General features: G+C 37.9%; 3 protein-coding genes across 3 annotated transcripts; 1 reads left to right on the forward strand and 2 right to left on the reverse strand.

Annotated features, from left to right (window-relative positions):
- Positions 1–20,445: 20,445 nt before the first annotated feature.
- Positions 20,446–37,023, reverse strand: LOC140238222 (scavenger receptor cysteine-rich domain-containing protein DMBT1-like). Its single transcript, XM_072318158.1, has 13 exons — positions 36,788–37,023; positions 35,598–35,918; positions 34,922–35,003; positions 34,352–34,593; positions 33,865–34,050; positions 30,448–30,627; positions 29,700–29,879; positions 28,557–28,871; positions 27,804–27,885; positions 27,243–27,484; positions 24,259–24,486; positions 23,162–23,476; positions 20,446–20,660 (listed from the first exon to the last, which is right to left on the reverse strand). Exons 1-13 carry the CDS (start codon positions 36,969–36,971, stop codon positions 20,446–20,448), a joined length of 2,772 nt encoding a protein of 923 aa, XP_072174259.1. The 5' UTR covers positions 36,972–37,023.
- A 32,548-nt stretch (positions 37,024–69,571) lies between these two features.
- Positions 69,572–103,852, reverse strand: LOC140237454 (PHD finger protein 14-like). The gene is made up of 19 exons (XM_072317380.1): positions 103,804–103,852; positions 97,203–97,323; positions 94,717–94,839; positions 93,405–93,604; positions 92,348–92,418; positions 91,752–91,807; positions 90,845–90,954; positions 90,296–90,351; positions 88,628–88,739; positions 87,609–87,703; positions 87,071–87,113; positions 84,887–85,053; positions 83,664–83,911; positions 81,832–81,938; positions 80,841–81,037; positions 78,461–78,592; positions 77,600–77,750; positions 76,729–76,797; positions 69,572–70,659 (listed from the first exon to the last, which is right to left on the reverse strand). Exons 2-19 carry the CDS (start codon positions 97,270–97,272, stop codon positions 70,621–70,623), a joined length of 2,046 nt encoding a protein of 681 aa, XP_072173481.1. The 5' UTR covers positions 97,273–97,323; positions 103,804–103,852; the 3' UTR covers positions 69,572–70,620.
- A 24,952-nt stretch (positions 103,853–128,804) lies between these two features.
- Positions 128,805–139,861, forward strand: LOC140237656 (cytochrome c oxidase subunit NDUFA4-like). Its single transcript, XM_072317582.1, has 4 exons — positions 128,805–128,960; positions 134,987–135,075; positions 137,961–138,021; positions 139,102–139,861. The coding sequence occupies exons 1-4, from the start codon at positions 128,913–128,915 to the stop codon at positions 139,159–139,161; spliced, it is 258 nt and encodes an 85-aa protein (XP_072173683.1). The 5' UTR covers positions 128,805–128,912; the 3' UTR covers positions 139,162–139,861.
- Positions 139,862–144,179: the final 4,318 nt, after the last annotated feature.

Genomic DNA, 144,179 nt, shown 5'->3' on the forward strand with positions numbered 1-144,179 from the left:
ATTCCAAGCATAAGCTATAATTAGTCATTATTGACGTATTGTGTAGATGGGGGGGGGGGGGGTAGGTGAGGCTGGTAACCAGTAATCTATATGATGTGCAGTTAGACAAATAATTACAACGTATACATCTACGCTGCCTCACCAAGGAGGTGCTAGGCTCGTTTAGTTAAAGACCTCATTGATCTCACTACCATGCCCATACGACTGGCGATGCAGTACTTTGCTACACGTAGGACTACTTCCGTGATCTGCTCAAATCACTGCAATATTGGCGCCTCGATGGAGTTATATACCTGAAAGCCTAAAGCTGCCACAACGGCAAAATGAGTCGGAGAATGTATCCCCCATGATCGGTCACGGAGGGAGTGCGATCGTTCCCGCCATTCGGTCAATTGTTTATGCATATCCGGGGGGTCTGCGGCACAAAGATTGGCACAACTGGTGGCCAATCATTGATAGAAACACCGCAATCGTGCGGTGTATACGGGAGTGAAAATGAAATGTAGAAAGGAAAGTTTCATATAACACTTGAGAGTGAAGACAACGCAAGAAAGAGGGCAGGGAGTCAGAAAACGATACGGGATGCGGTGACCACCTTTGAGTGGCGTAAATAGGTCCTGTTGACGCCAATCGGTGCCCTGGCAGGATGGAAAAGATAATCAATGACACAGTAAAATATTTCTTTGAATTGGAAGGTACAATTGACAGCGGTGAGGGAGAAAGGTTAACCTCTTTTGGGTGTTATATTGACAAGTCAACATTCTCACGACAGGTGGTGGTTTGTTTGCATTAGAAAGAGCTGGAGAGAGAGGAAAAAAGAAGAAGAAAGAACGAGGGAAAAAGAGTGAAAAAGGTCAGGAAATGCATGTTATACCCTGTAAATTTCAGTACTTATCACACAGACCAACAAGCCTATCAAAAGGAAATTTGCGTCTCAATTACTCACTTTCAGTATTATAGCACATTCGTATTTGTTTTGTTTTGTTTTGTTTTTTGTGTGTTCATTCGATGGTGGTTCGTCAGCGATTTCGCCATCACGTAAGGATTTTTCAGAGTGCAAATGCGTGTGATCATGTAATAGCTGACAGCCACTCTGACAACGGAACGGTTAAAGAATACAGTAAAACACGATATTTTCCCCGTATGATTACGTATTAACCATTTTAAACGAATTCAATTTCAATGTTTGTGTTTAAAGTGTTAACCATGGCGCATCTAATTGCTATCAGGCGGTCAGCTGCAGTTCTGACGGCCAATACTGTATAACGACCGCTCCCTTACGATAATAACTTGGTTCGGTCAACGACGGTAATTTGCTCATCTCGTTGGGGAGATGGACCCGATAGTGTAAAGTGTTTGCCTACGGCATTGAATCCACCAAGTTCAAATCTTCCAAATGCTGCCTGTGTTGAGCATTTAGAGAGCGTCTATGGTCGCAGTGCGAGATAATGTATACACAACGATGTAAACCGTAATTTCAGGGATGCATGTATGATAACCATATACATGATGTGTATATGTACATATTCGTTTCTAGATTAGAAGAGGCAGGACTCTAAATGTTTGCAAGAATGATCTTTAGCATTCGAACAGCACACAGAAAATACGTAACAGGTCAGTTCGCTCAGTTTCTCCCTCTCTTCTTCCTCCTTCTCCCTCCTTCTTGTACACTGAACTAATAGGGCCTACGGGCGAAACTTAATGACTCGCATCACAGGGACAAATCACAACTTTAAGCCATAATTCCCTTTTCCCATTCCGGCTTTTAGACAACACATTAAAGAGCAAGATCCAGTGTGCACCACGGATCTCCAAAAGGAAAGGAAAAGCTACCCCAAAAAGAAAGGCAAGCAAAAACACCTACAAGCAGACATCATTCAATTTCCACGTGAATAGGTCGGTCGCGTGTAAAAACGAGTATTAAAACGCACTTCTAAGCATGTGGCAGTCAGGAAGAAAGTACCTGAAAGAAGATGAGACCAGACTATTAACAGAATCATAGTCTTTTTCGACCGAAATATACTCTATCGTGACAATATACCCTATACTATGATGATAAAAAAATACACGGTATTTCAATACAGCTTTTCAGTAGGTTTGAATATTGATTTACAAACGATATTCAGCTATGTCATCATTTCCTTTAATTTTCTTTTAAGAGGTTTAAACAAGTGCCCTAGATGGTTAGGGAGCATTCCTACATCAGGTCCACAGTGTCGTATTTTGTGAGTCAAAAGGATTCTTGGGTTATTTAATGAATGTTATTAAAGGTACGTCTTGTATATGAAATGATACATTTTTGATAAAGGGGAAAAATATTTAGAGCTGGAGGTAGCGAGTTTCTCGTGTATTTACAGATAAATGTTGGTGTTAAATAATCCAAACATTGTTATTGTCTAATCTTACCAACAAAAAAGATAATAATTGGCGAAATAAAGGAAACGTATGCGTTATAAAGGAGGGATTTGTACAAAATCTTTCAGCATTCTTTTGTAAAACAAAACCAAGATAAAAATCTATTCAATTTGGACTTATCAAAATATCCCAATATGAGACTACACTATGATAAAATACAGAGTAACAGTAGAGTGCAATAAGGCATTAAGAAGGATTTTTTTTTCTTTTAGGCAAAAGATGTCTGAAAGTAAATATTTGTATTCCTTTGGCTAATTGTAAAGATATATAGCCATAATTATAGATCCAGCATAGATGATTATCAATTATTTCTCATTAAAATCTATAATAATTATTTTTGCCTATTAAAAAGCCCATAATCTTTACATCAAAATTGATTTACTGATGAACATTAGAATTTATGGTTTAAAGACGAATGGAATTTGATTGGTTTACCAATATTCAATGGTAATTTGTTGCATTTAATGAAGACGGTATTTTCTGCCATTCTGAATTTGATATCTGAATAAGGTCAAGATGGTTCTTATGAGAAGAAAAACAGTAATGTCATCAGCAAATGGTGACATCTAGAATCGCTGCAAACGATGAAATCTAGAATCGAGGACTTTATTATATTATCTATGTATATCAAAACCATTAGAGGAGTAAGTATTAAGCCTTAGTTGGAAGGCTCCACTTTAGATATTTTGAGTTTCCTCTCAGATAAGTGACTTTCGTATCAAGAATAGGTTGGGCCTCGTATACTATAATTATCTAATTTGTAAAGGAGAGTTTTGTGATCGATGATATCAAAGGCCTCACTTAAATCCATACATATGCCAAAACATGCTCTCTTTTTGAGAGAGTTGTTATATCATTGTATGTATTACAATAGCATAGCAAATGACATGCAGTATCATTTTGTAAACGTAAATCCAGTGTGGTTGACGCAATTGTTTTGGAAAGACAATCAGTCAGCTGTGGATAGGTGCATTTTTTCAGTAAACACATTGAAATGCATTTGTCTTCTGACTTCGAAATTGGAATATTTGACACACTTTGTTTTGGCACAGCTGCTGTTTCCTATACAGTGTGTCAAAAAAAATACAATTGGATTTTCGCATTGATAACACCCAATATAATTAAACTGTCAAAATGCTACTTCAGGGTCTTAAAATATAACATCTTAGCTCTATTTTGCAGGAAAAAAAAAACTATTCAGTTTGGTTAAACGGTCACAGAGAAATCTGAATTGTTGTAAAGCATGTCATGAGTCTGAGTCTTCCAAGTTTAACGCTTGAATGCTCTTGGAACTGCACATTAATAATGTAAACACAATAGACAGAACTTGGAGGGAAGAGATTCCTGACATGCTCTACAAATTTCCTCATTTCTCTTTGACCACTGAAGCAAATCGAATGGGGTTTTCTGTAAGATGTGGGCAATGCGTTATAGTTTCATACCCTGAAATTGTATATGGATTGATTCAGTATTTATAAAGTTATCATTGCGGAGGGTCCCGTTATAATTCTTTTTTTGGGGGGACATACGGTACAAGCGAACCGTTAACGAAATATGGTGTGCATAAATCTACAAGATGAGAGACAATGAGTAAGTCTTTTCTACGAGGCGCCATATCTATTATCTTATTACTATTCAGAAACCTCTGCGCTACTGAATGAATGGCCGACATGGAGTTGGAAATTGGCTCAATCTGTTTTCAATGTCTGTAAAGTTTATTTATTCATGTATTTATTAATTTGATTTATCTTTCTTTCAATCTATCTATATATATGCGTATATTATATGTTTATAAATATATGTATACACATGTATAATGTATATACACACATATATATGTATATATGTATACACAAACAAGTTGCGAATTCACGTATTGGCTCCAATATAACGAAGAATCAAGAAATAAACTAGTACAATAAACTCATTCTTTATTGGCGAAATAATGCATTACTAGTTTATTTCTTGATTCTTCGTTATATATGTATATATACATATATATATATATAATATATATATAGTTATCCTATCCTACGAGGATGTTGATTATTTGAAATCTATATCAATACAAGCATTACCAAAGAATTCAGCGCACTTCAAGGCTGAAACAGAATTTAATGATTTTCACCCTCAATTAAATTCAATTCAAACTTTATCTTTACTTTTTTCACTTTTTTTTTCAAACCCTCGCTGTTTCCCTCCCCTACATCAGGAATTTCTCTTTTTTTCTTTCTATATATATATATATATACCTATACATACATACAAACAAACATATATATAATCTGTTTATACTATGTAGGTAATGGGTATATCAGCAGCACGCGATAGTTTAACATTATCCTCTTCCATATTATTCTATGATGGTCATTCAAAGAAAGGATTTTGGTAAAAAGGAAAAGCATTGATTGATTTTAATGGTTCCCTGTCCATTGCATTTTGTATGCTTACACAATTTAATTATTTGATCGAAATCCATATTCATGGCATTTTTGATAGGTTTCTCTCTCTCTCTCTCCCTCTCTCTCTCTCTCTCTATATATATATATATATATATCTATATATATATATATATTTATATATTTATAGATAGATAGATATATGTTATGTATGTATACAATTATATATTTATATATGTATATATATATATATATATATATATATATATATATATATATATACATACATGTATTTATGGTAAAGGTATGAAACGCAGATTCAAATATTGCAGCATCTACTAACTGCGCAAACCTATCAGTGGCTTTAGCAGTATTGTTCCCATTGCCCAGTGTTTCACTCGTAGTTTCTATGTGACAAGATTGAATATCCACATAACTTTATCCTCGTCTGCTGATCTTAGTACCGCTCTACTCTAATCATCGCAATAAAAACATGAACAACTTTTTGTAGTTCTGCTATGGTCACTACTACTACTACTACTACTACTACTACTACTACTACTACTACTACTACTACTACTACTTATGCTAATGGTAACATCTACAATAACACAATAACGATGATATTGTTGTAAGAACGATACCATTACAACAGACACTGTTGCTACAACTTCTTAACTTTTCTGTTCCCTTCCATATTCCCTGGCTGTTATCTTGACCATGTTGACTAAATATCGATCAGCACTATGTGGATGAATTTCAACGTTTGAGAAAATTGTTAGCAGCTTCTTGTGAAGCAACTGCCCGATACATACCTCCAGCGACCGTGGACGAAAAGAGTACCAAGGTGATAACCATAGGAACCAAGAGGACGCAGATGGTACTTGTGTGTCTGATCCCTGTTGCCATTTTTTGTCTTATCGCCGAGCAGCCGAGGATTCTCCTGGTGGATTCTTCAAGTTCAAACGTCTTTTTCGTTAAAGAGTCCACAGGTACCGCATGTGAAGTGGCTTTATCTGGACCGTTATCCGTTCTAAAGTGAAATCACTAATTCGGTAAATAAAATATATGTGCACGAAATTTTTGGCCTCCCAAAGACTTGTTGCGAAGCAAGGTTGTTGTTTGTGCGTTGGACTCAGATTGCGATTGCGAAGACCTTAGTTCTGATGGTTTCTTAACGAAGTGCTGCGTTTCTTTCTATCTATTTCCAATTGGAGGCGAAACGTGAAAAAATAGAGCTCTTTCGCATCAGAGCTGCGAGCGACAACAAGAACAACAAAAACTTTTTTTTGAAACCCTGTTACAGCGGATACGTCAGTAGTAAAATAGCATAAACTCTGGGATGGGCGGTCGTTTTTGACGCTACAATCGAAGACTCTTATGATCGCACCGCTCGCTTAGCGCGCAGATAAGTAGGCAAACTGAGAATGATGCCGTGGCGCACGTGTCCTTTTTCTCTCTCTCTCTCTCGCAGAGCGGTCCATTAAAGTCGAAGATGAGACGCTTGATGACACACCTTCTTAGTACATAAATCTATGACGTTTCACTTCCTGCTAGCGGTAGAGGGAAAGAGATGGAGATGGGGGGGGGGGAGGGGAGATCGAGAGCCAGACCAGCCAATTCGAGTGGGAAAACATCCTTTCCGGGCACTCTTTAGAAAGGACTGCCGAAAAGTTTCTGACCACTCCAACAAGCTGCATAAAGAACTCACAAGAGTGTCATTGAGCGTTTTGCGTTGTCAAGTCAATAAGATGCATGCATGAATATTTAGGCCTATGAAATATTCTGTATGTATTTTGACTACATATATTTATGTTCATACTGTACATTCATACAAATTAGACGCATAGCATAATTATTTGACTGTATTGAGCCAACAAACATCTTAGTATGTTCACTATGTATGTACATTGTATATACCCATGAAATATCACATACGCACGAACACACACACACACAAGCACACGCACATACACAAAGTCCGTTCAAGAATGTGACAATGCTCTTCGAAGCCTACCAGAATTCGTTCCTGGAGAGAGAGAAAAAAAAACAATGTAGAAACTGTTTTTTGAACACAATCTTTATTGAATTCCTTCTCAATGCGAGTACTTTTACTGCTTTCATCAGCTCAGTGCGAGATGAAATTACCTGCGCGTTTAAGATTACGCCAAGAAAGTACGCATGTTATATATCATGTATATGTATATGTATATATATATATATATATATATATATATATATATATATATATATATATATATATGTATGTATATGCGTGTGTGTGTGTGTGTGTGTGTTCAGTAATATTTAGTCCACGTCTTGGTCAAATAATGTCATCGATAGTAGGAGAACAGAACTTCTGACTTCTGATTCAGATTCAAAATCACTTGACAAAGGGTAGGATGCCCGAAAATATGCCCGTTGTAAGTAAACTGTTGATGTTGATTCAATGATAAAATTATGGAGTTCTGTTCTCCTTCTATTGATATAAGTATGTATGTACAATATATATACATATTTCTACATTTCGGTATGGATCTCTCTCTCTCTCTACACACACACACACACACACACACACACACACACACACACATATAAATATATATATATATATATATATATACTGCTTTCATCAGCTCAGTGCGATATATACACACATACATATTTATGAACATTGATTTAAGCTTAATAAGTCATTTGGTGATTAAGATTCTAGGATATCATCCCTTTAAGGACACTCGTGTCCTCTTGTGTGTGCTCCTAGTGTGTTAGAGGGTCATGTAGCCGATAATGGAAGTGCTTTTCACAAATTAAAAAAAAGGGGGTGGGGTCTTCGACTATTTTTCTGTTTTTTTTTTCTTATTTACATGACATGTATAGACGCTCACTCAAATTATTGCGGTTCGGATCATCGTCATCATGAAAAATAATACTTGATGGTTCATTGCATATTCAGTTTGCCCAGTCAAAACTCGTATATACATCTTCTGTATGATACCCTCCAGTGTTCTGAACGGTTTCTGGATCACTGATTATCTGCTGCACGTCATGAAAGCACGTGACTGAGTGGAGAGATATTTCCCTTTGGATAAGGACAGTTGCCGGTGCCAGCATCAAGTCCTTCCATCCGTTTTAAATAGTTGCTCGCCGAACAAAGGCCGACATAGCACACGATTGCGTGTTGTTGGTTTAATGGCAATGATAATATGCTCTTGTCAGTTAGCATACAGATGAGCTTACACGGGGGGTAGCCTTTTTGCCTCTTATATGGTGTTTCCATGAAATTGACAATAGAGGTAACTCCAAAGCAAAGCTAAACCAATCCATGAAAGAATTATGCTTCGATTCATTCAGACACGAAGGCTAGACTTCCACCTCTATCAGTGACGTGTTGCTATGTGTCCGTCTGTCGGAACACTGTGGCACTGTACCACCTACGAAGTTCCCGCTCTTCCAGTGTCCCGAATGTATCAAATCACTTATGGGCTGATTGAGCCGGCGGAACACGGGGACTTCACCGTGTCCGTTATCATCCGGTACGGAATACTATTATGAGCTCACCAAGCGGTTGGTAGCAGACTTAACAAAGCATCTAGCACTATCCAGGATCACAGACGATCAGAACGAAGCCTTTTACGGTCTTAACGGTGTTCTCTCGCACGATTTTTCCGTAATGGAGGCGCAGAAGCGCGATGATATTGAGGAGGCTCAATATTTTAACCGAATTTTAAGATAGCAATTGTTGGGCTTTTAATCGGTTTCATTAGGGACCTCTTAAAGCGGTCATCCCCTAAGTGCAAAGTGGTCGAGTAGTTCTACATAATATAATGGAAGATCAGGTTTCTTTAGAAACAAAGAAGAGTCAAAGAACCTCTCCCATTAAAACGCGCACTGATGTTTGCGTGATATGAGTGCGAGTTCAAAGGTGCAACCGTCTTTCATGCATGACAAAACGAGCAGAAATCGCAAGATTGTTAATGAATAATGCTTCCCAGGGCGCAATTTGAAGGATCGTAAGTGTGTGAAAACGAGCATAACATCACTTTGCTAGAAAAGCATAAATGAGTTCGTGTATCAAAATATTTAATTCATCTCTCACATGATGAAAAACCGACGAACTCCTTTGCCATGTTTGCAGTGTCATTTGCAATATTTCATTGCACGGTATTAAGACAGTAATGACTGCACATCAGTTCGTAGAAATCATCCTCATATGTTTAAAATGGAAGATTCCCCAAATTGTGGATTGAGTGGACGCAGCAATATCTAATAGTACAGAATGCATCAGTGAAATTAAAGGAAAATCTGACAATCCGTTCAAAACATTTTTAAAGTTCCGGTGCCGCCATCACTCTGGATGAGAAGACTGTAATTTGTGACATTACTGCAGAACAACCATGTAAAGAAAATAAAATGAAAAATGTGGGGCTTTTTTTAGTTTTCTAAAATAATAAAAGAGTAATGGCTTCATTTTTTTAAAAAGAAAACAGGGGAGTTACGTCAGTAACAAGTCGAAGGAATGCCTCCTTTTCTTGAAATTGGAGGGAATTCCTTTTGCTTTCTTTATTTAAAAAAAAATCATAACTTCTGACCGGATTGTCCGACTGATGTGTTCTACTGATATTGATGCATTCATAGAATCCACTTGAATTGCGGAAAATTCCCCTTAAATTACTCTGCCATTACCATTGACAACCACGTTGTAAGAGATTTCCACATTTAAACAAAGAAAGAAAGAAAGAAAGAAACAAACAAACAAACAATACTTAATCCGAGATAACATGCCCACACGAGATCTTAATGTTATCTAATCAGCTTTCAAACAATTCTCCTCTTGACATGCGTAGATTACTGACATCTATTCACGTACGTAAACGGGATTTTGATGTATCTGTATGATTGTGTGTTTGTAGGCATTTCACTATACATTTCGTTCAACATACTTGATTCTGTTTAACATGCTTGTGTCTCTCTCGTTTCTCGTTGCTGACAAAACATGAACACGCAACGAACCCATTTATTTATTTGTTATTTCTTGTTTGTTTTTTTGTTTTTTATCTTGATATGGGTAGAGTGGATTACGACTCGGTCGAATCCCAAGGTACAGAAAGTCTTCGTATATCAATAGCTCTAAGATTTGAAATATTGTCGCTGTCATTTCCCGAAGGTTGCGATACGGTATGACAAATGAATGCTTGACTTACGCCTTCAGTGCACGTTTTACAAGATTTGAGATAGGGAATGAGGATAATAAGGTCATTTTGCCATTTTTGCAATCTGAATTGTCCCTCTCTGATATGTGACATTCTGCTGAGAAGAGCAATAAAAATAATGCTAAGGGCTGACGTCATCCCGAGATGAGGGTGCGTAATAATAATAATAATAATAATAATAATAATGTTAATAATGATAATAATTAATATTATTATTATTATCATTATTATTATTATTATTATTATTATTATTATTATTATTATTATTATTATTATTATTATTATTATTATTATTATTATTATAAAATTGATATTAAAAATGATAATAATATTTCAGCATTTATCAATTAAGCCCGCTGGACTCTCTTATAAAGTAAACTGAAGTCGTCCGTCGCTTCAACGAGCTGATACAAGTCACAAAAATAGGAAAAGACGCAAGCGATGGGCAGCAGTGTACAGGAAGACACAATCTTATCAGGAATCCCCTCCGAGTTGTATTTGCGACACAGACTTGGAATATTTGATAGTGGGTGACATGCTTCAATGTTGATATGTTCCGAAATGAGCAGTCAAATCAAAGGTAACCTTTGTTTCATGGATAAACGCACCGAATCATTACACTCCCTTGGAGAGAGCATAGGAGACTTTCCCGCTCTCTTTGATCACGTTTGATCGTCTTTGAGAACATCTAAGCGAGCGTCATCTCGTGTCCATGGAAACAGACAAAAGGGAGGTCCCTTCAACGGGAATGAGATTACGTTTTTACAATGCGCATGGCAAACATATTCATCAAGCTCCTAATACTGATGACAAACCTATACCAGAGATAATGATGATGAAAATGGAGATGATACCAATCATGTTAGTCATCAAGATCACTCTCTCTGGATAGTATCAAGCTGTGTCAAGAGCAGTTAGACTCTTCCTATTATCCTTTTATGTGAACACAGCAATGTCTTCATTATTTTCCCATCCCATATCATTATTCATGGGAGGGAGTGCATTAAGGGACTGTTAGTCAATGCACTTTGCCTTCCTGTTCCGGCAATTGCTGTTGAGATCAATTACAAGATATATGAATCATGAATAAGTCAATGGTTTGGTGAGAATGGAAGGGACAAAGCACATACTAGTAATCTGTTTTAAGAATGGGGCATAAATTTTATGGGCAGTGTTTAGGGCAGTTTTCTCTGAGCTTTTGTGCGAAAACGAGGCTCAAATCCCTATAATTCGTTGAAGTGTAATAGAACGGGACCGATGTCTACTGACTGACTTCCACGAGCAGTATGCGACGTGTCTACGAGTCCTCGAAAGGTGAGATATTTGAAATAAGGAAATTGGCTTATTACTATCTTCGAAAACTAAATGAATAACATAAAACATTGTAAAAAGGCGACTACTATGACAACCACTACTCGGCTTCGACATCTAAGCAGCTATCAATAAAACAAACGATATCAATTTCATCATGACAATTAAAACGTAAAAACAAATATAACAAACACACAATGAACTTGATTAGGATAAAGGAGAAGATTTTGGTGAGCATTGCAACGAGGAACTGACGGTTTCCACTGAAATCAATTCTACTGTCACCCACCTTATGTGCAATACTGCGAAAGTCCATTATTTCTACCTCATAATCTTTAGCGAGAATACAACACAGATGACTCTGCGGAAGGGAATTTCCCCCTTTGTTTTGCCCTTTTATGATAAGTTAGGCAGTTTCGGCAATAATCAAAGAAATGTGATTTGAATCATCCTTTGTTCGTACATAGAGGATATTCAAGAGCTTGATCATTCCCTCATTATCTTATGGTAGCCTGCCTTTTAACTCAAATTATGTCCGGTCGGGTAGACTGGATTTGAAGATGTCTCCTTAAGAATTATGCCCACGCTCTGACTTGGAGCGAAAGAAAAAAAAAAAAAGATGAGCATCAAGTAATGAACAAATTTGTTTCGATCACATTAAGTGACTGATGGAGATAAAATGAGGGCAAACCTGAAATGACCGTTGAGTCCTATCAACGACGCTCTTCTGTTGAACTTGCAAACCGAAACGGTGCATCTTTTCCCCTCTTTCTTTGTTTTTATGTCAGAGAAAACCAACAAACATCGCCGATGCTACTAGGAATGGGCCATAGTCAGAAGAAGCAGATTGACATTATGTTTGAAAAAATGTATAGTTTAAAAGAAACGTTTCTTTTATGTCACAGAGATAGCTTATGAGGGAATGGAAATATTCTGTTTTGTTCTTTTTCTTTGCATGTGTGAAGTAGAAATAAAAAGGGTTACGTAACACTTGACATTTTTCCAAGACATTGTTATCTACTGTCCCGTAGTGACGAAATATTTCGACCTGTCATTCATTCCTGACCACAAACACGTTCATAATTTCACAGTTGATGCAATCCGTGACACGGTGATATAGGCCTTTCCGAAATTCAGAGCATTAAAAAGAAAACCGCTGCACACTCCGCAATTCAACGTCAGTGTAAAATTCGGCACCACGCTCTTTTGAATTTGGACGAGAACGATTTCAGATTTCACTGTGGTGTTCAGTTCTGCTTTAAACACGCCGTGATGTGCAAAGGTTTTGTTTAGGTTCAGACCCCCAAAACTTCTCAGTTAATTAGCCCCCCCCCCCCCGCAAAACAAAGAAAGCAAAATAAAGCATAACATATAACACAACAACCTAGCAGACTACACTTTCGAAGAATAAACGAGATAAATAAAAATGCATCAGAAGAAAATTTCTAGCTCAAGTGTAAACCCATTTCGTCCAATTCTCTGTCAAATTTCATCAGCTTCTCTCACTTAAACTGTGGCAAATTTGGAAAGAGATAATGTGTATGCATTCTCGTCAGGCAGCCAGGGAGAGCTTTTATATAAAATAATTGAGGGTAAGCACAAGGAGGAGAAACGTCCCATAATCAGAATTACTTTTAACGCAACAAACACCAATTGCATACCTGTTGTTTGTATGTTTTTGTGTGCTTTCCTTTAATTTGGTTCAGGATCTTGTGGGTAGTAGTCATACCGCTTAATGCAAAGAGGTGTTTTGTTTTGGTTTTTTTTTTAAACGCGGGGGGGGGGTACAAGAATGAAATTATCCATTTTGATGTTCAAATAAAATTCTAGCTCTGAAAAATAACAAAATTTCCATTCTCTACAGGAGAGAAAACAAAGAGCCCATTCTAGGGAATGAACAGCGGTATCAAGTTTACTATCCTAATTTGGTCGAGGGAACGTATCAGCTGATTTTAGTCTGTTAGTAAGTGGCATAAAATTGTCGTAGAATCTCATAAAGGATGACATCAATGATACACGATTAACTCCCCATACAGCGATTCTCAGAAATACCAAGAAAAAAACAACAGGTTTTCCGTCGCTTTCAATGTCTATTTATCTAAACTTGTGCCTGCACAATGCAGTATAAGAAAAGCAGTTGTGATGAGAGTGTTTCGGCTATCTTGCTGACAGAAGTTCTCTCCCGTAAAGTCGGTCTGATGACGTCATCAGCGGAAACTGTCAAGAATCACGCCCGCGTTTTGGGTAACCGACCAATGACGTAAAAGGGCAATTCCAGCGTAGCGGACAACACATTTAGAGATTTGTGTGTGTGTGTGTGTGTGTGTGGGTGGGTGTGTGTGTGTGTGTGACATTGTGGGCTTATTTCAGCAACTCGTCATAATCATTCTAAATCCATTCATGGTTTATTCTAACCTAGTCATCTTGAAATGTTGACAGTCCGAGTTTTGATTAGTTTGGTAGATACTACACAAAATGCTTGCCGTTACGGACAACACATTTTTTTTTTCACGATTATTTACCTCCATATGGATATGTTGAGAAATTTATGAATCAGAGCATTAAGTAAACATGGTAAACAAAATTTTCTTCTGAAATGAGTGCTCACGTCCTGTTTAAGTTGTAGATTTGTATTTGTGTATAACACAGTCAGCATTTACGCTACAGGTTCACAATGTAGCGTTACGGACATGACATTTTTAGCGTTGTCCATTTTTAAAAGTCTCAATATTCATACTTCAACTCAGTTCTTACCTCATATAAGGCTTATATTAGTGTTTTGGTCCATTCTTAGCCATAAACTACTTGGAAATAAATGCTGATGTGTTGATGAATATGGAATAAAGAGAGTAAAAGATTGTATTTTTACATAAATTATCAAAAACTTTGCCCCCAAATGTTTTTTAAAGAAAAGAATGCGTAAATATACTTCAATTATATCAAAATACAACTCAAATAAAAGAACTTAACAAATTCTAGCATTTTATTCTATAAACTCTGTCCCTGTAGCTCATACATTTTTGATATTATTGCGGATTTATGATTTTTAGGAAAAGTAACATCATTTTTCTTTTCCCGCAGAAATCGCCCAAAACGCTCTTTTTTCTTTCTTTTTTTTTTTTTTTTTTTGGTGCTCGCATGAATGCAGCTGGAAGGTTCTGCGTTTTAGCAGTCTACTAGAAAATGTGTGTGAAATTACCGAGACCTGACAGTGACCGTCAGCTGTTCGGCTACGGTTTCAACCCCCAAAATCAGCCTGTTCGGCGACCGGTCGGCGAGTTTTTAGCAAATTTCGGTCGGACACCGACCGGTGATCGACCAGACACCACCAATTTCAGGGGCATCGGTCGGTCGCCGCTGAAGTTTTAACGTGGAGTTAAAATTTCAGCGGCGACCGACCAGTTTTCACTCTCCCAGGATCTGACCTAATCGAGCGGTCGCCACCGAGCGATTTAGGAAACAAATATAATAGAGACAAAAATGACAAAAGCACAGAAGAAAACCAAGAGAATAGATCGAGCAGTCGCCGTCGAGCGATTTAGGGACTAAAAATGATCGAGATAAAAATGACAGAAGCACTGAAGGAAACCAGGGACTAGATGGGGAAGAGAAGCCAGGGCAATGTGGAAAAAGGAGGGGGAGGGATAGAGGGACGGAAACCCCACCAACATCTCAGCATCTCAACATCTCGGCAACCAACATCTCGACAACCAACATTAGGGACATGGAAGACAGCGACAACCACTTTGGGGCAAAAGAGATAAAAGCCAAAAGTAAGTGTCGATAATGTAGACTTAGTATTATATGGATTGGTTATCTTCTCATTTATTAAAGGCCTATCGAATGAAGAAGTAATGAGTGACTTGGGAGTGGGATGGGGAAATGAAAAAAAAAATTAAATAGGAATAGAGAATACTGTTAAATATAGAAGCAAACAAAGATATTTTGGAAAATTCTAATCTTTTCTAATCTTTATTCCATCTTGGGTCTTCCTCCCTTTTGTTTGATTTCCTAATTTCTAGTTATCTGTGGTTTCACATAACCGAGGTTTAGAAGGTGGTAATTTAACTCTTAAATCCTTATCCTCGAGTTTTATATTAATCAATTAAACAATTGATTATCACATCACAAATCACATATCTAGGAACATGAATAAACCCAGGTAGGTCGTGAGAAATTTCCGGCAGAGACTGGCGGGCGGTCACCGGTACGCCTACAGGACATCGGAAGATGACCTATCACGACGATCACCCGTCGGTCGCTGAGCGATTTCGTAAAAATCGGCCGGTAGCCGGTGGGAGATCGTCCAGTTGCCAATAGGGCATCGCTAGGTGACTGCTCAGTCTCTGCGCGGAGAAGACCCCCATATTTCGCTTTTTTTTTTTTTTTTTTTTTACTTAAAATCGACCGGTGACCGACGGGAAATCGACAGGGCATCGCTCGGGCATCGCTCGGGTTTTATAGCCTGCTCGACATCTCCAAAAACTGCTGGGCGGTGCCAAAATTTCAGCGGCGATTGAACAGGATGCAAATCGGTCGGTCGCCGCTCTGAGTTGTGACCGTAGCCTGCAGGTGAGTTCTGCTTATGTACTACACGAACGCAGAGATTATGAGAGACCGTGTTGAATCCACAAATGTAGGGGGAAAAAAATCAACCACTGATGTAGAAAATATCAGCCAAAAGTGTAAAAACGAACAGCGCCCACTAACGTCGAAACACCCACTAGACATGAAGTGAAATATGTAGAAAAATATATGATGGACCCCACTGCATGTGATTTATTGCGGCTTGGTCTACTCCCTATTTTGTTTAGCTCAAAGAGTCTGAAATTCCTACCTGAACTTTAATTGAATGAATTCAGAATAATTTATTCCTTGACCTTAACTCAAATCCTCATTTATCACAATAATCATATACACGTATAATTTTTATGTTAATCCTAATCGCAGGGAAGATAAGTTTGACATGCAAAGAAAGTTAACTAAAAAAGGAATACCATCAAAACAAACAAAACCCGAAGTCGCAGTGGGTTTTACGCATGTATGATCTACATTGTGGTTGATATCAGCGCCCATAATTGAAAAACGCCACCATTATAAAAAGAAAATACATATCAAAGAAAACAAAAAACACGATTGATTTTCAATTTTGTATTAGTGGGTGTGATGAATGTATTTCTACATCATTGGTTGATACCAGCGTTCAAAAACGGACATACGCCAACAACAAAAAAAACAAACAAACAAAAAAACAAACAAAAAAACAAACAAAAAAAAAAACCTGGAAGTGTTTTTCATAACCAGATACTAGTACGTGGCGCTGGTTATGTTTACCGGCGTCCATAAATGTACAAGCGCCCACAAAATAACATATCAAAATTAATGCATTTCACATAGAAAAAAAAAAGCACGAAGTTTTTTTTTTTTCATTTCTACCTTATTGGTGTTATACGTGGCGTTATTATTAGGCATAATTACGTGCCTACAAATAATGTGAAACGCTCACAAACGTCAAAATACATAATATCACAGAAAAAGAAAGCACGGAGACTTTTCTCATTTCTACATTGGTGGGTGTTACGCATGTTTACTACACTTGTGGTTGATGCCAGTACCCACAAATGTAAAAAAAAAAAAAAAAAACGTCCACAAACGTCAAAATACACATGACAGAAAAAGCAAAAATACAAAGTCTTTTTCACGTCAACACAAGTTGGTGTTATTCATGTATTTCTACACTTGAGGATGATACCAGCGCCCACAAATTTCACAATACATTTCACAGAAAAAGCGAAAACACAAAGTATCTGTCACGTCTACATTAGTAAGTGTTACGCATGTATTTCTACTTTGTGGTTGACACCATCATCCACAAATGTCAAAATACATAGGCCCCTATATCAGAGAAAAAAAGAAGTCTGTTTTATTTCACGATTGCAGAAATGCATGCCTAACACCCATTAACGTAGAAATGAAAAGATTTCGCGTTTTGTTTGTTTGTTTGTTTGAATGCCCTCCCATTTTCAGTTAACTTTCATCGCATGTTTTGAAAGTGATAATTCCCCCCATTTTTTTTTGTGGAAATAATATGTTACTGTAATCACGCATATTCAATTCATATCAAATACCATTACACACACAACGCACACACACACACACACGCACACACACGCACACACACACACACACACACGCACACACACATGTATATATGGACAGTTACACTGTCACGCATAACAAGTTACACGCGAAAATAATTTGTGTATACATCTCCACCTCCCCCATCCCCCAACCAGATGCGCGCACACACACACACACACACACACACGCACACACACTCGTATACAGCAGGTACAGTGTAGGTAAGTACATCAGCAAAAGCCAATAATCATTTTATGATTTGTAGGCCTTCAATGACTTTTTGGGCGACGTCTGCGAATAATTTACGTTTTTCGGGCGGTGTCCAATTTCTGCATTATTTTGCAGGAGAGGTTGATGTTTTTCTGCATTGGTGGGTGTTTCTACGCTTGGAGGCGTCTCTACATTTGTGGGTTTAATAAGGGTCCTGCATTGGGTGCATGTTATAACACATGTATGCATTTTTCACTGTACTCTCTAAAAAAATCGAGTGAAAATATTCACTCTTAAAGGAGTGAATACACAAAAGAATGAATTTAGAGTGAATTTCGAGTGAATTCTGACTCGTTTTGGAGTGACGTCAGGGATCACTCCAAAATCAACTGTCCCTGAGGTCACTCCAAAATGAGTGAAAATGAAAATTTTCACGCAGAATTCACTCCAATTTCACTCTAAATTCACTCTTTTTTGTATTCACTCCTTTAAGAGTGAATATTTTCACTCGATTTTTTTTCGAGAGTATGTGCGTTATATCATTTAAGTACTTTTGCTCGCTGTTAGTGTTCGTTGGAATACGAATCCATTTGAAGTTTCAACCCACGCTGATACGTGCCATGATTCTTCCTTTGTTAATGAAAGATTAATAGAAGAGAGGTAACGTTACCAATCTTCTTCGGGGGAAGTATAGGGGAGAGAGAAATGATTTTGTCAGTAACTGCGAGTTGCACTTCAAAAAGAAAGACCAGGGCCCTGTTTCATAAAGCTGTTCGTAAAGTTACGAACAACTTACGAGTGACTGGTAATCAGTTCTGATGTGCTATACTTATCAGAATTTCCATAATTCAGCACAAGAACTGATCACCAGTAGCTCGTAAGTTGTTCGTAACTTTACGAACAGCTTTATGAAACAGGCCCCAGTACACATAAAAATGGAGGCATCACTATCTTCTCCTTATGGATATCGTCCATGCCCCCCTCCCCCTTGAAGTTTACGGGTGCGTTTGAGCGCTCAAAAGTGAACTATAGCGAACCGAATCCAAGCGAACAGTAGCGATCTGTGCCAGATTTGGAGCTTTCGAGCGCTCTGTAGAGAAAACGCACCATATGAGTTATTTTAGAGGAGGTCACACATTTTGTAGCAACAGGTTCATTCACCTGCTTACAGATTCAACGATACATTATTCGTACTTACAGAGATCCCGAAAAATAGAACGAACTTTTTGTATTGTGACTGATTTATTATGTGCCTGTTATGTGCATTGCTGACACTCGAACTTTTGGTGCACTTTTGGACTGAGCTCTTTTGGCGAACATCTGGGTGTGGTCCACTTTTGGCTCAGGTCGGTTCGTTACAGTACACTTCGAGTGTTCGAGCGTTCCTCTGATGCTGGTACAGCGCAGGAGCCAGGAACGCACCCTATATTTCAAGTCAAAACAGTCCAAATATCAAATTCCGAGGACAAGGTGCCATAATAAGGCATCAGATGTTGGAAATGTCTTACGACGCTCAAGTTCTATCTCTTAAAGTCCATTGAAACAAGATATGAGACCAACACTTATGCTTCTTAATCTTAGATTTATTGATGAAGAAAAGTTGGATCAGACAAAGTACGAATAAGTTTCCGAAGAATAATAGATTTAAAAAACAACAACTATCCATCCACCCAAACAACGGCATGTGCGAAAATGCAACAACTTCTTGTTCTAAAATGGAAAACTATATGCATGTAACGAACAGTTCAAAACCATGTGTTCGATTGTCAATCTAACTCAATGGCATATACGGAAGTTCTCATTTTAAAAGTTTTTTTTTTATCGAGTACACGAGGACTGTTAGTTTGTTTGTTGTTTACACCTGTTGCTGCCTCAAATTCGGAGATATTCTTGTTCTTTTTTTTTTACATAGGCATAAGGTGATTACTCAGTACTTTTATCAGTATATACCTAATCGCAATTCAGCAAGTTGAATGTCTATTTGGATAATGACATATTCATTTTAAATCAGGAATGAGACTGCCTATGGTGCTGTTACTTTATCGAAAAGATACCAAACTACTCGTGCATGTAATTACTTTTTTTCTCCTCCTTGTGATAGAGCTTTCTGGTTTATTTAATATCATCAAAATGAGTATTATACTCGGTGCTACAAAAATCACAAGAATAATCTGAGCAATACAGAAATAATGAATAAAGAAATAAAGGCAAGTGATTTTAATAATAGATATCAACTCTTACTGAAACATAGTTTAAGTTGGGTTTAAAGCGTATCTGCTCAAGGGCCAATGTTTTTGTGGCCTTTACTTTCCGAGTCTTGCAGCAAATCTGCAATTTAGAACTAAATCGTTGATCAATATCATTTTGAATCATATGAATTACTAAACTTTTTAAATAATTCATTTCTTTTTCTACTTACATGTAAACTACACATAACAAATTTCATCTATACTCAGGGAACGAGAATTTGTCCACACGAAAGTCTGACATGGATCACAAAAGAGTCAGATGAAAAAAAAAAAACATTTTGCAGTCGACTTCTGGACGGCGAAATCACCCCATATTGATAAAACTAAAGGAAGAGAATGTGAAAGGTGCATTTTCACTATTATGGTAAGGAATAATACCTTTTTGATCTTAAGGCAAACGTAATAACAATTTACAAATTGAATCAAAAGGTAGATGTCTGGTACGTTTCTTTTCGTAAAGAGTGGAGGAGGACTTCGATCTTTCAGAGCATTCCAAAGGAAGGCCAATCAAAATGGTTCCGGGGTTGGAAGAGAACCGTTACCGCACTCCTCACGAGGAACACAGCGGTCTCCGCTCCAGTCGATCACCAAGCCTCCGAGACAGTTGCAGCCAGGCACGCACACTGCCGGGCAGATTCTAGCACTGCCAGGTGGGTTGTCACAGGAGGCGGGTCCGCACCCTGACCCACATTCGCGAAACTCCATTCCGATTGGGCAGAGATCTTAGAACAGTAGAAGGAGAGGAACATTGCATTGCTCTGATGAAGTATGAAGACGTGAGGTATCTCAATCAAACATGGGTAGGGGCATTTCATGAAGCGTTTTGTCAGATAAGTTACTGAAATTCTTGCATCTGATTAGCTGAGAGCAAATTTGTCAGAAAAAAATTTTCGACAAAACGCTTCAGGAAATACCCCCTCCATTTCATCTATAATTTATCAGTCCACGCTTATCTGGCCGGTTTCCTCTCATGTGATTCTTCAATACAATGGGGATTTCAGTGTGTAAGTTGTGAAAAGCCTGTATCACAGCATAATTGCCAAGATATGCAGTATACATTGGTACAGACGTAACTGCACTCAGCGTGGTGTCGCAAGTTGGTCGCTATGACAACTTTAGCGTTGAAAGATATCAAGTGTAGAACATGTTTGATTAAAGTTACTTGTAACAGATATAGGATTAGCAACCACAGGAGCAGTAAGGGTATTGTCGAGATCAGACCAATGTCAAATCATTGCATTTCAAAATATTTTTTTTTCTTATCATGGAAACAAAGATTTAGATGAAGTGAAAGCCTTAACGTCTGACATATCTCGCAAAATGTTAATGAAATTTCCCGTCTTAATTCATCATTAAATAAAAGACCCGAAATATTTTATGTTCATCAATACTTTTCTTCTGTTGTAACAATTAAGAGATTACAAAAAAAAAAAGAAAGAAAGCAAATCATGCACATAGCAAAGGAATAGTCGTGAGGCTGGGATATAATCTCATCTACATCATGTCACATGTCTCATCCCATTTACAGCATCACTATTTCTCGAATTCCGTAATTTATGTTTTTTCCCTGATTTTGATAAAACTTTGCCCATTTTCCTTGTTTCATTTCATAATACACAGGGAAGACGATTTGAAAATGCAATGGATTTTCTACTTATCCCTTCATTTTGTAACTCAGAAACCCCTTAAGTATTTGTACAGGATCCACGAGGATCCCGTAGACTGTGACTCAAATGCAGATATTAACATGAGCGATGGAATAGCCAAGAGATAAGTGATTTTTTCCCTCTCAGTTTGTTGATATCGGTTGGTTTGTGCTAAAGGAAGGATTGCTGCATTGTGGCACGAAACATATTTAATTCACTTGTAAGTATATAACTTTTGTTTATTTCAGAAATTGATGGGCATTAGAATGACTTTATTCTGGCCCGACTCGACAAAAAATATGAGTGTCTCTGAAATTGTAATAATTCTGGACAAAACACCCGCTATATTGGTATTCCGTGAAGCTTGCTTCACTTCTATGTTAACACAAATTGCCGAGATCTATTTCACCTTGACTTGACCTACAAAAGCTTCACAAAGTGCTCTCTCTGCAGCCAAGGTATCCCAGGGTTAAAACCTCCATACGACTCTCCCTGGCAATCTAACCACAGGCCAGGCACATGTCATAATTCGTGTTTGCCTCTGTTGGAGACAATAGGAAAACTCATTACATTTCCCTTTTTAGTGTACATACGTGTATATTTTTTGAATAGCTAGATTTTACATGTACTAATCTTCTGTAACACTGACAAAACAAGTATGAGTTCTCTGACATTTCTTGCTAACATAATTTACACACTCATAAATTTTTATTACGATTTGGAGGGTGTTTTCCCCCCTGCTATCAGCTTAGCTCCTACAGCACTGACATCTGTTTTATTCGGCCAAATGATAATCGTCACATGGCTTTCTTCTCCACACACACACGCACACACACACAAAATCTGCAATATAGTGAACATTTGCCACTTTACTGAAACAAGTTTGCATTCTTTTCCAAGCACCCCAAAAATCCTTTCGATATGCTCACTTCCGTAACTTTCAAAGTTCATAGCGCATTCATCTAGTTCATTCATTTACAAAGGTAGCATACGATTATTATATTTTTGTTGTTGTTGTTGGCTGAACTCAAAATGATTGAATTTTCTTGTCGATGTGATTGCAATACCTTCACTGGCCATCAAGGAAGAAACACAACGTTCAGACAAAAAGAGAAGCTGGAAATGATTCCCCTCTTATTATGAAAAATCTTGCGTAAAATCGTCTTAGAATCTTTGTCCATATTCCACAAGCATATCCTGACGTATAAATTGCCGTTTAATATTTATTTTTGATGACAGCATGGGTGGAATTAACCAAGTCGTAAAACATATGAACTAGAGTGAAAATTTATCAATTTTTACAAGTATGTTCTAAAAGATGTATATGAGCACGCAAATATAGCGCTACGGTTCTACAAAAGCGAGAAATGCAGCATACTCTTCAATAGGAAACTGGGAAATGGACGCAAACATTAGAGTCTATACGCTTTCACACGAATTGATTCAAATGATGTTTTGGTGTCTAACTAATGCAATACCAAATTTTCAAAAAGCCCTGTTTACTTTAGGTGGTAGCTTTGTAGGAATAAGCTTACCTTTTCATGAAGAATATAGGAAAAGTGATAAATTTCACTCACTCGAGCATACAACTCCTGCGTCCTCGCTGTGACGGCAGTTATGTACGCCATATCCGTTGTGTCTGCATTCTGTCAGGTTTTGTTCATTTCCAAGGCATTGAACATCATCAAGGACTATCGGACCCTGACCTTCACCGAAGTATGCTCGACTAACGGCCCTCTCTGCACTCGGGTAGCCCAGCATCCTACACACCACTTTAGCGTCACCGAGCCCCCAAAAGTCGTCACAAACTGTCCCCCAAGCACCATCGTAGAGAATCTCCACACGACCCTCTCTGGCGCTCGAACCATTAACGAGTCGGATGCCAAGATTTCCTGGTGTTTAATCCGAAAAAAAAAAGAAATACAATTTTCAATTTCTCATTATTTCATTAACATTTTACCGTTATTGCTGCAAGAATAAGAGAACCAGAATGACTCAAGTGTGACAATTCGTTGAAGGAATGTCAAAATTTGACAGTTAATTTTAAAAGAATGAAGAAAGTGAAATTCGCTACACTGAAAACAAGTAAATATTTTCTTCACTTTATTCTTTCCATAATTCATAAGGAATGCATTTCGAGTTGTCAAGCTGAACCTCAATAATGTTTGCTTAATTTTGTACAACAAAATCCTAATTTACCAGGTACAATGTATACAAGATAAAGACACATAAGATTTGATTAAGAGAAATCAATTTTTACAGTAACATGCTTAAGTTGCTATAGTTAAGTGTCCCTCGGCAGGTGACCAATGTTTCTTTAGGATCTTTTTTTTTTCTTGGTTGAGACTTAAGCTAATCTGCAGGTTATAAACCTAAATGGCTGCTCACGTTATACGCATATACTAGTTTGTGTTCAATAACTAATTTTGTTTTCTGCCGATATGCGAAACTCTGACATGGATCACAAGATTCAAGAAGAAGAAGAAAAAGAAGCCCATTCCATATTTACGTTCATATTTACTTTAACATCTAAAAAATAGGGAATAAGACATCATTTTTAATCAAAAGGCAACTATGAAACGACTTAACTATCATACGAAAAAGGTTCGGGCGAGTTTCTATTTTGGATAGGGCAGACTAAAAAAGGAAGAGAGAGAGAAATTAAAAAGAGGACTAGGAGTTTTCAGGAAAGTCGGTACTAGGTTTGAAACAGGGTCGTTACCGCACTGAGCAGGAGTAACACAGCGGTTCCCGCTCCAGTCAGTCACCAAGCCTGCAGGACAGTAGCAGCCAGGCCGACACACTGCTGGGCAGAATCTACGACTGTTAGGCGGGATGCCACAGCGGGCGGGTCCGCACCCTGACCCACACCCATTAAACGTCATCCCAGGTGGGCAGCGATCTTAAATAGGAGAGAAACATCATATCTCTCTGACAATTACTCTGGGTATCTATACAACAACAACAACAACAACAACAACAACAACAACAACAACAACAACAACACCAATAAGAATAATAATAGCAATAATGATGATAATGATAATAATAATAATAATAATAATCCTAGACATTTTCAGCCATTTGTTCTTCTGGGCTCTTACTTATAGAATATCCCCTCATGTGATTCGATATGGGCGTGGGGAATAACTACCGTAATCCAATAGCCTGTTTGGCTTAAATTGGCCGTAACAGATATCATGTTTATAGTATTATCAAACAAATATAACAGTTAAAGTGTCATTGACATTGGACCAATATGATTTCAAAGTTTGAAAAAAACTGTCACAATTATGATCAGACGCAAATTTTATGAGCCATTATTGGTTGTGCAGGTTGTGCAAGGGTTCGGGCCAGTTTTTATTTTGGAGAGGGAGGACTGAAAAAAAAAAGTAAAAGGAGGACTAGGATTTTTGAGGAAAGGCGGAGCAGTCGGTTAGGTTTGAAAGAGGATCGTTACCGCACTGCACAGGAGTAACACACCGGTCCCCACTCCGGTCGATCACCAAGCCTTCAGGACAGTAGCAGCCAGGCCGACACACTGCCGGGCAGATTCTACGACTGTTAGGTGGGTCGCCACAGCGGGCGGGTCCGCACCCTGACCCACAACTCTTAAACACCATCCCAGTTGGGCAGCGATCTTAAATAGGACAGAAACATCATTCCTCTCTGATAAGGACTCGGGGGTATCTAAACAACAACACCAACAACAATCTTGGACATTTCAGTCATTTGTTCTTCTGGGCTCTTATACTTATACAATATCCCCTCATGTGATTCAATATGAGCGTGGGGAATAATTACTGTATATGAATTTCAAGAGCCAATATAGGCCTATCAGTGTTTGCTGTAACATGCTGTCGTGAGTTAGACTGATATATGATAACTGCTGACTTCAGTGTTCAAAAATTCTATTCACGAATTTGAATGACCGACGAGATTCCGTCGCCAGCTTGACATGAATTTGAATGCTCATTGGTGAAACGCATGCTCCTCTATTAAATTTGAATGCTCCGATAGTGAATTTGAATGCTCCGACAGTAAATTTGAATGCTCCGATAGTGAATTTGAATGACCGGATTTTGAATTTTATTGCAGATTCAGTGCTGCGAGCGTGGAATGCGCGAAATTGAATGCTCGGAATAGGAACTTGGATGCCAAAAGTATGAAATTGACCGGAAAACCTATGTTATCAAATGAAAACGAACAGCTAAAATATCATTGACATCGGACCAATATAACGTTGATTTCAAAGTTTGGAAATGTTTTCACAAAGTATGATCAGACGCAAATTTCTAAGAGCCGAAAGTGTCTTCGCCAGGCGCGTTCTTTACTGAACAGGAAAAAAAAAGAAGTAAAGTCATTTTGTGCATTAATTGCGGTGAGTTTTTTGCAAGCGGTGCTACTATGGGGATATCGATTTATGACACAAAAGAACAACACCACCACCAACAACAACAACATACACACACACACAAACAAGCAAACAAACAAAACCTCCTACGCTGAAGAGATTCTTAGTATGTCACGGCTCAACTCATCATCACGTGTAAGCGTGTTAACACTTTTCTTCAGATTTGAAAACCTAAGTTTTTCCCCCGTTTTTGAAAAAAAAAAACTGTGTCTTTCGTTTGTCTTTCTTGTTCCCGTTCACGATACATAATATGGAACACGAAGGTAGTGGATATGCCCATAAAAACCTTCCAAATCGGGATAGTTTTATCGATGATATCATCTATCAATCACCGCATTATTACACAGTCAAACCTGCCTTAGCGGCCACCTGTCTATGGAGGTCACTCTTTTCGTTTCCCATGGGTGGCCGCTACAGACAGGTTTGACTGTATATTAAGTTTTTCTTGTACAAAAAAGTACAATACTGAATTGAAATCAACTTGAATAAGATGATCACAACATTGATCTTGTTGTCATAAAATTATTGGGAAGTTTTCCTTCATCCTGTAAGATCACAAAGCAACAACACTATCTTCACTTAATCAAATATTAGTTATTCAATCATATCACCTTGAGAGCACATCATTAGTTTGCATGTTTGCATCAAATTTGAACGTTTATGATAATTAATCGAGTGACTGAATTTCGCTTAACCATAAGAAAGTGTAGTTGCTGTTTCTTGGATGTGCATGTATTGCCATATAGTCATCTTACCGAGATATGAAGCTCCTACGACTTGAAAGATAATACTAAATCATTAAAGGGACATTTTTTTTTTTCGTGCCATCCAAGATCTCACAGTACCTGCATCATCTTGCTTTAACCAAATGTATAAATGTATTCAATGAATTCTTACTAAACATGCGACATATGCGCTTGTATCTTCTGCTGGCATCAGATTAGAGCGTGTAAAGTGAATCTTGTGTCTTGATATTTGGAAAAAAAAGTGAAGCACATAATATTATATCTGTATATCTTAGTTCAAAGAGGATAAGGCACCTATCTACCAGTAAAATGTCCCTGGAATGTTTTCACGATGAAAGTTTAGAGTTTTTGTAATCTCTGCATGTCTGTATCAGTCCGTCTGTCTCTGTCTCTTTGTCCGTATGTATCTCTGTCCCCATTCCATCTGTCTCCCACACCCCCCCCCCTCTCTCTCTCTCTCTCTCTTTCTTTTCTTTTATTTTCTTCAACATGACCTACCTGGCCCGCTTGGACACTCTTCCAGCGGTACACATCTCTGCCCGCCTGGCTGCTCCAACACTGTTCCCGCTGGACAGAAACAGCCTGCAACACATTGTCGGGTGCATATCTGGGGGCCGGGATTATCACAAGTTGCGGGACAAGCAGTGCCGCATCGATTGTACGTCATTCCCGAGGGACAAGTGCAATTCACCTGCTCATTACGGGAGAAGAACTCCGCGACGCAAGTGCAGGAGTTTGTCCTAAGCAAATGTTAGGAAATATGATTTCATGACTACGCGTACACAAAGGCAATAGAAATGTTGCGTTCTAGAGGAGACCAGACTCCGTTGTGCAGTTATTTGACTGTGTCGTAACATCCATGCCTTAACATTGATTACTCTTACAAATGCAAGAATAACGGAAACTGAATCCGAATCAAATAATTTCCTTTCCACATAAAGGAATGCATGGTGATATACGTAATGCTTACATGGGTCATATCTGAGCGATTACTTTCGTTATTTCACACTCCCATGAAATTATCAAGGGCCCTATTTTGAAACTACAAGTATACTCTACCTGCATTCGGCCAGGGGGAACAGATCGCAAGTTGCAAATGTGCAGGGGTCCACAATACACTGCACAGGATTGGAGCATTGCTCTACTTAAAGAAAAGCAAAGATTTGAAAGATAAAAGAATTGATAAAAACTTGTTAGAACATCAAAGTGGTTAATGCTGGATAATCAGTGGAGGTAAAATTAAAACGGAATTTGAAATTGAAATTAAAATGACCCCATTTGGGTCATTTTTGTGACCCCGATGGTTGGTTATTTTAAAGTGACCACGGAGAGCGTGGCCACGGAAACGGGATTAAAAATGACTCCGTTGTGGTTATTTTTTAAGAGTGCATAATTAGGATGATACTTTGTGTTTATGTGTGAGTGTACATGTATGTGTGTGTGTTTGTGTGTGTGTGTGTGTGTGTGTGTGTGTGTGTATTTGAGGCTTTCTTATCGATATGCAGTGAAAATCTATTGCTTTCATCATTACTTTAGACAAGAGAAAGTCAAATGCCCTTGGCATTAAATTGCAAAGTGTAATAAAGATTTAGAGTATACCATAGTACACGGACCGTACTACCGTACCATAGTATACGATTTCATATGAACGAATGTAATGGTTGTTTATTTATATTATGTGAACCCATACGCAACAAAACAAATATCATGCAGAACTGTTTACTTCTGGTGACAGCTATCTAATATCATTGAATATGGGCAGGTATTTTGCCACTCCATGGAAAAATAGGGAGCGTGACAAATTTCACTCACCCGCGCATTCAACACCAGCGTCCTCGCTGTGACGGCAGTTATGTACGCCATATCCGTTGTGCCTGCATTCTGTCAGGTTTTGTTCACTTCCCTCGCATTGCACATCATCAAGGACTATCTGACCCTGACCTTCACCGAAGGACGCTCGACTCTCGGCCCTCTCTGCATTCGGGTAGCCCAGCATCCTACACACCACCTGCGCGTCCTCTATGTCCCATAAGTCGTCACAAACGGTCCCCCAAGCACCGTCGTAGAAAATCTCCACACGACCTTCTCTGGCGCTCGATCCATTAACGAGTCGGATGCCAAAATTTCCTGGTGTTTAATTGAAAAAAAAAAGATTTTCCATTTCTCATATTTTTTTAAACATATTACCGTGATTGCTGCAAGAATAACACTCAAGTGTGACAATTCGTTGAAGGAAAGTCAAAATTTGACAGTAAATTTTAATAGAATGAAGAAAGCGAAATTCGGGACAAATGAAAACAAGTAAATATTTTCTTCACTCTATTCTTTCCATAATTTATAAGGAATGCACTTCGAGTTTTCAAGCTGAACCTCAATAATGTTTGCTTAATTTTGTACAACAAAAGTCTAATTTACAGGTACAGATGGTATACAAGATAAAGTCACATAAGATTTGATTAAGAGAGATCAATTTCTACAGTAACATGCTTAAGTTGCTATAGTTAAGTGTCCCTCGGCAGGTGACCAATGTTTCTTTAGGATTTTTTTTTTCTTGGTTGAGACTTAAGCTAATCTGCAGGTTATAAACCTAAATGACTGCTCACGTTATACGCATATACTATAGTTTGTGTTCAATAACTAATTGTTTTCTGCCGATATGCGAAACTATAACATGGATCACAAGATTCAAGAAGAAGAAGAAAAAAAAGAACCCTTTTTCATATTAACGCTCATTTATACTTTAAACAATTAAATAATAGGGAATAAGACATTATTTCCAATCACAAGGTAACTGTGAAACGACTTAACTATTATATGGAAAAAAAAAGGTTCGGACAGGTTTCTAGTTTGGATTGGGAGGAATAAAAATGGAAGAGAGAGAGAGAGAGAGAAGAAAAAAGGGAGGACTGGGAGTTTTCAGGAAAGTCGGTACTAGGTTTGAAACAGGGTCGTTACCGCACTGCGCAGGAGTAACACAGCGGTTCCCGCTCCAGTCAGTCACCAAGCCTGCAGGACAGTAGCAGCCAGGTCGACACACTGCTGGGCAGAATCTACGGCTATTGGGCGGGACGCCACAGCGGGCGGGTCCGCACCCTGACCCACACCCATTAAACGTCATCCCAGGTGGGCAGCGATCTTAAATAGGAGAGAAACATCATATCTCTCTGACAATTACTCTGGGTATCTATACAACAACAACAACAACAACAACAACAACAACACCAATAAGAATAATAATAACAATAATGATGATAATGATAATAATAATAATAATAATAATAATAATAATAATAATAATAATAATAATAATAATAATAATAATAATTATAATGATAATCCTAGACATTTCAGCCATTTGTTCTTCTAGGCTCTTACTTATAGAATATTCCCTCATGTGATTCGATATGGGCGCGAGGAATAACTACCGTAATCCAATAGCCTGTTTGGCTTAAATTGACCGTAACAGATGTCATGTTTATAGTATTATCAAACAAATATAACAGTTAAAGTGTCATTGACACTATGATCAGACGCAAATTTTATGAGCCATTATTGGTTGTGCAGGTTGTGCAAGGGTTCGGGCCAGTTTTTATTTTGGAGAGGGAGGACTGAAAAAAAAAAACAACAACGAAAAAGTAGAAGGAGGACTAGGATTTTTGAGGAAAGGCGGAGCAGTTGGTTAGGTTTGAAAGAGGGTCGTTACCGCACTGCGCAGGAGTAACACACCGGTCCCCACTCCGGTCGATCACCAAGCCTTCAGGACAGTAGCAGCCAGGCCGACACACTGCTGGGCAGATTCTACGACTGTTAGGTGGGTCGCCACAGCGGGCGGGTCCGCACCCTGACCCACAACTCTTAAACACCATTCCAGTTGGGCAGCGATCTTAAATAGGAGAGAAACATCATTCCTCTCTGATAAGGACTCGGGGGTATCTAAACAACAACAACAACAACAACAGCAACAACAATACCAACAACACCAACAACAATCTTGGACATTTCAGCCATTTGTTCTTCTGGGCTCTTATACTTATACAATATCCCCTCATGTGATTCAATATGAGCGTGGTGAATAAATACCGTATATGAATTTCAAGAGCCAATATAGGCCTATCAATATTTGCTGTAACATGTGCGTGAGTTGGACTGATATGATAACTTCAGTGTTCACAAATCGCAATTCAATAGCCCGTTCGGCTTAATTTGCCCATAACAGATATCATGGATATAGTATAGGTTTTCCCGATCAATTTCATACTTTTGTCATTCAAATTCATTAATGTGCATTCAAATTCACACAGCGCACTCACGCGAAAATATTCTGGCATTCAAATTCAGAATCCGAACAATCAATTTCATTTATGGGAGTTATTTTCGTTTTCGTCAAATAAAATTCACGCTTGGGCGTTCAATTTCCAAATGCGAGCATTGTATTTCCTACTCTTGCAATCAAATTCACGCGATAGTCATGTGATAGTCCTGATGAGCTTGTTTGGAACATTCAATTTCATTTTCAGGCGATCAAGTCCCTACTTCTTGCATTTAACAAGGAAAATGGAGTAGACTTTTTTTTTAAGAAAGGAGAAAGGGCATTCACAACCAATGAAGGCTTGCACTCATGTATTCTTTGTTTTTCATCTCAATAAATTTAAATTGTAAGCTCCAATCAGCAGTGCATCCAAACAACACAACTACAATCGATGATGCTGCATGCTGACAACGCTCCAACACTAACCACATAATGACAATGCATCAATTTAAGACAAATTGACACAGAATGATCTCACATAGTCCCGCACACAGCTAAAGTAAACCAATGATATAGCAATAAACTACAAACAAGACGTATACAATGTTCATGTTATCACTTTCACTGTAGTCGATTTTTTTTTTTCAAAGGTGTCAACCGAATTATGCTCGTCTGTAGGCTATACAGTCCCTAATGTTTGTTTTCTGTTTCATTTTCCATCTAAGAAGACGGCTGGATAGCCCATATTCAGCTGTAATAGCTGGCTTTCCATGGGGTCCAGTTGTACATTGGATGTAAGGTGGGACCATTTCACCGGGTTAAACCCCCTGCTCTTTGTGATGAATAAAATTGATGTGGACACTTTCACGTGTATGAGTTATGACTCTCTCACACATGGCATCTCCATTCTATGTCCTATCCGAGGGACATAATATGTGCCTGTATATTCCTTTTCGTGGGACCCGAGTGCAAATTTTTTGATAAACAGGTGGACCTCTACTGCAAAATAAATAATCTTCATCATAAATCCCAATATATTCAAAGCTAAATGAAAAAGACACACACACACACACACACACACACACGGCCCCAAACTAAGTAAATTCAGGACTTCTTTTAAATTGAATGCAGATATTTGGAACATGGTTGGCTATTCATGAATTTGAATGACCGACGAGATTCCGTCGCCAGCTTGACATGAATGTGAATGCTCATCGCTGAAACGCGTGCTCCTCTCTCCATTTTGAATAGTGAATTTGAATGCTCTGTGAATCTAAATGATCCGATAGTGAATTTGAATGACCGGATTTGGAATTTGATTGCTGATTCAGTGCTGCGAGCGTGAAATGCGTGGAATTGAATGCTCGGAATAGGAACTTGAATGACAAACATAACAAAAGTATGAATTGACCGGAAAACTATATATTATCAAACGAAAAGGAACAGATAAAATTTCATTGACAATATAGATTTGATTTCAAAAATTTTATGAGCCGAAAGCGTCTTCGCCAGGCGCGTCCCACTCGGTCTACCACAAACCTTCGAAAAAAATCCTGTGTTATATTTTCTTCACTGAATAAAAAAAAAAAAAGAAGAAAAGTCATTTTGTGCATCAATTGCCGTGAGATTGTTGCAAGCGTTGCTCCTATGGGGAAATTGATTTATGACACAAAACAACAACAACAATATAACACACACATACACACAAACAAACAAACAAACAAACAAAACGTACTACGCTGCAGAGATTCTTAGTATCTCACGGCTCAACTCATCATTACGTGTTAGCGTGTTAACACTGTTTTCCCCCGTTTTTTGAAAAATATAACTGTGTCTTTCGTTTGTATTTCTTTGTTCCCGTTCACGATACGCATGGAACACGAATGGAGTGGATGATATGCCTATAAAAACCTTTCAAATCGGGATGGTTCTCTCAATGATATCATCTATCAATCACTGTATTATTACACAGTCAAACCTGCCTTAGCGACCACCCGTCTGTAGCGGCCACCTGACTATGGCGTCCACTGTTTTCGTTTCCCTTGGGTGGCCGCTATAGACAGGTTTGACTGTATATTAAGTACTTCAGTTACAGAAAAGTACAATACTGAATTAAAATCAACTTGAATGATATTATCACAACATTGATCTTGTAGTCATTACTTAGCGGGAAGTTTTCCTTCGTCCCGTAAGATCACAAAGCAACAACACTATCATGACTATCTTGACTTAATCAAATATTAGTTATTCAATCATATCACCTTAACAGAACATCATTTGTTTGCATGTTTGCATCAGTGTTGAATGTTTGTGATAAGTAATCGAGTGACTGCATTTCGCCTAACCATAAGAAAGTGTAGTTGCTGTTTCTTGGATGTGCATGTATTGCCATATAGTCATCTTACCGAGATATGAAGCTCCTACGACTTGAAAGATCATACTAAATCATTAAAGGGAATGTAAGATCTCACAGTACCTACATCATCTTGCTTTAACCAAATAATTATATGTACTCAATGAATTCTTACTAAACACGCGACATATGCGCTTGTATCTTCTGCTGGCATCAGATTAGAGCGTGTATAGTGAATCTGGTGTCTTGATATTTGAAAAAAAAAATGAAGCACATAATCTGTTTATCTTAGTTAAAAGAGGATAAGGCACCGATCTAACAGAAACATGTCCCTGGAATGTTTTCACGATGAAGGTCTAGAGCTTTTGTAATCTCTGCATGTCTGTACCAGTCTGTTTGTCTTTGTCTCTTTGTCCGTATGTATTTCTGTCTCCCATTCCCTCTGTCTCCCCCCCCCTCTCTCTCTCTCTCTCTCTCTCTCTCTCTGTCTTTCTTTCATTTTCTTCAATATGACTTACCTGGCCCGCTTGGACACTCTTCCAACGGTACACATCTCTGTCCGCCTGGCTGCTCCAACACTGTTCCCGCTGCACAGAAACAACCTGCAACACATTGTCGGGTGCATATCTGGGGGCCGGGGTTATCACAAGTCGCGGGACAAGCCGTGCCGCATCGATTGTACGTCATTCCCGAGGGACAATCTTCTGCTGGCATTAGATTAGAACGTGTATAGTGAATTTGGTGTCTTGATTTTTGAAAAAAAAAATGAAGCAAATATATCTGTATATCTTAGATAAAAGAGGATAAGGCATCGATCTACCAGAAATATGTCCCTGGAATGTTTTTGCGATGAAGGCTTAAAGTTTTTGTAATTTCTGCATGTCTGTATCAGTCTGTCTGTCTCTGACTCTTTGTCCGTATGTATCTCTGTCCCCCATTCCCTCTGTCTCCCCCCCCCTCTCTCTCTCTCTCTCTCTTTCTTTCATTTTCTTCAATATGACTTACCTGGCCCGCTTGGACATTCTTCCAACGGTACACATCTCTGTCCGCCTGGCTGCTCCAACACTGTTCCCGCTGGACAGAAACAGCCTGCGACACATTGTCGGGTGCATATCTGGGGGCCGGGATTATCACAAGTTGCGGGACAAGCAGTGCCGCATCGATTGTACGTCATTCCCGAGGGACAAGTGCAATTCACCTGCTCATTACGGGAGAAGAACTCCGCAACGCAAGTGCAGGAGTTTGTCCTAAGCAAAAAAAAAAAAAAATGTTAGGAAATATGATTTCATGACTACGCGTACACAAAGGAAATAGAAATGTTGCGTTATCGAGGAGACCAGACTCCGTTGTGCAGTTATTTGACTGTGTCGTATAACATCCATGCCTTAACATTGATTTACAAATGCAAGAATAACGGAAATTGAATCCGAATCAAATAATTTCATTTCCACATAAAGGAATGCATGGTGATATACGTAATGCTGACATGGGTCATATCTGAGCGATTACTTTCATTATTTCACACTCCCACGAAATTATCAAGGGCCCTATTTTGAAACTACAAGTATACTGTACCTGCATTCGGCCAGGGGGAACAGATCGCAAGTTGCAAATGTGCAGGGGTCCACAATACACTGCACAGGATTGGAGCATTGCTCTGCTTAAAGAAAAGCAAAGATTTGAAAGATAAAAGAATTGATAAAAACTTGTTAGAACATCAAAGTGGTTAATGCTGGATAATCAGCGGAGGTAAAATTAAAACGACCCCATTTGGGTCATTTTTGTGACCCCGATGGTTGGTTATTTTAAAGTGACCACGGAGAACGTGGCCACGGAAACGGGATTAAAAATGACTCCGTTGTGGTTATCTTTTTAAGAGTGCATAATTAGGATGATACCTTGTGTTTATGTGTGAGTGTACATGTATGTGTGTATGTTTGTGTGTGTGTATTTGAGGCTTTCTTATCGATATGCAGTAAAATTCTATTGCTTTCATCATTACTTTAGACAAGAGAAAGCCAAATGTCCTTGGCATTGAATTGCAAAATAATAAAGCATCAGAGTATACCATAGTATACGATTTCATATGAACGAATATAATGGTTGTTTATTTATATTCTTATATTTGTATACCAATACGCAACAAAACAAATATCATGCAGAACTGTTCACTTCTGGTGACAGCTATTTAATGTGGATGGGTATTTTACCACTCCATGGAAAAATAGGGAGCGTGACAAATTTCACTCACCTGCGCATTCGACACCAGCGTCCTCGCTGTGACGGCAGTTGTGTTCGAGATATCCGTCGTGCCTGCATTCGGTCAGGTTTTGTTCACTTCCCTCGCATTGTACATCATCAAAGACTATCTGACCCTGACCTTCACCGAAGTATGCTCGACTAACGGCCCTCCTGGCGCTCGGGTAGCCCAGCATCCTACACACCACATGGGCGTCGTTGAGGTCCCAAAAGTCGTCACAAACAGTTCCCCAAGCACCGTCGTAGAAAATCTCCACACGGCCCTCTCTGGCACTCGGCCCACCAGCGAGTCGGATGTCAAAATTCACGTTTCCTTTTGTTGGGTAAAAAGACATTTTAAATCGTAAGTAGTTTCATTCCCATTTTGCTCTTTAAACTTTACTTGCACTGCTGCATCACCTAGATGACAAGGGAGTTGTGATTGACAATACTCGTCAATATACTCGAGTATATCTACTCTTCGTTTTCAGGTCAGCTCGTCGGCTATAACATCATTTGGATTGGGCTGATGTTTCTCATCCATCGCTATCCTATCACATAGAAATTGTGACATAGACTTTACTCTATTTTTATGTCTCGTTTTGTTAGTTGATTACCATTGGAGATTTATATTCATACTATTGCCAAAAAGGTGCGTCGATTCCTCGACAATTTTTCTGTAGCTTTATTCCAGTCATGAAATACCATTCACTTTCAATTTCGGTGTTTTACCTAAACTCAACGTCGAAGATAAAACCAAACTATTTCTATGGTATTCTATTGAAAATAAAATGTATCCTTGTTTACAGTCTGGTAGTATTACACAAAATATTTCAGCATCGTCACATTAAGGAATGCATGTTTTCTGATAAAGAGGGAAAAGTAACTGACAACTATGTAGCTTGAAAAATCGAAGTGCAAATTGAGTTGTTTATATTATGTATGTTGTACTTTATATCCCGAAAGAAGTCACTTAATGCGCTTTTATATTGGGAGGCAACATACTACATAAGTTGATGTCAACATGGTCGTCATGTAAACACAAGGTATAGATGTGAGCCATAGGAAGTGTATCACTTTCTTAACTGTTAAAGAAATCAAAAGACATAAAAAGAAAAGCATTTGACTGGGAAATTTGAGAAATATATTCATCAAGTCTTACAGTATGTATAACATTATGAACGGGAAATTCTGCCCACTCACCTTGACATACAACACCAGCGTCCTCTGAATGACGGCAGTTATGTACGCCATATCCGTTGTGCCTACATTCTGTCAGGTTTTGTTCACTTCCCTCGCATTGCACATTATCAAGGACTATCTGACCCTGACCTTCACCGAAGTATGCTCGACTAACGGCCCTCCTTGCTCTCGGGTAGCCCAGCATCCTACACACCACCTGAGCGTCGTTGAGGTCCCAAAAGTCGTCACAAACGGTCCCCCAAGCACCGTCGTAGAAAATCTCCACACGACCCTCTCTGGCGCTCGAACTATTAACGAGTCGGATGCCCAAATTTCCTGGTGTTTAATCGAGAAAAAAAACACAAGAAATACAATTTTCCATTTTCTCTTTATTTTTTTTTGAACATTTTACCGTTATTGCTGCAAGAATAACAGAACCAGAATGACTCAAGTGTGACAATTCGTTGAAGGAAAGTCAAAATTTGACAGTTACTTTTAAAAGACTGAAGAAAATAAATTCGACACAAATGAAAACAAGTAAATATTTTCTTCACTTTATTCTTTCCATAATTTATAAGGAATGCACTTCGAGTTGTCAAGCTGAACCTCAATAATGTTTGCTTAATTTTGTACAAGGTGTTACAAAAAACATTTCCCACTTTTGATCCTTCATAGTTCAAAAACTATATGTCAGATAACACTAACATTGACATGAGCAATAGCTGAATAGTGTACAATTTTGTTGGAGGTAATTTGAAAATGAAAGCATGATTCAGTTTCGTTAAATTCAACATTAATTTTCCAGTTAGGTTCCAGATTTTGCTCTATTTTCAACCCTCTGTACAAAACTTTAACTTTGCACAGGGGTTATTGGTGTGTATTGGAGTGTGTTGTTGATACCCAGACAATGGTCTTGGACAATGGCCAGGATTGGAATGCTCTATTACATATTCATGGGGAATTCCACTATCACAGCTAGTCTTTATTTATTGTGAAATGTGGTGTATGCAAGCACATGGAAACACGTGCTTACTTTTTTTTCATGTGCATGCATTTCACCCTGTATCATGAAGTCAGACTAGCAGTGCTCAGGACAATCCATATGAACAATTAATAAAGCATTCATGTGCCTTGCAGCAAAGCTCTGAACAGGTGGTATCCAGGTCCATTGTTCAGGGTCATTGTAAGCACACACTCACATACACGTCATTGGTTCCTGTGTAAAGTTCAAGTTTTGTACAGAAGGTTAAAATTTGATCAAAATCTGGAACCTAACATTGAAATAAATCATTGATTTCATGAAACTTATAAATGTTTTCATATTCAAATCACCTCCAAATAAATTGTACACTATTCAGCTATTACTCATATCAATGACAGTTTTATCTGATATATAGTTTTTGAACTATTAAGAATCAAAAGTGGGAAATGTTTTTTGTAACACCTAGTACAACAAAAGCCAGGTACAAATGGTATACAAAATAAAGTCACATAAGATTTGATTAAGAGAAATCAATTTCTACGGCAACATGCTTAGGTTGCTATAGTTAAGTGTCCCTCGGCAGGTGACCAATGTTGTTGTTTTTTTCTTGGTTGAGACTTAAGCTAATCTGCAGGTTATAAACCTAAATGGCTGCTCACGTTATACGCATTTACTAGTTTGTATTTTGTTTTCTGCCGATATGCGAAACTCTGACATGGATCACAAGATTCAAGAAGAAGAAGAAAAAAGAAACCTATTCCATATCTACGAGAACAGGAATAAGACAGACATTCATGTCTTTGACTCTTTTGGCGAAAGCGTAGATGGCAGCAGACATCCAAAAGATTACAATTTATTCTTCAAAGAGGAAAAAGTGAGTAAGTCTGTATGTGAGAAAGAAGGCCAAATGGCTAGCTGTGTCCTGCATAGTCATACGACTGCAATAGAAAGGACTTTAGTCTCCTCTTGAAAGAATGTATGGATGGGGCGTTTTTTTTTTTTATATCATGATTCAGAGAGTTCCAATAATTTGGGCCGATATTGGCACATTTCAATATAAGAAGTATAAAGAAGCATTTTGAAGAATTGCAGTTATTGTTAGATAATCCAAATAAATCTTTATTTTCAGTGATAGGACTCACTGAAACGTGGTTGTCTTTATGTCCAAAACAGTCTTTTGCGCTTGAAGGGTACAATATTTTTGCGAACAATAGAACTCATCGCTCTGGTGGTGGAGTCGCTTTATATGTTTTACGCTGCTTTGAATGCACTGTCAATGAAGAGCTTAGCAAAATGAATGACATTGTTGAGTCACTTTTCATTGAGATTACTGTTCCTGGTCAGAAAAACATTGTGATAGGTATTATTTACAGACCTCCCAATTCCAACAACAAAGACTTTTTATCATATCTCACTGAGCTGCTTACAAACCCTTTATTTATAAACTCAGACTCTTTTACATTCGGTGATTTTAACATTGATTTGTTAAAACATCTAACTGATCGCAAACAATATGTTTTCCTGAACAATCTGAACAATCATAAGTCTGATATGAGAGAAGTGTGGCGTGCCACAAGGTAGTTTATTGGGCCCGCTGTTGTTTATTGTTTACATTAATGACTTTTATGCTTCGTCCGATGTGTTATCGTTCATACTTTTTGCCGACGATTCAAATGTATTCTACTCACATGAAGACCCAAATACTCTTGTGCAGACAGTTAATTCTGAATTACAAAATTTATGTGAGTGGATACGAGCAAATAAGTTGTCTTTGAATATCCAAAAAAACAAAATATATGCTTTCAGTAACACTTTAGATAATTTGAATGCGGACATTTGTTTTGGTGACGCTGTCTTAGAAAATGTTTCCCATATAAAGTTTCTCGGCATTACAGTTGACAATAAACTCTCTTGGAAATTTCATATTGATAATGTCTGTAAAAATTTCTCGTAATATAGGTGTTATTAATAGAGTAAATTTTTTCATTCCTCATCATTCTTTGTTTACATTGTATTCATCTCTGATATTACCTTATTTGAATTATGGAATTTTGGTATGGGGAAATACGCATCAATTATTGTTGGATAGGGTTCTACTGTTACAAAAGAAGGCTCTTCGCATTATTTGTAATACCGTTCCATATTCTCATACAGATCCTTTGTTCTTTGATAATAAGATTCTGAAAATTAAAGATTTTTTTTTATTACAAATGGGGCAATTTATGTATACTTATAATAATAATTGCCTCCCGTTAATCTTTAACTTTATGTTTATGCGTAACCGGACATACCATAGATATCCAACTAGACAGTCAAATGAATTTCATTTACCTCTGTTAAGAACCTCGCTAGCTCAGCAGACTTTTATTTATGTAGGTCCTAAATTCTGGAACTCCCTTCCCATGGATATAAAAAATGCACCTTCATTGAATTCTTTTAAAAACAGATTGAAAATGTTTCTTTTGAAGTCTTATAATGTAACCGAATGAATTTAATTTTGTAATGTATTTCGTAAGCACGACATTGTCTTCTCTTCTTTCACTATAGGCTGCATTCTCTTGTGGCATAGATAATACTGCGTGCTAGTATTCTATACGTGCTCTCGACGTCCCCACAGTTACAATCTCTTCCGCTGGAAAGCAGCTCGACAATGTATCACTTTCGAAGACGCTTGGCTAATTGTCTCTGTGGGCTTTCGCCCTTGGTGATTGCATCAAAATTATTTAGTCTTTTCTGTTTCTCCCTCTCTCTCTCTCTCTCCCTCTTTTCCCTGTTTTTTGTTCCCTCTTTTCACACTTTTGCTTTTTTTCCTCTCTATTCCCGACTTCCCCAGTTTCCCGCACTCTTTGTAGTTGTAAGTTTTTCACCCCCTTATTTCCCCCTTTCCCTCAGAGGTACCCACATGATACAAGCCTAGTCTTTTGAGTGGGTACCTCCACTTTTTTTTTTCGCAGAATGTATATAGAATGTATGTATCTTTTTTGTACTGATCATGTAGACATGAACATTATGTATATTTTGTTACTCCCATGTCAAACTCATAATATTGTTTCTTGTACATTCTGTTGGAAAGAAAAAGTGAAAATAAAGTTTGAATTTGAATTTGAATTTGAATATATAAATAAGTGTATTTTTAGCAAGGATCGTGCGTAAGAGGGGTAAATGAAATTCATTGGAACGCCTAGTGGGATATTCATGAAATAATTGGTTTTTTAGGAACATGGACTCAAAAATAGATGGAAGCAAATTGTTACATTACTTGTACACAAATTGGCCTAAATTATACAAGAATAAATCTTTAATTTTTAAGAGCTCATTAGAGGCAAACAACGTGTTTGTATGAGAACGTACAGGGGAATGGCAGATAATGCGGAGGGCTTTCTTTTGCAAGAGGGACACTCTTTCAAGTAAATTCCGATGCGTGTTGCCCCAAACTAAAACTCCATAATTCAAATGAGGTAATATTAACGACGAATATAACATAAGTAGTGTTTTTTGTGGAATATGAAATTTCAATCTATTAATAACACCTGTACCACGTGATATCATATTACAAGTATTATCAACATGTGATTTCCAGGAAAGTTTATCATCTACAATGACCCCCAAGAATTTGATATTTGATACTCTTTGTAGATGAGTATCATCTAAAACTATATTTGTGTTTAAACTATCAACAGTATTGCTGAAAATTATATATTTCGTTTTTTTAGCATTAAGTGATAACTTATTAGCTCTGACCCAATTTGTCACTTTATTCAATTCAATGTTGATTTTGTGAACAAGAAAATCAATATCATTATGGGCAAAAAATACGTTTGTATCATCTGCAGAATGAATAAAAGAGAGATCATCAGATACACGACAAAAATCATTGATATAAATAATGAACAATAACGGCCCTAAAAGACTTCCCTGTGGGACGCCACATTTAACTTCTCTGATAACTGAATCATTGTTTTTAATTGTAACAAATTGTTTTCTATCGAACAAATAATTCTTGAACCACTCCAAGGCCTTCCCACGTACTCCATAATGCGATAATTTATAAAGTAAATTGTCATGATTGATGGTGTCGGAGGCCTTGGAGAAGTCCAAGAAAATACTAACTAAATGAGAATGATTATCAATGGCATGAACTACGGTATTGTCCGTATGTATCTCTGTCCCCCATTCCCTCGGTCTTCCCCCCCCCCCCCTCTCTCTCTCTCTCTCTCTCTCTCTCTTTCTTTCATTTTCTTCAATATGACTTACCTGGCCCGCTTGGACATTCTTCCAACTGTACACATCTCTGTCCGCCTGGCTGCTCCAACACTGTTCCCGCTGGACAGAAACAGCCTGCAACACATTGTCGGGTGCATATCTGGGAGCCGGGGTTATCACAAGTCGCGGGACAAGCCGTGCCGCATCGATTGTACGTCATTCCCGAGGGACAATCTTCTGCTGGCATCAGATTAGAACGTGTATAGTGAATCTGGTGTCTTGATATTTGAAAAAAAAAATGAAGCAAATGTATCTGTATATCTTAGTTAAAAGAGGATAAGGCACCGATCTACCAGAAATATGTCCCTGGAATGTTTTTGCGATGAAGGCTTAAAGTTTTTGTAATCTCTGCATGTCTGTATCAGTCTGTTTGTCTCTGTCTCTTTGTCTGTATGTATCTCTGTCCCTCTGTCCCCCCCCTCTCTCTCTCTCTCTCTCTCTTTCTTTCATTTTCTTCAATATGACCTACCTGGCCCGCTTGGACATTCTTCCGGCGGTACACATCTCTGTCCGCCTGGCTGCTCCAACACTGTTCCCGCTGCACAGAAGCAGCCTGCGACACATTGTCGGGTGCATATCTGGGGGCCGGGGTTATCACAAGTCGCGGGACAAGCCGTGCCGCATCGATTGTACGTCATTCCCGAGGGACAATCTTCTGCTGGCATCAGAATAGAACGTGTATAGTGAATTTGGTGTCTTGATATTTGAAAAAAATGAAGCAAATATATCTGTATATCTTAGTTAAAAGAGGATAAGGCATCGATCTACCAGAAATATGTCCCTGGAATGTTTTTGCGATGAAGGCTTAAAATTTTTGTAATCTCTGCATGTCTGTATCAGTCTGTCTGTCTCTGACTCTTTGTCAGTATGTATCTCTGTCCCCCATTCCCTCTGTCTCCCCCCCCCCCTCTCTCTCTCTCTCTTTCTTTCATTTTCTTTAATATGACTTTTTTTTCTTTTCTTTTTTTACTCCAATTAATGAATCGGAAATTATTGATATTGTTCAATCTCTGGAATGTAGTAAATCCTTTGGGCCTGATAACTTAAGGGTGAATTTCTTGAAAGAAATAATTTACCCCTTAGCAGCCCCTCTCACCCATAATATTTATCCCTACTTAACGGTAAGTTTCCAGACTCTTTCAAAATCGCCAAAGTTATCCCCATTAAAAGAGAAGATCCATCAATGGTGAAAGATTATAGACCCATCTCATTGTTACCTGCAACATCGACAATTTTAGAAAAAGTAGTTTATAAGCGTCTCTCCTCGTTCATAACTGAAAATGAAATATTAAATGTGAATCAGTTTGGTTTTAGGAAAGGATTTTCTACCGATTATGCTATAATCAAATCTGTTGATGATATTATTGATGCGCTTATTAAAAAGGAGCACATAATTGGAGTCTTTATGGATCTTAGTAAAGCATTCGACACTATTGATCATGACATTTTACTTGAAAAATTATATAATTATGGCGTGAGAGGGATTACTTTGTCGTGGTTTAGAAGTTATTTAAGTCATCGAAAACAATATGTTGCATTTAAATCCAGTCACTCATCATATTTGAACGTGTCATGTGGTGTCCCTCAGGGATCTATCCTCGGGCCCCTACTTTTTTTTGATTTATATTAATGATATTATCAATTCCTCTCCTCGTTTAAACTTCATCTTATTTGCAGATGACACCAACGTTTTTTATTCCCACAAGGATATTGTAACACTGGTTGATACATTAAATATCGAATTAAGTAACATTTCGAAATGGTTTAGAAGTAATAAGCTTTCATTGAACATTGATAAAACATGTTTTATACATTTTCATACGCTTCAATCCCAACCCACACTTCCTCAAAGTATTTCTATTGATGATATAAACATTGCTGAGAAACATTCAGCCAAGTTCCTAGGAGTGACCCTAGATAGCAATCTAACTTTGAATACTCATGTCCAGAATATCATAACAGCAATATCCAAAGCAACTGGTGTTTTAAGGAGAATAAAATATTTAATTAATGATCAAACTTTAATGATGTTATACAACACCTTATTTCTACCACATGTAATGTACTGCAATATTGTATGGGGCAACTGTAGCAAAACCAAATTGAACACAATTTTTCTTCTCCAGAAAAAGGCTCTTCGTATATGCACACATTCAAATTTTTTGGCTCACACTGATCCCATATTTTATCGCCTAAAAACTCAAAGGCCCATGATATACATTTATACCTAACTGCCATATTTATGTATAAACACATTCGAAATTTATTACCACTTTTCCATAATGCCCTAGTAACCAATGACCATATTCACCCATACCCTACCCGTCGTTCCCATGATTTTCATGTAAGTAATCCAAAGCTTTTACTTGCTCAAAAGTCGATTAGACATCACGGTCCGGATACATGGAACACTCTTCCTGAGGAGTTGAAACAGTGTGCCTCCTTGTTTTCATTCAAAGCAAACTTAAAGAAGCATATTTTACTGCAGTATACTTCAAATACGAGTTAAGAACGAATAATCTATATGACTCATGTTGGTCTCCCGATAGCAACATCGTATGTCGTTCACTCTTCCAGCAAACCAATTTTATTATTCTAAATTCCAGCCTATCTGCCCCTGTGCACTTTCAAGCACCTGCACGCACATTCACCACCATCACACGTCAGAGTTTATTTTCCCCTGCTATCTTCGCAGCAGAATTTGTATTGTTACGAATTTAATACGTCCCTACCTTTTCCTCGGGCCGGCCATCTTTTCGATATACTTTGTATGTTTCCCATATTCATGATTATGTAATTTATGTATGGGATATTGATTTGCAGAAAATAAAGTATCTATTAAACATTATTATCTGGCCCGCTTGGACATTCTTCCAGCGGTACACATCTCTGTCCGCCTGGCTGCTCCAACACTGTTCCCGCTGCACAGAAGCAGCCTGCGACACATTGTCGGGTGCATATCTGGGGGCCGGGGTTATCACAAGTCGCGGGACAAGCCGTGCCGCATCGATTGTACGTCATTCCCGAGGGACAATCTTCTGCTGGCATCAGATTAGAACGTGTATAGTGAATTTGGTGTCTTGATATTTAAAAAAAAAATGAAGCAAATATATCTGTATATCTTAGTTAAAAGAGGATAAGTCATCGATCCACCAGAAATATGTCCCTGGAATGTTTTTGCTATGAAGGCTTAAAGTTTTTGTAATCTCTGCATGTCTGTATCAGTCTGTCTGTCTCTGACTCTTTGTCAGTATGTATCTCTGTCCCCCATTCCCTCTGTCTCCCCCCCCCCCCCCCTCTCTCTCTCTCTCTCTCTCTTTCTTTCATTTTCTTCAATATGACTTACCTGGCCCGCTTGGACATTCTTCCGGCGGTACACATCTCTGTCCGCCTGGCTGCTCCAACACTGTTCCTGCTGCACAGAAGCAGCCTGCGACACATTGTCGGGTGCATATCTGGGGGCCGGGGTTATCACAAGTCGCGGGACAAGCCGTGCCGCATCGATTGTACGTCATTCCCGAGGGACAATCTTCTGCTGACATCAGATTAGAACGTGTATAGTGAGTTTGGTGTCTTGATATTTGAAAAAAAAAATGAAGCAAATATATCTGTATATCTTAGTTAAAAGAGGATAAGGCATCGATCTACCAGAAATATGTCCCTGGAATGTTTTTGCTATGAAGGCTTAAAGTTTTTGTAATCTCTGCATGTCTGTATCAGTCTGTCTGTCTCTGACTCTTTGTCAGTATGTATCTCTGTCCCCCATTCCCTCTGTCTCTCCCCCCCCCCCCTCTCTCTCTCTCTCTCTTTCTTTCATTTTCTTCAATATGACTTACCTGGCCCGCTTGGACATTCTTCCGGCGGTACACATCTCTGTCCGCCTGGCTGCTCCAACACTGTTCCTGCTGCACAGAAGCAGCCTGCGACACATTGTCGGGTGCATATCTGGGGGCCGGGGTTATCACAAGTCGCGGGACAAGCCGTGCCGCATCGATTGTACGTCATTCCCGAGGGACAATCTTCTGCTGACATCAGATTAGAACGTGTATAGTGAATTTGGTGTCTTGATATTTGAAAAAAAAATGAAGCAAATATATCTGTATATCTTAGTTAAAAGAGGATAAGGCATCGATCTACCAGAAATATGTCCCTGGAATGTTTTTGCGATGAAGGCTTAAAGTTTTTGTAATCTCTGCATGTCTGTATCAGTCTGTTTGTCTCTGTCTCTTTGTCTGTATGTATCACTGTCCCCCATTCCCTCTGTCTCTCCCCCCCCCCTCTCTCTCTCTCTCTCTCTCTCTCTCTCTTTCTTTCATTTTCTTCAATATGACCTACCTGGCCCGCTTGGACATTCTTCCAGCGGTACACATCTCTGTCCGCCTTGCTGCTCCAACACTGTTCCCGCTGCACAGAAACATCCTGCAACACATTGTCGGGTGCATATCTGGGGGCCGGGGTTATCACAAGTCGCGGGACAAGCCGTGCCGCATCGATTGTACGTCATTCCCGAGGGACAATCTTCTGCTGGCATCAGATTAGAACGTGTATAGTGAATTTGGTGTCTTGATATTTGAAAAAAATGAAGCAAATATATCTGTATATCTTAGTTAAAAGAGGATAAGTCATCGATCTACCAGAAATATGTCCCTGGAATGTTTTTGCTATGAAGGCTTAAAGTTTTTGTAATGTCTGCATGTCTGTATCAGTCTGTCTGTCTCTGACTCTTTGTCAGTATGTATCTCTGTCCCCCATTCCCTCTGTCTCCCCCCCCCCCCTCTCTCTCTCTCTCTCTCTTTCTTTCATTTTCTTCAATATGACTTACCTGGCCCGCTTGGACATTCTTCCGGCGGTACACATCTCTGTCCGCCTGGCTGCTCCAACACTGTTCCTGCTGCACAGAAGCAGCCTGCGACACATTGTCGGGTGCATATCTGGGGGTCGGGGTTATCACAAGTCGCGGGACAAGCCGTGCCGCATCGATTGTACGTCATTCCCGAGGGACAACCGCAATTCACCTGCTCATTCCCGACGATGTTTGGTGGCCCGTCATCGATTACTAAGTATATATAATTATAATGTATTGGTACGGTCCCAGAGTTAGGCAAATTGGGACTCCACTTGAAAGTCGGTATAAGGCAAGTCTTATGGGCGGACACATTAACTGTAGAATGCAGTCATTGTTCTTAAAGTAGTTCATTGTATAATACACGAAGGTGATAAATGATGCCTTGCTGTTGTAAGAAATTAAGAGTGAGTCTTGAGGAGTTTATCCTCGGAAGTTGACTGGAAAGTCAGTCTTGGTATCAGCATTGGTGTGTGATAGTCATGTAGTCTTGCGAGCCGAAATAAAACGCTGGATTGAGACATGAGCCATCGAAATGACTGGTGTGCCTGGTTTCTTGATGTGTCCTATAGAGTTGAACTCTAACTGTTTTGGGTACCAACTCAGCGGTCCCAACAATTAGTGTGTCCCAAACCTGTCGCAACCTGGGTGTAATGCTAGATTGTAATATGACTATGTCTCATCAAGTTTCTAGCATTTGTAGATCGGTAAGATACCAACTTCGTAATATCGGCTTCATTAGAAAATATTTGAACTGCTCTTCTACCGAAAAATTAGTCCATGCCTTGATATCTTCTAGGCTCGATTTTGGAACTCTGTCTTATTTAATTTACCACAAACTCAGCTCTCCATGCTACAGAGGCTTCAAAATGCGGCAGCACGCATCATCACACTATCCAAGAAGCACACTCACATCACCCCTATTTTGAGATCACTTCATTGGTTACCAGTCAAAGATCGCATTATTTTTAAGATTTTACTTTTGACTTTTCATTGCATTCAGGGCACTGCTCCTCAGTATAACATTGACTTACTCCATAATTACATCCCTGTTAGATCTTTACGCTCATCCAACTCCGGTTCTCTGATAATTCCAAGATTCACTACAATATGGGGCACACGTGCCTTTGGCCATGCTGCTCCCACCTTATGGAATAACTTACCTTCAGCCATAAGAAATTGTTCTTCATCAGACTCCTTTAAAAGCAGTCTAAAAACTCACTTGTTTAAAGCCTCAATTTGACTACTTATTACATGTACTTGATATTTGTATGTCCTTTATCTCCTTCACTTTCTCTTCCTTCCGCGCCTAGAGCACTCTGCAGAGTGGATTTGGCGCTATATAAATCATATCAATTATTATTATTATTATTATTATATATATGTAGATACATACATGCATGCATATTACAAACATATATACATACATACATACATACATACATACATACATACCCAGATACATACAGGGCATGTTCTACATTGCTGATCTACCTGAGCATTGCTCCCGTCTAATGCACCTGCTGGCATGGCGGACGTACCCGCTCCTACAATAACAGCCCGGTTCACACGATTCGGGGCGTGATGGCGGTCCTTCCAATCGCGTCTGACAAGTCTGTTCAAAATTCCGAAAGCCACATGCTCTGTATTCTTCCCCAGGTCCACAAGCTGTTATTAACATTATATCATCACGAAAAGAAGATAATAGAGAATCATTATTGATGCTTGTTGAGGATCAGCTTGTACCCGTCTCGGTGGTGTGACCATCTTAAAATACAAGTTCACTCAAATAATAATAGTTACGTTCAGACGACAAGCCCTAACCTCGAGGTTAGGAAAACTCGAGGTTAAGCTCTTGCCCCCTAACTTCGACGTGCGTCCACACGACGAATCTTAACCTCGAAGTTACGAAACCTCGAGATTAAATTCCTGCTCCTTTGAGTGCGTTGATTTTTGTGTCCACACGGTGCTTAACTACGAATGGGGAACTAACCCCCGCGGCTCGTGGTTAGAGCGCTAACCATAAGATTTCTCGTGGCTCTTAACATCGCGCTAACCTCGAGGTTAGCTAACTACGAGTGCGTCTTCACGGTCCCTGAGGTTAAGGCTTGTCGTCTGAACGTAACTAATGTGTGCAGGGGTGTCGATCCTCGAAGACAGGGGGCATTTGCCCCCCCCCCCCCCCGAAAATATTGGCGGGAGTTGGGGCCAATGTCATTTTGCCGCCCTAATACATCCCAAGATGGGATAATTTTTTTATTTAAAATAAAAATAAAAATTGTCCAAATATTTCATCCATTATGTGTGAACAATTAAGATTGTTGAATTTCAATGAACTGCAGGATCTCCCTCGCTCTCCCCCGTTCGGTCCTTTTCCATAGACTTAGTACACTTTTATATTAGCAAAATGTGTATACGAGATATTTTCATTTCAGTTCTTATAATGCAAATGAGCTCCCTCGTATGGGAGGGGTTGGGGACACCCCTTCCATCCCCCTCCCGCTATCTAAGCCTCCCCTCTATGCAGTACATAGATTTTGGCTACCCTAGTCCACCAAAAGTGTGCACCAGAATGTTGAATTGCAATTATAAAGATGCAAAAGCTCCCTCAAGTGGGAGGGGACACCTCCTCCCACATCTTTCCCCCGCTTGGTCTCCATCCATAGATAGCAGACTTATACTATACTTCTCTGAGATTCCCGGATATTTCATCAGAAGAGTGCGCCAGATCAATGAATGTCAATTCTAATAATTCAAAAAGCTTTTAGGTACCAAGCGTGCTCGATCAAAACGCATTGTGAAATGCACACGGCAATAGCAATCGAATCAAAGCATCTAACATGAGAATGTCATAGTTTTGTAGTCAAAGATGACAAATTATAAACTGAAAAACAACGTTTGAGCTTTCAATGCAGCAATTTGACACAATGTTGTCATTTTTTAGAGCGGATTTACGATTCATTTCCTTCCCATACTTCTTTTAAGCAGAAAATGAGAATTTGAAGAGATCCGTGTGTATGTCAACACCCAGAACAGTTCATGCTCATGTGAGGAATATTTGTGTGTGTGTTTATCAAGTGCTTTTCTTTTTGACATCACTACAAAAAAACTTCATCAAAATATGAAATGGTTCTTAATCTGAGATGATCATTTCTGTTGGACCTCCCCGTATCTGTTTGCTTTAACGACAGATCAAATCAATGTGATAGTCTATCTTACAATTCGGGTGTAGTCGCTTTATATAACTATCAAATATATATTGACTGCGTATTGCCAATGATAATGCTAAGCGATAGTAAAATTTTGATGAAATTTAATACTTTGTACAAATAGAGTTTTAACGAGGATATATACTATGATTGGAAGCAAAGCCACAACTTTAAGGTATTATTCAAGAGAATTGTTATAATAAAGAAAGAGGAATCCTTTTGACGAGAAAAATATTGGTTAATGTTCATTATTCCGAAGGTTTGATAATCCAAAAATTAAAAAGGGTTAGTTTATCCGAACATCAATTTGTTCCGTTTTTCCGAAAGTCCCTCGTTTCGGAAATGAAATAAGGTTTGTTAATCCGAAAATTGAAAAGAAAGATTTAAGAACCTTATTTCATATTCGGATTAACAAACCTTCGGAATAACAAATTTTATTTTATGTCCGCAGTACGCACCATGTGAATAAACAAACTTTCATTTTCTGATTAACGAACCTTCGGAATGATGAACCTGCGGGAAAGCGAACTATCTACTATTCCATCAATATTCAGACAAAGTGAGAAATATGAAATCATTCTAAATGATCACAAACAAACACGTAAGTAACTGATTACCAATCATTTGCGATAAAAATGACGACGGAAGAAGTTCATGAATATTCATATATTGCTTTGGGTATATGGACTCCTAATTCTTACGGTCCTCAGTGTTTTATTGACTAAGCAAATCAAGTTCAAGTTGTTTTATTTCATCTCCAACAAATTGAGGATTACAAAGAAATGTTTGGGTATACGAATAATGTCACGAAATCAGTACAACAATGTATTGAACATAATAACATGTAATAAAGACAGAGGAAATTACAAATAGAGATACGATAGAGATACAAATAAATGTTATATCATTATGGTTAACTCATCATCATCTCTTATTGTATTACTATATTTATCTCTATTGCATCAATAAGATACAATAGAGATACTGGTAAATGCTATACCATTATGTTATCATTATGGTTAGGCAAATCAGTCAACCAGCGTCATATTATATGATACATCCAAACACACGCTCAGTATGTAAGTCATTTATCACATTTGTATCTTGGAAATACGATCTTGAGTAAATTCTACTCATCTTAATCAACAGTATTTTTACACAACGTGTTACTTAAAGGACAAGTCCACCTTCGTAGACATGTGGATTGAGTGAATGAGGAATATTAGTAGAACACATCAGTGAGAGTTTAACCCGGTGAAGTGGTCCCACCTCACATCCGGCCAACTGGACCCCACGGAAGACCAGCTTAACGTAGCTGAATATGGGTTATCCAGCCATCTCTCAGATGGAAATGATAAACAAACAAACAAACAAACAAAGTTTGAGGAATATCGGACAATCCATTAAAAAATCATTAATTTTTGATGTTTCTGCTCAGTCATTGCTGGATGGGAAGACTACTACAACTTGTGATGTCACATGCGTAGAACGATGTAGAAAATATAAATAAAAATCCACACCATATTTTCACTTTTCTCGCATAATGAAAGAACGCTTGACTTGCCTTTTTCCGAAGGCATGGGGAATAATATTACCCTCAACATACGTCAGTGACAAGTCGGGGCAATGTGCACTTAAAAAAAAAAATAATAATTGTGGAATTCTCTTTATATATTTTCCTTAAATCGTTCTACGCCTGTAACATCATACACAGTTGTAGTCTTCTCATTCAGCAGTGATTGTGCAGAAACTTTAAAAAATTCATAACTTTTGAACGGATTGTTCGATTTTAGCCAAACTTTCACTGATGTGTTCTACTAATATTGCTGCATTCACTCAATCCACATGTATATGAAGGTGGACTTGTCCTCTAACTGCTGTACATGAGTGATTATGGAATAACGATAGAAAGGAGTATGTGCTTGCAAGCGTGTCGGTTAGTGTGTGTGTGTTCAATCACAGAAGAGAAAGGAATGCAACTCGTGTTTTCATCGACGTTGTTGGTTTTCTTTGTAAATTTTGCTTTCATTCATTGTTTAATTTCAATACTACTGACACCGGGAAGACCTAAGCTTCAACATTATTTAAAGTGTGTTAATCGGCCTGCCTTGAAAAAAAGTTCAATAGAAGAAAGAAATAGTTTTTAATCCTATTGTGACCCGATGAAGTGACGCCTTACCGAAGATCCAATTATAAAAAGAAACTAGAAATGTCGCTACGGCGACTGCTATGCCTCCGCCATAATGCATGGTTCTCCTAATAGGTCTATAGTACAATGTCTTGACAATGTGTGATGACAGTTTCACACAATTGGCAAAATATTAAAATGACAGGTTTGCCACAAATGTGCTGAATGTTCACTTTCCTAAATAGAACTAGGTTCAATTGGATGAATGATTAAAACGCCAGAGTGCAGGTATTTTGGGGAACTGATGATTTTTACTTGACTTTTGACCCTTTTATAAGTTTATGCATTGAGTAATTTTCATGGTATTGAGAAAAAGTACAATTTCAGTATCAAATGGTAAAATAGTATTATCTAAACCTGGCCTTTGACCTTTGACCTCACAGTTCCAAAGAGAATCACTGTTAGGTAGAACATGCATAAATATGTAAGTTTCATGATGATACCTTGAGTTACTTTCGAGATATGGAGAAAAAAGTGCAATTTAACACTTTCACTTGACCTTTTGACCTTTGACCTTTTGGCAAGAAACTTCCCACAGAATATATATTGGGTAATACATGCATACATCAAGTTAAAAAAATCCTTCAGGCATTGCATAAATATAAGGAAAGTAGTGATATTTTGAAGAGTTGACCTTGACCTTTGACCCCTGACATTTGACCAATGACCCCCAACTTCCCTAGATAATCACTGCCCATCGGTACATGCATATATACTAAGTTCCATGAAGATACCCTGAACCATTTGCGAGATATGGAGAAAAACATGAAATTTCAACCTTTTTTTCACAAAATAACCTGTGACCTTTGACCTTTGACCCCGTGACCCTAAAATCCAAACAAAGTATTATCCCCCCAGGATATACCCTCATACCAAGTTTGATGTAAAACCACCACACGGTTCTTGAGATATCGACAAAAACAAAACGGGACGGACGGACGGACGGACGACCCGAAAACATAATGCCTCCGGCCACTTCGTTGGCGGAGGCATAAAAAAAAAACCCAGCATGACAGTTAATTGTCGTGAGAGAAGAAATTTCAATTTCCAGTAAATGCTGCGAGTAATGGTCTCTCAATATATTGCTAGACACGTCTAAGTGCCAAAGCTTTGTAATCAGATATTTGATGCCAAACAGGCCTGGGTGGCTGGTAGAAATGTCAACAGTTTACAATGATGACACACTATATATATATTATATATATATCTATATATATATATATATATATATATATATATATATATATATATATATATATATATAACTTGAGTGTGTAACAACTTGGGTGTGATTGTTGTACATAATATGCATGACACCTGCGTAGTACAATACGTACAATGTGCTGATTGTTTTTGCCCGGTATACCAGCAGTTTAGTGCTAACAACTTCCGGCACACATAAACTCACGTCTTATGCGTAAAGCACTGGTCAAGATGAGAACGGGAAGAAGGAGAAGAAACGATATCAAAAGTCTCTTCATTGCGGCTGGCAATTTGTCAAGTGGATGCCAGATATCCAACAACGAACTGAAAGAAAAAATAAATGTGTGTAAAATTAATGAAACGCCACGCATTCACATGGACAACCACTCTCCGAACAATATGATTAAAATGACGTGCAAGGATGACCTTCCGTACTTGACTGTTTTCGGGTTCATTCCATCTACCACCTAAAACTGGAGGTGGTTATGAGCCCTATGTACCTAACAATGTAACATGGAAAATTCACTAATCGTGGAATACTATCATAAAGAAACGCAGGCTGTCAATGATATGCGTTTGGCTCCCGACGTGCGATGATTCATTCTTTTATTGAAAGGTTTATTTATTCATGTTTTACATCGTAACCCAGGGAGTAAATTGCACATAGTAACTTTACAAATGATAATCATGTCAACTTTTAAAATCGTACAATGAATTATAAACTGCAAATTAACTAACATAAATATGATCATCCAAGAGATCTACACTGAACTAAGGCATAAGCCGTAAAATGTAAGGAAACTTAAACTTGAATGTTAGGAAATTTAAACTTAAATTCATTTTTACATTGTAACCCAGGGAATGAATTGCACATAGTAACTTTACAAGTAATAATTATGTCAACTTTTAAGATTGTACAATAAATCACAAACTGCAAATTAACTAACACGAATATAATCAGCCAAGAGATTTAAGGCCTATGCCGTGAAAATGTAAGAAAACTTAAATGAAATTGAAATACAAAGTAATCACTAACAAATATATCAAGAAATATCAAAGCAAGCATACAGGTGACTTTTAATAAAACAAAAAGAAAATCTCACACACTTCATTCTTACGTTTTACAGTTACAAATTATTGAGCATACACGTATAATAAAAGTAAATGACGGAATGACGTAATTATACAAATCAAAACGTTAAGCAATATTATGACAAACACGAATAGAGACATTTTCCACACCTTTAAAAACACAGAGAAATAAAAAAGAAAAAGCGCTATGGCGACTGATATGCCTCCGCCATTTTCCAGTAAGACTACAAAACATCTTGCGTGGGACGACACGTTCACATGTCATGATTGATAAAGAGAAAAGATAAAACGACATATTTGGAAGTTTTATTGTGCACTCCCAAATACTGAAATATATTTAGAGTCCCCCCCCCGTATGTTTGGTGTTAATCTCTATATCATTTACATTTCTATTATAAAGTTAACCTGATTACACACTCTTCTGTATGCTTTTGCAACATATGATGTGACAATCATTGTTAGAACATAATACATTTCAGTAACTATCTCTTGACTTGTAACACGAGTCCATGCTCTGTTGCTCTATTCTTTAGCGTTCCATTATGTGAGGAGCATTTTTTTCTTTATGTGTGAGTGTTCAAATAGCCCTTGCTTATCCAAGCGCTGGTTGCTGAAAAGACCTCTATGACAGCGTCCTGCAGGCAATTAAACCCTTAATCTTCGCAATCACCTCTCAATAAGATGATAATAATGATATATTTACAATGATTTGCATAGCGTCTTTCCACATTTATGTGGCCAGAATTAAATGACCATTCTCTTTGATTTATTTACTATGTCCATGATGATATCCAATTCTTTCTACTTGCAGCGCATTAGCTTATCCAATGATCATCAGATATTCTTTCAGTACAGTTTCCTTAGAAAAAAAAAATTGTCTCGACTTTATTAAACAAAATAGTCAAACAGAATTCTAGCATTAAAATCGAGGAGAGTTACAAAATACATACAATAAAGTGAGACAGCCGCGGAATTTTAAAGTTTCACAAACTATCACGAAACAGCGATATTAAAAGACACCAAACATGCAAAGGGTACCAAGAATTGTGATGACGTCACGGTCTTACGAGTCCCTCGTCGACCTACACGTATTGAAATCTTTACCGAATTTTCTTTACAGCGTAAAATCAAACAGAAAATATTTGCATGCACCATATCAATTATTTCATGCTTTCCTACGAGACTGCAACTATGATTATCTAAGCGGTTATAAATACATTTTGCAATTCATTTATTTTCATTCTTCTCTTTTTTCCAACAGAACACAACACAGTATAAATCAGGAATTATATCACAAACGTATATATTCAAATTTGCAAAGTATATCAAATGATACAAATAAAGTTATATATATATGCATGCATACTTGCAAAAAAATACAAGGTTATGCTTCAGTTGAGAGAAAAAAAAAAACAATTGAGAGGTCCACTAAAAAGCAAGCTTGTAGATTATGAACCACTCAAAGGAAAATCTAATGAAATGCTTATTTGCATATACTTAGCACAAATATAATTTAAGACGAGACGGAACAAAACAGGAGACACACAGCAACATGACACGACTAGACATAATGGATGGAAAAATGGAAGTAAAGAAGAAAAAAAAAAGAGAATGCCTACACGCTGATAAAGGAAACGAAAGAGAGAATTGAAGAGATGCTTCAACCAGCTGGTGGCTACACACAGCCGTGCAAAGAATATGATGGCTATTTCATTATAATGAATTCAGAGATTGATTAATTGCTGGTTGGATGATGAACCCTGTGGGTGATGAGACTTAGCTAACAGGTGGCTAATGAAAACGAAACATCAGAGAGGGTTTAACAGAAAGGATTTCAACTTCCGCTTAAAAGAATACAAAGATGGAGACTTTTTTTTATTTCGCAGCTTAAATGCCAGAATCTAGGGCCTGTGTATATAAATGTATTCTGAGCCAATAAACTTCTCAGGAGGGGTAGATGAAACTCATTAGATTGCCTAGTGGGATAATTATGAAAGAACTGGTTCCGTGTAAACATTGAATTGAATATACAGGGAATTGCATTTGCTTGGAAATTGAACATAAACTGACCAAGTTAAAAAAAAAATACAAATCTTTGATTTTTTAAATCTTATATTTAGTAAATAACGTATCTGTATGGGAACACGAAGTGTACTTTTTTGTAATAACAGTAATCTATCTAATAAAGTTTGATGGGCGCTACCCCATGCTAAAAGTCCGTAATTAAGATAAGGTGAAATTAGAGAAAAATACAACGTCAGCAAAGAAGACAATGGAATATGAAACTTGAGTCTATTAATGATACCAATATTACATGAAATTATTGTACTAATGTTAATAATATGTGGCCTCCATGAAAGTTTATCGTCCACTGTAATCCCGAGGAATTTTATGAGATACACGTTCTAATTGAGTGTCATAAAAAATAATATCTTTGCGTAAAGCTTCTATGGAATTTCTTAATAACATTTACTTAGTTTTCAAAAGATTAAGTGATAATTTGTTAGCTCTTATCCACTGGGTCACTTTTTTCAATTCGGAATTAACAATGTGTACGAGAGTATCTGGATTTTGATGTGAAAAGAAAATATTTGAATCATCAGCAAAAAGTATAAATGACAGCACGTCGGATGATCTGCAAAAGTCATTGATATAAATGATAAAAAGTAAAGGTCCTAATAAGCTACTCTGTGGGACGCCACATTTAATGAATTCAAGACTTGAAACGTTTCTCGTTCAGAGATACGTATTGTTTTCAGTTTTGTAGGTAGCTCCTGAACCACTCCAAGGCCTTCCCCCGTATTCAATAATGAGACAATTTGTAAAGTAAAATTTCATGATTAATTGTATCGAAGGCCTTGGAGAAGTCCAGGAATATACCAATAAGATGAGAATGATTATCGATAGTATGCGCGGCGTGGTCGATAAACTTCAAAAGGGCATAAATGGTACTGTGTTTCCGACGAATCCATATTGAGAATTTGTAAAAACATTATGAAAATTTAAAAAATTGATTGTTCTTTTAGATATCAATTTTTCCAAAAATTTTAGATAAGGATGAAAGCAAAGAAATGGGCCTGTAATTACTCACATCAGAACCATCTCCTTTTTTAAACAAAGGGTAAACCTTAGCTATTTTCATAAAATCAGGAAAAACACCACATAATATAGATCTATTAAAAATATGTGAAAGTGGATCAGCAATTGAAGATATAATTCCCTTTAAAATAAAATTACTTATATCATCATAACCAGCACTTCGCTTATCATTCATTGCAGTAACGATATCATTAATTTCATATTTCGTAGTTGGAACAAAAAAAAAGGGAACCTTAGAATTGGATTGACCTAAAAATGTTGAAAAATGCGTATTTGACTGTGGTACTTTTTTGCCAGATTCTCCCCAATCATTGAAAAATAAGAATTAAAAATATTAGCTATATCACTGGGATCTTCAAATATTTTTTATTTCGTTTTTAATATATTCATGGCATGGTTCAATACCTTCCATGTATTCTTCATATCATGTCTATATTTTTCTAACTGAAACACATAATATTTCCTCTTTTCCAACCATATAATCTTAGTGAAAATATTTTCATACGAAGTGTATTTTTCATTTAACTTCTTTTTTTTTTCCATTTTGAATCTATAATATAATCTATTTTTCCTATTACAAATTGAACGAAGGAGATATTTTGAGATCCATGGAAATCTGGGGGATGTTTTATAATTAACTAACTTATCTTTTAATTTAGGAATATATTCATCTAAACAATTATTAATTATCCCTGAAAAATTATTAAATGATATATTAACATCATCACTATTATAAACACTAGACCAATCAGCCCTATCTAAGCTAGCACCAAGGCTAGCCAAATTTTCTGGTGTAACTCTACGTCTGGTTGAAGAAAAACAAGGAAAAGTAGAAATTACGCGGTGCGTAATATATGTCCCCGCCGGAAGTAGCATTTTGTAGCAAAATGTACAATATAGGTCAAAAATCAAGGTCAAAAGTCAAAGAAGTCAAAGGTCAAAATTCTGTGTAGAAGTTTTGAAGCGCTCACCTAGTGCCATCACAAAAAGCAAACGGAATCGAAATCGGGTTAGAAATGGCGAAGGAGTAGCATTTTGTAGCAAAATGTACAACAAAATGTAGGTCAAAAATTAAGGTCAAAGGTCAAAGGTCAAAATTCTGTGTAGAAGTTTTGAAGCCCTCACCTAGTGCCATAAATCAAACAGAATTGAAATCGGGTAAGAAATGGCGAAGGAGTAGCATTTTGTAGCAAAGCGTACAATACAGGTCAAAAAATCAAGGTCAAAGGTCAAAGAAGTCAAAGGTCAAAATTCTGTGTAGAAGTGTGAAGCCCTCACCTAGTGCCATCACATAAAGCAAACGGAATCGAAATCGGGTTAGAAATGGCAAAGAAGTAGCATTTTGTAGCGAAGTGTACAATACGGGTCAAAAAATCAAGGTCAAAGGTCAAAGAAGTCAAAGGTCGAAATTCTGTGTAGAAGTGTTGAAGCCCTCACCTAGTGCCGTCACATAAAGCAAACGGAATCGAAATCGGGTTAGAAATGGCGAAGGAGTAGCATTTTGTAGCAAAATGTACAATACAGGTCAAAAAATCAAGGTCAAAGGTCAAAGAAGTCAAAGGTCAAAATTCTGTGTAGAAGTGTTGAAGCCCTCACCTAGTGCCATCACATAAAGCAAACGGAATCGAAATCGGGTTAGAAATGGCGAAGGAGTAGCATTTTGTAGCAAAATGTACAATATAGGTCAAAAAATCAAGGTCAAATGTCAAGGAAGTCAGAGGTCAAAATTCTGTGTAGAAGTTTTGAAGCCCTCACCTAGTGCCATCACATAAAGCAAACGGAATCGAAATCGGGTTAGAAATGGCGGCGGAGTAGCATTTTGTAGCAAAATGTACAATACAGGTCAAAATCAAGGTCAAAGGTCAAAGAAGTCAAAGGTCAAAATTCTGTGTAGAAGTTTTGAAGCCCTCACCTAGTGCCATTATATAAAGAAAAACGGAATCGAAATCGGGTTAGAAATGGCGAAGGAGTAGCATTTTGTAGCAAAATGTACAATATAGGTCAAAGGTCAAGGTCAAAGGTCACGACTGAAATTCTGTGTAGAAGTTTCAAAGCTCCCATGTAGTGCTATCATATAAAGCAAACAGAATCAAAATTGGCTCATAAATGACAGAGAAGTAGCAAATTGAAGATTTTGATCACACACGGACGCACACACGGACGGACACACGGACGGACGGACGGACGGACGGACGGACCCACACACATACGGAGCCCGTTTCATAGTCCCCTGCTCGAACTCGTTCGGCGGGGACAACAAATCTTATTAACCGAATACCTGAGATCAAAACATGCTATAATAGGGAAATGATCGGTCATATCAGATAAAATTATAGACGAGCTTAACTTTTGCAAAACATTAGTAGAAAATATTATCAAGAAGGGTGGCGGAATGATTTGTAACACGTCATGGAAAGGACGTGAAATGAAAAAAAAAAATCAAGATTCATAATATTTTGTGCACAACCCAATTGGAGAGCGGTAACTTGATGACGTCATTACCTCAAGTTATTTGCCTACGGGGTTATGGCTGATATCACCTTAAACTCATGTTAAATCGAAAAATTCCATTTTTTTTTACATTTCTGGTGCAATATTGAGTAAGAAACAAACCTTCCTCTATTTTGTTTACTCAGTATTTGATTTTACTCTATTACCACCAAACAAAGCTCAGAAAATCTGGAAAAACAGCATTATGCATGTATGATGAATTATAAACAAAGACAAAATTTAATGCAAAAACGTATATTCAAGAAAAAAGGAACGTTCGTGCAATTTATCGATATATTAGTTACGGACATAGCACCATGTCTGCTGCATATTTTGATTAAAAAACAAATTAATACTATCATACCTAGCCCTGACTCATGAATGTTAAACAGACTTTAGTAGCATTGAGTAGTGAAACTGTTAATCTCTCTATCAGAAAATAACGCTCCAGACTTTAGAACAGCATTTGTTTTACCTCAACTCTCTCTCTCTCTCCCTCTCGCATGTATACACACATACTGACAGAGAGATAGAAAGAGGGGAGAGCGAAAGCCAGAGAAAAAGAAAAAGAAAAAGAACTTTAGTGATGGAGAGACTTCAAAAACAACGCAGAGCATTCCAAGATCAAATCAGAATCAATTATAAACTCAGGCAGGAGTGCCATCTACACAGAAAATAAAATATATAAGATTCATTCGGGTTTTTTTTTTTTTTTTTACAAGAAAAAACAAAAGTTTTTCTATTTCTTTAGGGGGTGGAAAGAAAACAAAACAACAAATGAAGAATTTAAGAATAAATGAATAAATGAATGAAAGATCTATACCACCTGAATGAGAGCGCTTTTCTACGTCGGACATAAAATAACACGTGCAAATAACTTATTTAGAGGTAAGTATCGGCCCTACGCACTTGCCTTTGTTTGCTTGAAAACGCTTTCTGCCAATCAAGTCCCAGCGCAAAAAATGGTGTACGTCACAAACAAAAGTCTTGATCCCTTCTGGCAATAGTGTTGAACTGCATTATGCTATAAGGGTATTTAAGCACAAAATCAGGTCCAGGGACCAAGTGGCAACAGACCTCGGGGTTGCAAAATGTTATTACATGAAGCAGAGAAAAAGAAACACCCACACACCAACATGCTGTTGTTGTTTTTTATTGATTTCTAGCTGCGGCTTAAATTCCTATTGCATGGGAGACATCCGTATAATTCAAAGACATCTGCTACTGTCCCATGTAACCTTGTGTCTAGTTTTATGTCGCAGTTCCCTTTGTTTGTTTATTTTTTCTATACGTTGTCTTATTTCTATTATGTGTTCTTCTTATTCCTGTTTTTTCCCCATTCTTGTTTATTGGTCACTCTCACAACTTAATTTCCAGGGTGTCTAATGGGACAGCCCTGGTTGCACTTGAACAAGCTCTTTTTCACTTGTGTCCGGCTTCTCAGATTAACATCGAAAACTTTCTAACACATTTTCAGTGCGTTGGCGTCAGATATTCTCTCTTGAACCGAGACAAGCAGGATGCAACAGTGATTTATTTTTTTTTTTCTTTTTGATGTCTTTATTTACCAGATACAGTATTTCAGGCCTCATATTACATGCTGGTACTCCTTGGCTCTACCAATCTCATACTTAACACTGTTATGCCTAAAATAGATTCTTTAATAGTAATATCTTTTCGAGTTTGATTAAGGGCTTGTTTGTTCGTTTTCGTCTTTCTAGATTATCAAGTGGTTTTGCACCCTGGATGTATTTTCATGATAATGACCTAAACCCGCCCTTCTTTTATCGATCTTCTATGGTACATGTGCCTTGTGTACATGGCGCTTTCAGATAAGTCGAGTATTCGTATTAAACTTAATAGTCATGCGACCTACAACTGACTGTATGGCGATATGAGGGCATTCAGACACGAAAGCATGTGAGGTTAATGCCCTGGTCTGGTTAAGTTTTGCTTTGTTTTGTTTAGTTTGATTTCTGTAGGTTTTCTCCAGGTACAATATGATGAAGTATATGCCCTGTGTATATGCGGTGCTTTCAGACAACTTGTTTTTATCAATACTTAACATTATCGCATGTATACGCGATAACCGCAATGACAGGTGTTCAGTCTAAGCGCCCTAGTCTAGGTTTAGTTTGGTATGGCTCATTTTTGTGTGTGTTTTCTCCAGGTAACAAAATGCAAATACGTTTTGGCCGTAAGACTTTACAAATGAGAAAAAAAAAGAAGCTCGACATGGAAGTTGAGGGATATTCTTCAGCTCATATATACTTCAACTTCAGAAGACATACCTTTTTACGTGAATACATGACAAAGAAGACGCCAAAGTTCAATAAAAACAACCACATAACTTTTCCTCCTATAATCTTGTCACAAGATCCATTCTTGTTCTCATATATCAAAAATCAATGTAAAGATTCTTTATACCAGATACTTTCTCCTCTTTACTCCGCACAGACGATCCGTCCAAGTACACTGTTGTATTTCGCTTGTTGTTTTCCACCTCTTCCATTGCCAAGTCCGTGTCCACACCTTATGCTTTCATCAGCAGTGGGTTCAGAATAGGTTCGGGGTTATCTATCCCGCATGAAAGGACGATGCCGTTATATCACTAAAGAGACGAGTAGTCTGAACACTCTTACAGTGTTAAACACTAACTTTCTTCCTCTGTTGAACAGTGGTTCGAAGAAAAGGAAAGGACATAGAAATCATTTTGTCTCTTCATTTTGTGTGTAGATCTTACCATTACCACAATATTGTACGATGTATATTGTAACCTTACCCCGTTTTGTCTCTTCGTATTTCATTTTGAGCCACGATTAGAAGTGTCGGCCTAATAAACTTATACTGTTCAAATTAATAATAACATTTTGTTTCTACTTCATTGTCATACATAATTGACGATTGATATATTGATGCATAATCGATATTGATTTGTCAAATAACTATCATATACACTAAAAATATACGCACCGAGAAGCCACGTAAACACCATGTTATGTCAGATTCATTCAGCAACCATGACTACAATCTTGACAATTTCCAGAATGCCATCAATTTCCCCTCATGTCGTAAAACAAAAATCTTAGTGATTCAATTTCAAATCTGCATGTAAATTGAAACCGTATTCACCCCTTCATCAATGTGCTTACAATGATCGCATCGCGCCGGTCGAGCTGATTCAGTTACAAGATATAATCACTTCATCGAGTTGAAAAATTGATTTATACTCCCTTCTTCACGACTTGAAAAATCACAGGTAAAGCAGCTGAAACGCGATACAATTAGTGACAATTTTTCGGGCAGCTAGCCCTGGTGCAATTCTGCTACACAGACCTCAGCTTTCAGCTGCTTCAAGTTTTGCCGATGTGTAAACGTCATACTGAAAAATCGAGATAAGAAAGTATTTGATACAATTGCAATATTCCTAATTAGTCCATGGGCCAGGTCAGATATTGGTACCACCAAAAGGGACAAAACCTGTGTGGTGCCGTTTGTTTGTTAGGGATATATAAGTGTATCAAACTATGATAGCAATTCCAAATGAGTAGCTTAGTAATGAAAAATATAGTCTTTAATCAATGCATTCTGGGCTTTAATAATCAGCCCACGCGTCTAAACCGAGACTATACACAGAACGATAATGCACGGTCTCTACGGAGCGCGCTGTTTTGAACGCGGTGTATCTCTCTGTGGAGTGATAGTCTACGTTCAAGGCATCCGCGGCCATATCCAAATGCTGTTCTACATGGTACCGCTCTTTATGTAGGAAAAAATGTATGGAATGGGAGACGTTACCGCAAAACGGTATTTTCTTATCATTCATTGCATTCATTTTCTTGCTAAAATACCCATGGAAATCTATTTCTACGATAAATTGCTACATTCCACTGTGCATATTTTCATATCTTTTGCCGAGCAAGAACTAACAATATTTAAGGTTGTTTTCATACAGTTTTATAGCCAATTCAAGGGCTACATCTGGATGAGTGACTATTGAATCAATGAATGAAATTTTAAGACATAGCTAGATCAAGGCTTACATATTATTGTAATAAGATAAGTGATAATAAATTTCATGTTTGGAAGAACAATGAAAATTGGAATTATGGAGTAATCACAATAAAGATGGCAGTTCAAAATGATGAGATTATACAGAGCGGAAGAGCGGAGTACTGATGTAAATTCCATTATATATAAAGTTAGATAACAGCCTCAAACAAGGTATTTGCGGATCTTGATACCAGCAAATGACCGCGGTCGTACCCCAAGGGTTGTATACAGCAAGGGAAAAGGAGGATTTTGCCCATTCCCATTCCTAGACTTTTACCCCCAAACCAGACTTTTTTTTTTTACATGTACATCACATTTTCAAATGGTTTATCAGATATTGAGTAAGTCATTCAACAATTGAAGAAATTATCCTTTTTTTTTGGGGGGGGGGGAGGGGTTGTTAATTGTGCTTCTCGCAACTTGGTTATTCTAGCATGACGCATGGCAAAGTAATTTCGATTTAGCAATTCTATTTGTTTCTCGGTATCTACTTGGAATTTTTTTATACCTTGTGTCAGAGGGGATCGTTATAATAATTCTTCCCTGTTCCAGACTTATGAAACTCTATCAAAATGCAATTGCTCTGAAAATTCTGACAATACTCTGCAACAAGCACTAATTTGCTCCGTCGACATAGCTCTATTTGCATTTGCGGAGATTTACTACTCCCCAGTATATCGAAAATCGTATTTAGAAACAAGACAGTAGAACAAAGCCGCCCCAAAACTCTCTCTTTTCGATTAACGTCCATAATATACATCTGCGTGCCTATTTTGTGTTTGCTCATTAGTTTGTTTGAATTAGAATTAATGTTCGTTTTTCGTATATCTTTTGGTATGATTATCATGGCACTATCTATCCTATTTCCTGTCACTTTATCCTTTCCATTAGGTGTCGAAGTAAATTTGCTCTGAAGAGTGTTTCGTATATTTAGTAACATTAACTCACCCGTTTTGCAGAATTATAAGTATTAAGAAGGATGTTTTGCTATCTCTCGTTACGATCTTAATTTTGCTGAATATGTAGATATCTCGCTATTGACGTTTTGGTACTTGGGAGTTGTTTGTTGAGGTGTCTTGTCAAAATGATATCGAAATGTTGGTTATTTGGAGTGGTACAGAATTATTTGATTACGAATATAGTAATCATGATTTTGACAAAAGGTGACAGACACAATTTTGCCATTGATAGTGTCCTTTGAAATGCCGTGTTTTTTCACTCTTTTCCCCTGAATATTCTCCAAAGTGTTGATCGCATAGTTGAATAACAACTCTAAGAACACGAAGAATGCAACAGCTTGCGTGTGTAGAATGGGGATTCCCTCGCATTTGTTTATGTGACAGTGGATGAATTGTTATTATCTCCAAAATAGCAAAAATTTGGAGAGAGAGGTGCTCCGCTGATACTGAAAATTCTAAATTTTGCTCACTATAAGTTTGATATATTGTCTGATCACCTCCAAATTTGATGTCGTTTCCCAAAACTTATTACGCATATACGTTGTATAAGATATGTTTAATTAGTGTTAACGTATTTTGGTTACCATGGCAACAAATAAACATAAGCAAGTTCCGTTTCACATTTTGACCCTTTTTTAGCTTCTTGTTACTTATTATCTTATGTATTCACAACATAAAATAATAAAATTGTATACTTTTAAAGGAAGTATTCAATTATGTTTGAAAAAACTACAGCGCCCTCTTGTGTTTTGTCTTGATTTTTTCTGTGGAGTGCACTATTTTCTTAAGATTTGGACCTGTAAATGCTCCGAAAAGGTTAAAATGAAGTTCAAATGTGTCTTTATTTGTCTAGATAGAAATCAATAGCAAAAACTATTTGCAATTTCGCCTTGACTGCCCAACATATGTCTTAAAATTAGTTAATTTAATATTATTTAATGGAATTCTCTTTGTTTTCTTTGTATTTTGACAAATTGCTCCCTCTTTATGGTTTCCAAGAAAAGTTTTGACGGTGCCATTTTGTAGAGTATGTCTTGAGTTACATTTGTGCCACATTTCAGAGCAATTGATAGAAAAATATTGAAATGACAGAGGGAGCGGATTGTGCCCTCCATAGTTTACCGAGCTTAAAAAAAAAAAAGGTATTTGGAGTTATGAGGGTTAACGGCTGATACTGAGACTAAGCTACTTCTCTGGAATTGCTATCATAGCAAAATATCATCTACAGATACATACCATTTCAAAATGCATAAGCAGAATTTGTCCCTTTAAGTGGTACCAATATCGTAAAAATCTGGTCTTGGCCCATGGACTAAATACTCCTCTACTCAGATTTGTGCAAAATAATGGGATATTTTGCAAAGTATGTTATCTAACTCTGATCAAATTCTATGAAAGCCTGTCAGCAGAAATGACGAACAACAAACTTTATTTTCAAGGAGTGAATTTTCTTCAATTTGTCTCCCTCTACAAATGAAACTTGTAAAGATCGCAACTGCTGGTCTGTAATTTTTAACAAACATGTCGGAACAAAGGAACCACGGGGCTCGAACCTGTCATCTACTGCTTTCCGGGTAGCGACACTACCACCAGGCTATCCCTGGTTACCGACAGGGGCACGATGAACTTGGACAAATACCCAAGCTCCGAAATTCCGACGTTGTTAAGTAGTCCAAGGCGGACAAGGCACTAATGAAATAATATTATTTTGCTTTCAAGTTTACTTTTCCTTGTAAGGTTCATGAAGTAGCCTCGCTATATATTACTGCTCCCACTTTTAAATTTTAATAATTTTGGGACACAGAAGATATATACGTATTCCCTGTAAAGCGCTGACACTATGGAGTATTTCAAGGGTCCTATCGGCCTCGTCTATGCATATACATTATAAATATATAAATAAACAAATATATATATATATATATATACTCCTAGATGGGTCATTTGGAAGACATTTCCATTTGTTTTACATGTATATGCAAATTTGTTATATACATGTTCAATGGCAGTTTACGCAATGGAGACACGAAAATTGTCTCCTTAATGACCAGTTGTCTCCCTAATGAAGACACTTCCCCCCAATGTGTCTCCCTAAGGTGCCAACTAGGCATATATATATATATATATATATATATATATATATATATATATGATTTATAAATCTCTGACGGAGTACATGTACCATCATGCATTGACACAAATCGACACTAATTTTATAAAGAATAATTGCCATAGACAGACACACATCTTTTCAAATGAAAATAAAAAAATGAAGAAGATCATCATAAACATGGCTTTAACAATTTTTGTGTTAACTATCAATCACGCACACCTCCAAACCTGCATTACTTTATACATGCTTCTGGTTTGAATGAGTGCACACACGACATACATTACAAGTCACTCTGATAAGGCACTTAAATCACAATATTTTGAACACTGATCTTGTTTGATACTCTATTTATTAATGCTCTCAGCACTTAAACAGAAAAACGTAAACTACAGAGACATACAGTACGTGCCACTACACCACTCATTAAAATACACTGTCATCAGCACGTGTATTCACTTTGACTCCCCCCCCCCCCCCCACCCCCTCCCATCTGAGTTGAGCAGAAACAATCTGCAAAAGACTTGATGGCAGCTTGGGAGGGTGTTCAAACAGGAATCCATTTTTTTTCCTCCTATTACAGTGTGAAACAATTCAGTATGTCCCCCTAAAAAAATTACAATCGGATTTTTGCATTGATAATACCCAATGTGATTAAACCGTCTAAATGGGACTTCAGGGTCTTAAAATATAACATCTTAGCTCCATATTGCAGAAAACCCCATTCAGTTTGGTTAAACGGTCACAAAGAAATGTGGATTTTTGTAAAGCATGTCATGAGTCTGATTTTTCCAAGTTCAGCACTTGGATGCTCTTGGAACTGCATATTAATATGTAAACACAATAGACAGAACTTGGAGGGAAGGGATTCCTGACATCTCTACAAAAAATCCTCATTTCTCTTTGACCACTGAAATTGAATGGGGTTTTCTGCAAGATGTAGGCAATGAGTTATAGTTCCATACCCTGAATTCGTGTTTGGATTGATTCACTACTTTTAAAGTTATCGTTGCGGAAGGTACCGTTGTATTTTTTTTTTTTTTTTGACATAATGTATTATTAAGTACCTCGCACTATTGTTCATCACACAAGATGCTGTTTAAAAGTATCTCATGCCTTGGTATTAAACTTACTTGGAGCAAAAGATTACTAATCTTATTTGAATGCGTGACTACACTGACTAAATTACTAAAACAAATTGCAAAACTAAATCGACTGACTACGTTCTACTCTTATTGAATGTCCTTGCATTTTTTTTTTTTTTCTGCTCACACAAGTTCCTGCACACTCTTGATCATGATGGAAGCAGATATTAAATGAAATGAATTACATTGTATGTGTAAATTTGTCAAGTACACACATACAAATGTATCAATCATGGAATCATATAACCTGAATATTTTACTCACATATTTTGTTTTTATTTGCAAAAAATGATAAAAAACATGGAACAAATCCATATCAACCAAAATCTGGGAGTACAGTCATTATGTTGAAATACGATTCACATTCATGTCATGTAAAGTTTCTTCTATTCATGATTGTGATGTGAGATCCCTCCCCCCCCCCCCCCAACAAAAGATAGTTAATCAAACTAATGAAACTTGTATATTTATTTCTACTCTTTGTGATTTTCCCAAATCACACTCTTATGTAGCTTGGAACAACAAGAACCTCCTTTTGCTTGTTTGATTGTTTTTGCTTAGATTGACAATCGTGGCTGCCATGGAGTTTCAATACCTCTCTGTTAACAATAATTCACTGACACACATGATTGAGCAATTTGAGAAGTTTTTATATGAAGACAAGGGCAAGAAAAGAAATGAAGAAATAACATTTACTTCATGGGCATCTTATCATGTAGTGAAAACATTTCTTTCTTTTTTTTAAAGACCCCCTCCCCCCCAAAAAAAAAAAAAAAACATAAAAAAACACACAAAACAATCTGACACCAGAAGTGCTAACCAAAGATTTAAATACACAAAATTCTACTTGCATAGCCTTATGCAAACCATAATTTTGACAATCAAAAAGAGAGAGAAAGACACAAATCTACCAATAAACTGACAAAATTGTCTATGGCTAGAAACAGTTAACCAAGAAATCATCATACACACAAGAAGACATAGAAGAGAAATGACATTGTAACAGAAAAAAAAAGAGAAATACAAAAGAGAGATGGGTGCAAGAGAGAGAGAGAGAAGAACACAGAAGACTAAACGAGAACGAGATTAAAACTGACAAAACAGGTGAATCTATTCATGACAATTTTCACTCTATTTAAAGGTAGGGAATCCCATTTGCATGCCTCAAATGAAGAGTTGTATTAATACAGTGGTATGTTGAAGAGAGTATCATTTTAGAAACTCCCATAAAGTATTGAAAGTGGAAGGTAACATTTAGTACATTTCTATTGACCGTTAGATTTTGAATTGAATTTTTTTCGGGGCTCACCGTAAATTCCAGTACAGTACTAGGCTACCTTTGCAGACCCATGCACTGCATGTGTGTCCATCATGTATATTTTGTGAAGAAAGTTCATCAATATACATTCTTGCCACACACTCTATATGTTATTACATCAGCTCTTATACTTTTAGATTTGTGTTTATAGATAAAAGATACAGAAGACTGCAACAAAAAGGCTTAAGTGTGGCTGACACACAGAACTACTGAGTAGTTGAGTTTTGTGCATTATTCAAATTGTAGATAACTGTTGACTTCCAAATTTCTCAGCAGTGGCCTAAACAAGTCCCCTGAGGTTCATATTTAATGTTTTGCTGCATTTTGGGAGGTCTGTAAAAGGTATCCCCTACCTTTAAAGGGACGGCCTTTTAAACACAGTTGCTGGAATTGGTGGAGCCGAGTCCATATTCACATGCTGCTAACACACTAAAGTAACACTTGCAATTCATGCATGTATCCTTGTTGAATATTAGTAGCTTTGAATTCCATGGCTTTTGATTGTAATTGAGTTTGCTATTCTCTTCATAAACCGTCTTCTTTTGAGATGCGAGTTGTCCACATCACAGGGTTGGTCTAGGCATGCAGAAGTATACCAGCTGTGCACACTTCTCCCTGCAAGTACAGTGTACTTCTCTGTACAGACTGGAATGGTACATTCTCAGAAGATACGTTTACACAGAGGCTGTACAGATGAAGGAACAGTAAGACTACATGTATGCCCTCTGCAGGGAGAACACACCATGTCAATAACTTGACATACAGGTGCAAAGTTATTTCTACAGGTGAAAATAATGAGTTTCCTCAAACACAAAATTTCGAACACAGTATCTATCGCAGAGTGTACAATACACAATTTGACTTTGATTTCTCATCCGGTCCTCGGCAGCAAGGTCATTTTCATCTTGATTTCCTTCCCTTCCTGGTGGCTGGAGGTGTCTGTGAATGAATTGTTCAAAGCAACATACAAAATTGATTAAAGAAAAACACATATAGTGCACTCCCGTTGATAACGAACACGGTTATATTGATATTCCGGTTACAACGAAGTAAAAATTCAGGCTGCAACATTATCCACTCTATGTTTTTTTATTGTACATTTGTGCAGTTATAATGAAATTTCGATATAACGAAAGAAAATTTGCCATTCCTGAGGACTTTATTGTAATGGGAGTCCACTGCAATTACATATTATATCTTACACCACATTTTATTCCACTGCTACACTCCCTCCCTTGCGGAGAAGCTTGTCACTACCAGAGAACTGCTTTAAGCTGTTAATTTCTGACCTTTGCATATGGTAAATAATAATAATAAAAAAGAATAAAACTTCACACTGGAAATGCCATTAAAAGCATATTTAGCACAACTCTTCAAGTACACAAATTCTGCCAAAAGCTCCATTCATTTTCGCGAACAAAACACATGGTATGCACAACAACTCCACCATATTGTCACCCCTGATTCTGATATACAAAGACAGACTAGACAATTCAGCTTCATTTGCCTGTGCCTCCTCTTCCCTTTATGAATCACACATATCATAAAGCTGGTATCTCACTGAGCGGCGAACATTTGCGAACGTTTGCGAACGTAGCGAATTTGAGATTCGCCAACTTTTCTGACGAATGTTTGCGAAAAATCAAAGTTCGCTTCTGCCATTAGCGACAGTTAGCGACTTTTAGCGATGTTTAGCGACAATTAGCAACACTTTAGCGAATGTTTGCGAAAGTGTTTGCGAACACAGGTGGCAACTATTAGCGAATGTTAGCAAATGTTAGCGACAATTTTGCAAATGTTAGCGACAATTTTGCAAATGTTAGCGACAGTTTTGCAAATATTAGCAACTGTTTGCAAATCCTTTGCGACAATTTTGCGAATGTTCTTGGACCTAGAAAAGTACCAGGCGATTGTGTATAGTAATACCCATAAAACGACATAAAACCTTCCACTGAATTCAGATCTCTTGTGACAACCGTTCAAGATGGATTTCCAGGATATGGAAATAAATTTTCTGCAAAGAAGAGGCTCAAGGTGTTGCTATCCTTGAAGAGCTGCTTTGCCAGGCTGCTGCTACAGCTATATTCTCTCTAAAAAAGAAAGAGTGAAAATGTTCACTCTTGAAGAAGTGAATAACAGAAAAGAGTGAGTTTCAAGTGAAATTAGAGTGATTTTGGAGTGAAAATGTTCATTTTCACTCATTTTTTAGTGACCTCAGGGATCACTCCAAGATTTTCGAGTGATCCCTGAGGTCACTCCAAAATGAGTGAAAATAGATATTTTCACTCAAAATTTATTCCAATTTCACTCAAAACTCACTCTTTTCTGTAATTCACTCCTTCAAGAGTGAACATTTTTTAGAGAGTTGTGCAGCATAAGAGAAATAAAATAAAGAAAAACAAGAAAGGAAGAAGAAAAGAAAGAGAGTCAGAGAGCGCTTGTTGCAGAGGACAGACTTTAGTCAATATGAAAAGCTTTTGAAGCAATTACAATCATGATGGAGATGTCAAGAGCTTCAAGAACTTTCTTAGAGTGGAACCTTGTCTGTTTCAGAAGCTTTTTTATAGGAACCATGTGGTTACTTGTTCGCTAGCAGTGGCGAATCATATAAAAATGTTATGAATGAGTGAAAATAGATATTTTCACTCAAAATTTATTCCAATTTCACTCAAAACTCACTCTTTTCTGTAATTCACTCCTTCAAGAGTGAACATTTTTTAGAGAGTTGTGCAGCATAAGAGAAATAAAATAAAGAAAAACAAGAAAGGAAGAAAAGAAAGAGAGTCAGAGAGCGCTTGTTGCAGAGGACAGACTTTAGTCAATATGAAAAGCTTTTGAAGCAATTACAATCATGATGGAGATGTCAAGAGCTTCAAGAACTTTCTTAGAGTGGAACCTTGTCTGTTTCAGAAGCTTTTATATAGGAACCATGTGGTTACTTGTTCGCTAGCAGTGGCGAATCATATAAAAATGTTAGCGACACCGTATTACGACCATTTGCGAATTCTTACGAGTGTTTCGCGAATGTTTGCGAATGTTTGCAACTGTTAGCGAAAATACAAATTCGCAAAGGTTCGCAAAGAAATTTTGAACATGTTCAAAATTTCTTTGCGACAAGAAAAACTGTTTCCGACAATAAAAACCGTTTGCGAACTTTCTTGCGAATGTTAATGAACCTTTTGCAACCGTTTACGAACCCTGGCGAATTCCCAAATTCGCTACGTTCGCAAACGTTCGCCGCTCAGTGAGATACCCCCTTTAGGAGGTCTGCCTGGAAACACCTGCAAGAAAATGAAATAGGTAAGTGGTTCCAAGTTTTGCTGGATCACTTGCCATCAGGGTGACAAGAAATCCTCATCCAAGAAATCCTCATCCCATAACTTGATAAAATTCAAACATTAAAAAGATAATTAGATACTACACACAAGAAAAAGAATCTCAAGGGCATATGTCACTTTGCCGTCCTGGATAGTGTGAAGACAAATAATGCCTCCATGGACACTTCGTGGCAGAGGCATAAGAAAAAGCTAGCCCTCTCACCCAGAAGGCGACTCCATGGTGACTTCAGAGATGTCTAAAACTCAGGTTATAATCTATTCCTCCAGAGGTCGCAGAGAGGTCACAATGACACCTTCCAAACGGCAGAGACATCTCCAAAACTAAGGAGACTCAAACCACCACCAAGTATCCAGCTAGTCTCCATCCCAATGAGATAACCACTTAAGCACATTCAGCACAACTCCATGAACAAGTAACTACTATTCTAGCAATAACCTCCATTAATTTTCACACAAACAAGGCAATCACCAATTCCCTTACACACTCACACTATCAATATGATCGTAAAGTAATTACAGAGCAACTCATGTACCAACAGATGCATAAACTACAACTTCATTGTAAAAGAAATTGCATGTCTGCTATACTGATTGTAAACTCGGGTATAGTTTTTACTGTATCAGCAGCGACAAGAATGCTTCTTTACTAGATATGAACGAGCATAAATTAAATTCTATATTCAAAGAATTTGGGTGATGATTGAGTATCTAAATCCTGACAGAGATTGGCCAAACCCGAGGAATTAATAATTTCTAGTCTTTCACACAGGATTTAAGGACTAGATATTCATCCTACATCACCTGGAGTCTTGAGCAGACTTTACCATGCATAGAACACGGGAGATATGATGATATCTAGCTCTTGATTTGAAGATTATGAGGTGGTGATACACCCATCAAGGGTACTTGCTGTAATCTCAAAAAACTAGGCCAGATATGAGGAGTAAGCCATGCAATTCGAAAAGCAGAGTCTGGAGTCTGCCCACTCTATAATAGAAAAGTCCCTCCCTGTCCAAAATGAATTGCTAATCCATATTGAATCGACACAGGAGAAAGGAAAATGTGGTCTTTTTGTCATAGAATATGAAAGGGAAAATATTACTGCAGGTTCCACCAGACTTACAAACAGGCAATCATTATACATGTATATTACATACATGTTGGCTAAACTATCATCAAATTAAAACATCAATTTTTTTTTCTCCCCATCTCTCTTCTTTGTTTCTCTCTCTTCTCACTTTCTCTCTCAACTTCCAGTCTTTTCCACCTGACTACTACAGCAAAACACGATATATTCGCTGAATGAAAATTTCATGAATTTAAGCCGACGGCCTTTGTCGCAGCATGAAATTTTCGCAAATTGCCACGGGTGTCCAATGCATATTGTGTAGGCAAGAACTTTCATGTAGATTTTTTCAATTTCACGAATTCTGGAGCTTGCGAAATTTGAACAATTAAAATGCACACAAACATTCCTCGTTTTACTGTACTTGCTACTACTTGCTCTCTTTCATTTCATTTCATTTCATTTCATTTCATTTCATTTCATTTCATTTCATTTCATTTCATTTCATTTCATTTATTTCATATCCAACAACATTTTCATACACAAAACAACACAACATCAATGCAATGTAGTAACAAAGAAAAATATGTGAAGGTGACAATACTACGCATCACAAAAGCAAAGTAAACAAGGAAAACTGAATTGAAACTAAAGTTGTAGGAAATGGAGGACACATGCTAAAAAGCTAAGCTTGTATTTTGCAGTCTCCTCGTGGACAAAAAGACTAAGTAACATCAAAAATCAATTAGCTAGGCATAATATATTTCAAGAACTGCCAGAGTCATCATTTACAAACTCATACAGGCATTGCCCCTCCCCCTTCCCCCTTTGTATCATGACAAGTGACAAGTACAAACTGAGTCTTCGGGACCGGCAGTTTTATTTTGTTAAATCGAAATTTCATTATAACCAAACAAATAAACAATAAAAAACATAGAGCCGATAATGCTGCGGCCTAAATTTTTATTTCGCTGTAAACAGAATTTTGTTATAACCGTGTTTGTTGTAACGGGAGTGCACTGTATCACAGATAAGATCCGACATTGAAATCAACGCTGAGTCCACACACATACCAGGGACGTTAGGGAACAGCATAGACTACAGATATCAGAAAAGTATTACACGACCACTTTACGATCTCAGGCACTGGAAAAGTGTGTCTCCACCATCAAAATTCCTTTCCCCAATCACTATTCATAGACCTAACTACTCATTCACGATGACGTTGGTTGCATCAGACTCAATCATACAGTAGGCTTAAGAGATTGCCCGGGAAATACTCCTGTAGAACCAAGTTCCTTGTCTGGAGCTCAAGCCTGCCTAAGCTTTCATCCAAATCAAATTTCCGTCTTCATTCACATATCGATACCAACTCTGCCTTGTTAAATTGTTGGAAAAAGGCAAGCCTTGTTATTCATTTGTTCTCCCTTTGTCCATGGATTCGAATGAAAGGCTACTACTACTGTGTTTGTCCTACAGTATCTAACCTATCAATATCAGTCAATAAGATATCGGCAACTAACTGCTAGGGCACATCCAATTAATAGATTTTCATAATATGTTGATACAAATACATAGACAATCTAATAATAATAACAACATATCTGCCATGAATGAAGAGTATCATCCTGCGCTCTCAAAAGACAGGGCAATTCATACACTGAAACAATGCAAAAATAAAACAAAACAAAAACGACCGCATTGCATCGGTTGCAAACTGCTATCTCCCTCGAGGCAATATCACTGTATCATATTATGCTTCTTTCGTCTCTGTAAGCGATATCAGTGAACAATTTGCATACTTCTATGACTTCATTATACTGGAAACACACAGGTCTAGCATTGCTGGTATTCAAGTACCACCAGATGACACAGTAAATGCGTACCATATAAGCAAGTGCATTTGATGTAACGGTAATATGAACACATTCTAATCATTGCATGAAAATGTATTACACTGCACACTTCAGACTAGCGATGTTCCATACATGCCTCTCAATACAGAACTGAAAATAGATCATGATTGCAACAACATCCACACTGGGCTTACACCAAAAACATCCCTTACAAGGGTAGTACGACTGTATCAGCCGAAATTTTCACATGCAGATATTTTCCCAAATTGCCACCGATCAGACTTTTTCACATGTTATTTTTGGGGTTGCAAGAGTCTTAAATTGATATTTTTGCGCATTGCTGTTTTTGTGTTTTTATTATAATCACACATTATTTTCATCACTCAAAGGTGACTCACAAAATTAGAGTGTACCATTTTGTGTATTGTACTGTCACTGTGGAAGTGGAGGTGTGTGGGGAGGGGTGGAATTTGAAGTTCAAATATAGTTATAATTGCTCTTCAGTTAGATATAGTAAAGTTCACTCTTCAAGAACTTAACCAACCTGCCGCCAACCCCTTGTGTCTGTTTGTTTGTATATGTATGTGTGTGGGCTGTGAGTGCACAGAAAGGAGTGTTTACTTGCCTTGTTCAAAATATCCTTGGACTACCTGAATCTCCACTAATATTGTCAAATGTTTGGGTTTTTTCGGTATAAAAGTAGGCAATGACATTGCTAGGAACATATAGGTGCTTGAAGGTTAAATACCTGGTCACTTGTGTCCAGCTTCCTCTTAATGGGTGCTCTACCTTTTCCCTTTCCCCTGCCTTTTATAACCTGCAAGAAATGACAAACATCAGTCTCAATATTTCAATCGCTGCTTGCAGGAAATAATTGATGATGCACTTACATTCATTTAAACCACTCATTTGGAATGTCTGCCTTGGTCGAGACCCATCTTTTCTTCTCCCCCCCCCCCCCCCCCCAAGTAGCCTGCGTGTCGTTCTGCAGTATACTTCATATCTACCTGGATGGCTGCCTGTCACAAAGTTATGCTGAAACAACTTTACATGCAGAGTCTTTTTTATTTTATTCAATCACTCATTTTCGCCCAGTTTCATTAATTTTCTTGTCACATTTTTGGTGCCACCTCATTATCATAATCATGTAAATTTGACCCTGAGTTTCAAACTTGACCTGTAAAACATCCCATTCAAAATAGTCTCAATGACTGCATAATGAACATTTGTGCTAGTTTTGAGTCAAAATTATCATATATTCCATCAAATTGCAAACTATTATGAATTAACCATGACCCTGACCTCAATCACATACTGGCATTCTCAAAAATGAATAGAGTTTGAGGTTAAGAAGTAAAATAACACACAATCCTGTTTAACTATCATAATATTAGTACCCAACTAATTTGGGGGGCCACGTATTTCCGCTTTTCCGCTTTTCCGACAGATACAATGAAGCTAAATATTCCACAGCACAACTTTTAGTTTGGACTGGGAAGAGGAAGGACTCTTAGGTGAATATGATATCCTGTGCTGTTCCACTTTCACACTCAAACGCTAGACATCATGACCTAGAAGTACCCTCAAGGGGGGGTTGCAGGTGTGATGGTCTTTCTCACCTTCTTGACAGGGAAGTCTGGGAACTGTGTCGTGAATTTGAGGGGCTCTTTGATGATGCGCCGTTTGCGACGCGGCTCCTCCTCCACTTCCCTGGGGTTCTCGGTGGCTCCTTCGTCGCTGCTGCTGCTACTCACACATTCGGAGCATTGCCTACAATGAGAGTAAGATCGACATGCTTTAGCAAAATACAGTACGCACCAGCTCTCTTCTAGCAGCCTAATCCACAATCGGCATCGATTTGAACAAGACCTTTCTTCCGTGGCCATGAATTTACATAAAATTCCTACCTATCATGAGATGTGCAATCAGGGTATAACAAAACATTCTTTTCTGCCACTTGACTGTACTGGTATAATGGGAAAGGCCCACTACTCTATGCAGGCAAGTGTCCATTCATTTCACTTGCCCAATGGTGAGTTTTAGTTGTCCATGACAAATGACTAGTGGTACTTGTAGCACCCTGACAATTATCTAATTCATCTGTGAAGAGCATTTTTCGCTTCCTACCATTTCAAAGGGATTCTCTGCCACTTTTTGCTGTTACATAGTGAAAAGTTCCCACAGACCCTGGTAGAAAGGAAATTTGATTAAAGTGTCTAACATTAAATACAGTAAATAGACTTATTCTCACAGTACAATCATGAAATTCAAGCTTCTTTCCCCATGAAGAAAAAAAAATTCCTTGTTTCAAATCCTCATAATGAAAGAAGCATTCACTGTTACTCAGTTTGGCCAAAAAAGAGGATCCCCATCCACTTTTCTCACTCATTTTGCTGAACAGCTGCATGACTTCAAAATCAGTTCATGAAATCTGAGTTGCTTCTCCCCATCTCTCACCATTTAGCACACCAGGCACTCACCAAACACTGAAGGCTGACTTCTTGGGCAAACGCGTGAGCGGTGGATCAAGGCAACCCATGTGGTAATATTTCTTGCAGATGTCGCACAACACAAGCAGGTGCTGGTCATGTGACTGCTCACATATGCCACATCTGTCAGAAGAAAAAAAAAATAAGGTAAAAAATGAGACAAACATATAATGCAATTCTTGTGCCTCTGTTTCTCTGATCAGCTGCACAATGTCAATATGTAAAAGATAATTCAGGGGGACCAAAGCTTCATATGACTAATTAGCTGTCCCAGGACTGCATGCAAAATATTATGCCCTACAGCATACACTCACACATTACTGCTAAAACTGCATGTGTGCATGTTTGATACTGAAAATAATGGTTTCTAAATATACCAAGCTGTCATGCACAAAGCATTTAAGGGGATAGAAACCACAGCTTTATTAATTTTGCACTGTTAAAGATTTTCTATTGTCCTGTTGGCATTATCACTATAGTTATTAGTATGCTTTGTTCCCAAACTAGCACAAATGTCTAGGAACTATAAATGTCAAGTAAAAGAGATTACCCAATCCCTGTAATCCCTATTGTGTCACTATGGCCTTCCTGATAGACTGAGGCACATTGCTACACTTGAGTGAGTTTGCAACCTTTACAACCAACAGTTGTTAAAGGGACTGTACATTACTGGTTGAGGTAGGGATTCATGTTTTGAACATTCCTAAGTGAGATAATGAAAAGCCTCTTATGAAACATGAAAGAGCATGTAATTTTAAGAAGGATTCAATGTTTATTTGATGAAAATTGGTTTTCGAATGGCTGAGATATCCAAAAAAGTGCTAAAAAAAAGGCGAAATGCCACAACTTTATTAGGATCTCTTTGTTTCACCTTGTTTTTGGATATCTCAGCCATGTCAAAACAGATTTTCATCGAATAAACTTTTGATACCCTTTAGAACTGCATGCTCTTTGACATCTCATAGAGTGGTTTCTGAATATCTCGAAAAATGTTAAAAGCAAAATCTTCACTTTCTCAAAACAAGGTGAAATAAGGAGATCCTAATAAAGTTGTGGCATGTCGCCTTTTATTATTAGCACTTTTTTGGATATCTCAGCCATTTGAAAACCAATTTTCATCAAATAAACATTGAATCCTTCTTAAAATTACATGCTCTTTCATATTTCATAAGAGGCTTTTCATTATCTCACTTAGGAATGTTCAAAACATGAATCCCTACCTCAGCCAGTACTGTACAGTCCCTTTAAGTTTGGGGAATTACTGAATGCTGTTCCAATTAACTTGGCAAGTACCTGGGCACATAACGGGTTGAAATTGTATTGTGGGGGCTTTGCAGGCAAACAACAGCAAATGGTGAGGAAGTCTTTGTCATGAGATGTTGAATCTGAGGGACAGTTTGTGTTTGTGCAGTCAAATATCCTGTATTGCACCTTTAGTAAATGACGATGAAAATAGAGCGGTACAAAGGTTGAAGAAATGTATTGCACGCTATCATGGTTTTGCAAGCAAACACATTAAATACATACCAAGTATAATGAATTCACCATTTTACTGCATGGTTTTTCACCATACACCATGGTTAGCACTTTAGGTCAAATGTGGGCCATGCAACACTTTGATGCCAAGTCCATCTACTATACTCTTGACCACTGACTGGCTCTGGATGCTTGTAGTTAGACAGGTTGAACTCTGTGCTCCGCGCTCGGTTTGGTTGTACGGATGACAATTACATTTCTCCCACCAGGTATATGGTAAGTAATGATATATCTGCCACCATGAAAATACAAGCCAATACCGGCGCAGCATTACAACTGATGCACAGCTGTGTATACACTATAGTATGAGCTTGGCCATATGGCCGTACATCCCGGTAAACGGCATATGTGCCAACACAGGCTGACGGACAGCACGACCCCTTAACAAATGTGCACACACACACCAACAAGCACGCATGGAAAGTTCACCTGGAGGGCAAAATAGAGACAGAGAGTGACAGACAAACCCAAGACACAGACTGGACGACAAGGACACAATCCCTGACTCGACAGTCATCCATCCCTCCACCTCTTGGCAGTGTGTAGCTGCTCGCCAAATGTTAAGTAGAAGTCGCACACTATCTTTTAATTATACTCCCATAACGCTTGCTGCCACCAAACCCATTTCCAGTGCCTCCAAGGGTAGGAACGCTACACGCTAAATGTGAGTTACTTTCATGAATGATAACACAAAATATATTTTGTAGCATTTTGCAGGATGCCTCTAATCTTTCAGTATGGCTCACTGAAGGCTCACTGGTGGGGGTGGGACTTCAAACATGTGAATGAACATGTGGGTCTTTGAACATGTGGGTAACTCTGGGAGAAGACTTACAGATGAATGACAGTGGGGGACTTGATCTCCTCCTTCTCCTCCTTCTTGCTGGGCGTCTTCCTGATGCGGGGCGGGCTGAGCACGCTGGGCAGCTTCAGCTTCTTGCCCGCCACGCAGCTCAGGGCCTTCCAGATGGCTTCTATGCTGCTTCGATTCTCGGACTGAAGCAGCCGCTGCTTCCCAACTTCTGAGGAGAGCTACGTGGACGAACAGTGTGATGGGTGAATGAGAAAGACATATCAAAGAAGTGAAAGGATGATACAACGGTACACGTCTACAAAGACTTGCAAAGATATGGATACCTACAGACAAAAAATATTTGTATATAATAAGAATTTAAATTACTGGAGTAAAACCCATGCTTGAAGAGGAAGTATTAAGTGTACACAGTGTTGATAAATGTCAAAGGTGTAAAAAACATAGAGGAAGTCATTCCCTTTAGGCAAACAGGACAGCCATGTGTTTTCAGAATATTCTGTTTTCCTGCTTTTGGTCTGGACATAAAAAAAAAAAAAAAAAACATTATTCATGCCACTTTTTGTCATAAATAATTTAGCCACCATAACAATGCTTCCTGGAATAGTTGTTATTACAAACTTATGATAACCCTATTTAATAGCTTGATGTATAATATACTTTATGAAAGAAATATACAGTGTCTTAATCATAATAAAGTAACATTTGTGACTTTGTGAGGAAAGCAAGGGATTGACACTCTGTAAAAATATCCAGATGCAACTGGAAAGCCACAAAGTTGTCACTCAAAGTAAATAACGAAAAAAAAAATGCATTGTTTAAATAAGCAGGCAACTGATGACATACAGCATGAATCAAAACTATGCAACAGAATGAATGGAATGGACGCAGGTGAGATGAGCAGTCTTATCATGGGCAATCCATCTGCAAGCGTTCACATATATGAGCTTATCACTGACTCAGACCAAGTCAACCAAAGATGATTCCAATGAAGTCTTGTGCCAGACTCTCTCACCTCATCATACTTTCGGCGGAGACGTCCCTCCTGAGCTTGTAGCTCGTTGCTCTGCTTCATGAGGTCGTTCAGCTTCGTCTTCAACGTCTTCATTCTCTCATCTCGGTCTGGGGGCAGGTCAAATGATGGTGGTAGAAGTTAATGATTTATCCTACTTCAATCTTTCCTAAAGCATATGCAACAGGTCATGACATGCACTTCACAGATGCAAAACAAGACTCAAATAGACTGAGCTGCAGGCAAATGCTTTTAGGCACTATATGAAAACAGTCTCGCTGAAAGTATATGACTCAAAGGTAATCATACTCACTCAAGTAACCTTTTTATGAGTCATGATTTTACACTACAGTGTATTATAAAATCTGGTACCAAAGTAATGAGGTCCATGAATACAAGTTAAAAGAAATTTATAGATTTCAAACAGTAATTCAAAATTTTGACTTTGAACTTAGCACATAGCCATGTGAAATTGGAAGGTTAAATGGACTGCTAGCAGTCCTACATGTTGTATTGGACATCAGTTTGTTAGCACAGCCAAATATGCTTAGTATTCAACAAAATCAGCAATGTGCATTGTCTGCCAATATGGTGCCCTCATCATATTCCATGTTTTCATCTATTTATATGCATGGATGAGATCCACAGGCTGGAAAAATGAGGGGAAGAGGGAAGCCTAAACCTTTCTTTGTACTCTGCATCTGAAAAGGTATGTTGTTCATGCACAGCCATTAAAATTTGCATCTTGCAGCAAAAGACCCCTTAATAGTATCGATTTCATAAACCCGATAATTCAAAGGCAACAATCATTTGATTAAGAGCATCATGAAAATGCACATAGAAAAGGTGCATAGGGACATTACATACTGGATAACATCCTGTAAACACCAAAAATCCTTTATTTGTTTTAGTCATTGTAGAAATCAAAGCTATGTTACAGATATTACATTGGTATGTGTTTTTAAAGCAACAACAACAAAAAAGAAAAGATAAAGGTAAGTTGTCTTTAGCCTGAAGGTCGCCTTTATCCCATTGAAGACATAACGATTTTGCTGCAACATGCATTTCCCATAGACACCTGCCCAAGTATACTCGGGACTCGTCCTCGAACAGGTTTAAATACAAAAAGATAACACACAAATTAAAGCTAGATATATATATACTTTTTTTTTTGGGGGGGGGATGGGTGGGATGTCTTTACATTTCCAAGAACCCTTTTATTGTAACATCGCAGACTATTTTTGTCACTGTTTTATAAATGAAAACAAGTCAATACAAATAAGACCGGTATATGCACACTGAATTCTTGACCATGTACCTACACACCAGCAATCACACAACTGATAGATGTGACTTATCACCACTTGCTCCCACTAATTCTTACAGTCCATACTGTACAAGCTTCACATAAAAAGAGAACACATTACAGCTCTCCAAACTGTCTGATATCCAAGAAAGAGCTAATCCAGTGCACTTCCATTATAATGAATTCCTCCAGACCAACTGTTTTCTTTTGTTGTATTGAAATTTCTACATAGCCTAACAGTAAACTGTATGAAAAAATGGAAACAATGGGAAAATGACAAGAAATATATGTAATTCATAAGTGAAAAATTGAGAAAAGAAAATGGAATCCATTGGGATGGAAACCCACTGTATTCCTATTTTTGTTGGAATCCCATTCTTTTTGCTAATTTCGTTGGAATCTCATTTTCTTTGTTACGATATACAGATGACAATTTTGGGATCCGAGGTACTTTGTTGTGATAAGAATTTTGTTACAGCCATGTTTGTTATATTGAGAGTGCACTTTACTACATCATCTAGCAGCTGACCTATGCAGTAGTTGACAAACTCGGCGGAGAAGGCCGGCGGGATGTGCCACTTTCGGCTCACGTCCTGCCTCTCCTTGTGCCTGGTGCTGGCCACCCGCATGCTGTCCACGGTGAAGCCCATCAGCTCGGCCTTGCGCATGAGGCGGCGACAGGCTGAGGCGCTGGTGGTCAGAGCCCGAGGCACCTTCTCCGGAGGGATCCAGGGGTCGGGCTTGAGGCGACGCATGGCTCTGTACTTGTCTTGGTACCTGCACGGAGAACAGGCAAGAATTGTGCATTGACCCATGGGATGTCTTGTGGGTGAATGAATATAAATGTACACTCTTGGGAGTGACATTGCTTACAAGCCTACAGTAGAAACCCTACTATTCGATGTAAGTTATTTATCTCCCAAGCCTCATCCTTCCCTACTTATTTGAACCTATTTCTTCAATCTACATTAAGTTTGGATAAAAGTCTCATTAAGGATATGTTATTCAATGTACACTATGTAATGACTCTTTCATCATGCATGTAACATGCATATCTGACTATATTCTTAGAAGCAGAAAACAAATTTAGCATTGTGATTCATGGCTTTCTTCCAAATACAAAACTTGTTTTAATACAGGGATGGTAACATTTTTGTTGAGAAGGGGTTTCAGATCTTGTTTTGGTTTTGTTTTTTGCTTTCTTTTTTTTTTCTTTTTTAAGGTGTGTGTGAGTGAGAGAGAGATAAGGAACAACATGTACTTATGAGATATGAATTTGCCTGAGACCTTCCATTCATTTTTCAATTATCATTACCATTGGGAGCAGTGATTTAAAAAAAAAAAAAATGTTGAAGTTATCACTTTTGATGCATCATGTGTAGGTTAGCTGTATCACAAAACATCCTACCATATAAAAAGTTTGCAATAAAGCCTAAAATACATGGGGATATCACTATTTTTCTCACTAAACCATAACTGTGGCCAGCTTTGTCTAGAAACAATTTTATCATAACTTTGGTTCACATTTTGTATATTAAAAAATACTTAACTTTGACTATGCTGATTAACATTTTCACATTAATTGTTTCTAATCCTAACTCGCACTTCGAAACTATTTTGAAGCACTAAAGCTGGGTTTTTGCACCTGCAAATGGTAAATAATGCCTTTAACCCTTTCCCCTCCCTTCAAATACACACAAACAGAGACTACCATGACAACGACCATAAAGCTTGGATAATCTCATGACACACCTGAGGTACTTGGCATGCACCCTGTCCTCCAGGGCAGAGAGGAGCTGGTTGATGTGAGTGGCCGGCTTCTGGTTGGTCTGCATGGCCAGCCAGTTCTGGCGCTTCTTGCGCCGGATTGCCTTCTCCACGTGTAACTTGCAGTACGCATAGAAGGGGTCAGCAATGTCCTGTTGAGGTGAATAAATTGACCACAGAGCAGACCATTTTTAGTTCAAGAATGCTTTGAACAAGTGCATTTCTGTCTGTTGTGGCAGGTAAACCCATCTATACTTCACTCACTTTTTATATCACAGTGGGTCTTGTAATAAGTAGCCATTGATTCTCCTGTTCTGTTGTTCCTTCTTTTTTGATAAAAACATTTTTAATGTTAAAATCAGCTCATGTGCGATTGGTCAAGGCTAACAGCAATATAATCTCTGAGCTATCAGAGCCATACAAATTGGATGTTCTGATGTCACATTTAGCTCTCCAGAATCCCATTCCATAAAAGAAGTTAGGACAACAACTGAAGAGTTTGTTCACAAAAACCGATACGTCCATTTTTCATGAAAATCAGTCAACATATACTGTAATTTAAGGGAATTGTGGGACCAATCTGAAGATATAATAAGTTTATAACAAAATGCAATATAACTCGGATTATTTCAGTCTAGAATTAGTGTTTTGCCACAAAAACCGAAAAGTCCACTTCTCGTTTTGTTGCAAAAGTCGATAAGTCTACACTAACCAATCAGCATGTCGTACATGTGTCAGGTGATTTCATTGATTACGATGTGTTGTGCATGCTGTACAGTAACTATGTAGGACTACATACACGCACGACACAGACTTCGTTTTAAGCATGCAGGCTGATGCACAATCCACAATATTTTCCCTATTTATTGCCATAATATGCCATTTACATATTACCATAATGTGTTAACCATGGCAACGCAGTTTCCTACACATTCGAAGAAAGGCTTGCATGTCTTCATCCTGACACTAATATTTGTGCGCCAAGCTTCGTAAGCATTTTGCTTGAAAAAGTGAGGAACTTTTTCGATCCCTAATATTTTCCCGATCAATCGCCATAATATGCTGTTACCATGGCAATGCAGTTTTTGAGCCATAAAAGAATGTGACTTGCACATTTATCAAAGGCCAATGTTCGCACCAAATTTCATGATCATCACTTGAAAAATGCGGAAGTACCTCGATTACCAAAAGCTATTTCGTGACTTATGACCATAATATGCCATCACCAAATGTCTTGCTCATCTCTATCCCAAAACCTATGTGTGTGAGCTAAACTTCATGAGCACTGCTAAAACTTGAGAAGACTTGCAAAGCACAGATTTCATACCGCGAACGGTGGACTTATTGGCTTTTGCAACAAAACGTGAAGTGGACTTATCGCCTTTTGCAACAAAACGAGAAGTGGACTTATCGGTTTTTGCAGTAAAACACACTGAAAAGTACAAAATTTCAAATTTTCCTCTTTGTGTAGATTTCTAAAAATTAAACCTTCTATTATGTAGCTAATTGACATTCATATATGATCTCCACATCATTCGCGTTCTACTCTAACAGAGTGTTATGAAAAATTGTGATTTAAATGAAAGGACTTATCAGTTTTTGCGAACAAACTCTTCAACTCTTCCTGGAATGGCATCATCAAATAGCAACAGCCATTGGATTTCATTGGTGTGACACTTGCATTAGCAGCAAGAGTTGTTGCCATAGCAACCTTTTATGAATTGTTTGTGAAACAAGCAGTCGCCTACTCATCGGATACTGACTGACAGTGCTTCACTCAAGTTTTTTATTAACAGTTTTTTGGTGAGAAGATGTTTGTTAATGCTCACAGTGCTTTGTTCACCAACTGGCCCAGGTGTCTGGAAACTAGTTGTCCACAAACAGAGATCACCTACTCCCCTAATTTTCTATTGTGACAACCCTGGCCTTCCTGTTGAACTCTGGAACATCGCTACGCTCCAGTAGATTACGTAGCTAACTTCACAACTTGGTCAAGTTTGGATGGATTACTGGACACTGATGAAAAAGCTTGACAAGTTAACCAATTGAGGACAGGCTGATTTTGCTACAACACACATTTCCCATCTATAGACACCTGCCCAAGCATACTCAGGACTCATCTTCAACGGGTTAAGCTATGTGTTAGGGCACATTAAGGGTAAAACCCACCTCATCTGGAGAAGCCTCTGACAGCAGTCCTTCCCTCTGGCCACTGACAAGAAAAAAACAACCAAAAAAAACCAAAAAAACAGAGAAAACAATGGAGTGAATGACAAAGCTGAATGACATCCATGCTCAGGATAGTCTGGTGACTTGACACAAGATCGCCATGGCAACTTCTTTAGATGACCAGTTAGGATTCTACCACCTTGGCATACAATGTATCTTAAGTTTCATGGAACTGTGTTGACAAGGTGTAATCCGCCTACCATTTCTCTAGTAACCTATGCCTAGACAAAGGAAAATACACTTGGTAAAGAAAAACGGCAACAAATTACAAATATGATTTTTTTTTTTTTCGAATGTACTACAAAATAGCAAGGGATCTATACAGTCTTTATTTTCTCGTCCAGATGCCACACTGAATGCTCTTGAACATACAATCATAATTCACTTTACTCATCCTAACAATAAAATCCACACTATTACGGAAGCAAAAATTAAGAAATCAGCAGGCAATGAAAGTCCGCTCCACACGAGCACTCACCATGTGACGTGGAAATAGTTTCTGCACATTCCCGCATCACATCCTATACAGATGCCTGTTTGACTAAAACGGTCGTCTTCACAGTAGCTACAGGCCTGTTGGATGCATGGCAATAGAAAATGCGAGGGCATATGTTCAATAATTCCATCAATTCCCAGTTGAAATTGTTTGTCTCTGTGTAGAAACTGATAACTTGATTTCATGGGCCAAAACTCTGCCATTACGAAGATGTAAATTCATTTACTGTAAACACTGATATTCTCGCATGATTAATTTTTCGTGACCTGAAGCGGATTAACACGTTAGCGGGTTCTTGAATTCCTGCTGTGCAACTGTCAACCCATGGAAAATGTGCAGAGAAAACTGTTATTAAGATATCTTTGCTGGATTTAGAATTCAAGCTTGACAAAGTAAAGCCAAATATGCAAAAAATTAATGTGCAGCGAAAATATCTGTGCTTACAGTACTCCAAGACCTACACAGTCAAGAGACAAAGTGGGAAGAAATATAGAAAGACACAACTTCATGTCAAGTCCCTGAAATATCCATTAATGGCTTTGTATGGCACAGTGGGTAATTCCATATTTTCTGAGGACTGGATTTCCATAATCAAAGGCCACAATATCTAAAGTGTTTTGGGTGGTCGAGTATTCTGTGCAGGTGTGTATTTGATTTTGCACAATGCTGAAAAAAACAAAAACAAAAACAAAAAAAAACCAACAATTTATTAGCAGAGATTATGCATCCAAGAAATAAGGGACATAATGACAATGGAACAAAAAAAAAAACCCAAAGAAACAAGATGAAAACAAGAAATTTGAGCACTAAAATTGTTTCTTCTTAAACATGATAAGGCATACTAATAACTGTGCTACCTCCCGTACTTTCCTGTTTTGTTTTGATTTAGGTCTATCTAGTTCTGCTTTTCGCATTCAAATACGAGACAAATGCACTTTTAATACTGAATACAAGAAAAAAAAAAATTAGAAGAGAAAGTGATGCCAGCAAAGGTTACCTACCTTGGCTCCCCATTTGGCAGGCGCCATTTCTGACAGGGTTACCCAACGAAGCTTGGCAACATCAGCAAACGCCACTCCTGGGACATACAGGGCACACACAACATGCACCCATCTACATAAGTGGGAAAACATCATCAGTTTTCATTACACTTACTCCAAATCCATTTCTAAAACAAAAATCAAAATGTAACATTCTGATACAAAAATGTAACCATAAAGGCTATTACAACAGAGGACAACTGTACAACAACAAATATAACCTAAATGCGTATTGCAGGGATGTGCGGGACCAAAAATGCTTTTCTTTGCATTATGTACGATTGGTCATACCAGATTCCTACAGAAAAATGGAGAACCCTTACATCTTGGTTGTATTTACCTGGGAACACATAAATTGAACTGACAGCTTAAAAAAAAAAAAAAAAAAATAGTAAGAAGGGCTCATGTGTGTACCCCTTGTTCTTTCAGGCCATGACACACTGGTGACTCTAAGCAAAATGAAATGACAAATCTGCAGAAACATATTTCTTTTTCTTTTTCTTTTTTTTTTGGTCAGTTGAACAGTTGTCAAGGTTAAGGCCACAAGACCTACCTAATCTACTTCTTGAATCCACATACAGTGTACTCCTATTATAGTAAAGTCCTTGGGAACAGCTGTTTTCTTTTACTATCGATATCCAAATTTCGACATAACCAAACTGTACAATGTATAAAGATATATACAAGCAGATAATAATTTTGGGCCCTGGACTTTGATTTTCTTGTAACAAGAATTTCGTATCAACTGTGTTCATTCTAATGGAAGCGTACATTACTCTTATACAGCATACTACCTGGTATTCACCATTGAGTGACATGTATACCAATACATTACTAGAAAACAAGCTAACCACTTACAGCATAATTCATCTCCTGAATTAGGGTTTGTCGTCTTGTGAGAAGCTGTTTTTTACGAAAAACACCTGATTTGATATTTTCCACCATCTCAATAATCTTCATAAATAAAAGTAGAAACAAATGGGCAATACTTAGTGGCTCTGATCGAGGGAAAATGGCTCGCTTAGGCAACATGTTTACTGTTTATTGTCTACTTGTATCTCTCTTGGAGTCATGTGTGCAGAAAATATACTGTTGACAAGCAGAACAACTGAACTGGTATAGATTTAGTGTGCTACAACAATGCCATGTTTTTGATGTGACGAGTTCTGTTGTGCCAATTGGTGGATGGACAGAAGTGCACTGAACTTGCCGTTGAACTTGCCTGTGAACAAGGATTAGAATAGCCTCACACATAAAATCTTTGGAGGTTTCGCGGTGGTATAACATTTAGTACTAGAACGCTTAAAGGTGCACCATTCATTCTTCCTTGGGTATATATGTGGCCCTGAAAAGGGACTGCCCACTCCTGACATTTCAGTAGGCATTTCTTATCATTCAGACCATTCTCTTGAATATGGTAAGAACACCAAATCAGGAGTAGGTAGGCCCTGTTCAGGGCCACATACACACCCAAGAAAGAATATGTGGTGCGCCGTTAAGGCTTCACACATCTCAACACTCATAGGTGTGTTTCTATATTGCTGGAAAACTTATTTCAGTGACAGATACATGTAGGTACACGTAGCACTGATTTATGGCTTAAAATGGACTGCTGTCTTGCGCACTCACCTGCCAGCATCAGTTTCTTTGAAAATCCCTCCAAGATTCGGGCATAATTCACAAGTCTGCAGTTGAACAAACAACACCTCTAAATTTAACAAAACACAAGGGAATGGACACTCAAAAAGCATTGACATTTAATTACACACCTGCTACAATTTCTAACAAATTAGTTGTGTATCCATTGGACAGACAGCAGTTCTCTCCACTTCTGTGGGATGTAGGTTGAACTAAACAGGATCATTTCTCATGTACACCATCTAAATTTTGTGCAAGGATAATTCTTAAAGCTACTACAAAGATGTAATGTTCTGCATATTGCTTAAAACTTTTCCTCCTGTTTCTTTTCTTTTTTGAAGTTTGTGAGGAAACAGTGAAGGCTGGATTTCATTTCACCAACTTCAACATTTGTGAAACACACAGGAATGATGCTGCTACTTCACTTTCAAACAATTGCCAAACCATCAACATGAGTTCAATTGGGCACTTAATACTGACAGACTTCATTTTCAAGCTTTCCTCTCTCTTATGGCTTTCGAGATGCACAAGTATGCTTACTGGGTTTGCCACGCCAGCCTTGCAGGGGTCGCAAAACCAGGGCTCAGTGGAGCTGGCAGTCTGAGTGCTGGACGTGGAGTCTGCATCACTCTGGTGTTCACCATAGCAACCTATAAAGGGAGAGGCACAGATGAGAAACCAAGCAATGATGTTTAATATCCTTCTTTCACACAAGTAGCCCAGCTCTAGAGGAGATAGACATCCATATGAAAAGAGAACTAGAAATCAAATTGAGGGAACACTGCTGCACTGATTTTCACCAGAGGTTACTGTATTATGTTGGTTTACCTGTCAGGTTTGTTTGTTTGTTTGTTGTTGTTGTGTGTGTGTGTTTTTTTTGTTTTTTTTTTTGGTGCTTTCTACAAAGAAATTATGCTAAAAATTCAACTCAGTATTGCTTATTGTACAATGTAAGTCACAAGATTTATAGCTAAACCAATACTCTGAAAAATCTTAAAGAAATAACACTGAGCAGTATTGATAACATATCAGAAATGTAGCAGTGTAACTCCATTTAACAATATTGCTTACTCAACAAGTTCACCTGTGTGAAATCTATGCATGCTTTTTTTCTTTTGTTCTGAATCCTTGAGCCCCAATTAATACATTCTTATGGTGAGGCTGCCATGTCATCATCCTTGTTCATAGCAAATTGGTTATATTTTGAAAACATTCTCATTCCTCACCCCAATCACTATAAATTTTGAAACTCTGTACTCAGTATACAGCATTTATAGTTGTTCACATACAAAAGTCTCAAAATCATCCAGAGGTCTCCTTTAAACCTCTTGGTTACAGGAAGCAGATGTGCCCTAATGTCAATTCAGGGGAGATACCATGTCTCACAAAGCTCACAAAGATAACACTGAAATATTTCATTTATTACTCCCTATAGCACAGATCTTACCTTCATGTACAGGCACGCCACACATATCACATTCCACAATCTCATCTGTGTCCTCACTGTGGGGAAAATGTAAGGAAACAGACACAAAATCAGCAATGTAGACAAAAAAAAAAAAAAAAAAAAGAGCCCCGAGTTCAATAGCATCTGGAAAAATGCAAAGAAATAGATTCAAAGAGAAATCATTATGGCACTATAAAGTCATACCCTGTACCTAAATCCTGAGCACTGATGATGTAAATACTTGACTGGACAATACTTCTACTGAATCCTTGCTCCAGATCTTGTTCCCTTTTACAAGGTATCAATGATGAATCACCTGTTTCATCAACCACAACTGACCTACCTTGAAAACTTCACCAAATCCAATTTTACCTCTACAGGTAATATTATGAAGAGACTAACAAACAACAAACACCAGCAAAGACATCAAAATAACCTATTTCACTTCCCCTACTGCCTTTTTTAATGAGACAATTCAAGTAAGAGCTAAGAATGATTCTACAAATGGAATGTTGAAGATTCTACCTTGACTATGGACTTTCGTATAACACAGCACCTTGCTCAGGAATGCTATGCCTTCACTTTTGCAATCTTACCTTACTTCACCTAGACACACTGAGCAGATGACAATCTTCAGTTTGTCCAGAGAACGACCTTCTGAATGTGGCTGAAAATGATGGGACATTACACAGTTATCACCAAACAACTCAAAACTTTCTCTATCACCTTGGATATGACATGATACAGACAGCTGGTTTGCTCTATTTCATATCAAATGTCAGACTAAGAGATCTCCCAATCCTTTTTGTGACCTCTTCCCCTTCGTACCCCTCCCTCAAATATGAACTGAATAATTTTATGTGACTATCCAGCTCAAACCCCCCCCCCCAAAAAAAAAAAAAAGTCACCGATTAGGATTTTCTGCAGGGGGCCAAAATAGTCATTTGGGTTGACCAACTCAAATTCTCAGTCGTTTATCTCACCAGGGAGACTTAATCTCTTCTCTACCTACTGTCAAAGTATGTCAGCTTAAAAACAAAACTGAAATCTAGATATTAGCAGTTTTTCTGGACCATATTTGTCAGACAAGCACTGCTTTCAATGTGATTTTCACTTATTTCAATCACTTCTTTAACGAGTGAGGCTGGTCCAATTTTAACAAGTCATACATTATTTTAAAGCTTAGAGGTTAATAGACTGTGTAGAAAAAGTGAAAATTCATTTTGAGGATTAAAGATAATATAAAGTTTTGGTACCTCAAAAGTTTCCCTGAATTTCCTTGTCTTATTTTGTGTTTCAGGTTAAAGTACCTTTCATATAACTAACACTGTGAGACTTACTCACCCCAAAGTGCTCTCATGTCTTAGTAATCATGCAATAATGGTTTCAAACCAGAGCCGTTAGTTTGACTCGCCACCGTATGGCGGCGAGGTAGTACTGTACACGTATTGTATGAAACCATTATTGCATGATAACTGCGACCAGAAGCCCCATGCGCATAGCTAACTGCGACCAGCAGCCCCATATGCATAGCTAAATGGGGAAATTCAGGGAAACTTTTGAGGTACCAAAACTTTATATTATCTTTAAATACATTTTGTGGGTTTTTAGCCCGGCTGTCAGACAAGTGGGAGTGGCAGAAATTACACATACCGGTTGGGTGCCTCCTTTTCTGGTTTTTGCTCTTGAAATCAGCTGACCAACAGTCAACTTCTGCTCACTATCTGAGTACGTTGAATCCTTGTCTGTATCACTGCTCGCATCATCTTCTTCTTCTTCACTGCTGTCATCTTCGTCCGACTGGTCCTCGTCGCTGCTGCCCAAGTCTCCACCATCGTGAGAACCACCAGAGTCTGTTGATAACAAAGTAGTGCAGGTATCAAAGGGGGCAAACACACTCCTGTGTCCTTTAGTGTTCTCTGTCCTGTTACGTTTTACAGTAATATATACGTCATTTATTTAGCAAGTCTAAATTTTCTTAAATCGGGACATCCTGACGATTTCACGAGTGGTTAAATTTGCAATCATGGAGTTCTGTACGGAACGGAGAAATGTGTAGGTGAGTTTCACATTCATAATGGGATCAGAGTTACTATTTTCATGTGTCTTTAATTTCATAAATAGCACCCGACTTGCAAAATTCATGAAAATAAAAACCTCACAAAATACTCGGCGTATACAGTATTCAACGACAAAGTGAATGACCACAAGTAATACTGCATACTGCTTGCATTCAGTTCTCTTTTGTAAATACGTAATAAGTGAAATTAAGTCTCCCCTCCCCCCCCCCCCCCTAAAAAAAAAGTAAATCACAAAATCAAAGAAGACTCTAGCATAATTGACAGGGCATGTTGACAAGGATGTTTGATAGCCAGTAATTCATTCTCAAGAGTTTTGTGCTCTATTTTATAGCTGTGATTAAACGCTTCCACCTACCTCTGTGTGTGCCACTGTGTAACCATCCCATAAGCCACATTTTTCTGAGACCACAATGCATGAGTGTATTTTGGAAAGCATTATGTTTCACAAAGCCATGCAACTTTTATGAAAGTATTTATATTAGAAATGCAAAACTGTACAGAAAATTTCAGTTGGCTATTTCTCTTGCAAATGGCCACTATTCAGAACCTAAAAACACACTGCAAAATTGTATTCTTAGTCATGATCACACATTGGTATGGGATGCATTTTTCTTATAAGACACATCCTGAAGAGAAAATTAGATTAAATCAATGGTATTGAAAGAATCCCTATGAAATACCGCTATTCCGTCACCATGCATCACAAGCTCTATGTACTGTGACATGTTGGGATCTTTAGATGATCGGTTTTACGTTTGTGCGCTGTTGTGCGATTGAGCCAAATATGTGAGGTTGGCAAGCCTGCATTTAAGCCAAATATGTGAGGTTGGCAAGCCGCCGAGTCGGGCGGGCGAATATGGTACACAAAGAGTTAAGCTACCTACCACTTTCACGGTCACCTTTAAATTCAAAGTCACTGTCACTGTCACTGTCACTTAGGCCAAAGTCGATCTGAAGGAGACGATGGTCGACAGGCTTCACTCTGCGTTTCTTCGGGTCCCTTTGGTCTGCATTTTCGGAATGAACGGGCATTTTCAGATATTTATTCTGAGCACAGAGACAAAATCAACCCACATTGTCAAGAATTCTACATTCTATGCAATATCACCAGAATTGTTCCTTTGGCATAATACAAGTAGTTCAATAACTTGGCACTCAGCGCGATACACCGATGCCTTTCACTGTCAACACATCCTTTGGAGATGCTTTGAGGAACCTTAGCTGGAATGCAGATTCATGATTCCTGCTTTATGTTATCACATATGAAAGCCTACTGGTCTCGTCACACTTGATATTAACAAACTTAAGGAAGAAATCAATGTAAAATCTAATATCAACACATAGGCATAAAAAAGCAAAAACAAAACAAAACAGAGCAGTATATCAAACAATTGTATATATTGTCAATGAAGATACACATCACTTAGTAAAATGGGTCTCAACTGTGTTTTTTCAGTAATTAAAATCTGATGATTTCAAGTATTCATTTCTCAGCAAACTATGTAATGTGAGAACTTCTTATCTTTTCTGACTTTTTACAATACTTTGTATTAGTTTTGTTCATCACTGAGACATACAAGTACATGTAATTCCCTTGAATTTAGAAAAAAAAAGATATAGACATGTATTTTTACTGTCTGTGGTGCCATTTCACAAATATTTCATGATGACATGTAAGTGCAGAGATGAGTAATTTGTCCACCTCTAGTGCCATCACAAAGCCTGCGATGCTTTTGAATGCCTGCATATGCACACGCTGCACTAGGCACTGTGGTGGGATCGGACTAGATCCAGGACAAATTAGTCATACTGTAAAAGTGGAAATTTTCTCGGTGTTCAAATTTTCGCGCATTTCGCGCAACCAGAAACTAGCGCGAAAATAAAAGCACGCGAATATTTTTGCTTGCCATATGTGCCTGTGCGTGATGTCTTGATTCCGCGGAATTAAAAACACACGAAACTCTTCCGACCCGGCCAAGCGCGAAAATATCAGTATATCTTTTACAGTATATCTTCTAGGTTTGATATTTAGAATTGTGTAATTACTAGATTTTGTTACCATCTGCCATCATCATGCCAAGTATACAGTGTAGATACATTCCTCACTACCTGTGTTCTTGGAGGATGTTATCACACATTCATAAAAATCCAGAAATAAGATTTCCTTCTTCTTTCTTTCTTTTTTTTAACCCAAAATACATGTCATGATGGGATCCCTTCACACAGAGCACCAAGTCTGACTTTGACTGAGCTTACTAATGGAAGTTTGTTTAATATGCATTACTCATTTTGGAGGCAGATGCAGAGATGAGACATCTCTGATGACGGCCAAACTGGGTTATCTCTTTCTGTGCCGATGAGTCAAATGTGCACAAATTTCACACACAAACCTATGGGAAGGTAGTTAAAATGGCACGCAGAGAGTTAAACAACACATTGGCATCTCAAAGTCAATGCAGTACCCAGTATATACATGGAAATATAAAGGGCAATCAGCTTGTCTTGAGCTTGCAGTTACAGGAATGCCATCAACTTCAAATTGGACTTAAGCAGTGCCACAGCCAGTGCAAGCGGTACATGAGGCAAATTAAACTGAAAGCAAGGAAGTATGAGAGAACTCCTCTTTGCTGAAAGCAAGTACTTCAAGAAGCCCAATATCAAGCTTACAATGTATACTGACCTATAAGCCAGGTCTGTACAGTGAACTGTCGGAACAGAGGATTGCAGTGTAAATTTGTACATAGAGGTTATGAATTACAAGTTTTCAAAAATTTGATAAAGACTTTCTAAAAGGGAAAATCATGATTATGTGAAAAAAACAAAAAATGAATAGATGCAACCAGTGTCTCCATGAGGTAGAGTTTTGAAATCGGTCCCGACAAGCTTTGGAATAACAAACCCATCAGGTGCATATCTTAGTTTGACGCCATCCCACCTGTCAATGCAATGACCCTGCCAACTTCAAGCGTTTTACAATTTATCAACAAAATCTGGACCTGAATACAGAGGCTTAAATCCTGTATTCAGTATCATTAAAACTAGCTATAGGTATCCATTTCATAGGTATACAGTGCACTCCAGTTATAATAAACACGGCTATAAGAAAATTCCCGTTACAACAAAATTCCTGTTACAACGAAATAAAATCTAGGCCGCAATACTATCCTCTCTATGTTTTTTATTTTTTATTTGTTCAGTTATAACCAAATTTTGATATAATGAAAGAAAAATGCCGGTCCCAAGGATTTCATTATAGCTGGAGTTCACTGTAATCAATAAAAATTCATGTTGACACTCCAGTATTTTGAAACCACTTTACTAGGTTTTTAACATATAAATAAAAGACCAATTCTTCTTGGGACAAACTTACACATTGCTTTGTACAGGAACTGCACCTCCTCTGGTTCATCACTTGCCCCATTGGTCTCCATTTCATCCATGGCCGGTGTAGCTATGATGCCCTTGCTTGTTGCAGTCTGATTAGACTCGACCTATGTAAGTACATGCAATGATGTTATGAAATTCATCATACTCTAGACTCTTATGTAATGTAAAGGGTCTACCAACAATTTAAGTCCACCTTCATACATATGGATTGAGTGAATGCAATAATATTAGTAGAACACAGCAGCGAAAGTTTGGGGAAAATCAGACAATCCGTTCAAAAGTTATGAATTCTTAAAGTATCTGCGCAGTCACTGCTGGATGAGAAGACTGCTACAGTGTATGATGTCATATGCGTACAACGATATAACGAAAATAAAAAAGAGAATTTCATGAAACTTCACTTTTTGAATAAAGTGCACATTCTTCAACTTGTTACTGACATATGTTAAGGGTAATATTATTCCCCCTGCCTTCTGAAAGAGAGAAGTCAAGTGTTCTTTTGTTATGCGAGAAAAGTGAAAATATGTTGAATTTTCTTTATTCTTTCTTCATATCGTTGTACACGAGACATCACAAGCTATAGTAGTCTTCTCATCCAGCCTTGAGTGAGCAGAAACTTCAAAAATTCATAACTTTTGAACGGATTGTCCGATTTTCCTCAAACTCTCACTGATGTGTTCTACTAATACTGAGCTGCATTCACTCAACCCACATGTCTATGAAGGTGAACTTGTCCTTTAACCCGTTCCTTACGGGAACCTGGTATACCAGGTTCCCGTGGGAGGAACTGATATACGGGAACCTGGTTCCAAAGATGAAGACAAGAGTGCCTGATTTTGTGGCCTAAATTCATGTTTCTTTGTGTTACAATGCCTAGAAAAATGGGTTTGATAAAAAGATGAGAGTTTATTCTATCAGCATTTGTTCTCGTTTTGTTAGAAAATGTGTGTAAAACAGTACTATCTACATTTTTTTTTTCTGATTTTGTTTGCGCTTGCTCTGCTATAAAACTCGTATGAACATGTACATAGTGATCAAAGCTCAGCTCAGGAGATTTCTGTGTTCTCTGATCCCAGTCATCCCATTCAGAGGCCTGGTTCTGCGTAGGACAAAAGAGTCTGCGAGCCCATCAGCGCACGCTCTATTCATACCTTGCACCCAATCGATCGATATTTTCATTATTCAATGGCAAATTTAGTTGATCGTGGAAAAGGGATACATGTTAGATTGTACCGCTTGACTGCTTTCGCACAGGTGGATTACCAACCTGTCCGTTCTCTGTTGGCGGGCAAAAAGAATCTCGTTTGGGGGCATTAAAGACACTCAGAGAATTGCAAAAGGAACAGGTTAGTCCTGGGATGCTCCATTGGCAAAGTGGGCCTGGGAGCATGCTCAGGCTGGTTGCAGTTACACTAGAGACTTGACTGAAAGCACTGGAACATTCAGATTGTATCAGTAATCACAACAAAATGCAATTAGGCTTAATGTTAGCTGGATCTATTTTTACTTCCACCAAGGAAGGAGGAGGTTGTTTCAATCAGCATTGGTTTCTTTCTCCGTTTGCAAAATAACTCAAAGTTGTGAACGGATTTGAATGAAACTTGCAGGAAAAGTTCATAATGACACAAGAAACATGACTCAATTTTTGTAGTGATCTGCGAATTTTTATGGATTTTTGAATGGTTCTTAATCTTCTGGCAGACAGGGTCAATACACTTCACTGGCGTAGCCAGGGGGGGGGGGGGGGGGGGGGGGGGGGGCGATGGGGGCAGTCGCCCCCCCTAAGATTTGGACCGGGGATTTGGGAGGCGGAAAAAAAAAAATGCGTGTATACTGTTTGCATGCACATGAAGCGGGTCTCCTTTGCAACCTTTCATCAAATAAGATATTTTTTTGAATATTTCACTCAAAGTGTGCACCAGATCGTTGAATTTCAATTCAAAATATGCAAAATTTCTCGTGCTTGGGAGGGGTTATCCCCCTCCCAAACCCTCCCCCTCTGTGCCTCTTTCCCTAGCTTAGTACACTTTTTAGATTTACACACACACAAAAATATGAATAATTCTGAGTGCACATGCAAGACTTATCACTTATATTCCGAAAACTCAAGGTTCCCTCATGTATAAGGGGAATTTCCCCTTTTAATCGACCCTTTCCTCCCTCAGCCCCCCCCCCCCCCTCCCCATCAGTTTTTTTTTTTTTTTTTTTTTTTGGTGATTTCCCAAATGTTGATTCCATCAATTATGCGTATACGAGATATCTCAATTTCAGGCAAAAGCACCATCGGAAGGGAAGGGTGGAGATAAGACTCGCCCACGCCTTCTCCCTGCTCGCCCGCCCCCCCCCCCTTCCGCCATGCATAGAAGTAGACTGTGGCTATACCCAGATCGCTTTATTTCAATTCTAAAAACGCAAAAGCTCCGCGAGCGGGAGGGGGAATCCCCCTTCCCCTAAGCTCTACCTCACTAGACTTTATACATACACACAGATGGTGCACATTCGGAATAAGAGCTAAATTCCGTGATTTTAACACTTCGATGAAAAAGTATAATATTGCACCAAAAATTTGCACCAGATCGCTGAATTTCAGGTCTGAAAACGCAAAAACACCTTCGTGTGGGAGGGGATATGCCCCTATCTACACCCTCGTGTGCATGCTTTTTCTGTTTGATTGCTGAACTGCAGACAGCGTTCATGATATTCAGTGTAAGAATTAATACAAGAAGATTATTTAAATGATATACCATTTTATAGGCAAATTGTTCAATAATAATCTACGCTGAAATATACTGCAACCTTAAACAAGTGGGACTGTTTCAACTCGTTGAAACACGCAAAAACATGCATCAAATTGCACCATTTGCAACATCAAAATGCAAAAAGACCCTCCCCTCCCCCTTCGCTCGCTCCGCTCGCTCGGGTTCAGTCGCGTTCATGATATTCAGTGAAAAGAATTAATATTGAGAAGTGTGTTTAAATTATACCATTTTATAGGCAAATTGTTCAATAATAATCTACACTAAAATATACTGCTACCTTAAACAAGTAGGACTGTTTCACGTCGATAAAACGAGCAAAAACATGCATCAAATTGCACCATTTGCAACATCAAAATGCAAAAAGTTCTTACCGTGGGAGGGGGGACACCCCCTCCCACACCCTCCCCTCCCCCCTCGCTCGCTCCGCTCGCTCGGGTTCAGTCGCGTTCATGATATTCAGTGAAAAGAATTAATACAAGAAGTGTATTTTAAAATATACCATTTTATAGGCAAATTGTTCAATAATAATCTACACTAAAATATACTGCTACCTTAAACAAGTGGGACTGTTTCACGTCGATAAAACGCGCAATAACATGCATCAAATTGCACCATTTACAACATCAAAATGCAAAAAAGTTCTTACCGTGGGAGGGGGGACACCCCCCTCCCACACCTCCCCTCCCCCCCCCCCCCCCCCCCCCCTCTCTCTCTCGCTCCGCTCGCTCGGGTTCAGTCGCGTTCATGATATTCAGTGAAAAGAATTAACACAAGAAGTGTATTTAAATTGTACCATTTGATAGGCAAATTGTTCAATAATAATCTACACTGTACATCAAAATATACTGCTACCTTAAACAAGTGGGACTGTTTCTCGTCGATAAAACGCGCAAAACATGCATCAAATTGCACCATTTACAACATCAAAATGCAGAAAGTTCTTACCGTGGGAGGGGGGACACCCCCCTCCCACACCCTCCCCCTTCGCTCGCTCCGCTCGCTCGGGTTCAGTCACGTTCATGATATTCAGTGAAAAGAATTAATATTGAGAAGTGTGTTTAAATTATACCATTTTATAGGCAAATTGTTCAGTAATAATCTACACTAAAATATACTGCTACCTTAAACAAGTGGGACTGTTTCTCTTCGATAAAACGCGCAAAACATGCATCAAAATTGCACCATTTACAACATCAAAATGCAAAAAGTTCTTACCGTGGGAGGGGGGACACCCCCCTCCCACACACTCCCCCCCCCCCCTCGCTCGCTCCGCTCGCTCGGGCTCGGTCGCTTCGCTCCCTCGCAGACTAACCGCCCCCCTAAGATCAAATCCTGGCTATGCCGTTGATACACTTGGCAGTTCGAGCTGCAAATATTTGAGTTTTGCATATACACTGTAAAGCGTGTGATTTGGTCAGGTGATTGTGGTGCCACATAGCTGGAAGGTGATGACATTTATTGAAACAAAGCGCAAGGCTTCCATTTTGAGAAATTGAGAGATTTTCAGCATGGGGGTATACGGTATAATGGATAGATATTAGCTGCTTGGCAGAGGTTGCTTGGCAGAGGTCTGGGCTCTTCTATTCTAGCATAGTGAATAATTGTTTCTGAGTATGGACATCCCTCGGGCATCGCTGATCCTGGATTCACTAACAACATCACTCCCTTGACACATGCACCCGTCAATACCAAATACCCTTTGCACAGGCTCTTGTCAACCAGAGATTAGGTTATGGAACATGTGACATACCCTGCCAGACTGGCAGAACTAAAAGTCAGCAGCACCACCATGCCACCACCTCTGATCTGCAATTAATCTCTTCAAGCATGAGTTGGGGCATGTCGATGTTTATTCCGTTCGTTCGTTTATTCATATTTTGGCCATCTATGACCCAATTTTCTGCAAACAAACGGCACCTGTGCTTTAAAGTCATAATTTCACATCAATATGCTGACAAAGTACCTGTTAGTTAACTCTTTATGTGCCATGGTGGAAACCTCCTGTGTGCCACGTTATTCCGAGACACGAAGGTAGTCATGCTTTGACAAAGAATTATGTTTTTCCAACTGTTATGACCTCTACAAATTTCTGTTGAGATGGGCATAATAGTAGGCAAAGTTAAAAAGGAATGCCAAACTTTGTTTCGATATAAATTGTATGACGAATCTATTTTTCAATTTTCCTTTCGAATAATCAGTTGCTACTTTACTGTAAAGGCATGACTTTTGCACATAAAACCGTGACAGAAACTTAGAATGTTCGAGCAAATCTAGTTGGGAACACCACTTGATAGTCAATCACATTGATAGATCTACATAGAATGCAAGCCGTATACGAGAGGAACAAAAGCACGAAAAACGCTTTCATTGTGCCGCGGGATTAGCAGTGATTAGCGATTATCGATCGGTTTTGGCGGCTTAGTTTGTTGAGCAGAATATGCGAAGTTGGCACTGCGTCGACTAAGCCGGATGTGCGAACGTGGCACATAAAGAGTTAAAGGGGAAGGCTAGTAACTGATCAGTGGGAATCAGTGGAAATGCTGGGAGATGATTGTTCAAATCCTTATGGGGTTCATTCAAGAGTTCATTGTATATCTATTGTTGTGTGAAAATGATTTGCTTCAGAACGGTCTCATATTCAAGTAATGTGCAGATTAATGCCCCGTCACTGACCAGGGACGCTAACCTGCAAGCATTAAACTGCACATTACTTGAATATGAGACCATTCTGAAGCAAATCATTTTCACACAACAATAGATATACAATGAACTCTTGAATGAATCCCATAAGGATTGGAACAATCATCTCCCAGCATTTCCACTGATTCCCACTGATCAGTTACTAGCCTTCCCCTTTAAATATCCAAAACGCCACCTCCCCCACTTCTGGAGTAGTGTAGAGTCTATAAAGAGACAGTGACTTTTTGTCTACTCCTCTATGAAAGCGTACAGTCTAAACAACATTTTGCCAATCTCTCACATTCACATGCTCCCAGGCTACATTATTCCCCTAACAACAACACCTGCGCTGGCCCCGCCCCTGCTACAGTAGCTAGGTCTATCGTCTATGCCTTTGTTGAGTGAAAGATCGGTCAGTATCTGGTCGTCAGGGATATGTTCCACGGACACTGTGTCTGGCTTCACGGAGGAGAGCGATAACGTCAAAAAAGGCTCCTCGAGCTCCGGACAGATGGATCTTTCTGTCTATCTATGCCTAAAATAATCACTAACGTATATGTTAAATTATAGCTGGTGGATGAAAACTGACATTCTGTCAACAAAGTCAGTCAAAATTATCAAAGTCGAAGTGGTCAAGTCAGATTCTGTCTAACGTTATGTTAGAATCTATTTCTGATGACAATTAATTACCGGTGGGTTCATACTGTATTTTCAGCCAGTGTAAGCTAAGTTAATGTCAAGTAGAAGTGAGTCAAAGCACAGCTACACTGAACTCTCCTCTGTGCCATTTACTCAATTTTTAAAAGATGTCATGCGGTATAGCATGTGATGTATAGTGAGTTGTGAGCTGCATGCAGCATGCAGCCAACCACACTGCTGCACAGCCAGCCAGCCGCACCAGCCAGGCGTACCGCCGCCTACCGAATACCCGTACCCGTAGACACGGCATTTATACGCACCGATTACACGGCCTTCACAGCTTTAACTTTTAGAGGTATAGTGTCTAGTCTAGGCCTTGCCATAGGTAAAGAGCACGAGCACGAGCAATAGCATTGATAGTAATCATACAAACGAGTAATTTTGTATGTTTATGAATGGATTTTTTTTTCCTTTTTAAAAGGTACAAATTAAGCGAGAACGACGTACCTCTCAGCTCCAGGCCCAACAAGCCAAGGATCACAGCGACGGATCACGGGTACGGGTAGGGTACCACACAGCAAAAACGCACGGCACGGGGGTAATGTGTACGTACGGTACGGGTACGGTCGGGGCCGAGCTCGAGGACTCGACGACCGGACCGAAGAATGTACTAAAAGCTGTTATTTTCGCGAGATGTTGTTTTGGCGAATTGACACGCGGCTATCTTTACGGTATCTTCCGGGTAGGCACTTAAGAGGCGAGAATGCTCTGCGGGAAGTAGTTTCACCAAAGGTCACAGATATTAATTATTCATGAGCTGGCGCGGAGACTGCCGAAGCCTTATTGAATATGTATGAGGTGGGAGATTCCCTTTCCCCTGCGTTGTAAACGTACACCACCGAGTGAACGTCATGTAAACACATATCGCTTTCACAGTTGCAGCAGTGTGTGTGTGTGTGTGTGTGTGTGTGTGTGTGTGTGTGTGTGTGTGTCCGTCTGTCTGTCACTCACTCGAGAAATGTCCATCGACGACTCACCCTTGTTGACATCCCACAGACTCTGTACAAACATGGTTTGACGATGAGTTTGATCGTCATTGTGGTAAGGGGTGTCAAGATTTCTTCAAATAAATACTTTTAGTAACGTTAGGGCCTAACGTTAGTTGTTATTCCTTTTTTTTTGGGGGGGGGGGGTGGGTAAAATGGGCTAGATCAGAAAACACAGAAAAGTACACTCAATGTAATCAGTCATTCTTGGAAGTTCTAATTGATTCGAAGTTCATGTCAATCAACCGTTAAAAATGACAAAAAGTGCACTTCTAATGCCTATGCGAATATTACGTAAAACGAGGCGACAGTAGAGTGTGGTGAGGCGACAGTAGAGTGCGGTTTGGTCATATTGGTGAATTCACCGATGAAATTCAATTTTTAACATTAATTATTTTTAGTAGAGTGACAAGCAAAGCCCCTGGAACCGAAACTCATGTCTTTTGATGTGATTCGATCGTTAAAAATGACAACATCTTAGTATTAAGTGCTCTTCTAATGCCTATGCGTTATACACATAAAACGAGGCGACAGTAGAGTGTGGTGAGGCGACAGTAGAGTGCGGTTTGGTCATATTGGTGAATTTACCGATGAACTTGAATGTTTAGCATTAATTATTTTTAGTAGAGTGACAAACAAAGCCCCTGGAGCCAAAATTCATGTCTTTTGATGTGATTCGATTGTTAAAAATGACAACATCTTAGTATTGAGTGCTCTTCTAATGCCTATGCGTTACACACAAAACGAGGCGACAGTAGAGTGTGGTGAGGCGACAGTAGAGTGCGGTTTGGTCATATTGGTGAATTTACCAATGAAATTCAATTTTTAACATTAATTATTTCTAGTAGAGTGACAAGCAAAGCCCCTGGAGCCGAAACTCATGCCTTTTGATGTGATTCGACCGTTAAAAATGACAACATCTTAGTATTGAGTGCTCTTCTAATGCCTATGCGTTATACACATAAAACGAGGCGACAGTAGAGTGTGGTGAGGCGACAGTAGAGTGCGGTTTGATCATATTGGTGAATTTACCGATGAACTTGAATTTTTAACATTAATTATTTTTAGTAGAGTGACAAGCAAAGCCCCTGGAGCCGAAACTCATGTCTTTTGATGTAATTCGATCGTTAAAAATGACAACATCTTAGTATTAAGTGCTCTTCTAATGCCTATGCGTTATACACATAAAACGAGGCGACAGTAGAGTGTGGTGAGGCGACAGTAGAGTGCGGTTTGGTCATATTGGTCAATTTACCAATGAAATTCAATTTTTAACATTAATTATTTCTAGTAGAGTGACAAACAAAGCCCCTGGAGCCGAAACTCATGTCTTTTGATGTGATTCGATCGTTAAAAATGACAACATCTTAGTATTAAGTGCTCATCTAATGCCTATGCGTTATACACATAAAACGAGGAGACAGTAGAGTGTGGTGAGGCGACAGTAGAGTGCGGTTTGGTCATATTGGTGAATTTACCGATGAACTTGAATGTTTAGCATTAATTATTTCTAGTAGAGTGACAAGCAAAGCCCCTGGAGCCGAAACTCATGCCTTTTGATGTGATTCGACCGTTAAAAATGACAACATCTTAGTATTGAGTGCTCTTCTAATGCCTATGCGTTATACACATAAAACGAGGCGACAGTAGAGTGTGGTGAGGCGACAGTAGAGTGCGGTTTGATCATATTGGTGAATTTACCGATGAATTTGAATTTTTAACATTAATTATTTTTAGTAGAGTGACAAGCAAAGCCCCTGGAGCCGAAACTCATGTCTTTTGATGTAATTCGATCGTTAAAAATGACAACATCTTAGTATTAAGTGCTCTTCTAATGCCTATGCGTTATATACACATAAAACGAGGCGACAGTAGAGTGTGGTGAGGCGACAGTAGAGTGCGGTTTGGTCATATTGGTCAATTTACCAATGAAATTCAATTTTTAACATTAATTATTTCTAGTAGAGTGACAAACAAAGCCCCTGGAGCCAAAACTCATGTCTTTTGATGTGATTCGATCGTTAAAAATGACAACATCTTAGTATTAAGTGCTCATCTAATGCCTATGCGTTATACACATAAAACGAGGCGACAGTAGAGTGTGGTGAGGCGACAGTAGAGTGCGGTTTGATCATATTGGTGAATTTACCGATGAACTTGAATTTTTAACATTAATTATGTAAAGAGAGTGACAATCAAAGCCCCTGGAGCCGAAACTCATGTCTTTTGATGTGATTCGATCGTTAAAAATGACAACATCTTAGTATTACGAGCTCTTCTAATGCCTATGCGTTATACACATAAAACGAGGCGACAGTAGAGTGTGGTGAGGCGACAGTAGAGTGCGGTTTGGTCATATTGGTCAATTTACCGATGAACTTGAATTTCTAACATTAATTATTTTTAGTAGAGTGACAAGCAAAGCCCCTGGAGCCGAAACTCATGTCTTTTGATGTAATTCGATCGTTAAAAATGACAACATCTTAGTATTAAGTGCTCTTCTAATGCCTATGCGTTATACCCATAAAACGAGGCGACAGTAGAGTGTGGTGAGGCGACAGTAGAGTGCGGTTTGATCATATTGGTGAATTTACCGATGAACTTGAATTTTTAACATTAATTATTTTTAGTAGAGTGACAAGCAAAGCACCTGGAGCCGAAACTCATGTCTTTTGATGTGATTCGATCGTTAAAAATGACAACATCTTAGTATTACGTGCTCTTCTAATGCCTATGCGTTATACACATAAAACGAGGCGACAGTAGAGTGTGGTGAGGCGACAGTAGAGTGCGGTTTGGTCATATTGGTCAATTTACCGATGAACTTGAATTTCTAACATTAATTATTTTTAGTAGAGTGACAAGCAAAGCCCCTGGAGCCGAAACTCATGTCTTTTGATGTAATTCGATCGTTAAAAATGACAACATCTTAGTATTAAGTGCTCTTCTAATGCCTATGCGTTATACCCATAAAACGAGGCGACAGTAGAGTGTGGTGAGGCGACAGTAGAGTGCGGTTTGATCATATTGGTGAATTTACCGATGAACTTGAATTTTTAACATTAATTATTTTTAGTAGAGTGACAAGCAAAGCACCTGGAGCCGAAACTCATGTCTTTTGATGTGATTCGATCGTTAAAAATGACAACATCTTAGTATTACGTGCTCTTCTAATGCCTATGCGTTATACACATAAAACGAGGCGACAGTAGAGTGTGGTGAGGCGACAGTAGAGTGCGGTTTGGTCATATTGGTGAATTTACCAATGAAATTCAATTTTTAACATTAATTATTTCTAGTAGAGTGACAAGCAAAGCCCCTGGAACCGAAACTCATGCCTTTTGATGTGATTCGACCGTTAAAAATGACAACATCTTAGTATTGAGTGCTCTTCTAATGCCTATGCGTTATACACATAAAACGAGGCGATAGTAGAGTGTGGTGAGGCGACAGTAGAGTGCGGTTTGATCATATTGGTGAATTTACCGATGAATTTGAATTTTTAACATTAATTATTTTTAGTAGAGTGACAAGCAAAGCCCCTGGAGCCGAAACTCATGTCTTTTGATGTAATTCGATCGTTAAAAATGACAACATCTTAGTATTAAGTGCTCTTCTAATGCCTATGCGTTATACACATAAAACGAGGCGACAGTAGAGTGTGGTGAGGCGACAGTAGAGTGCGGTTTGGTCATATTGGTCAATTTACCGATGAAATTCAATTTTTAACATTAATTATTTCTAGTAGAGTGACAAACAAAGCCCCTGGAGCCGAAACTCATGTCTTTTGATGTGATTCGATCGTTAAAAATGACAACATCTTAGTATTAAGTGCTCATCTAATGCCTATGCGTTATACACATAAAACGAGGAGACAGTAGAGTGTGGTGAGGCGACAGTAGAGTGCGGTTTGATCATTATTGGTGAATAACCGATGAACTTGAATTTTTAACATTAATTATGTAAAGAGAGTGACAAACAAAGCCCCTGGAGCCGAAACTCATGTCTTTTGATGTGATTCGATCGTTAAAAATGACAACATCTTAGTATTAAGTGCTCATCTAATGCCTATGCGTTATACACATAAAACGAGGCGACAGTAGAGTGTGGTGAGGCGACAGTAGAGTGCGGTTTGGTCATATTGGTGAATTTACGAATGAAATTCAATTTTTAACATTAATTATTTCTAGTAGAGTGACAAGCAAAGCACCTGGAGCCGAAACTCATGTCTTTTGATGTGATTCGATCGTTAAAAATGACATCTTAGTATTACGTGCTCTTCTAATGCCTATGCGTTATACACATAAAACGAGGCGACAGTAGAGTGTGGTGAGGCGACAGTAGAGTGTGGTTTGGTCATATTGGTGAATTTACCAATGAAATTCAATTTTTAACATTAATTATTTCTAGTAGAGTGACAAGCAAAGCCCCTGGAACCGAAACTCATGTCTTTTGATGTGATTCGACCGTTAAAAATGACAACATCTTAGTATTGAGTGCTCTTCTAATGCCTATGCGTTATACACATAAAACGAGGCGACAGTAGAGTGTGGTGAGGCGACAGTAGAGTGCGGTTTGATCATATTGGTGAATTTACCGATGAACTTGAATTTTTAACATTAATTATTTTTAGTAGAGTGACAAGCAAAGCCCCTGGAGCCGAAACTCATGTCTTTTGATGTAATTCGATCGTTAAAAATGACAACATCTTAGTATTAAGTGCTCTTCTAATGCCTATGCGTTATACACATAAAACGAGGCGACAGTAGAGTGTGGTGAGGCGACAGTAGAGTGCGGTTTGGTCATATTGGTCAATTTACCAATGAAATTCAATTTTTAACATTAATTATTTCTAGTAGAGTGACAAACAAAGCCCCTGGAGCCGAAACTCATGTCTTTTGATGTGATTCGATCGTTAAAAATGACAACATCTTAGTATTAAATGCTCATCTAATGCCTATGCGTTATACACATAAAACGAGGAGACAGTAGAGTGTGGTGAGGCGACAGTAGAGTGCGGTTTGGTCATATTTGGTGAATTTACCGATGAACTTGAATGTTTAGCATTAATTATTTCTAGTAGAGTGACAAGCAAAGCCCCTGGAGCCGAAACTCATGCCTTTTGATGTGATTCGACCGTTAAAAATGACAACATCTTAGTATTGAGTGCTCTTCTAATGCCTATGCGTTATACACATAAAACGAGGCGACAGTAGAGTGTGGTGAGGCGACAGTAGAGTCCGGTTTGATCATATTGGTGAATTTACCGATGAATTTGAATTTTTAACATTAATTATTTTTAGTAGAGTGACAAGCAAAGCCCCTGGAGCCGAAACTCATGTCTTTTGATGTAATTTGATCGTTAAAAATGACAACATCTTAGTATTAAGTGCTCTTCTAATGCCTATGCGTTATATACACATAAAACGAGGCGACAGTAGAGTGTGGTGAGGCGACAGTAGAGTGCGGTTTGGTCATATTGGTGAATTTACCAATGAAATTCAATTTTTAACATTAATTATTTCTAGTAGAGTGACAAACAAAGCCCCTGGAGCCAAAACTCATGTCTTTTGATGTGATTCGATCGTTAAAAATGACAACATCTTAGTATTAAGTGCTCATCTAATGCCTATGCGTTATACACATAAAACGAGGCGACAGTAGAGTGTGGTGAGGCGACAGTAGAGTGCGGTTTGATCATATTGGTGAATTTACCGATGAACTTGAATTTTTAACATTAATTATGTAAAGAGAGTGACAATCAAAGCCCCTGGAGCCGAAACTCATGTCTTTTGATGTGATTCGATCGTTAAAAATGACAACATCTTAGTATTACGAGCTCTTCTAATGCCTATGCGTTATACACATAAAACGAGGCGACAGTAGAGTGTGGTGAGGCGACAGTAGAGTGCGGTTTGGTCATATTGGTCAATTTACCGATGAACTTGAATTTCTAACATTAATTATTTTTAGTAGAGTGACAAGCAAAGCCCCTGGAGCCGAAACTCATGTCTTTTGATGTAATTCGATCGTTAAAAATGACAACATCTTAGTATTAAGTGCTCTTCTAATGCCTATGCGTTATACCCATAAAACGAGGCGACAGTAGAGTGTGGTGAGGCGACAGTAGAGTGCGGTTTGATCATATTGGTGAATTTACCGATGAACTTGAATTTTTAACATTAATTATTTTTAGTAGAGTGACAAGCAAAGCACCTGGAGCCGAAACTCATGTCTTTTGATGTGATTCGATCGTTAAAAATGACAACATCTTAGTATTAAGTGCTCTTCTAATGCCTATGCGTTATACACATAAAACGAGGCGACAGTAGAGTGTGGTGAGGCGACAGTAGAGTGCGGTTTGGTCATATTGGTGAATTTACCAATGAAATTCAATTTTTAACATTAATTATTTCTAATAGAGTGACAAGCAAAGCCCCTGGAACCGAAACTCATGTCTTTTGATGTGATTCGACCGTTAAAAATGACAACATCTTAGTATTGAGTGCTCTTCTAATGCCTATGCGTTACACACATAAAACGAGGCGACAGTAGAGTGCGGTTTGGTCATATTAATCACTACCGATGAACTTGAATGTTTAGCATTAATTATTTGAGTAGAGTGACAAACAAAGCCCCTTGAGCCGAAACTTATGTCTTTTGACATGATTAAGCTTATGTTAGTATAGAGCTCTGCAATAACATCTATGTTAACTTGTACATCTCCATCCAATCATGCAACTTTTTTTAAACTAAACAATATTTTAAGACCTCTGCAGTAATTTCTGTATGTAAACTTCTGAGAGGGAAAGGACAAGATGCGCTCACAAGAAATTTCACCGACAGTGTAAATTTGTTGGTTCACAGCTCTGCTGGGTATATAGGCAAGGTTTATTTTTATTCCCAACAGAAGAGGGCAGATCAAGACCTGTTATAGTGTCAAAGACAAATGAAAATTATACATTGTTGTATAATGGTTTTAAATACACCACCATTATAAGAAAGATATTTTCTACTTAACCTAGTATACCATTTTGCATTACACAGTATGTACTAATTTAATCATGTAAAGCACATATAGATTCCAGGAATAGTATGCGCTATATAAGCAGCTATCATTATTATTAGTAGTAGTAGCAGCATGGCTTGTTTCTTACTTTCATAGTATTACTATATACAGGTTTCTTTTCTTCATCTTTATATTACATTCTAAAAGTACAGTGTGCAGAGACACGCAGAGGAAAAGTTAGAAAGAGAAGAAGAAGAAGAAGAAGAAGAAGAAGAAGAAGAAGAAGGGGGGGGGGATAGAATGTACATTAGCATCCTACTAACAAGTCAGCTCCCACGTACTATAGATAAACGATTAGACTACTATCCAGAACCTTGTTGCTTATTGTGTATCATAGTAGCTCAATTCCTTGGTCACTCACTATCCTATACCGATGCAAGGAAACAGAGGGAGAGAGATGGGAGATAGGAAGAGGAAGACAGAGAGAGAGAGAGGGAGAGAGAGAGAGAGAGAGAGAGAGAGAGGAAGAGCAGCAAATCAAGGGCTATTAAAGTCTGAATACATTAAGACTACTACTTTAAACTGCTGCTGCTGCTGAAGCCGGATAGTACAAGCAGAGGAGTGCCTTATCTGAGGATCTGTTCCCCCTTTCCCTCTTTCTGGAGTGGGGGACACAGTGATTTCCTGCAATATCGACTCCAGACGCAGGTCGGCAACACGGGAGATATTGTGTGTTATACTATAGAATCAACGAATGGTGAGTAGAAGGATATATTATTCTCTACTCTCTATTAACTATCATCCTGCTCCGAAATCCCTTCAAGTTAGTGATTTGGATAGTTGCTAAAATTGCTCAGACACAACATCTCAGCATTACTGCTCTCAATGAAGTTGTAAAGGCAAATTGCAGAGGGGCATTCTTGCCCTCTTGACCACACAACTTACTGAAGTGGTAGAGAAGTTAAGACGAGAGACAAAAGCAGACAAAAGAGGGGGAACAAGGGTGGGGGTAGAGAGAAGGAAAGAAAAGGAGAGACAGTGAGAGAGAAGCAGGAAACCGAGGATGCCTTGTAAATGAGGCAACACATATAATATTAAGTCAAACAGTAACTTCCCATGTGTAAATACTCTTAAGTTTGATGTTCCCACCAGTCTACATACACAGCCCAATCTTGTCGATTGTATAATGCATGCACTCAATAAGCCCATACTTGACAAATGTTACAGCATGCACCATACCCTCACGCTTTCACCAACTCCATCCAGCCCAAGGAGGTACTAGGCGAGCCTAGTACCTCCTTGTCCAGCCTAGCACCTCTGCATCTAGCCTTGCAACCTTTTTTTCCCTTTCCTAAACCCATACCAGCATTAGAGCTCTGCAGTCACATCTCTGCATCAACTCCATCCAGTCTTGCACTTTTAGTATTTGCGCTCCACAGAAATGTCTCTTTGTTAGCTTGCTCCAACTTCGAGGTTTGTACCTCTTTTTTATATTAATCGAAATATATATCAACACATACATTCATACAAACATATACACACACACACATACACATATTTGCGTGTATTTCGTGCTAACCTGGGACTTACACACTGAAATGAAATTTGTGTGTGTGTGTGAACGAGTTTGATAATCAACCGTGGACGTTACAAGGAGGGGTGTATGCTAAATTTTGTGATATCTGAATGTGCTTTGTATGCAAAGATATTGCAATTTGAAACCATTTGTGCATGTCCAAGAATTGGGGAGTGTCCCTGGTTGTGGTGCGCATCTGTAATGTGAATGTAGGATGTCAAGTTTACATTCCCTCTGAAGGGGAAATGTATGCCCACACACATATACACACACACATTATATTTACATATAAAAAAGTTGCATGGAAAGAAACAAAACCAGGTTTCGATGCAACTTTTTATTACTGAAATCATACATTTTCTTTATGAGATATATATCAATGGAAAGATAAACTTTTTCTTCTTTCATTTGATGTACAACTTAATGTTCATTGTTTATGCATGACTGAGTTAGAACGATGAGAAGTGGTGCTACCAAATTATCATTTGCACATGCAAATGGTGACTTAAAGTTAATTTTTCAGACTTTTAACGTTACGTTTGCAAAAAACAAGGTTCATAACCCAAATATTCATATTTTCTTCTTTCATATGAGACCTTACACATCAAATATGAATGATGCATGCTTGAGAAAAATTTGTATGCAAGCATGCTTCATTTCTACCAATTCTACAGATAGTCGAAGAAAAGCATTCAGCTCTCCCGACTTAGCATTAGACAATGGGCTCATCTGTACCATTGAATTCACACAAAACAACTGTAGTGAGCACTACAGTGAATGTTGGTGGGGGGGGGGGGTATTTACAGAGAATGCTGTATGAGACGGACAGGCCTTTGTTGTCATTTATTTAGAATAAGCTATGAGACATAACCAAAATCATTGAAGACTAATATCGTGAGTATACTCGGGCTGCACGCAGTCCATTGGCTATCGGAAATCAACTTTACAACAATGATACACATTTTGATGATTTTGTATCCCAAATCTATGTCACTGTTTTCATTCCTTTCTATATTTCCCTCACGTGTGGTTAGTCCTTCATTCTTGACAGGGTTTAGACGTTTAGTCGGGCAGGCATCGGGAATGTTAACTGCTCCTTTATCTATTATCTATCTATCTGGGTAAAATGTACAGATATTTTCAAATTGAGTTTTATCGAGCAGGTGTTGATAATTTTTTTACGCATGGGATATCATATGAAAGGAAAAAGAATGGATATTAAAGCTATTATTTTACTTTTTTGCAAAAGATTGCTTAAAAAGTCTGAAGAAATCATTCAAAGTCGCCATTTGCTCATGCAAATGAAAATTTTATAGTATCAATGTCTACTGTTCTTAGTCATGCATGAATTATGAACGTGTTGTGTATCAAATGAAAGAAGAGAAGTGTAGCTTTCAACCCATGTACATCTCATAGAGCAAATAATATATGATTAAAATCAGCAGAGAATTGCAATGAAACTCGGTTTCGTTTTTTCTTGGACACGCTGTACATATCACACACACACACACACACACACACACACACACACACACATATACTAATACATAAAATGGCTCATTTCAATTTGTAACCTATGAGGAAAACATGGTATTAGATTGTACTCTAATTTCATATACATACATAGTGACCCAGAAAAGCGGTCTAAAACCGGTGTAGTTGTCAAGGACTGTTTTTGCAATGAATTGTGTCAGTCGATGAGTTAACATCTTCTGAGGAAAATGATACCGAGTGCAAATTGGGTTGAGTAGCTTTCGCACACACACATACCTACCAACATCAAAATCTAGACAATCTGAAAAAAGTTGTATACATGTACATGTATATTGAAAACATTTTCAACAATATGAACATTCATTGATTTACATACTTTCTAATGCAAGATACATCTGCATGTGCAACTTAAAAGAAGGCTCCTTCGTTCCATTCCAAATCTGTTCTGATTAACACATTAATATCAACCTTTACAAAATATCAACACAGAAGAGGGAAAATACAATTTTTGTCGTAGGTTCAGATGAGTTCTTTCATATGTAAAAAAAAAAAAAATGCAGAAAAAGATCAATAAGATAGCTGGCCTGATAAATTGCCACAGATCTAATGAAATAATTTGTAATATCTTTTTTCATTCCATCTCTGAATAGTGACTTGCATTTGTAATACATGTATGTCCCAAGATCCATAGATATGGAATATTAAAACAATTACACAGTTTGCCAGCATGGAAGTGAAAGCATGTATATCTTTTTGCAAGTTACAATCTGTATGATGCACATCTGTTTCATTTACATATGTATACCTATGTTTATTTTCCGTAACTTTGGCAGGTATATGCAAAGTGATCAAACACACACATTAAAATAAAGAATGCATGCCCAAAATGCATACACCCAATTCTACCAATCAGAGGTGGATTTCAAGTAGGATGATTCATTCTGTCTATAAAAAAAAAAAAAAAAAAAAAAAAAAAAAAAAAAAAAAATCTAACAGTAGGCTAGCCAGTGCATTATGAATTAGGTCTTGGTCATAATGGACTTGAGCATAATGAAAGAAACAAATATCGAAGTCATCCATATTGCTTTATGAACTGATACTGACCCCCTCAAATCTAAAAAGGAAATTAAATATATGTATGCATGTACATGCCAAAATTAGGATTTAGCGGTACTTCCTGATGATGGAAAAAAAAAATTACGTAAGCCAAGATCAATAAGATATGTAATGACATCTGGGCATTGTTCCATCAAACCCATATATTAAAGAAAAACAAATAGATATCAGTTTCATTTACTTTATTTCAGTTTTGAATCTCACTTTTATGATTGGTTGGATTTAATCAAATAGGTTTAATAAGTGGCACTAATTACCAACTGCCATGAACATCATCATTTTCTTTAAAGGCCGCCTGCAAACATGAAGATAAGTAAAGAAACTATGCATGAATGAATATCACCTGTTAAATGTAATGTGTGGGAAATCTTATGCTCACACCATCAGATTATTCGTTGCAAAACGGATTAATCAGCAGTCAAGAGTGTGTGTTACACTACTCACACTAATAATGATTTTGAAAAAAAAATAATTACTGTATTAGAACAACATTGCATTTCACCTAAATAGATTCACATATTTGAACCAATGGTTAAACAAACGAGATTATAAGGAAAAAAACGGGGGTTCAATCTTGTCAGTATTAAAACTGAGAATTCTTTGCAATTTGTACAATTATACAGGTGTTGAAAATGTTAACTCATTCATTTACATAACCTGCATAAATGATACACTTGTACTTTAGAAATTCTCCAAAGTTTCAATTTTGTTAGCATTCTCTGAAATTGAATCAAATGTTCTGTGATTTCCAGATTTCCCAGATATGATGTACCTTTGTGGTTGTTCAATAAAACAAGTGTACAATGATCAGCCAACATCTTGAAACTATTAACATTTTGATCAACAACAAAACTTAATTGATATTTCTGTTTTTCTTGCTGTTATACCTTGAGGTGCATTACTAACATTTGACTAGAATGGTGTGTAAGAGTTCAGATACAATAAGTTAGTTCATTCCTTTAAGAAGTCAGGATGCTGAGATTTGGATAAAGAATCCATTCCAAGTTCCAAATCTGCACCATTTCTTTGAAGTAAGAATGGGCAATTTGTCTAACACATTAGCAAAGCACCAGTATATAGTATAAAGGTCCATTTGAACTTTGTTGACACGAGTTCACTTACAGCAAACCCATTGGCGTCACCCGGAATTTTCAAGGGGAGGGGGTTCATTCATAAGGAAAACTGACCTTTCCCTGCAGCCAGCACCGAGAAACGCAAAAAAAGGGGGTGCTTACCAGCCACCAGCGGAAGCTGACAAGCAAAAAATAAGAAATAGATAAAACTAGAAATGTCGCTATGGCGACTGGTATGCCTCCGCCATAATGCATGATTCTCCTAATAGGTCGAGATAGTACATGTGGACAATGTGTGATTACATTTTCACAAAATTGGCAAAATATTAAACTGACAAGTTTGTCACAAATGTGTTGAATGTTCACCTTCCTTGACCTAGGTTTAATTGGATGAATAGGAGAGCATGTATTTGGAATTTAAGGACTTTAACTTGACTTTAGCCCATTCATACGTTCATGCATTGAGTAATTTTCAAGGTATGGAGAAAATGTGAAATTTCTGTATTGAATAGTAAATTGTTACCATTTTCATCTGGCCTTTGACCGTAAAATTCTAAGTTTTAAGATAACTCGAGCCACTTCCGAGATATGGAGGAAATAGTTAGTTCAGCACTTTGACTTGATCTTTGACCTTTTGACCTTTGAGGCAAAAAAAAAAAAGGGAAAAAAAAACTTTCCAGAGAGTCTCTATTAGGTTATACATGCATACACCAAGTGTAAAAAAAAAAAATAATCCTGCTGGCATGGCATAACCATGATAGAAATAGTAAAATTTTGAAGTGTTGCCCTTGATCTTTGACCCCTGACCAGTGAGTACATGTATGTTCCATGAAGATACCTCAAACAATTTCCAGGGCACGGAGAAAAAAGTGGAGTTTTAATATCTTTACTTGACCTTTTGACCTTTGACCTCATGACCCCAAACTTTCACCAGAGACTCTTAATAGGGTAATACATGTATACACTAACTTTCAAGATAATATCATCATGCATTGTTGACCTTGAGCATTTGCACCCAAAAATTGGTAGGCACAACTTCACCCCCTAATACACATACATGCCAAGTTTCATAAGGGTACCTCAAAAGGTTTCTTAGTTACGCTGTCCACAAAATTCAAAACGGTCGGACGGAAGGACAGACGGACGGACGGACAACCTGAAAACATAATGCCTCCGGCACAACTTTGTAGCGGAGGCATAAAAAGTTTACGGGGAGCATGAAAGACAACGGACAACAAATGGCAATAGCTTACTGTCTTGAGCCTTTGGATCATGTGAGTTAAAAGTACCTCAATGGCAAGAATTGATAATGTAGAATAAAATTCCTTCCCATTCCTTGTGGCACATTGGACAAGCCTATTTCGTTTTCTTGGTCACACTGCCGCAAATTGCAGTGAAAGCCAAAAAGTCAAGATTGTAATTGCCTCCCCCCGCCCTAAAAAAAAAAAAAAAAACATGTTTTGCAAGTCCGAAATGGCCATATGACATTACTAGGCAATGACCTGAAATAGATCAACACTCTTTGCACTGTTCCCCTCAATGGCACTGTGCATGGCATACTGGACAGATGTAGTCTTCGTCGGCAGATGGCTGTTTGCGAAGATCTACACATGTTATATGTTATATGCAGCCACCTTACTTAAAGAAGAAAACTTTGAAAATGACTTTTATTTGTAAACTCTTTATAAAAGAAAAAAAGAGCGGGAAGCATTCAACGCTGTTATTTTCTCAGCCTTTCATCCCTTCTTGTCCTGTCAGTCATATCTGATCCATATCGTCAAGAGTTTGAATGCAGCTGAAAGAAGATAGTACGGCATCTGATCAGTCTAAAGTTTGTAAAGTATGGCCATTTTTATGAAATAAAGAAAATAAGATCTTTTCAATGATATTCAACACTATGCACTCGTTTCATAACACGAAATATTTTCAAAGATATTGTCAATGTTGCCACATTTGTATAAATATAATTATATATAATTTATATGTTGTATATAGATCTATATTGTAATTTTTATGAGCTTTTGTCTGAGATATCTCGATAAAAATTGACATGTCTGTTTTCACATTATGATACAAACTCCTAATTTTGTTAACATATCTCGACAGACCATTCGTGTGACTGTGATAATAAACAAAATGTACAGTCTGGTCATATTGATATCACATGCACACGAAAAAATGGACGAGAACAATCGAACAATAGCTATTTTATTTCTGTCTTTCCTTCTCAGACAAGCAATACCCTTATTGCTATACGATGATAGACGAAGTGAATGTCAGATGCTAATCCCTTGGTGAAAAACTAATGGGTAAATAAAAGAGAAAACAGACTTTAAGAAATGATTATGTTTGTGACTTCTCATTACACTGCATGTGTTTTAAGGACGTTCCTCAGTTGAGTTTGTAAAGTGTAACCGGCATGAGTAATGATTGAACAGACATAATATGAGCTATTCAGCAAAAACTCCTTTCATCTTCGTATCATAAGGTGCTTTTCTGCATCACGCAAACACAATCAATGTCGTCGCATATTATCTGGTAGTTCCATGCATACTCTTCTGACGCAATCACTCATGCTGTACATATTTTGTATTCTTGCTTTTCTTCGTTCTTTTCTTTCTTTGTATTTTTTTTCCCATTTCTATGGGTTAATAAACCAGGGCTTGACAGTAACGGTGGCACGGGGCTATATACCAAAAACGCACGTCCGGCCAACAAAAAATGTTTTGTGGTCCGAGCCGACCGTAATGGTCATGGCGGCACAGCACTAAATCGGAATCGGGAAGCTTGATGGAAGTGGAGCTGAGCTGCTTCCATTATCAATAGCCCCTAGTCGAGGACTACTAGTTTACTATAGACTAGGTGTTAAAAACAGCAGCAACAACAACAACAAAGGATGATATTTATGACGAACATTTTACCTGTATGTCTATATACCTACAACTAAAACAATCTGAGTATCTCTGTTAACATCTAAATTAGATATAAACTTGTCATTACTAATACGAAATATTATCTTTTTAATTTTTGGTTACAAAATACCATGTCACGAAAGTAACATCAAAGAAGCATTTATCACTTGCACCATTCAGATATTAATATTTTACTACCAAATCTGGTGTAACAAACGACACGGAGAAACAATGAATTTTACGGGAGGGCCTATGGCGGTACAGCTCCAGGTGCCTTGTTTGTCACTCTACCAAAAAAATAGTTAAGGCTAAAAATTCAAGTTCATTGGTAAATTGACCAATATGACCAGAGGCGGATCCAGGAATTTCGTAAAGAGGGGGCGTGTTTACAAAAATGAAGGGGGGCGCACGCACCCCTCCCCCATATTTTCTTTTTATTTCTTTTGTTTCAACAAAAAATAAAGGGGGGGGGCGTGCGCCGTTTGTGGTCCTCCCTGGATCCGCCCCTGATGACCAAACCACACTCTACTGTCGCCTCACCGCACTCTATACTGTCGCCTCGTTTTATGTGTATAACGCATTGGCATTGTATAGAAGAGCACGTAATACTATAAGATGTTGTCATTTTTAACGGTCGAATCACATCAAAAGACATGAGTTTCGGCTCCAGGGGCTTTGTTTGTCATTCTACTAAAAATAATTAATGCTAAAAATTGAATTTCATTGGTAAATTCACCAATATGACCAAACCGCACTCTACTGTCGCCTCACCACACTCTACTGTCGCCTCGTTTTATGTGTATAACGCATAGGCATTAGAAGAGCACGTAATACTAAGATGTTGTCATTTTTAGCGGTCGAATCACATCAAAAGACATGAGTTTCGGCTCCAGGGTTTTTGTTTGTCACTCTACTAAAAATAATTAATGCTAAAAATTCAAGTTCATCGGTAAATTCACCAATATGACCGAACCGCACTCTACTGTCGCCTCACCACACTCTACTGTCGCCTCGTTTTATGTGTATAACTCATAGGCATTAGAAGAGCACGTAATACTAAGATGTTGTCATTTTTAACGGTCGAAACACATCAAAAGACATGATTTTCGGCTCCAGGTGCCTTGTTTGTCACTCTACTAAATATGATTAATGCTAAAAATTCAAGTTCATCGGTAAATTCACCAATATGACCAAACCGCACTCTACTGTCGCCTCCCCACACTCTACTGTCGCCTCGTTTTATGTGCATAACGCATAGGCATTAGGAGAGCACTTAATACTAAGATGTTGTCATTTTCAACGGTCGAAACACATCAAAAGACATGATTTTCGGCTCCAGGTGCCTTGTTTGTCACTCTACTAAAAATAATGAATGTTAAAAATTCAATTTCATCGGTAAATTCACCAATATGACCAAACCGCACTCTACTGTCGCCTCACCACACTCTACTGTCTCCTCGTTTTATGTGTATAACGCATAGGCATTAGATGAGCACTTAATACTAAGATGTTGTCATTTTTAACGGTCGAATCACATCAAAAGACATGAGTTTCGGCTCCAGGGGCTTTGTTTGTCACTATACTAGAAATAATTAATGTTAAAAATTGAATTTCATTGGTAAATTCACCAATATGACCAAACCGCACTCTACTGTCGCCTCACCACACTCTACTGTCGCCTCGTTTTGTGTGTATAACGCATAGGCATTAGGAGAGCACTTAATACTAAGATGTTGTCATTTTTAACGGTGGAAACACATCAAAAGACATGATTTTCGGCTCCAGGTGCCTTGTTTGTCACTCTACTAAATATGATTAATGCTAAAAATTCAAGTTCATCGGTAAATTGACCAATATGACCAAACCGCACTCTACTGTCGCCTCACCACACTCTACTGTCGCCTCGTTTTATGTGTATAACGCATAGGCATTAGGAGAGCACTTAATACTAAGATGTTGTCATTTTTAACGGTCGAAACACATCAAAAGACATGAGTTTCGGCTCCAGGTGCCTTGTTTGTCACTCTACTAAAAATAATGAATGTTAAAAATTCAATTTCATCGGTAAATTCACCAATATGACCAAACCGCACTCTACTGTCGCCTCACCACACTCTACTGTCGCCTCGTTTTATGACATAACGCATAGGCATTAGAAGAGCACTTAATACGAAGATGTTGTCATTTTTAACGATCGAATCACATCAAAAGACATGAGTTTCGGCTCCAGGGGCTTTGTTTGTCACTATACTAGAAATAATTAATGTTAAAAATTGAATTTCATTGGTAAATTCACCAATATGACCAAACCGCACTCTACTGTCGCCTCACCACACTCTACTGTCGCCTCGTTTTGTGTGTATAACGCATAGGCATTAGGAGAGCACTTAATACTAAGATGTTGTCATTTTTAACGGTGGAAACACATCAAAAGACATGATTTTCGGCTCCAGGTGCCTTGTTTGTCACTCTGCTAAATATGATTAATGCTAAAAATTCAAGTTCATCGGTAAATTGACCAATATGACCAAACCGCACTCTACTGTCGCCTCACCACACTCTACTGTCGCCTCGTTTTATGTGTATAACGCATAGGCATTAGGAGAGCACTTAATACTAAGATGTTGTCATTTTTAACGGTCGAAACACATCAAAAGACATGAGTTTCGGCTCCAGGTGCCTTGTTTGTCACTCTACTAAAAATAATGAATGTTAAAAATTCAATTTCATCGGTAAATTCACCAATATGACCAAACCGCACTCTACTGTCGCCTCACCACACTCTACTGTCGCCTCGTTTTATGTGTATAACGCATAGGCATTAGAAGAGCACTTAATACGAAGATGTTGTCATTTTTAACGATCGAATCACATCAAAAGACATGAGTTTCGGCTCCAGGGGCTTTGTTTGTCACTATACTAGAAATAATTAATGTTAAAAATTGAATTTCATTGGTAAATTCACCAATATGACCAAACCGCACTCTACTGTCGCCTCACCACACTCTACTGTCGCCTCGTTTTGTGTGTATAACGCATAGGCATTAGGAGAGCACTTAATACTAAGATGTTGTCATTTTTAACGGTGGAAACACATCAAAAGACATGATTTTCGGCTCCAGGTGCCTTGTTTGTCACTCTACTAAAAATAATGAATGTTAAAAATTCAATTTCATCGGTAAATTCACCAATATGACCGAACCGCACTCTACTGTCGCCTCACCACACTCTACTGTCGCCTCGTTTTATGTGTATAACGCATAGGCATTGGAAGAGCACTTAATACTAAGATGTTGTCATTTTTAACGGTCGAATCACATCAAAAGACATGAGTTTCGGCTCCAGGGGCTTTGTTTGTCACTATACTAGAAATAATTAATGTTAAAAATTGAATTTCATCGGTAAATTGACCAATATGACCAGACCGCACTCTACTGTCGCCTCACCACACTCTACTGTCGCCTCGTTTTGTGTGTATAACGCATAGGCATTAGGAGAGCACTTAATACTAAGATGTTGTCATTTTTAACGGTCGAAACACATCAAAAGACATGATTTTCGGCTCCAGGTGCCTTGTTTGTCACTCTACTAAAAATAATGAATGTTAAAAATTCAATTTCATCGGTAAATTCACCAATATGACCGAACCGCACTCTACTGTCGCCTCACCACACTCTACTGTCGCCTCGTTTTATGTGTATAACGCATAGGCATTAGGAGAGCACTTAATACTAAGATGTTGTCATTTTTAACGGTCGAAACACATCAAAAGACATGATTTTCGGCTCCAGGTGCCTTGTTTTTCACTCTACTAAATATGATTAATGCTAAAAATTCAAGTTCATCGGTAAAGTTTATTGACCAATATGACCGAACCGCACTCTACTGTCGCCTCAACACACTCTACTGTCGCCTCGTTTTATGTGTATAACGCATAGGTATTAGGAGAGCACTTAATAGGCCTACTAAGATGTCATTTTTAACGGTCGAAACACATCAAAAGACATGATTTTCGGCTCCAGGTGCCTTGTTTGTCACTCTACTAAATATGATTAATGCTAAAAATTCAAGTTCATCGGTAAATTCACCAATATGACCGAACCGCACTCTACTGTCGCCTCACCACACTCTACTGTCGCCTCGTTTTATGTGTATAACGCATAGGCATTAGGAGAGCACTTAATACTAAGATGTTGTCATTTTTAACGGTCGAAACACATCAAAAGACATGAGTTTCGGCTCCAGGTGCCTTGTTTGTCTCTCTACTAAAAATAATGAATGTTAAAAATTAAATTTCATCGGTAAATTGACCAATATGACCAGACCGCACTCTACTGTCGCCTCACCACACTCTACTGTCGCCTCGTTTTATGTGTATAACGCATAGGCATTAGAAGAGCACGTAATACTAAGATGTTGTCATTTTTAGCGGTCGAATCACATCAAAAGACATGAGTTTCGGCTCCAGGGTTTTGTTTGTCACTCTACTAAAAATAATTAATGCTAAAAATTCAAGTTCATCGGTAAATTCACCAATATGATCAAACCGCACTCTACTGTCGCCTCACCACACTCTACTGTCGCCTCGTTTTACGTAATATTCGCATAGGCATTAGAAGTGCACTTTTTGTCATTTTTAACGGTTGATTGAGATGAACTTCGAATCAATTAGAACTTCCAAGAATGACTGATTTCATTGAGTGTACTTTTCTGTGTTTTCTGATCTAGCCCATTTTACCCACCCCCCCCCCCAAAAAAAAAAAAAGAATAACAACTAACGTTAGGCCCTAACGTTACTAAAAGTATTTATTTGAAGAAATCTTGACACCCCTTACCACAATGACGATCAAACTCATCGTCAAACCATGTTTGTACAGAGTCTGTGGGATGTCAACAAGGGTGAGTCGTCGATGGACATTCCTCGAGTGAGTGACAGACAGACGGACACACACACACACACACACACACACACACACACACTGCTGCAACTGTGAAAGCGATATGTGTTTACATGACGTTCACTCGGTGGTGTACGTTTACAACGCAGGGGAAAGGGAATCTCCCACCTCATACATATTCAATAAGGCTTCGGCAGTCTCCGCGCCAGCTCATGAATAATTAATGTCTGTGACCTTTGGTGAAACTACTTCCCGCAGAGCATTCTCGCCTCTTAAGTGCCTACCTATCTTCCGCGGTCCAACAGTCTAATTCGCGAAATTAGCAACAATTAAACCTTCGCGAAAATAACAGCTCGTACAGAGAGTACGTGCATTAGAGAGTGAACCTCTTTGGTATGGCCATTCAGTAAACTGAAGTTGTCGGCTATTTTTTTTTTTTTTTACCATAATTCAAGTATACTAGTAATAATGATAATTATATCAATTTATAAAGCGCAAAACCTATAGACATATACTAGTATTCTTTTGCGTTGCAAAAGCTTCTGATGTGCTTGATAATAACGAACAATTAAATGAACAGATATGTTCTGTTACTGTTGGGGATTTCCGGACTTCTATGATAGATCATTCCAGAGTTTGGGAGCTGCACAGGCAAATGCTCTGTCTCCCAAACCCAATGTTACTTTTGTTTTACATGTTGGAATCTGTAAAAGAAGAGTGTCCTTAGAACTGCGCAAATTATGAGTATGTCGATGAGATTTAAACACTAATAATTCGGATATGTAACTGGGGGTTGACCGATAAGTGACTTATACACAATCAACAAAATCTTAAACAATATTCGTTTACGAATCGGAAGCCAGTGTAAATCTTTCAGAAGAGGAGTAATCTTGAAAACCTAGGTTTGTTACAAATAAGCCTTGCACAGGAGTTTTGGACTCGCTGCAGGCGCCCAACTTGAGAATCAGGGAGTCCATATAACCCATTACAATAATCCAATTTACTAAGAATACATGCTTGGACAATCATTTTCATACTGTTCTCATCAAAATATTTCCTGATACATCATTATCATATGGTATGATGATCATTTACACACATTTGTGATGTGTGCTTCCATGTTCAGATGCGTGTCAAAACACACTCCAAGATTCCTAACAGTGGAAGATGACTTTATGGCAGAACTTCCAACCGATATCCCATCAAAAGAAAGTTTAGATATTTGCTTGAACTTACTAGTACTTAGTATACTAAATACCACGAAATTATGTGTAAGCTCGCGGTCGTGATTTTAAAGGGATGCCGGTAGGCCCGGCCCCTATATAATTTTGGTTGAGGTGAGGATTCAGTTTTTACCTTTCTGCACGATGCTTAAAAAACACTCCTTATTATGAAATCTTAAAATTCAAAGTTTACATGATGAAAAGCGGTTTTGTTAACCGAGATATCTGCAAACAAAGTTACCGGTAAGGTAATCCTAATCATTGTAAAAGATAGGTCCCACCTTTTATCAAAATAACTTTGTTTTGGATATCTCAGCCATTTCAAAAACAATTTTCATCACATAAACTTTGAATTCCTCTTAGAGTTATTATGCTCTAACATATTTCATAAGAGGTTTCTTATTTTCTCCACAATATTATATATAATAGTTATATATATATATATTACATATATATATTTATATATATATATATATATGTACATATGAAGAGTTTGTTTGCAAAAACCGATAAGTCCATATTTGTCAAATGGAGATATTTGCGATTAAAGGTCAAGAAAAACAAAGAGAATAATAAGAAAATTTTTGCTTCTTTTGACCATAACTTCAAAAATATACCTTTATATGTAGTGATCAATATATCATTTAAAACGTATTATCTTGTACTTTATGACAAAGACCGTATTTCAAAATGTTCAAAAATGGACTTATCGGTTTTTGCAAACAAACTCTAATTATATATATATATGTATATATATATATATATATTACGTATATATATATATAAATAAATAAATATATGTATATATATATATATATATATATATATATATATATATATATATATATACATCATCATCAAAAGAAGTTGGAAACCTGAAGCCCCATCTCAACCGAAATTGTATCATCCCTTTAAGAATACCAGTACTTACAGTATAAGGAGGTTCTAGAGAATGGAACCACAACCGTCTTATTTCCTTTGCTAGATGTTCGAAGCCGCCGCTCAAAAATATTTGAAGCATGTGCAAAACAGGATCTGCCGTGCGGATAGGAAGACAATTGACTCGTGTCTCATTTCATAATCACTAGCCACTTTCAAAGGAAGATATTTCTTTGTGATGGTAATTACTTTTCGCTATCCCTTCTTATAAAAGGTAGGTGGTACAGACATGAGGATGCGCGAATATAGAAATTGAGCAAAAAATGCTGAAATGAAGATTAAAATTACTCGACTGGGCATATGCGGGCACTAATCTGATATATCTATCAATAAAGATACTTGAAGATTATTCCATATTAGTTTCACTTGGATATGGGTATCCTCAAGGTCACGGAGATGTCTCCGATGCGATGTGACCGTCTCGGACATAGTTTCTGCAACAAACGTGGCATAGATGGCAGCAAAGTCTACGTTGGAAGGTGACTGCTCATCGATAGGCCTACATAGGGCCTACCCACTTTATGTAAAGAATTCCGAAAAGAGGGGGTAGGGGCGCCAAAGCATTTCTGGTGCCACTGTCGGGTTTCATCGGCTGACCAAAAATAAAAATTGAAAAAGAAAGAAAGAAAGAAAGAAAGAAAAAAAAGTATTCAGCGCAAATTTCTGCTGCCACTACAATCGGCTGACAAAGATCGTTTCTTCAAAAATTAAAGGAGGGCAACCCCTTTCATTTTTCTCTTTATTTCTTTTGTTTAAGAAAGGATCTGCTTATGTTCTATCAATACATCAAAATTGATTCATTGTTGTTGTTGTTGTTGTTGTTGTTGATATTGTTGTTGGTAAAACACTGATCTGTGCAGCTACACGAACAAAATAATGGGTACCTCGTACATCGCATTTCCATTGGACAGTGTTGGGCGACATGGGTGCATCCCCGCGGCCATATGGGGGATGCACCCCCCCCCCCCCCCCCCCCCGCTCTTGGAAAAGGGGTGAGAGGAGAGAGGGAGGGATGGGGAGCGAGAGAGAGAATGACTCCGAAGTAGAATGAAAAAGAAGAAACAGGCAAAGAAAAGTGAATACACTGTATTACTAGCTATTACTGAGATACTTATTCATGCTTTCTTCTCGGTTGGATTTTTCGAATTCATTGCTGTGTGATCTTCCAAAGAAAGATGTCACAAAACTTCAACGGTTGCAAAATTCTGCTGCTCGATTGACATTTACTAATAGGTTTGATTCCATATCACCAGTTCTCCGTTCTTTACATCGGTTACCTGTAGAAAAAAGGATTATTTTCAAGATTCTGTTTTAGTACATCATTCAGTTCATTCTTTTCCCCCGTATACCTAAGTAATTCTGTACAAAAATACAATCCGACACGAAGTCTACGTTCATCATCAGATGCATTGTTGCTCCAAACACCAAGAGTAAAACATCGATGGGATGATCGTGCTCTCTCCATTATGGGACCAAAATTGAGGAATCAGTTACCTATTCAGAGACGTTCAAATCCAAATTATCTGTTCCTCTCACACTGAGGACTGTAATTGCTGTATGCGATTAATGTTCGGAACAATATTGCATTTTTAATTGTTATGTTGTTGTTATGTTTAGTATGTATTTGCTATTTTCTTCTTTGTTGACATATGCTTGAACATGTATGCATGTGTATATAGGCCTATCTTTTCGTTTTTGAAGCGCCATGAGCACTGAAAAGTGGACCTGTGCGCTGTGTGCGCTATATACAAGTAGCCACTAGCCTATTATTATTATTATTATTATTATTATTATTATTATTATTATTATTATTATTATTATTATTATTATTATTATTATTATTATTATTATTATTATTATTATTATTATTATTATCGTTATCATTATTATCATCATAATCATCATTATTATTAAAAAGAATATCATGCATGATTGTTCAAATTTCTTTTAAAGCTTGCTTTTTAAAGACACAATATCTTATGAACGTACAATGATGTATGTCTTGCTAACTTCTGGCTGCAATGCTTAGGCTTACTGTATTTGAAGACTTTTTATAATAATTACAAAATGAAATTTAAATTTCGCAGTCAAGCTTCATGATATATGTTAGTACACTTAAATTTTGATTTGATCACAATTTCAAATTTTTATTAATTAACTTTTATTGCCATATAAAGAGCTTGTTTTAAAGACCTTTCTTAAAATTTTCCTGTAAAAGGAGGTTGAGAACACGACAGTCGCCATATTCGTACTCATCGAGCATCAGAGTGAAGAAAGACAGTACGCCTGTAGCAAATTCTCTTTTAAACTTGAACCAACTAAGAGGGAAAATGCCAATGCAAGGATTAACATTGAACAGCTTGAGGAATCACAAGGCAGTAAGTGATTAGATTTGTGAAGTTTTGTTTGTCTCTTCAAGATTAAAAGCATTTCTTGTGCTGTTGTTATATGCTGGAATGGTTAGAGTTGAAGTTCAGACGGTAAAACCAGACATATTCGCGGCATGAAAATATGGCGAATTGGAGCCGACAGCTTTTTTCGCGGCAGGAAATTTTCGCAAATTGCCACTGGCCTTCTCTAGTGTAGAATAGAACTTACGTGCGTATTTTAATTTCGCCAATCTTGGCTCTCATCAAATTCGTGAAATTAAGATGCACGCGAAAATATGTGGTTTTACAGCACAACGTGTGTTTGAGCTACCACACACACGTCCACCGTCCACGGCATCGCGTAGGTCCTACCGCAGTATGGTTGAGCAGTTGAGGGGTCTAGATATCGCGCACGAAAATTTGTGATGCTCGTATTTCAAATAGAAATTATTCCACAATCGTACCTGAATTGGATTTCTCAATAAAATACACTGTAGCCAATAATGCAGTAGGCCGTCCATCCCAGGAGAGTTTGATCGTATCACCAAACGTTTTTGTTTGTGTTTTTTTCGTGGCTCTGAATTCCGTAGTAACCAAGTTAGGCATCTTAACGTTACTCAGAGGATGAAATTTCGGTCAAAAATAGCACCAGTTATTCACAATTAAACAAATAAAGACCTGAAAATTACGAGTTCGGCAAAATTATGAAAATTATTCACCCCAATTTTTGGAAAATAGACTTAAAGAAACTTTACATTGAAGTTCAAATATAGAACTAGGCATAGCCTAACGTTAGGGCCGGGCTTCTACCCCTCTCCAAAAAGTTGTCTTTTTGCCCGGTGTAGGCCTAAATTGCATTATAACTCCAGACATGATTTCCGTAATGGAATAATCAACGCCTTTCGCTCCTAATCCTTGCGCCAGGATTACAATTCATACCGATGTATCATCGTACACATTCTATACCGAGCAGATGACCGATAAAAAATCGGCAAATAATGAGGCTCAAATTTCTTATTTTACGGTAAAATGTCTAACTTGAAACATTTCAAACAGTTCACGCGATAATTAAAACCTTGTGAAAAATCGACAACTTGTTTTAAATCTGAGGTAAAATGTGAATTTCTTAGCGTTTTTACATTTGCGATTTGGCCCGCCCCCATTCAACGTTTTAATTCTGTGAGGCTACGAACTGAACGAAGTCTCAGCTCTCACGCGTATTGAATGTCATAGTACGCACCCTGTGAGAGGTGTTCACAAAGCACACAAAGGTGGTTTAAACTTTGCAAATATGCTTAAAGTTTACAAGTGTGTGGATCGATTGTTCTGCAATATGAATGCACTTTCATAGTCCTGAGTTCTGAGAGAGTAAAACTCTAAAGCAATGCGAATTCAGCTGTTACGGGACTAGTGGCATGTGTAATAATTGGATGTGAGCTACATGTACATTATTGTATCTTTCAAGTACCAGTAGAACCTCTTCTGTAATTGCAGAAATTTTCGTGGTACATTAATTTTTGCACTAATTCTGGCTAGCGCGAATTCTAAATGCGCAAAAATATCTTCACAATTTTCTCTGCACGTTTTGAATGGGTTGACAATTTTCGCAGCGCAATTTCAAGACCCGTGAATATGTTTTTTAGTTGCTCAGCTCAGCGCAAAAAATTATGCAAAAATATTGATGTTTACAAGTAACCAAGATCTAGCAGAAATCAGTTATGGACAATTGATCTACAATTTGTACATGTATGTATGGCAAGTTGACTGAAGTCAGTGGGAAAATACAGTTCCTCCAGAGCACACACATCACAAACACACTGAGAGATACAGTCAACTGTCAAATAATTGCCTTTTAGAAGTCAAAGGTCTTTTCAAGTTCTCTTTTTTTTGGGTTTTTGTTTCAAGTTTCTTTATTTCGCCAAAGCAAGGAACATATTAAAAACAGACACATCAACATTCGAATACGATTACAAACATATCATGATTATCAGTAAGACAGTGAAAAGAAAAAGAAAAATTGCAAAAATAGAATGAAAATTATACTTATATAGGTTAACAGGTATGCTTTAGTAGACATTGTAGTAGCCAGGAAGGAAATGTTCCTTATTCTTAGCTGACCTAATATTATTCATTTAATTTCAATTATCTATAATGTGTTCAAAGGAAAGTAATGACTGTTCTATTGATTATGATCCCTCATTATAACTAAGTCAATTTTTTTCAAAGTCAAAGCTGTAGTGAACTCTGTTATAGTGAAGTTCTTGGGATCAGCAGTTTTCTTTCGTTATAACCGAACAGATAAAACAATAAAAACACTTGTAGAGCGGATAATGTTATGGCCTGAATTTTTACTTCGTTTTAACTGGAATTTCGTTATAACTGTGTTCGTTACAACGGGAGTGCACTGTATTTCTTCAAATGATACTAGGCCCGTTCACACACAAGGGAAAATGTGAGATATAAAAATCAATTTTCTTATCGTGATCAAAATTTCGAAATTTTTTCCTGTGTGGACAGAAAAATCTCACTAATTTTTGTGATCCTAATCGCGATCCAACTCGCACTATTAGTGCGATTTTTCAGAAAAATTGTGATTATTTTGTCAAGCGTCGTGTGTGTGAGCGCGATCGAGATTCGGAAATCGGTATTTTTAATCCCATCGTTCGTAGCGCATGCGAAAACTCTATTGGGACCGTGGGGTCAGTCTTCGGTCATGCAAGTTTCGCGTATGCGCAATTTGGCCACTGATCGTTCTTTCCTTGCTGCGAAGTGCGATTTTTCCCAGTGTATGAACGGTCGGAAAAAAAAAAAAATCGAAATTTGGATCGCGATTGTAATTTCGATTTTCGTTGTGTGTGAACGGGCCTACTGATAGGCAGTGTTGACTGTAGGTCTATTACAGAAGCAGACATGCATGTTTTCTTCTTCTTCTTCTTCTGGTTAAGTCTGCCTCCTTCAATAGCCTGAAGATTCTTGCAGACCGGTGCTATTTACATTATAATACAATTTATTTACAGATATTTACAAGCACATAGAAAATTTGACGAAAACAACTAGCCACTGTGATCAACCGTTAGACGGTTTCGAAATGATCCCACAGATGGCGCAGAAACAATGTCTGACGACAGGGAATTCCAGTTCCTTACAGTTCTTGGGAAGAACGAATGGCGATGCGATTCAGTTCTCGAATATGGTACCTGATAGGAGTGTGGTTGCGAGGCTCTCGTTAACTGAGTAGCCTGTTTGATAATATAGTCCTGTGCTGAAAGAGGAGTAAGATTATTGTGTATTTTGTACATCATAATTAACCTGTCATTTTCTCTGCGCTGTTCCAGAGTGGTCCAATCAAGTTCTTGTAGCATTTTGGTGACACTTGAGGTGTTATGGTAGCGATTTAAAGTGAATCGCGCAGCTCTTCTCTGGACCATTTCCACTTGGTGGATTAGCTTCTTGGTGGATGGGTCCCAAACTGTAGAAGCATACTCAACAATTGGTCGAACCAACGTTTTGTAAGCTGTGGCTTTAACATCAGAAGATTTTATGCGAAGATTGCGTTTTAGAAATGCAAGCACGTTATTGGCTTTATTAACAGTATTATTGATGTGTTGGGTCCACTTCAAATCAGAAGTAATGGTTACACCTAAGTACTTCGCGGATTCAACAGATTCAAGAGGGGCGTTATTTAGATGATACACGTGTTGCACCTTACTTCTTTTCCTGGATATTGTCAAAACCTTGCACTTATCTGTGTTCAAATCCATCATCCATTTTTTCGCCCAATCACCAATTTTGTTTAGGTCCTCTTGAAGATTTTGCGTATGATGTTGATTGTCGATGGTCATGTAAGAGATTGCATCATCGGCAAAAAGGCGAACCTTTGACGCGAGACCATCAACCAACTTCTTTCATCTTGCAATAACATCACTGTACATTAATTTTTAGCTCCCAGTTAACATCTTGACAAATGCAATCTGTTGCATTTTCATGTTCAGCACTGAGTCTAGAAATGGTATACACTGTAAAACACAGTGTTCAGTAGAATTTTTGGGCGCATGTATCTTTTCTAATCAAAATCAAGCCATTCAGTTGAAAAACAGATTTTCAGCAGACAGTTGTTATTTGACCTTCACATGTATGTTAGTACATTGTTTATACATTGTAGATGTCACATGGTGTACTGTATGTTCACCCACAAAAATTCCAACATAATTGTAGATTTTTTTTAAAGCAATATTTGCAGAAAGTTTGTCCCAGGTATCTCTCATTAAAGTGTTCTGTGTGTGATTCAGTGATATACATATACATGTATACTTACAGTTTGTACTTTCTAATGAAAACATTATTTTGTAACTTTTTCATGTTTCAAAGCTATATATACAAAATAATGACAAAGGAATTTTTCTGTAAATTGTGATCACAATTTTAAGTGGATTCTGGAAGGCGGATAAAACTGTACAGGGAAACCAAGGCATACAGTGTACCCTAATCTTACGTTGATGTGCTATAACTTTCAGATTGAATTTATAAATTTTTTGTGAACCCCCTCCCCTGAGTAGATATGTAGGGGCACGTTCTACTGAAATTAGTTAGCAACTGCATGGAATTGCCTTGGTATACTGTATGTATGCTAGCTGGGAACCTCAAACTTGTGTATTCGATGCTTCTGAACACAGTAAATTCCCTTTGGGGAGTTGTTTCATTTGATGTTCTTTGCTCTACAGAGTTTATATGTTCAGTGGTTTGTCTCCTTCTCTTTGGCATTTTGTGTCAGAGTGAATGAGAGAACAAACAAATAACAACCAAGGGGACATTGCTGCATTCATTGACAGTTCATGAACTTTTGAATCCAGCTTGTTGAAACCCGAATCAATCAGAATGGTGGGCTAATTTCTGCAATTCCATACCAACAATGTACAAGTACAATTGTATGTATGTACAGTATGTTAGGTCTATGAGTGTACAACTTACATGTATGTGTTAATGGAGGAGCTAGCAAAAAAAACAAAAACAAAAAAAAACAAAAACAAAACAAAAAAAAAAACAAAAAAAACAAACAAACAAACAAACAAGCAAAACAAAAAATGAATCCAGAGATGCAATTTTTCTGTATGCATATGGCAATTATTTCATTATAAGTGGGGCCAAGTTTTGGTTACTGTATGATGATGACATTCTTGAGAAGCTGGAACCTGTGACAATGCCATTAGTAGTATAGTACATTATGTACACGTGTAACTTGTAATTTAGCCTGCTGCCACCCTGTTACAATTTCTCTTTCAAGATCTGTATACTGGGTAATACAATTTGTAGTATGGCACTGCTAAATTGGAAAGCGGCATTTCCAGGAAAATCTGTTCTAAGCTCTTAGATCTGAGCATTTCTTTTAAAACCATAATTTTTTAAAGGGAAATATACGCTGTATTGGATTCTGAACAATGTTGACACATTAACTGAATTGGCTTATCTGAGGTTAAAGGGACTGTACAGTACTGGTTGGGGTAGGGATTCATGTTTGGAACATTCCTAAGTGAGATAATGAAAATACTTCTATGAAATATGAAAGAGCATGTAATTTTAAGAAGGATTCAATGTTTATTTGATGAAAATTGGTTTTCAAATGGCTGAGATATCCAAAAAAGTGCTAATAATAAAAGGCGACATGCCCCAACTTTATTAGTATCTCTTTGTTTCACCTTGTTTTTGGATATCTCAGCCATTTCAAAACCGATTTTCATCGAATAAACTTTTGATACCCCTTAGAACTGCATGCTCTGTGACATCTCATAGAGCGGTTTCTGAATATCTCACAAAATGTTAAAAGCTAAATCTTCACCTCGACCAGAACTGTACACACCCTTTAATAGTACTGTTCCTGTATCAAGTGCAAAATGGTTCTATGTAGAAAATGTTTCTTTGAATTATATCAACCATTTTTAAGGTATGATGATTGTACTGTATCTACCCTTTAATATTATGCAATATGTGCCTTATAATATTAGGAGATAATAATTATGTTTGTACTCTGGATCTTACAGCTGATTCCTCTATTCGTTTGTGTGGGTGGAGGTGCTGTCTTTGCTGCATTCTACCTTGGAAGGCTGGCGATCAAGAACCCTGATGCCACGTAAGAATTTAAATGTAACCTTTTCGGTTATTTACAATATTTGTAAATTGTACATGATTGGATTAGGAACCAGATATTTGTTGCAATGAGTTATAAATTGGTGGTTATGGGTGTCAGCAGAAATACCAAACTGCTATAAAAGTTTCAAATCTTAGAATGTTATTGTAAAGGAATTCAGTCGTTGATGGAGTTGATGAAATGTAGAATTATGACTACACTCATAATCTGATACACTAGTCAATTCCATCAACATACAGGAGCAGAAAACTAGTGTACAATTGTATTTTTTTATGCCTCTGCCACGAAGTGTCGCCGGAGGCATTATGTTTTTGGGCAAGTCCAAGCTATTTGATCACACAAGACTGAAAATTCAAAATGGGTCAATCTACATAAACTTGGTATCATTTTAAAGCTAAGAAGTTAAAATACATGAATTTCAAAAAGAAAAAGTAAAAATCCTTCCGCATAACTAGCAATGAATTAATTAATCTGCATAAATTAAAATTTAGAGTAACGCGTGGGACATTCAAAAATTCTGCATTTTAAAATATATCTTTTAATTTTTACAAGTTTTTATGAAAATAAGTATGGTGACCTTAAGTCTGACTAACAAGTTATCATGACTGTGATTTTCAGTTTCTCAACTGATCAAATATGCAAATGAGGGATGGGCCAAAATTAGCATGTCCCACGCGTTACTTTTTTAGGTCATTATTTCTCATTTGCATAAAAGTTAATGATTTAATTGACCTGAAACTTTCAAAAGACCAAATTCACAATGGACCTAATCATATCAAAGAGATAAAAAGTTAGTCTGATAAATCTCATACTTGCAATTTGCAATTAGATTTAGTAACGCGTGGGACATTTTAGTAACGCGTGGGACGATTTGTGTACAAGTCAATGGAAGTGTACTAAATCTTAGTCTTCTATGGGAAATGTGTACATTATTGAGGGATTTTTTGTAATTTTCTGAATTCTGACTTGAAATTTGGTGAAAAACTCCACTTTGGATAAATAATTCACAAAAGATCATTACATGCTATTTTCAAGGTCACATTCAAAGTCAAATGTCAAAAAATAAAGGATAACACAGGCATTTCATATTTTTTATTATATCTATTGTTTTGGTGGGTCTAAATCATTTGAATTTGCAAGAATTTATTAGAAATACATCTATTTAGATAATTAGTACCCCATATTAAAGTTTCTCTGAGCATATGTGCAATTCACATCACAATATTCATAGTGACAAAAATGTCCCACGCGTTACTTGTCCCACGCGTTACTATACCTATCTTTCTATAATTGACCTTGAGAGAAAACAGTTTCATGATTTTTTCTGAAATGTTTTGTTTCAGGTACAGTAATTGTTGTAGGAAAAGATGTTTGTAATGATTTTATAGTATACCAAGTATTTTCACAATAATTGAGATAAAAGTAAAAGAAGAAAAAAAGGACAATTTTTATGGTCCCACGCGTTACTGGAGAATAGATTTGCATAAATTGAATACTGAATGCGTGATTCTCATTATTTCTATTGTTTTGAATGAAGATACCTACTAGCTATCAAAAGCAACCCAACATATGAAGTTTCAATCTTAACAGTGCAATATAGGGCTAAATCTTCTTGTGATGTCCCACGCGTTACTGGTGCAAAATAGCTTGGACTTGCCCTTTTGGGTTGTCCGTCCTACCGTTCGTCCGTCCGTAATCAATTTTGTGGACAGCATAACTAAAAAAACTGCCTTTCAACTTTTGGGTCCAGATGCTCAAGGTCAAAGGTCATGGTCAAATGCTCAAAATTTTACTCTTTCCCCCATATATCTATGCAATACCTGAAGGTATTTTCTTGAAACTTAGTGCATGTATTACCAAATTAACCCGTTGAGGACGAGTCCCGAGTATACTCGGGCAAGAGTCTATGAGAAATGCGTGTTGTAGCAAAATCAAACCGTCCTCAACGGGTTAAGATTCTCTAGTGAGAGTTTCTGGTCATGAGGTCAAAGTTCAAAGGTCAAGTGAATTTTTTTTTCCCTCCACATCTCACAAATGGTTCCAGGTATCTTCATAGTACATATGCATAACTGACTGGCAGTGATTATCTAGGGATTTTTGTGGTCATGAGGTCAAAGATCAGGTGTCAAAGGTCAACTCATTAAATGTCACTTTTCCATCATATTTACAGTGTATGCAGTGCTTGCAAGATTTTTCTTGAAACTTGGTGTATACATGTATTAGGTTACCCAGTAGAGATTATCTGGGAAGTTTTGTTTTGTTTTGTTTTTTGTTTTTTTGCCAAGAAGGTCAAAGGCCAAAAGGTCAAAGGTCAAGCAAAAGTGCTAAATACCACTTCTTCCTCCATATCTTGGAAGTGGCTGAAGGTATCATCATGAAACTAATATTTATGCATGTTCTGTCTGACAGTGATTCTCTTGGGCATTTGAAGTTGATAGGGTCAAAGGTCATGTCAAAATTCCAACAATTTTATGACAGATAATACACTTTTTCTCTATACCTTGATATTGTCCAATGCATAAACATATTTAAAGGTTAAACGTGAAGTAAAAGTCCTCAAATAACCAAATACATGCTCTCTTAGAAAATGTAGCCATTCATCCAATTAAATCTAGTTCAAGGAAGTGAATACTGAACACAGTATACATGTCATTTTGATATTTTGCCAACTACCTGGTAGATGAAACTGTCATCACACATTGTCAAGACGTAGTAAAGACCTATTAAGAGAATCATACCAACTGTTCTATTTTGCATTACATCTTGTATAAAATGTTTCGTAGGCTTGAGTGTGTTGCATTTCACTTTTCAGCCAAATTGTACTGCATATTTTCTCATGTCTGGATTTTTACATGCATTTCTTACAGATGGATGAGGAAATCGAATCCCACGCCATGGAACAAAATCAAACCAAACGAGCAAGTGAAGGTACAGTACAACCTCTCTGTATTAATCAGATGGGCTCTGAATATTGAACATCGGGCAAGGGGGGGGGGGGGGTGGGGGTGATGATAAAACTAATGTCTGATTTATGAACGTCAACTTTATGAACCTTTGAACAAAATTATTTTACAAGATGACAGAGACCTGGAAAAGAGTCTAAGGTGAGGAAATGAATAATATTTGGGTCTATACTCGTAGCTCCAGACTTTAACTGTGTCCTGGTCAACAATGTAGGCCTACACTGTACAACAACCGTCATTGATTTACAGTGTATATTGTTTGCAGACTTGTGTGATTTTTGAAACAACAAGAATAATGCCAGTATCTATCTGTGGGAATTTATTCCACATTCCAATGTTATGCCAGTTATATTTTATAATATCAGGTGACAAGTTAATTATGTCAAGGAGAATTATGTTGTACATGTACATACACGCACACCTATATATGTACTGTGTGCAACATCTTTGTTGACATACACCTGTACATGTACTTGTATTAAAGTGGACACATCAGACTTTTATTGGACTGGTTATACACACCACACAGTATCTGTGTTGTCTTTTTTTTTTTTATCATTGAGAAAAGAAATGTTGGCAGATCTTCAGCAATTAATATGGGATTTCATCTTTCTTCAATAGGGACCAATAAGTCGTGCTGACATTGATGAAATGACAACTTATAAATGTCTGCTTACACACAAAATTGTGGTAACAATATCATGGGGGTAGAAAATTCAGCCCCCTTGGATACTAGAACTCCAATGCTTATTTGATACAATGTATTTAACAATTAACCCATTGAGGATGAGTCCCAGCTATACTTTGACAAGCGGCTATATATGGGAAATGCTTGTTGTAGCAAAATCAAATTGTCGTCAACAGGTTTACGTAAAATACAAGGTGCTGTATCTAGAATAGAATTTTATACATGTATACATGTACACCACACCACTTTCAAAATAAACCACCCTCAATCTTTTGTCTTCTTTTTTCTTTTTTTCTTTTTTTTTTTTGTCACTTAACCAGAGGGCCTAATGTTCTTATTCATTCTTTTCTCTTTCAGTTTTATGCTGCCGGGAAGATCGACTACAAGAACCTGAAGAAGAACAGTCCAGAGTTTTAGCTTAATCGTGCCAATGTCTTCATATTCATCAATGTTTGATGTACCAACTTTAGGATGCAGAGAGTTTCCGTGACTAAGCTATATGTACAAAGTGTGAATGTATTGATAATTGAAATATATATCAAGTTTGTACCTGTAACATTTCAGTGCAGAGTCATAGCTTCAGATGACTGAAATTCTGGACACCATGCAGTTTTACCAGTACAACTGAATTTTAAGGGTCCTTTAATTCTCTGCAAACCTGACAAAAAACAAACAACCTTACACTGACAAGGGATTACATAAAGACATGAATAAGTAATGTATTGTTTTCATTTGGTTTAGCTATATTTTATTGTCTGGTATTGGTGGCTCTTCAAATTCTACTGCAATACATATTGCCAGAATTGCTAAATCATAGAGTCTGCAGTTTTATGTCAAGCAGGGTTTGATAATGACACAGTGTGTCATACAGTAAAGCTCAAAATAGTGGCTGAAGTTTAACAAGCACAAACTTTCTTTACTTTATTGACTTGTACTTTGAACTTGTTTTCAATTCATAGGTACAGAAGTTACCACAAATTTAAGCAGAAGACCAAGGTATGATACATGCAGTGTCGATTAAGTCTTTGTCCAGTGTAAAGAATAGGTCATTCACTTGTATTTGATCTGCACTGTGTTATGTGGGCAGACATGCTCAATAAAATGATGTGAAATTTGACAGATTATTGAACAATAGCATCCATTTCTTTGGTGTTTGCATTGAGCCTGCTCATCATATCCAAACTTTTTGATTGTTTTGTGGTGGTTGTCATAAAGGAGAATGGAACCCCAGTACAGTGGAAACTTAATACAAAGAGGTCTGTTTTATCAAAATCCCTGATACAGTGTACTCCCATTGTGACAAACACGGTTAAATAACAAAATTTCATTTACAACGAAGTAAAAATTCAGGTCACAACATTACCAGCTGTTTGTATTTTTATTGTTTATGTGTTCAGTTAAAACAAAATTTCGATGTAACGAAAGAAAACTACCGGTCTCTAGGACTTTGTTATAAACAGAGTCCACTGTATAGCAAACTAATTTCTCCGGTCCCAATGAATTTATTTGCTATGTTTCATATTGTTTATTGCCTGCTGATATAACAAAATACTAGTACTGTACAATGTATCTGATTTAAAGATCAAGGATCCCAAGGATGTCTTGGTCCCAAGGATCTCGTTATACATGTACTGAGTTTCCACTGCATATGTGAATTGAGGGAATGCTACAATATTTTTCATCACATTTCAACATACATGTACCTTAACAGTTCAAGGATAATGGAAGAGCACTTGACTTTACTTTTTCAGAAAGCAGGGGGAATGGTTTTACCCTTTGTACATGTAGGTCTCCCGACAACCCGACCTAAGTCGAATCTATTTGGACTGAAAGAATACTGTATACGCCATATATTTCGCGAGTCTAAAATTTCGGGAATCTGGAATTCCCGACGATTTCGCGAGTGGTTAAATTTGAGATCGTGGAGTCCTGTACTGAACAGAGAATTTAGTGTACATGCTGTCACGTTCACATCGGTATCAGAGTCAATATTTCCATGGGTCTTTAATTTCGCGATTAGCACCTGACTCGCGAAATTAAAAACCTCGCAAAATATTTGGCGTATACAGTAGCTTTTTAGTAGTTTTAGTTATGAGGGATTATTAGATATCAATAGAGTATTAAGAGACCTTCCACTAGGGCAATTCTTGGAAAATTGTAGTTATGAGGAATTATAATTGATAGAATATGAAGAGAAGAAGACTGGAAAAGACCTTTGACTAAGGCGATTATTGGACCAATGCAAGGACCACTAAACAAGGTTGACTGTGTGTCATTAAAAATTTGAGTGGATGCACTTGTAAAGATTTTTTTTTTTTTTTGAATGGAGTTCTCTTTATACTGTATTTCTACATAATTATATACTTTCCATATGTGTCATCACAGACTGTTGTAGTTTTGTCATTCAGAGAGGCTGCACTTAAGCTGTAATGATTTGTAACATTTGAATGGATTGTTTTGAGTTTTCTGAAACCTTACTGATGTGTTCTACTGATATTGCAGCATTCACTCAACCCTCAGCTGTACAGTCAATCTTGCATGAAGTTGACCTTACAATTAGTCGATGGTCTTTTCAAGTCCTCTTGTCTATTGATTTCAATCCATCATAACTTGAATTTTCTCTTAGTTCTGCAGTCCACATAGATTGGATTCAGGCAAAGTTCACTATACAGTGTATTTGGTTTTCTTTTATCTTATTTAGGCTTTTATCACAATATGAAAGCTCCTGAAATTATGTACAGACTGATGTGTGAGAATACAGTGCACTCCTGTTATAATGAACATGGTTTATATCAAAATTCAGTTACTACAAACTAAAAATTCGGGCTACAACATTATCCGCTGTATGTCCTTTACTGTTTATGTTATCGATTGTAACAAAATGCATACTTGCCAACTCTACCGCATTTGGCGGTAGACTACCACTTTTGAAAGATTTCATTAGCATTCAAGCTAGCGCTGCTCGCATAGGCATCCTGGATTCTACCGCTTTCTCAAATGAAAATGTTGGCAAGTATGAAAATGTCAATATACATAACGAAAGAAAACTGCTGGTCCCTAGGACTTTGTTGCAATGGGAGTCCACTGTTCTTTTTCGAATATGGAGTACATGTACATGTTTTTGTATGATGCTTTTGTTAATATACATACATGTATGTGCCGTCTTATGCAGGCAACTCCTGTTATAACAAAGCCCTTGGGGTTTGCAGTTTTTACTCTAAAGCCCTATTTTAAAGCTCAACAGAGCCTTTCAAGCTAAAGTTACCGCGACAACGTCCGGGTAGCATCCAGGCTTTTGTTTTTGTTTTGTTTTGGGTTATTTTTTTATGCCTCCGCCACAAAGTGTTGCCGTAGGCAATATGTTTTCGGGTTGTCCGTCAGTCCGTCCGTCCGTCCGTCCTTCCATCTGTCTGTAATCAAATTTTGTGGATAGTGTAAATAAAAAACGGTTTGAGGTATCGTAGTGAAACTTGTCATGTGTATGTATGAATGGGCGAAGTTGTGCCTATCAACTTTTGGGCGCACATGCTCATGGCCAAAGGTCAAAAGGTCAAGGTCAAATGCTCAAAATCCCACTATTCCCCCCATAACTATGCAATGCCTAAAGTTATTTTCTGGAAACTTAGTGTATACATGAACTACCAAATAAAGATTCAGCAGAGAGAGTTTTGGGGTATGAGGTCAAAGGTCAAGTGAAAATGTTAAAATTTTACTTTTTTCTCCATATCACAAAATTTCAAGGTATCTTCATGGAATTTAGTACATATGCATGTACTAAGGCAGTGATCATCTATGGGTCATAGGTCAGGGGGTCAAAGGTCAAGGTCAACTCATCAAAATGTCACTAATTCCCTCTTATCTGTGCAATGCCTGCAGGATTTTTCTTGAAACTTAGTGTATGCATGCAGAGCTACCAAGTCTCACCCGTTCTGCGTGAGACTAAAGCATTTAGGGGTCATCTCACGATCTCATGCATGGCACCCATTTTTCTCACGCATCGGGCGAAGTCTGCAACTTGGGCCTATAATAATGAGCATAGCTCAAAGGATTAAATTGATAGTTGCAATTGAAAGTATATATTTCCCTTTTGTCTTTCAAAATAAGTAAAAAAAAAATAAAAAAAAAAAAATAGTCACCCAAGTACATGTATGCACCTGTTCGCATCATTAAGAGCTAAAAATTGAAAAAAAAAAGCTCCCTACCGTGGGGGGGAAACACCTCCCACACCCTCGCTTGCGCGCACATTCGCGCGCCGAGATGCCGAGTCATGAAAATCTTGCTCATAAAAATTTTTTGAACTTGGCATCCCTGATGCATATATTACCCAATAGAGATTCTCTTTGTAGTTTCTTGCCAAAAGGTCAAAGGTCAAGTACTGTGAAAGTGCTAAATTTCACTTCTTCCTTAAACTAATAAGAGGTTCAAAAGTCGGGTACAAATACTCAAATCCCCAAATACCTGCACTCTAAGACAGTATAGCCATTCATCCAATTAAACCTAGCTCAAGGAGAGTGAACATTCAACACATTTGTGACAAACCTGTAATTTTAATATTTTGCCAATAGTGTGAAACTGTCATCACACATTGTCAAGACATTGTACTATAAACCTGTTAGGAGAACCATGCGTTATGGCGGAGGCATACCAGTCGCCATAGCGACATTTCTAGTTTTTACGTTTTGTTTTTTTGTTTTGTTTTTTTCCTTTTACCAGTACACTACCTGTTGAAACGGCCCATGGTCCTCGGACGTTGTCGCGTTAACTTCTACCAAAATCTACCCAAGCCAACAGGTTATAACCCAGACATTACCCAAACTTTACCCCAAGATCCTATCTAGGTATTAGAGAGCTCCCGTAGTATCATTCCTTTGATACACTCAACAAGCATGCTCGTCATTGCCGAGAGAAAATAAATGACACACCATGCATGCACTGGTCATGTGTTTTTAACCACTGATCTCTATGTAGTTGAGAGGATCAGGAGTGATTGTATCCACATTTTGTTCACTGATCTGATGACGCGATTGCCTACCTAGATGTGCACAATCTAGACCAATTGGTGGCGCTGGTCGGTGCGGGCGCGGGGGCGCCGCAGTCGCATTATTGGGTACACCCCCTTCGTGAAAACCTACTCGCGGAAGGTATGCAGTGTGTATCTGCCCTCTCCTGCAGTTCTATCGTCCGAGACAAGGGACTTTGTACTCCTGATGTTGTCCTGACTTTTTGGGTATAAAGGACTGTTAAAGCAGAGCTTAAAGCGGGGCCCCGTTTTATAAAACTTGTTATCAGTGACAAGTTGTCATAGTGGTTATAAGCTACTGAAATCCTTGCATCTGATTGGCTAAGAGCAATACGTCATAGAAATGTGGCGGTTGTCAATGATAACAAGCTTTATGAAACAGGGCCCAGAGCTGTTAGCCTGATGGTGGGACTCG

Source organism: Diadema setosum, chromosome 14 (assembly GCF_964275005.1).
Source record: "Diadema setosum chromosome 14, eeDiaSeto1, whole genome shotgun sequence".
Lineage (NCBI taxonomy): Eukaryota > Metazoa > Echinodermata > Echinoidea > Diadematoida > Diadematidae > Diadema > Diadema setosum.

Bases quoted from the DNA above. Each gene is read 5' to 3' on its own strand.
- LOC140238222 (XM_072318158.1), bottom strand. From the start codon at position 36,971: ATGCTGGGCTACCCGAGAGCAAGGAGGGCCGTTAGTCGAGCATACTTC. The intron at 35,919-36,787 runs GTGAGTGGGCAG...ACCCAACAAAAG, and splicing joins CGCTGGTGTTGTATGTCAAG to GAAACGTGAATTTTGACATC. The intron at 27,886-28,556 runs GTGAGTGAAATT...TTCTTTAAGTAG, and splicing joins CGCTGGTGTTGAATGCGCGG to AGCAATGCTCCAATCCTGTG.
- LOC140237454 (XM_072317380.1), bottom strand. From the start codon at position 97,272: ATGGATGAAATGGAGACCAATGGGGCAAGTGATGAACCAGAGGAGGTG. The intron at 77,751-78,460 runs GTGAGTGCCTGG...CTCTCATTGTAG, and splicing joins AAGTCAGCCTTCAGTGTTTG to GCAATGCTCCGAATGTGTGA. The intron at 70,660-76,728 runs GTATTTAACCTT...ATTCATTCACAG, and splicing joins AGCTGGACACAAGTGACCAG to ACACCTCCAGCCACCAGGAA.
- LOC140237656 (XM_072317582.1), top strand. From the start codon at position 128,913: ATGCCAATGCAAGGATTAACATTGAACAGCTTGAGGAATCACAAGGCA. The intron at 128,961-134,986 runs GTAAGTGATTAG...TGGATCTTACAG, and splicing joins GCTTGAGGAATCACAAGGCA to CTGATTCCTCTATTCGTTTG. The intron at 138,022-139,101 runs GTACAGTACAAC...TTTCTCTTTCAG, and splicing joins AACCAAACGAGCAAGTGAAG to TTTTATGCTGCCGGGAAGAT.